Source organism: Camellia sinensis, chromosome 6 (assembly GCF_055761805.1).
Source record: "Camellia sinensis isolate YWXY chromosome 6, ASM5576180v1, whole genome shotgun sequence".
Taxonomy (NCBI): Eukaryota; Viridiplantae; Streptophyta; class Magnoliopsida; order Ericales; family Theaceae; genus Camellia; species Camellia sinensis.
The window spans coordinates 143498406-143642584 of NC_138966.1; the positions used below are offsets into that span (position 1 = coordinate 143498406).

The window sequence follows — 144179 nt, forward strand, 5'->3', positions numbered from 1 at the left end:
AGGGCTAGCCACCCCTCCTTGTTCTTGCTTACTAACTTTGTTTTCCTTCTTTGTTGTTTAGCTTTTTAGGCTCTTTTCATGCACTTTGAGCCACTATTTTTCACCCATTAAGGGCTATTTTGGGGCTGTCCTAGATTGTTTAATTAGTTTATGCTTTGACTAGTTTGCTTGTTGTCTCATAAGTTTATATATATGACTTGTTGCATATTGTTCTTGACCTTTCCTTGTCTAATTTCCATGTTTAAGAATCTCATTTTAATAATCAACTTACCATTCATTTCTTTCATTTAAGAGCTGTTTCAATCGGTTGACGGTTATTCAAAACATGAACTAGAGATATATGCTTAATGGCTTAATCTCTATGGAGGTTCATTGTCAACGGCGTAGTCTTTTTTTCATGTTGAGAATCACCTCCTATTTGACATGTTTCTCACTTAGTGGACGTAATCTTTAGTGGTCGTAACAATCATCTTGAACTTAATGGATTAAAGGATGGCAAAAACTAATGAATTTGGCTTAAAATGAACCAACCCATATAAAGAAAATGAGTTATATTGCTTGGGCTCGGCCGGACATTATGCTGAATCTATTGGGTTAAGGGTTGTCTTATATTAATTCATGATGTTTTGATGAACCTTGAAGCATCTCTACCTCTCTCTTTGAGTTCACTCTATGATAGGAGGGAGGGGTGGTTGTTGTTCATTGCATTTATTGATTTTTGTCCAAATTGTATTCGAAATCATCAAGCAATCAACTTGCTCATTGATGGTTTTGGAAACGATTCCAACCTTCTCTCGAGGCCTTCCCATGATAGAGAAGTGTGAGAGGGACAAACAGAGTTCAGAATAATTCTGTTTGCACTGTTTTCGCTTTAGAGCACAAAACAGGATTTTGCATAAAATTAAGGCACGACCGACCTTGTTTAGGCCTGATTGGGCCTCATTATGGCACGGCTGGCCATCAATGTTTGGTCAGCAGTATGTTTTGCAGAAAACAGAGGGTAGTGGCTGAAGGTGAAACATAGTAGGCCTAGGCAGACAGAGCTGTTCTTGGACGTTGTGTATGTAACCCTTGTACATCCTTGCTTACATCATTGTTGTAAATTAATGCTCCGAGTATTGTTGTAAGTAATTTATTATTATTGTTACAATTAGTCTTGTTAATTATTAGTGTTGTAATTATTGTTTACATGTAATTGTTATTGTTAATTAACTTTGATAACTAGCTTATTTCTCATTATTATCCTTGTTGTAATAGAGTAGTTAGTTAGTTAATGCTTTATTTATTTATTTATTCAGATTTGTAATAATTAGTTTAATTCAGACTTTCAGACCTTGATTTGCACCCTCTTGCATGAGGGCCAACATGTAATAAGTTGTATGTCTTCTAACCCCACGTCTTTCTCTCTTTTACTTACTTGCTTACGATGGTTAGTATAGAAACATCATTTTTTTCAAATTAGCATTCTTATGCTTTGCATACATTGCCTTGCATGCATCCATGGTTCAGCTCATCATGTTAACCCAATATCAATGTTCAAATTTGTTGCTTGAACACGTGCTTTATCGCATGTCTTGAATGAAATTATATGCCATTCTCATAGTCGAGCCTATAAAATACATAATGTGTGCGTTGCATTTAGTCACATTGCATTAATTAGGAGCATGCATATTTTTCTAATTATTTTGCTTTGTTTTAGCTCGGAGTAATAAGTGAGCAATTTTGAGTTTTAGCATCTTGCATTGAATGTTTATGTTGCCATGCCAAGCATACTTCCATGAGGCTAATTGCTTAAATAATATAACTGTTTGAATGCTTGTGGGTGAAGGCTAGTTGCTTGAATTGGGATAGTTTGATTAATGTCCATTTTAAGCCCACTTTCTCAAGTAGCATATTCATAAATAATTTTTCAAATAAAACATGAAATCAAATGTTTCAATTCTTGCAAATTAGTCTACACATGTATGTGTCACATAGTAAAAATAGTTAATAAATCAGAACAAGAGCATATAATGTAAATAAAAATTACATCATGATTAGTAGAGGCCGATCTTTGATTGGGAGAGTAGGGTGCTCAATTTATTACCTTCCCCTCTTGTACTTAAGTTCCCAAGCCGAGACACTTTGGTGATGACGGATAAGTGACCTTTGGCACGAGTCTCGGATTTTCTAAATTTCTCAAAAATATTTAGGTGGCGACTCTGAAATCTGGCAAAGCAGTCCATTTTTGGCATTTGATTCAAATATCTATTTTCCAAAAGAATTGCGGGATTTGGACTCTTTTGTGTTTTCACTGTTTCACATTACACTTTGTGAAATCAGATTCAGAATCATGGGTGTGACGACCCCACCATGTACAATGGTTAGTACTTAATTAATTAAGGAGATTGAATTTTAATAATTGCCAATTATTCTAATTTAATCTGAGACTTATGAAAAATTATGGAGGCTGATTCATATGTGATTCTATTGAGGATTTATTTTAGAATTAGAAATTGAAAGCCTAAATGGCTCAATATAGTACAAATGGTGAATTGAATTATTTTAATTTCAAGTATCGGACTATATGAGAGTTTAATTAAATATTCGATTCGGATTTATAAAATTGAGATTTGATTAATTGGGTCCGAATTGGAGTTAATTAAGTTATACAAATTCGGAATTAAGATTATTATGAATTAAATTTATTTATGAGGTGTTCAATTGAATATGTAATTTATTGACGGAGATTTTGGTTTCGATCTAAAATTAAAGGCCTTAATGATGTGAGAAACCAAGATTGAGGGTGGTGATAAGTTTAATTTGACATTTGCAGTTTTTTTTTTGGAAGTTCAACTAAAAATCTGATTCAGATTCAGATTCGTAAAATTAAATATAATTAATTGGGCTCTAATGAAAGTCATAATAGACTAATTAAACTATATGGGATTTGAGATTAGTTATAATTAATTAATTATGTGTTAATCAAGATTTATTAAGACTAAGTGTTATTTAAGTAACTTAATCTTAATCATAAAATTGAATTATGGACTAAATTAGAATTGGGGGTATAAATGGGTGTGGGTGTATTGAGAAATCTGTGTGTGTATGTGAGTGATGTGTTGGAATTCAAAGAAGAGTGCACGTGTGCTTGTGTGGTGTGAAGAGGTGTTGTGTGTGTAAGTGTTATGTGTTGGTGAGTTATAGATGAGTTGTTTATTTAGTTGTATTGAGAGCTCACTTTAGAGAGAGAGAGAGAGAGAGAGAGAGACCAAGTCTAGAGAGAGTGAGCTCCAAATTTTGAAGAGGAGGATTGTAGGAGAAGTTGAAAATTTGGCTAGAACTCTTCAAGCTAAAGACTCTAGGTAAGATTTTAGTCCTTAATTCTTGTAAAGGAATCATCTAAGGGTTGAATTCATGAAGTAATTGGGATTAATTACATGAAATTTGTTAAGAAATATCAAGAAGATGATGAATAGTAAACTAAGTTCACATCCATGGTTGCATATCTCATGTTTCATCATTTTAAATTTGGTTTTGAAGATTTTGCATAACCTAAGAGTATATATATATATATATATATCTTGCATGTTTTCAAAAAAATTATGGCTCACATATTTAATTTTATGTTTTGAAAATCAAGAAGAAATAGAATTGGTTGGATTTTGGCAAGTGTTTTACACATGCATCATGGATTTTAAAGAATTTAAGATGATCCATTTCATGTTTTGAAGAAAAGTTTTGACAGCCATGAGTTCATGAAAATATGGATTTTGATTTTGATTAGTAACCCAAGCATGTAATGTAATTTAAGAGTCTTATTTAATTTAAACAAATTTTGGTATATATTAAATTAGTTAGTTTTATTTGAATTACATATATTCAATGTTTGCTAGGAAATTAGCAAGAAAATGCAGAATTGGAGCTAAGATTAAGTTTGGAATTAAGCTCCATAAATTACATGCAACAAGGATTTGAAGATTTGATCCATGCAAAGGAGTTAGGTTCAAATTTATGAAAATTAATTTAGAAATTAATTACTTTGGTTTGAATTTAATTGTCTAAACATGAAATTTAGTTTCAATTGTACATGCATCATGAATTTTTAAGAGTTTTGGAAGATCAATTCATGTTTTATAATTTATGGGTTTGAAATTAGGCTTGATATGAAGAAAATGAGTGAAATTTAAATTTGGAAAAATATGGAAATAAATTATAATTTATATTTAAGAATAAAAAATTAGTTTGATTTTGATTTAAATTTCATACATTCAAATATTTTTGAAAGGGCTTTATAAATTCAATTTTAAGTTTCATTAAACAAAGAAAAAATTGAAATATGATTTTTAAACATGAAATACAAGATTTAAATTTGAATTAAAATCATGGAATTAACTTTAAATATATGAATTGGGAATGTTTTTGCATATTCGAGTGAGTCATGTATGAATTTGGAGCCTTGGTAATGTGTTTTGAAGTTTAAACAACATTTCGGAAAACCCAGAATTTGTCATCATTGCTCGAGCGTAGAATGCAAGCAACCAGTATTTTTGCAGACCAAGGGGTCTGCTCGAGCGACCAATGTTGTGCTCGAGCAAAGAGTCCTGTTTCAGAATATTTTGAAAAGCTGTTTCATATTTCGATTTTCGTTCTCTTTCACTTCCAAGCATTCTTAGGCAAGAATTATGACTCAACAAGATTAATAAACTAATAATTAACATAAATTAATTGGTTAAGAAATAAATCACTGATTTAATAATAACTGATTAAGAAGCCATGTATGAAATCACTCTATTTAGAAAAGAGGGATTTGGTAATGAAAGAATATGTGAAATAAGACGGCTCTAGGGGCACAGCTAAGTCAGGTGGCTCTATGCCAAAGACGGCTCAACCTCTGCCTCCTCTTCAAGCCAAGCCAAACACTCCTCAGACAGGGTGCAACTGAAACTAATGGCACGAGCCAAAATCTCTCTCATCCTCCAAGCCGTGAGATACCAAGGCAGGTGCGAGGCATGAATCGGAAATGAAGCTGTGTATTCCACTCCCTCATCTGGATGTACCTGATCATGCCTGAACTGGCATCTGAACCGGAGAGGGAAATAGAATACGCAATATGTAAGGCCAATTAACTTTACACCCGACTACGGGACATGTTGTAGCTCATCTCAGCCAAATTAAGCCAGGGGCAACGCCAAGTTATGTCAGCTACAGATTTGTTGCATATCCAATCACACCATAAACCTTATGAGGGGTAATCGACCAGTCATAGGCGAAAGAAGTAAGCTCGGGCTGAGTACTCAGGGCAAGGGTCCACTACTTGCAGTTTATCCATCGACCACACCTGGAGAGGGATGAAAAATAAGAGAGATTAAAAAATAGAGAGGTGTACGATGAGAGAAAAGTAAAGAGAGGTTATGAGAGAAAAATAGAGTGAGTGTTGAGTGATGTGAGAATCATAAATTGGAAGGGTGGAAAATAATACTTGGAGAAGTAACGAACTCCCTGCCAACCGGGTAGTCTCTCATTGATGAAAGGCATCCAAACCCATCAAAGTTACGGCCAGGGGTAGGCCCATGCAACTCTTACCCTCTTTCAGACGTTGGGCCACTTCAATCAATCAGATGCTAGCTCCGCCAAAACTAGGGGCAAGGAGGAAATGCTCAAGAAGGCATAAACAGAGGGCATATTGCCGGTGGCCTCGCCAAAGAAGGTCACTCCTGTCCCCAATAGCAGAAAATCAATGAACTAAACCGGGGATGTCTAGCTCCCCATCACTTCCAAGGATCGAGCCTTGTGTAATGTTAACTCACACATCTATCCCCAAGCTTGGGCATGGCCAAAACGAGCCTGCGATACAATTTCTTCATTGCGCCAGGACTCCATCAATGCTCGAAATTCTTCGAGTGTCGAACACACCTCTTGTGATCTAAATTGAAACACATGTGTGATCGGGTTCCAACATTGAACAGCGGTATGGAGGAATGGAAAACAAAGAGAAGTGCGGCTCAGAGAAAAAAGTGCGTTTTGGCCAAAACTGCAAAAATTCACCTTTTTCGAGCCGTCCAAAGTAGCTATCCAGGCTCGAAGCCTATTGTTGCACACTGTCTCCATTTTGAGAGTAAAATATCAAAGACTTACTATTCTGCCAGAAAAATAGCACGGGAGCACCATTTATAAAGGATGAGAAGGAGCAGTGCATGACAGCTGGGCAGTACTGACCGCCCTTACATTTAGGCCTGGTCGTGCCTCAGTGATGCCCGACCGTGCCTATTTAGGCCCGGCCGAGTCTAAATGGTGGCTCAGATCAATGCAATTACAAGAAAAGCCGGCCTTTGGCTTGAAGTACCGTGACTGTGTTTTAAGACTTGTTTTGTTTGTACCAAATGTTTTCTAGCATTTTCGAGTTGTTTTTATTTTGTTTTCCTGCTATCAAGTTGTATTTTACATTTTGTCCGCTTGTGGGTTGTTATCCGATTCAAGAATAAACGTAAGAGCAGATATTCATTGTTTTAAGTCTTACACGAAGTTACTATGCAAAGGTTACACCATTCATCACATTGTGTAAGGAGATCATTCAAAAACTTGTCTTTTATAAACTAGTGGGTCCAACCTCGATCATTGTTTTACAAAGCAGCAAAACAAAAGAAAATCCTTCAAAAACAAAAAGGTTTATTTGAAGCTAGTCTTTAACTACAAAGCAAAAAAAAAGAAAAAAAAAAGCAGAAAATCATCAGCATTATCAGCAACCATCCTCGCTCTTTTCCTCCTCGGCTGCGGAGGAGGTGCATCGCTGTCATCACTAGGGCTACTAAATTGCATGTCAACCACCTCACCCTCTTCCTCAGAAGACGTATACTCCTCAAAGGATTCCTCAGGTGGTAAGTGTTGCCTTACTTTGCCTCTCTCCCAATCAACTCCTCATCTGTCCCTCATTGGGCCTCGTCTCCGTCTACTAGCTAGAGAACATCCTACAGGTAGCACTGGCTCAAGCTAAAAGGAGAAAGAGAGAGAAAGCACAGACATCAGAAGAAATCAACAAAGTTATGAGCAAGACTATTATGATTGTAAACTAGGGGCAAAAGCATACCTCAATCCCATGAGTGGCCAGAGCAGTTTGCCTCCTTTGCACCATCAGAAGTAGTCAGTCAATCGTTCGGAGGAGGTCATCAGCATATACCCTAGGTACCTACAAAAGGAGAAGCAGTTGAGAACAATGAATAGAAATAACAGAGGACAGTGAAAACATAAAGTAACACAATAGGCAGAAACAAGAAGGAATGTGTACCTACTCAATAGCGAGAGTAAGCACCAACTGGCGATCCCTCTCATTAATGTGCTCAAGGGGGATCTACTCAATCATCCCGTTTGGCCGTATGTATACGACCTTTGTAGGAATCACCAAAAGCCCAGGAATGAGAGCTGCAGTAAGAACTCCTCCGGTAGCAGCAGCAACAACAACAACCTCTAGAAGAGCATGGGCCATGCCCGGGCTAAGAGGCGCCATCACCTGAGTCTGCAAGAAAGTGGTGAAGTCCCTGGGCTTATGATGTTAGTCACCATCCTCTCCCAACATCATAAGGTTGATCTGAGGACCGTCGTGAAGCTCATCAACTACCCTCATGCCTAGAGGAGAAGGATGTGGAATGTCAAGGTTAGCAACGTCTCACGTTTGCCGAATGAACCTCTTTCCCAAGTAATAAGCTCGACCAAAGGGGCCCTCAAACAAAATCCGCATGGTGGAGGCATACCATGAAACAATGTAGGTCGTCCTCGTTGCCTCAGGGATACCCGCTCAGGTATGCCAGTTAACCTGTGAAAGCAAATGTCGGATATCAAAGATCTAAGCAATAGAAGAAGCAATAGTATGAGACTAACAGTGCAGTATGAAATAGTACAGTATGAGGAGAGTAGTGCAGTATGGAAATAGTATAGTATGGAATAAAAGTAGTATGGAAATGTAAAGACTAGTGTTTTGTTACCTGATCTGCAATGATGGTGTCAAAGAAATGATGAAAGTAGGGGAAGTCTTAGTCTACATGATGGCGTCGCTCGAATCGAGAGTTGTAGTACCAGGAGTGGGGTACTAACAACTCAATCGGTCTCACCGGGACCAAAGCTAGAGAGGTGAAATATGTGTAAATCCAAAGCTACAAGTAGAAAAAGACAAATAAACAGGAAATGCAAAGCCAAGATGAGCATAAAATGTAGAATTGGACAGAATGTAAAGATGCATAGAAAAAATAAATATGAGGTGTACCTCTCAAACCCTCCAGTAGCCACTGAGTGAATCCGTCTTGTGGTGGGATACATAGCTCATATAGCAGTATAAGGTGGCCAGGTCGGCGCCACCCCAGTTGTACTCTGTCACCTGTGGTAGGTGTACTAGTGCCCCTCGAAGATATAACCCTACGATATTTTCCCTATTCGCAGGTAAGGTAGTACCGAGGAGATACATAAGGAAGCCGTGGGTGTACTGTGCGACCTCATATGGAGTAGCGGGCTGAGAATTAGATAAGTGATCATAAAACCAACTATACCTCACCATCCTGTGACTAGTGATGTTTGGGATCGCCTCGAGAAGCTGACGCTGTGCGGCTTTCTACTGCGTCATATCAGGATGGCATGAGATTGGGCCACCAACCCCAACCTGTAGGCCAGTAAGCATCGAGAAATCGTATGGAGTCAGGGTCAGCTCCTCAATCGACGAGAAGTGAAACGAGTTTGTAGTGTCCCACCATTTCTTTACCAGGGCCCCATGTAGTAGTGACTCAGCTCTCATCTGTATGAGCCCTGAGCAGAAGGGCCCAAACTAGGCAATATCAACCAGTGCGCGGACCTCTGCAGGCAGTCTCTCATACCAGCGCTGGGGGCCGGATATGGATCCATAACCGCTAATCCTCCTCGTTATCACCTGTAAATGGGGAATGTTTGTAGTGTTAACTAATGGTTAGCTTGTGAGATTTCAACATATGTACAAAACAAAGGAAGGTTGCTTACCGCGAAGGCATCGGCAGATAAGTGCTCCGTGGGCTCTTACAGCAGGATGTCCTCATCTATCCCGGGGATGAGGCCCTCAAATCTCAAAATACTACTTGGAACAAAAAAATAGTAAAAAAGAAAATAGAAAAAAAAATAGTAAAAAAGCAAATAGAAAAAAAAAATAGTAAAAAAAAAACAGTTGAAAAAGAGAGAAAAGAAAGAGAAAAAGAAAAACAAAGGAACAAAAGGAAAATAAGAGAGGGAAAAAAATGAGCGGGTAAAATATAAAAAGAAGAATTTCAGAAAAGAAAATAGAGGAATTTTGTTCATTTTATTCTATTTTGTTTTATTGTGTAGATACATAATTTGATTTATTTGTTTCTTGATTTAAGTTGTTTAAACTTATTTATTTAACTCATAATTTAACTTATAATGTGGTTTGATTTGTTTAAAACTTTTAATTAGTTCAAACTTTTAACTGTTTTGCCTGAATTGTAATCCGTTCTGTTATTCTGTAAGTGCACGTTTGTTGTATGTACAGTTTATTTAGAGGAGTTCCAGATAAAATCATTCGTGCAATAGTAAAATCATCATCCATTTTACAACCAATTTGAAACGTGGTGCGTTGTGTTCAAATTAAAGCCCATTGTTTTAACACATTGGCAAAATTGGCTTTCACTTTACTACTTTGTGTTGATTGTTTTGGTCTTACGTGTCTTTGTGTAGAATTCGTGTTTACTTCTAATTCACATTTATGCGTTGTTTCTTGATTTGAATTATCTCCATGGACTGTGTTTTCCGAGGCCTTCCTGGGGGGAGTTAGTTTTGTTTTACCAAATTCTGAAAATTTGTTTGTTCTTTTTTTTATCCACCTCTCCTCCTATCGCGTGTGACGCGTTAGGATTGTTTACCTCGATTAAAAACATTGGGCGTGTCCCGGTGTTCACACCACATTTCCTTCTCTTGCATGCGACGCATTAGGATTATTTACCTCGGTTAAAAACATTGGGTGTTCACACCACTTTTCCTCCTCTCGCATGCGACGCGTTAGGATTGTTTACCTCGGTTAAAAACATTGGGCATGTTCTGGTGTTCACACCACCTTTCCTCCTCTTGCATGCGACGTGTTAGAATTGTTTACCTCGGTTAAAAACATTGGGTGTGTCTCGGTGTTCACACCATCTCTCCTCATATCACGTGTGACGCGTTAGGATTGTTTACCTCGGTTAAAAACATTGGGCATGTCCCAGTGTTCACACCACCTCTCCTCTTATCGCGTGGGATGCATTAGGATTGCTTACATCGGTTAAAAACATTAGGCATGTCCCATTGTTCACACCACATTTCCTTCTCTCGTGTGCGATGCGTTAGGATTATTTACCTTGGTTAAAAACATTGGGCGTGTCCCGGTGTTCACACCACCTTTCCTCATTTTGTGTGCGACGTGTTAGGATTGTTTATCTCGGTTAAAAACATTGCGCATGTCCCGGTGTTCACACCAATCTTTCTTCCTCTCGCGTGCAACGCGTTAGAATTGTCCAAATCGGTTAAAAATATCGGGTGTGCCCAGTGTTCACACCACCTTTCCTCCTCTCGCGTGTGATGCGTTAGGATTGTTCATCTCAGTTAAAAATGGTACGTGCGCTTGTTTGTTCACACCAATCTTTCCTCCTCTCGGGTGCGACGCGTTAGGATTGTTTATCTCGATTAAAAACATCAGGGTGCGCCCAGTGTTCACCCTACCTTTCCTCCTCTCGCGTGCAATGCGTTAGGATTGTTCATCTCGGTTAAAAATGGCAGGTGCGCTTGTTCGTTCACACCAATCTTTCCTCCACTCACGTGCGACGCGTTAGGATTGTCCAAATTGGTTAAAAACATCGGGTACGCCCTGTGCTCACACCACCTTTCCTCCTCTTGCGCGCAATACGTTAGGATTGCTCATCTCTATTAAAAATAGCAGGTGAGCCTATTCATTCACACCAATCTTTCCTCCTTTCATGTGCGATGCGTTAGGGGTGCTCTTCTCAGTTAAAAACATTGGGTGCGCTCGGTGTTCACACTACCTTTCCTCCTATCGCGTGAGACACATTAGGATTGTTTGATTCTGTTAAAAACAACAGGTGCGCTTGTTTGTTCTTAACACCCTTCCTCCTATCGCGTGAGACGTGTTAGGATCTCTGTTGAAACCTCGAGTGTGCTCAATGGTTATGTTGCCCTTCACCCTTCCTATGCGAGGCGTAGTTAGGTCTGTATTTTCTTATATCTTTTCTACGTGAGACGTAGTTTGGTTTGTGCTTTCTTTGTCCTTTTCACGTGAGATGTGCCTGTTTATTCACTTCTTTCCGTGTGAGACACGGTGGGGTTGCTTTATTTTGATTTGCATTTTCATTCAAACGTTGCATTCTTGTTTAGATTGTAGCGTTGTTTCATTGCTTTATTTGCATTCAAATGTTCATTGCATGATCATAAGTTATTCGCTGTATTTCATTTTTGCATTTTGCCCTCGAGTTCAATCTTTGTATTTATGTCTTGATTTCTTGCCCAAGCCTTGTGGCCTCATCAAATGGGTCGTCTCTGGGCTTTGATATTCACTCATGTCACTTTACGACTTCAAGCTCTGTCAAAGAGGGACAACTGTAGACATCCCATTTTTGATCGCCTGCAAGGCTCGAGCGCTTTGCTTAGTACACTCGATGATGAAAGTGGTGTTGTGCGTAGTTCGAGGTCTTAACAAAGGGGCCATGTTTAAGCTCTGAAACAATCCCAAACCTCCCATATTCCTACTGTTTATACCCCATAAATCCATTTTACACATTGTACCACCATGTGCTGAGTCTGAAACAGAAAAACAGGGGATCACATTGAAGGTCGGCCGTGCCTCATTAAGGGCCAGCCATGGCTATTGATGGCCGACTGTGCCTTAGTAGCGAGAAACACTGTTCTGGGCGGGAGCCCGCCAACTGTCAATTTTTGAAGATATTTATGACCCCTCTTGCTCAAATTCTATAAAAACGAAGTTGTATCTCTGTTTTGAGGGGTGAAGAATTTCTAAAAAGCCTATACACCTTGAGAGCTCCTTCTTCCTTTGCAAGCAACCTTTGAGCAAGCTTACCACCTTGAACCTATATCCATACACCATATATACCTTGACACCTTAGCCTAGGAACCTTGGTTGAGCCTTGAGCATCACAATTCAAGCTTGAGAGGATGCTGGACTTAGTTTGATTCACAAACAAAGAGCTACCTTTGTCAAGAGGTATAAGCTTGTTATTTCCTCTTTTGCTTTCATTTCTATTATTTACTATCTAGTTCTTGTAGTTTTGTATTGTTTTGATCTCCCTTCAAGTGTTTAAGTTTGGGTTTGGAGAGCTACCAAAGAGTATAGAGACTTAACACTCTATCTCACACCTTCACCTATAGCTCAAACCTTTGCTTTTACACTCTTTTTCTTTGCTTTCTAAATTGATTTTTAGAGTTAAAAAGAGGCTAAAAAATCATGCTTTGAGGTTTCAAAAGTGAAGGGGTTAGCCACCCCTCCTTGTTCTTACTTACTAGCCTTGTTTTCCTTCTTTGTTATTTACCTTTTTTGGCTCTTTTCATGCACTTTGAGCCACTGTTTTTCACCCATTAAGGGTTGTTTGAGGGCTGTCCTAGGTCATTTAATTAGTTCATGCTTTGATTAGTTTGCTTGTTGTCACATAAGTTTGCATATATGACTTGTTGCATATTGTTCTTGGCCTTTCCTTGTCTAATTTCCATGTTTAAGAACCTTATTTTAATAATCAACTTATCATTCATTTCTTTCATTTAAGAGTTGTTTCAATCGGTTGATGGTTATTCAAAACATGAACTAGGGATCTATGCTTAATGGCTTAATCTCTACGGAGGTTCATTGTCAACGGTGTAGTCTCTTTTTCAAGTTGAGAATCACCTCTCGTTTGACATGTTTCTCACTTAGTGGACATAATCTTTAGTGATTGTAATAATCATATTGAACTTAACGGATTCAAGGATGGCAAAGACTAATGAATTTGGCTTAAAATGAACCAACATATATAAAGAAAATGAGTTATATTATTTGGGCTCGGCCGGACGTTATGCTGAATCTATTGTGTCAAGGGCTATCTTACATCAATTCATGATGTTTTGATGAACCTTGAAGCGTCTCTACCTCTCTCTTTGAGTTCACTCTATGATAGGAGAGAGGGGTAGTGGTTGTTCATTGAATTTATTGATTTTTGTCTAAATTGTATCCAAAATCATCAAGTGATCAACTTGCTCATTGATGGTTTTGGAAATGATTCCACCCTTCTCTCGAGGCTTTCCCATGATAAAGAAGTGTGAGAGGGACAAACAGAGTTCAAAATAACTCTGTCTGCACTGTTTTCACTTCAGAGCACAAAACAGGATTTTGTATAAAATTAAGGCATGGCCGGCCTTGTTTGGGCCCGACCGGGCCTCATTGTGGCACGACTGGCCATCAATGTTTGGTCAGCAGTATGTTTTGCAGAAAACAAATGGCAGTGGTTAAAGGTGAAACAGAGCAGGTCTAGGCAAACAGAGTTGTTCTTGGACACTGTGCATACAACCCTTGTACATCCTTGCTTACATCATTGTTGTAAATTAGTGCTCCGAGTATTGTTGTAATTAATTTATTATTATTGTTACAATTAGTCTTGTTAATTATTAGTGTTGTAATTATTATTTATTTGCAATTGTTATAGTTAATTAACTTGCATAGCTAGCTTATTTCTCATTATTATCCTTGTTGTAATAGAGTAGTTAGCTAGTTAATGCTTTGCTTATTTATTCATTCGGATTTGTAATAATTAGTTCAATTCAGACTTTTGGACCTTGATTCGCACCCTCTTGCACGAGGACCAACATGTAATAAGTTGTATGTCTTCCAATCCCACGTCTTTCTCCCTTTTACTTACTTGGTTACGATGGTTAGTATAGAAACATCATTTTTTCAAATTAGCATTCTTATGCTTTCCATACATTGCCTTGCATGCATCTATGGTTCAGCTCATCATGTTAACCCAATATCAATGTTCAAATTTGTTGCTTGAATACGTGCTTTATCGCATGTCTTGAATGAAATCATATGCCATGCTCATAGTCGAGCCTATAAAATACATAATGTGTGCGTTGCATTTAGTCATATTGCATTACTTAGGAGCATGGATATTTTTCTAATTATTTTGCTTTGTTTTGGGTCGGAGTACTAGGTGAGCAATTTTGAGTTTGAGCATCTTACATTGAATGTTCCTATTGCCATGCCAAGCATACTTCCATGAAGTTAATTGTTTAAATGATATAACTGTTTGAATGTTTGTGGATGAAGGCCAGTTGCTTGAATTTGGATAGTTTGATTAATGTCCATTTTAAGCCCACTTTTTCAAGTTGTATATTCATAAACAATTTTTCAAATAAAACATGAAATCAAATATTCAAATTCTTGCAAATTAGTCTATACTTATGTACGTCACATAGTAAAAATAGCTAATAAATCAGAACAAGAGCATATAATGTAAACAAAAATTACATCATGATTAGTAGAGACGGATCTTTGATTAGACGAGTAGGGTGCTCAATTTATGATATTCCCCCCTCGTACCTAAATTCCTGAGCCAAGACACTTTGGTGATGACATATAAGTGGCCTTTGGCACGAGTTTTGGGTTTCCTAAATTTTTCAAAAATATTTAGGTGACGACTCTAAAATCTGGCAAAGCAGTCCATTTTTGGCATTTGATTCAAACATAGATTTTTCAAAAGAATTACCGAATTTGGACTCTTTTGTATTTTCACTATTTCACATTACACTTTGGTAAATTATATTCAGAATCATGGGAGTTCGAACTGTAGGGCTAGTCGTCTTCCGAAAGGAGCACGAAAAGCAAGCTACATGGAGTTTTCAATCTGCTTGTATTCTTGACCAAATGGTAGGAAATGAAACTACCCATCTATGGTCATCAAGAAGATGGTTTGAGAGTTTGGATGGAAGAGGTTCCAATTGAGATTGTTTCTTGTGTCCATTCTAATTTTGTTTGTACTTTATAAATGAAATCATCTTTTTGCATAAAAAGAAAATTTTCAATTCTTTTAAGCATTGTTGTTAAATCGTTACGTTAGTAAAAGACTTCCATCATTCCACACTGTTTCATTCATAGAATTTATTAGTAAAATTCCTACCTTAGTTACATCTCTAAAATTTCTAACATATCTCGCATTTCATAGAAATCCAACAAATATGTTTTCCACTATAAAATCACCTTGGTTGTCCACAAAGGACAAATGAGGTCATTTAATTAATAAAATTACAACTTTTTTCTTTCCTCGAGCAAGGCCAAAAGTTTCCACTAATGCGTGGCCATAATAATAGTTAAATAAGAAAAAAAGAAGCTAAGAGAGATGGTTGTCTTGCAATATATGAACTTCAAATCACTCATGCCAGTTCTAATAATTGTTTAGCTTTGTCAAAATCCTTTAAAAACCTATTTTCCAACCAAAAGAAACATGTTAGTGTGAAATGTAATTCAAAAAAAAACTAAAGCTGATTACCATAAAAGTATAGACTCCAATTTCAACATATATAATGTAGTAAATATTTTTAGTAAAATTTTCTAACAAATCTAACCCCAACAAAAATCTGATTCTAACTCAATAAATCAGATTCAAGCTCCCAAATGAAGATTTGAAGATGTAAAGGAAAAAAATTAAAAGAAAAGGCTCGTCAATAGACCTGCACAGCCCTTTCAAACCTCCAAAACCTGAAAATTTTCCAATTGAAAACAAAAATAAAATATCCATGTTTACAAAGATTAATTAACAAAATAACCATGTCTATTGTAACAGTAGCTAAGATTCTAGTTTTTATTCATTTTTTTTTGCTAGCATGAAGAAAACAAGCTAGTATGAAGATTGCATCTAAACATGATAGAAAATAAAGAAATATAAATGCAAGGTGAGTGGACACACGTAGACATAGCAATAACGCTATGTCCTAACATTATCAATAGTATTTCAATTTTGAAGTAATAAATTACAATTTACAATAAGATACTTGGTCTGAAACTTTTTTAAGAAAATGTACCTAGCATTAATATCAACCCCAAAGACAACAATCCCTAGGGGTGCAAAAATGGCCTGAGGTCAGAGGTGGGCCCGACCCGGTTAGGCCAGGGTCTGGGCCCTTCCTTTGAGGCCTGACCCAGCCCAAAAAATTTTGGGCCCTATAGGCGGCCCGATCCAGCCCACCCAATGGTTAAATTTCAAAAAATAAAAATAAAAAGCAACTTGTAATGGTTAAATAATTAAAAAAATATAATAAAAAATAAAAGAAATTAAATAAAATAAATACGTAAAAGATTGATCTTACAAAAATAAAATAAAATAAAAATTAAAACAAAACAAAACAACACAACTGTTAATGTTATTTCCTTGCAATGAATGAATTAAAAAAAAAAAGAATATATATTTCAACCTGTTACCCAAAAAGCAACCTAAGAGAGAGGTGAATTAGGTTTCTACAAATTAAAATAATTATCACAAATAATATAAGATAAATATGGTAGTGCAAGCAAGAGCTCTGCTGCTTTGCACGTATAGTAAAGCTCAGTGCTCTGTACATGGCCTTTTCATTCTTCCCATTGAGGAGATGGGATGGTGATAGGTGAGAATGTTATAAAATTCATTGCTCAGAAGTTGTCTCTAGCCCATGTGAGTTTTGCTTGTTGGAAGATGGCTGTAAATTAACTAGCTGTTGCGAAGTTAAACTTTGAAAATTAGCCGTTGAAACTTGCAGAACTGAACTAGAGCGCCGATCGTTCTCCCAGACGTTCGGTCGAACGACCACCAGGCCAAATTTCCTTTCTCTGCTCAGCCAAAAACCTATCCAATCGGCCAATGTATCTATCGGCTGACCAAAAGATCTATACGGCTGGCCAAAAGACCTGTACGACTGACCAATAATAAATATGAATGAAAAAAAAAATAAATCAAAAGACCTGTACGGCCGGCCAATAATAAATATGAATGAAAAAAAAATTCAAACGGTCATATTACCGTTTACTACAATGGTAATAGATATATATTTTATAAATTTATCCTCCTTTTTCCAAAATAAATCTCACAAATAATACTCTCTCTCTCTTAAACTCTCCCATTCTCTCTTAAACTCTCAATTAATTTTGAAGTGTCATCCTTAAGTGACAATTGCAATTGTGCAACAAGAAACTTTTATCAGAAAAATCTAATTTCTGTATCGTATTCGCCAGTTGGTAACATTAATTTGTTTAATTAAATTTATTAGCTACTCGTTTTTTTCATTAATTATTTGTGCACATATATTAATGATTATTTTTTACTCATTGTATTTACACATTATTTAAATTAATTGTTAATTCTTATATATTGTTTTACTTACATTACTATGGATCCTAATATTCCTAATGTTTATGTTTATGTCGATGTTGATATATATACTACATAACACGAATCTGTTGATTCTCATTCCAATATCCCTCTTCCTACAATTGGATCATTATCTAGGGACACAACTAGTACTGTTTGGGAACAGTTTGAAATCTCAATGCTTCATGGTCAGAATAGAGAATGAATTCCACACCAATCAGATAATGCTTCCAGTGTCAAAGGGCTTGAACAACAACATATAAATCTTTGTCATAAGTAGAATACTTCAACTTTGCATCATTGAGTTTCTCACTAAAATAAGCAATTGGCCGCCCTTCTTGCATAAGAACAGCACCTATGCCAACATTAGATGCATCACACTCCACTTGAAATGCCTTGGAGAAATCTGGTAGTGCAAGTACAGGAACTTCTATGTTTGGTTTTGAACTGTTGAAAATTCTTTTCGGCTCTTTCAGTCCACTAGAAGTCTTTTGCTTTTGTTAGTAATGGGCGCCCATGTGGCATGACCATTAGATTTGAATTTGAATCCTTATCCAAATAGGTTTTGAATTTGAAATCAAACCTATTTAGGATAACCACTCAAGATACAGATATTATCAGTTTTAACTGATATGGATAGATATAATAATATATTATATATCTGATATATGGTTATGGGTAATTAAGTGAGAAACAACGTAGGTTTTGTTTCTACCCATAAACTTACTCTCTCCCAAGAAACAACGATCAAGTCATTTGCACTGTGGTTTGTGTGGGTGATATTCACCATTGTAATATCACCCCACTGCTGGGATTGATTGATTAGATTCTGGAAGCACGTGATTTATCCACGAGGTTTTAGATCAAATGAGGTATGATCTAAACATTTTATTCCGCTGCATGTTTTTTGTTTTGATTTACATTGGTATCAGAGCCATTGATGGATATTTTCGTGCTTTCTTTTATCATGTGTATATTTATAAAAGATGTGGAGATCCAAAATATTTCATTTTTATGATCATTGATGTCATTTTTAAGAGCATAAATGATTTTATTTTGGAAAATGGAGTCTGGCAGTACAAAAATGGGACCAGAAAACACCCTGGAAGGCGGCGCGTGGTATGCACGCGCCACCTGACGCCGTGAGCTGCAGCCACGCGCTCCCACGCGCTGTCACGCGCCCGCACGCGCCTGCACGCGCCATCACGCCCGCGTCAGCGGCGCTGTCCACGCGCACGCCGTCCGCGCCTCGCACGCGCGCCGCGTGCTGGAGCCGAGCGCCGAGCCGCGTTTGAGCCGTGCGTCGAGCCGCTCCGAGCCGGTGCTACGCCACGCCGCGTTGAGCCGACTCGCGCCGAGTTGCGCTAAGCGGCGCCGAGCCGAGCCGAGCCGTTTTTCCCGCCTGGCTTGGTTCTAAGGCTCTGTTTGTTTGTTTTTTAATTCTGAATTGCGTTAATTGGCCATAATTTATTCGTTATAGCTTTGTTTTAAGCATGGTTGGTACTGTTAGACTCAGAATTAATTTTTCTACATTCTGTAAAATTTTGAAAATTTTCAGAAAATATAAATTATTTTTCCTGTGTTAATAATTCATGTTTTATGCTTTAAACTGCTTCTGGTATTGCATAAATAATTTTCTGGGGCTGAAATATTTATTGTAGACTTCTGAAAGGTTTTATTATTTACTGGTAATATTGTCTCATTTTATCAGTTTCTGGATTTTTTATTTCTAATTTTATGTGTATTTATTAGTCATTTAAAATTGCAGAATATTTCAGAAAAATTTCAGAATATTTCAGAACAATGTACATTTTAATTATGGCATAATCTGAATATTGTTTCTGTTTACTAGTTTCTGGATTTTTTATTTCTAATTTTATGTGTGTTTAATTAGTTATTTAAAATTCCAGAAAATACCAGAAAATTTCAGGATGATGTACTTTCTGTTATGGCATAATTTAAATATTTAATACAGCATATTTTTTTTTAGAATTTGTAATATGTTGTAATTAGAGGATCATGATTATTTATTTATTTATTTATTAGAATTCCATTATTAAATGAATATAGCATGAGTTATTTGTAAATTTACATTAAGATGCTATTGTATGGAATTTATCATGCTTTGTATATGCCATAGTCAGTGGGAGGTTATTCGGTTGAGAGAAATCTTTGTAGATTAACTCCCGAAAACCAATATTTTGCGCATAAATTAAATTAAATTTTGGATAATTGTCACCTGTGGCGCAAGAGATGATTACGAGCATAGCGGATTTTCGATCTTGCGACTTGTGTAATATTGTCACTATTTAATTTAGTTTTTTGTGGCAAAATTATATTATGCTAATCAAATTAATCCCAATGCGAATTTCTCTCTAAATTGATTTAACTTATGGAAGTTAATTTGATTGACCTAGACTTAGTAGAGATGTTCAAATGTGAACAAACTAATCCCATTCTTTGGATGAGCAAAAGTCTTGGAGACTTTAGGTCAAACCTTAATTGAGCCAAAGTAAGGAAACATGACTCAAAGTCGCCGTGGTTTTGGTGCCTTGTTTAGCACAATAAAAACTAATGTGTGCGCTATGGTTAGCGGCATACTACGTAGTTTTTGGTTGGCGAGTTTTGGAGTTATGAAATTAGTAAGCCCTCAATAGATCAGTATATGATCTTGACTAATGAGCTGCACGGATTGACTTTGTAATTTGATTTGTAAATAATGTTACATCATTAGATGAAGTAACATTCAAGAGTCACGTCATCCTAGAAATGCGAGCTTAAATAAATTAGTCATTAAGTGTAAGACGAGTAGCCAGTATGAGCAATGTTTTGCTCTCTACCCAATTATTGGGAGTTGGATGGAGCAAAATTTCATGCACTATAATAGTGTGCGTTGAAATATCACGTGAAGTTAAAAGATTAGCGCTTAGAAGCTGCAAAATCTATTAACACTAAGTGAAAAGATTAGCACTTAATAGCTGCAAAATCTATTAACACTAAGTGAAAAGATTAGCGCTTAGTGGCTGCAAAATCTATTAGCATTGCCAACTTGTCTAAGTCTGGACACTTACTGTTTCCACACTTGAGTGTGAGACATGAGGAGGGGCTTCTTTGTACAATTCCTTAGCTAGGCTAACGTTTTTTTTAATAACGTTTAACACTAAGCGCAAACGTTGCGACATAGTGATGAAAAGGTCAAGGCCGACAAGGTTGTTATGACTCTAAGAATTTGACGCATCACTTGTGAGAGCATTGTGTTGAATTAAACTCTTTAGCCTAATTCGTGCTTAAGTTACTTTGGAGCTGTCATAGTTGATAGCTTATTCTCTCCTTCTTGTGGATAGTAGAATTAATTGCAAGTAACTATGAAGCGAGAAATAGATATGGCAAGAGGAGTATCGTCATCTTTCAACTAGATGTATTAAAGTGTATGGAGAATAAAATTGACTTGAAGGTGCAGGGGATTAGCACTTACTAGTTAAATTTGCGACTTAGGCGCACTTGATATCTCCATGACATCCCTTTTATGATCTAGTGAATATGACTTTGTCGTGAGTCATTACCTAGTTGGGCCTAAACCTTTAAAACTTGTCTTTGAGAACTCACACATTAAGATGATTGGAATTAGTTTATGACATTGGTCATGAACCAGTGGCTTATTATACTTAATCACATTAATGAGATGATGACACGATGGTTTGAGTAGGCCTTCTCGAGCCCACTCGCTTATGACATCCTGCTCTCATGTGAATGTGTAACTTTGTTCGCAATGGGTGCGCACAAGTAAGTAGGAAAGCCGTAGAAGGTCATTTGTGTTGGCGCATTTAGTCCACTATGATATTTGTGACTAGATATGTGTGAGGGTATGATAGCTAAGCCTCAATCTCGACACATTTATAGATTACGATACGCATCTGAGTCAAGACTATTTGATCTCCCATAAGTCAAAAGTTTTGAGATGATTTTTGACATTGCACATATGAGGTTGAGATCAATTAGATAACAGCTTTCATGCTTTTAGTTTTGACCAAGGTGGCGAGTATCTATTTGAGTTATTTTTTAGAAAACTCTGTGAAGAGAGATGGATGCTTAGAAAATTGATTATTCCTAGTACTCAACAACACAATTGTGTAGTAAAGATAAGGAATTGAATATTGTTAATGTTAGGTGGATAATGGCGCAAAATGTTTCCCAAATTGGAAATTACACTAGTTTGTTGCCTATATCCCTAACTAAGTGCCCTCCATATCAGATTTTACACTCCATTTGAGTAATGGGTTAGCGGAGAGCCATCTATGGGCGATTTGTAACCGTTAAGCAGCTTATCTTTATTTTACTTCTCATAAGATTGCGAAGTTCAGACCTAGGGTTCTATAGCGCATTATTGTATGCTGTCTTGTAAACACAAAGGGTCGTGTGGCGCATTATTGTATGCGATCATGCAAACCCTCCGGGTCATGTGCATATAGGTAAGCAGCTTTGTGGTAGTCTAACTAAGTCACATAAAGTTTTATTAGTAAAGGTGACGTGAATAGAGTTTTTGGAACTCTATAAGATGGAGAATTCCAAGCATAGCGCTCTATGTAGCCTAGTTGAGAATGGAAAGAAATTTCTAATATCCTAGGGACAGTGGGAGCGATGTGCCTACTAATGGATTACTCCATTAGAGCAGAATACTCTATATTCTTAGTTGCGTGGTAGCAAATGTGAAAATTTTCCACGTCATCACTGGGTGATTAAGAGGGAAACATTCATGATTGCTCCTCAAGATGATAAAGAGCCTAGGATAATGCCAAAGGCTCTAGTCCCCTGTTTTTAGAAAGTGGATCAAATGTTGCGCAGTTTAAGACAAAGTCTTTGAGGATTAACCATTTTTTTTTTTAATTTGGTTGACTTTCCATTATGACGCAAAACAGTTATAAAGTTATGCGTAATTTGGATAGTCATTGTTGAGGCATAAGGCTCGCTAGATACCGAAAAGTCGCACCATTGAGGAAAGTGTAGACCATGAGAAGACTTCCTCTTGGGGAGTGAGGTTATTTTGACTTAGGCTATAATTGACATAAGTTCGGAACATTGATTTGTGGACATTGTGACCTGATTTCTCATTAGAGAATTGGATAAGTAGATCCGTAGGGATTTACCTTCTGCTTTTATGGTGAAAAGTTAGGAGCGCAAAAAGGTTGCTAGTTCCAATAAATCTTTTACAGCCTAAAGCAGTTATCCAAACAGTGGTTCTTAGATTTCGTCAAGCCATGATAAGGGCAACGATGATCGATGAAGACCACTGAGGCATGATCAATGGTCCAAAAGAAGTTTTTCCTTACTTAGTCATTATGAGCCAGGAATTTATAAGGTTGTCGCCACCTAGGGTGGGCAGTCCTCCATTTTAGATATGATGGACATGGGTGATGTAATTCATATGCTCGGATGTACGATCCTTAGGGATTGTTTTAGGAAAATTCTCGGTTTGTCTTCGATGACTTACATAGAGAATATCCTAGAATGATTCTAGATGCAAAATTGCAAATCCATTGACTTACCTATTGGTAAAAGCCAGAGCCTTAGCTATTGAGTGAATCCTCGGATTGTCTTTGGGAGGACCTATATTCCTTGATTTTCTTTGTTGTGGGAGCCTAAAGTACGCTATGTGGGCGTATTCGGCATGATAAGTTTTATCTTTGATAAATGGTTAACTGAGTTGTTTAGACATTGACCTTGCTCATAGACTGTGGATAAAATGCTTTACTAGAAGCATATTAATTTGCTCCTTGTAAGATTCAATGCGCTAGTTGGGCGCATCTGCGCTAGTTGGGCGCATTAAGAATGAACGCAAATTGGTCACCAAAAATATCTTTAGAGAGGTTATTGCGCAAGAGGTAGTGATCTTAAATCATTTCATGTGAGGCGCACATGGTGGATTCCGTTGTATATACTTATCGCAAGAGGTGCTGATAAGGCTTATGTTTGGAATCTATAATTGCGCAAGCTGTGGTCAATTTTTTTTAAAATTGATCACTTATTTTGAGATGATGGGATGTTGACACTATTACGGTTTGTGTCATAATGATTAGCAAATGATGATGTCAGCAGGCAAGATTGGCTCACTCACACGAGCAATCGCCCTTGACGCTTGGGAGCAAGCAAGGATGAGACTGGTGGTTTATTTTTATTTGGAGCCAAGAGAGGCTTAAATCATCCACTATGTATGTCACCTTGGTTATAACCAAGATGAGGTCGTGTTAAGGACCAAACATGGATGTTAGTTCCCACTTTCCATGTTGTGCCTGTTATGATTAGCCAGATTTGAGATCTCATTTGGCGCCTAGAAGGCGAGCAAATAGAGAATTCGGGTTAGGCGCTAGAAAGCGACTAGACTAATATCTATACGGTGTATCGAGTATGACATCACTCTTTATGGAAGAGTTACTCCATCGTAGCATGTATTCATACTATATGTGCTTGGCGACCGAATAATGAGGTGAGAGAATGGATCCCTGCTTCCTCACCGTGTGAGTCTTACGTGTCATTATTGATATGACTTTCATTTATGTACCCTTTTGTGACTTTTGACTATGTCATAAGGTAAGGGGTTGATGTTCTGCTACTTTGGTATGTTGCCTGCGGTCATGCATGATTCGGCCTTAAGGGACATCACTGGGAAAACGGTCAATCCTAAACTAAATGGCATGAGTGCAAAGGGAAGATCATCTAGTATTACACCACTGTTGTATATTCACTGCCGGCAACTCATATCGCTCTGTATGAGAGGCGAATTGAGTGTGAATATATTGCAAGAATTGAGAGGGTCAAACATGCTCTTTTTGAGGGATAAGAGATGTTTTTTTGGACCGGTGTAATTAGATGGGTCTGGGGTATATGAGACACTATTTCTTTTCTTTTTTGGGTTGATGTCTCTGTGCTGACTCATATTGAGTTTCTAGTATAGAGCTCCCACTTGCAGGTGTTCTCAGCGGTCGCACGGTGCATTGGCTAGTATGAGATTGTTCGTTTTTTGGGGAGATTGAGATAGAGATGTAGCAGTGTCATGCCAACTCATGTGCGAGTGGGAGATGTTAGTAATGGGCGCCCATGTGGCATGACCATTAGATTTGAATTTGAATCCTTATCCAAATAGGTTTTGAATTTGAAATCAAACCTATTTAGGATAACCACTCAAGATACAGATATTATCAGTTTTAACTGATATGGATAGATATAATAATATATTATATATCTGATATATGGTTATGGGTAATTAAGTGAGAAACAACGTAGGTTTTGTTTCTACCCATAAACTTACTCTCTCCCAAGAAACAACGATCAAGTCATTTGCACTGTGGTTTGTGTGGGTGATATTCACCATTGTAATATCACCCCACTGCTGGGATTGATTGATTAGATTCTGGAAGCACGTGATTTATCCACGAGGTTTTAGATCAAATGAGGTATGATCTAAACATTTTATTCCGCTGCATGTTTTTTGTTTTGATTTACAGTTTTCAAAACATCAAGCATTGGAGCTATAATGGTACCGAAATTCTTAATGAAACGACAGTAGAATGAAGCCAAACCATGAAAACTCCTTACATCAGTATGGTTTTTAGGAGTTGGCCAATCGAAGATAACTTGCACCTATTGGAAAATTTGGTTTATAAGGCTTATTTTGGGCCAACTTTGAGCCCAAATTGGAGCGGGCCCCAAACGTCTTTTCGGGTGGGTCCGAAGAGGTGATGTGTTCCTTGCCGCGTGGTAAGTCACACGGTGAAGACGGTACGTCAAAACCATTTATGGGTGAATGGGAACTTGACATCATTTTCGGGTTCGTGGAATGGACACTAAAAGATTTAAATGTGGGTTTCCTTTTATTGGGTTGTCCCACATTGAAACTTTAAGAGAGCTTTGTTGAGTATATAAGCTCTAGATTACAACATTTGGGTTGGGCCCCAAGGGGCACCCCAAGTTTGTAGAAGGGAGGAGTTATGGACAAAGTGAACCTTAGCCCAAGCAACCACACGCACGTGCTGCCGCCATCGTCCATCCGGCCGAGCCGAGCCGTGCCGGGCGCGCGAGTGTGGGTCGGGTCAGTTCTAATATTAATTTTTTGGACAAAATTCATTTGAATTTTTTTAAAAATTCTTGCGAGAAAATTTAATTTTCTAAACCAAAATTAATTCAACTTTTGAATTTAATTTTTGTATCCATTTGTTACTTCTTCAGTCTAATTTTTCGGACATATTTAAATTGTTTTGACAGGTATAAAACTGCTGGAACGGCCAGCTGTTATAACAGATTCAAACAGGTTGCAGATCTGTTCAAAATTTAAACTAAATCTATTCAAAACAGTGTCACATCTGTTCGACAGTTTACACACCTATTCAGACAGATTTTTGGTCACCTTTTTTGCCTATATATAGATCCATTTCCAGCAGTCCAAGGGATGAAAAATACAGTCTGAAAATTCCTTTTTCATTGTTGTCCAGATTTTATTTTGTTTCCATTTTATTCTTCATTCTAGTGTTAGAGGAAATTAAAGAGGGTATTAGAACACAAGGTTCTAATTCGCCGAACAAATTTGTTTGGAGTGCTACTACAAATTTGTGAAAATCATTGTATCCTGGGAGATAGAGGCCACATAACCGTAAGCACCGTAGCGGAGCGAATCTTTCTTAAGGACAGAGTGTCACACACTCGACTTGGTCTTTCATTTTTAATTCGGTTCAATAAAATAAATATTGTAAGTCATTTATTCTATTTTTGTTTGATTTAGTTTCAATTTATTTTATTACGCAGAAGATTGTTCCAACAATCTTAAGACAGATTCAAATTATTCTGTTTACAGAACTTTTCGTTTATTTCCTTTCTTCTTTCTTCTTCTTACAAAAATTATTTTCTGTGATTTTTCATAATAATATTCTGGTTGGAAAACAGAGAGTAGTAATATACTACTTGACAGATAGTAGTAATATACTATCTTTTTCTTTGACAACTAGTAGTAATATACTGGTGTCATTAACAATTAAGAATATTTATTTGTGGAATTTTGTCAGAAATTAATTTTGGTTTTCTTAATTTATTTCTGAGTGTTCATTAATTAAAAAAAATTATGTTTTAGTTTTTTAATTATTGAAGTGTTACAGAAATTTAATTTTCTGTGTGGAATTAGTTTGGTTAAATAAAATTTTATTTTATTTCCAAATTAATTGAAAAATAAAAGTTACATTTTTGTTTCTTTAATTTTTACAGAATTTAATTCTGTGAATTTGGGATTAATTTTCTGTGTAGTATAAATTCTAATTGTAATTTTGTTTTATAATTTAGAATTAATGACTACTGAAACAAATGCTCAAACAAGTACTACTACGGTGGCTGCGATTGCACCAACTCCCTCTCCTGTGGTGACTGTACCAGTAAATCACAGTAAGAAGCCAGAGAAGTTCTCAGGAACTGATTTTAAAAGATGGAAACAGAAAATATTGTTCTATCTTACAACTCTAAGCCTGGCTCGTTTTCTCTGTGAGGATGCTTCTATTTTGAAAGAGGATGAAACTGACCGGCAAGTGGTTGTTGCGGTCGATGCCTGGAAACATGCTGATTTCCTTTGCCGGAACTACATCTTGAACGGACTTGACAACACATTATACAACATCTACAGTCCTATTAAGACAGCAAAGGAACTTTGGGAGTCTTTGGAGAAAAAGTACAAAACGGAAGATGCCGGCTAAAAGAAATTTGTGGTTGGCAAATTCTTGGACTTTGTAATAGTTGATTCTAAGACTATGATCAGCCAAGTTCAAGATCTCCAACTCATTCTGCATGACATTCACGCAGAGGGCATGTCTCTCGGTGAATCCTTCCAAGTTGCAGCTTTAATTGAGAAATTACCACAAGGTTGGAAGGATTTCAAGAACTACCTCAAACACAAGCGCAAAGAAATGTCTTTGGAAGAATTAATTGTGCGTTTTAGGATTGAGAAAGACAACCGCAATTCTGAAAATCGGGCTAGTAAGCATCCTATGGAGTCTAAGGCAAATGTGGTAGAACATGCTTCAAAAACCAAGAAACGGAAGTCTTCTAGAGAAAGTTCTGTTGGAACAATCTTCTCTGTAAATAAAATAAATTGAAATAAATCAAACAAAATAAAATAAAACTTACAGAATTTATTTTGTTGAATTGAATAAATAATTAAAGACCAAGTTGAGTGTGTAACACTCTATCCTTAAGATAGATTCGCCCCGCTACGGTGCTTACAGTTGAGTGGCGTCTATCTCCCAAGATACAATGATCTTCACAAATTTGTAAAAGTACTTCAAACAAATTTGTTCGGCAAACCAAACCTTGTATTCTTATACTCTCTTAAATTTATTCTAAATCTAAATGAAGAATAATGAAAAAGTAGACAAATGTGGACAGCAAAATGGAATAATTTCAGACTATTTTTAGATCCCTAGACTGCTGGAATTATGGCGGTATTTATAGGCAAAATTCTCAGCCCCGAACAGGTGTTGTTTGGACTAAACAGGTGCAAACAAATGTCAACAGATACTGTTTGAAATTCAAATAGATTCAGAGCAGTTATAAAACCGAATCTGTCCGTTGCTTCTTGGAACATTTTTTTCACACAGTTTGAAAAAATTAGCCGTTGCTGGAATAGTTTAAATACTGTTGAAACAGTTTGTTTCAAAACTGTTGGAACTGATTTGGAAGTAGAACAACTTTGAATTTAAATTTCAAATTGAAATTGGAAAAAATTCAAATAAATTTTTGTCCAAAAAATTAATATTAGAACCGACCCAACCCCCACACCCGCGCCCGGGTCAGCCGGAAGGACTGCGGCAGCGCGCGCGCGCGCGTGTGTGGTGGTTTGGGCTAAGGTTTACTTTGTCCATAACTCCTCCCTTCTACAAACTTGGGGTGCCCCTTGGTACCCAACCCACATGTTGTAGGCTAGAGTTTATATACTCAACAAAACTCTCTTAAAGTTTCAATGTGGGACGAGCCTCACGAGGAAACCCACATTTAAAACTTAAATGTCTATTCCACGAACCCAAAAACGACGTCAAGTTTCCATTCACTCAGAAATGGTTTTGATGAACCGTCTTCACCGTGTGACTTGCCACGCCGCAAGGAACACTTCACCTCTTAGGACCCACCCCAAAAGACGTTTGGGGCCGACTCTATTTTGGGCTCAAAGTTGGCCCAAAATATGCCTATATAAACCAATTTTTCCAACAAGTTCATCACAAGGCTCTAAAGCGAGGGGGGGGGGAAATAAAATGTACAAGTTTAATGGCAAATGTTACATCTGTGACAAAGAGGGACATTGGGCCAAAGATTGTCGTAGCAAAGGCAAAAGCAAAAGCAAAAGCAAAAGAAGAACAAGCAAGAAGCCTACTCAAGCCCATATGGCCGAAGTGGACAATATTTTCAATGGTGTAGATGATATCAATCTTTCTGCAATTGTTTCCGAGGCAAATCTTGTCGGAAATCCTAAAAAATGGTGGGTGGACACTGGTGCTACTCGCCATATCTGTGCCGACAAAAAGATGTTCACATCTTATTCTACAGTGGACAATGGTGAACAACTTTTTATGGGCAACTACTTAACTTCCAAAGTTGATGGACAAGGGAAGATTGTTCTCAAGATGACATCTGGAAAGGAATTCACTGTCAACAATGTGTTGTATGTACCAGACATTCGCAAGAATCTTGTTTCCGAATCTTTGTTGAGTAAGAATGGGTTTAGGCTAGTGTTTGAGAGTGACAAATTTGTACTTACTAAGAATGGGTTGTATGTAGGAAAATGTTACATGTCTGATGGCCTTTTCAAGATGAATGTAATGACAGTTGTACCTTTAGTTATTAATAAAAATGCATCTTCTTCTTATTTGCTTGAGTCTTCAAATTTATGGCATGGTAGACTAGGACATGTTAATTATGGATCTTTGCGTAGATTAATTAATATGGAATGTTTACCTAAATTTGACATTGATTCAAATCATAAATGTGAAATTTGCGTTGAGGCAAAATTATCCAAAACTCATTTTCATTCAATTGAAAGAAGTACAGAACCACTTGAATTAATTCATAGTGACATTTTTTTATTTTAAATCAATTCAAACTAGAGGTGGGAAAAAATATTTTATCACTTTTATAGATGATTATACTAGATATAGTTATGTTTATTTAATTCGAACCAAGGATGAAGCTTTGGAAGCTTTCATTCAATATAAGAATGAAGTTGAAAATCAACTTGGTAAGAAAATCAAGAAACTTAGAAGTGATAGAGGTGGTGAATATGAATCACCTTTTGGTGAGTTTTGTAAAGAACATGGAATAATTCATCAAACTATCACTCCTTATTCACCTCAGCAAAATGGAATTGCTAAAAGGAAAAATAGGACTTTAAAAGAAATGATGAATGCCATGCTAATAAGTTCTGGATTACCTCAAAACTTGTTGGGGGAAAACAATACTTTCTGCAAATTTTATTTTAAATAAAGTACCCCGAAAGAAAATAAATCAAACACCTTATGAATTGTGGCATGGACGAGTACCATCCTACAAATACTTAAAAGTGTGGGGGTGTTTGGCTAAAGTGGCTATTCCTAGTCCTAAAAAGACTAAGATAGGTCCTAAAACCATTGATTGCATTTTCATTGGTTATGCTAAGAATAGTAGTGCATATCGGTTTTTGATTCATAAATCAGAACATACCGAAATGCATGTAAATACTATTATAGAGTCTCGAAATGCATCTTTCTTTGAACATGTATTTCCAAATAAGACTGGACAAGAGACTAGTAACAATAAAAGATCTCATGATACTATTACTAGTTAGGATCAAGAACATGATCAAGAACAAGAGCAAGAGTTAGATCAAAATGAGAAAAAGGAACCTAGGCGTAGTAAACATGCTAGAACCTCAAAATCTTTTGGTCCAGATTTTCTAACATTCTTGTTAGAAAATGAGCCTTTAACTTTTAAAGAGGCTATGTCCAATCCTGAAGCTTCTTTATGGAAAGAAGCTGTCAATAGTGAAGTTGAATCCATCTTGCAAAATCACACTTGGGAATTAGTGGACTTACCACCAGGTTGTAAACCGCTTGGATATAAGTGGATTTTCAAAAGGAAAATGAAAGCAGATGGACCAATTGACAAATACAAGGCAAGACTTGTGGTCAAAGGTTTTAGACAAAAATAAGGTCTTGATTACTTTGACACATACTCACCGGTTACTAGAATAACATCCATTAGAATGCTAATTGCCATTGCATCTCTATACAATCTAGAAATTCATCAAATGGATGTGAAAACCGCTTTCTTAAATGGTGAGTTAAATGAAGAAATTTACATGGAACAACTAGAAGGTTTTTCTGTTCCAGGAAAAGGAAAGAAAGTGTGTAAATTAGTTAAATCATTATATGGTTTAAAATAGGCGCCAAATTAATGGCATGAGAAATTTGACAAGGCAATGATGTCAAATGGATTTAAAATTAATGAGTGTGACAAATGTGTTTATATTAAAAACACAGGCAAAGGTTATGTCATTGTATATCTTTATGTAGATGATATGCTCATCATAGGTAGTAATAATGATATGATTAAAACTACCAACATTACAAGAAATTGCATTTTTCGCAACGCAACAAAATATGTTGCTAAAAGGGAAAATTCGTTGGCAAAGAATTTTGCCAACACATAAAGCTACGTTGGCAACCCATAGGCAAAAGTGAGTTGGCAAAAGTTTTTGCCGACGAAATTATCATTGCGTTGGTAAAAGTAATGCCTTTAGCGACGAACATAGTCGTCGATAAAAGCCTTCATCCATCATCGGCAATTTACCTTGCGTCGGTAAAAGTCATTCAAATATGATGATTGTGTGGCACTTTTCGCGACACAAATTTGTATGGGCAAAAAATATACTTTTAGCAACAACATATGCGTCAGCAAAAGTAAACTTTTGGCGACACATTTACGTCGGTAAATGTTGCCGTTTGCCGACGATTTGTTTGTCACTAAAGCTTTACTTTTGGCAACGACAAATTGGCATTGGCAAAAAATACACTTCTACCAACACAATATGAGTGGGCAAAAGTAACTTTTAGCAACACATTTATGTCGGTAAATGTTGCCATTTGCCAACGATTTAGTTGTCGATAAAGCTTTAGTTTTGGCAACGACAAATTGGCATTGGCAAAAAAATACACTTTTAGCAACACAATATGAGTGGGCAAAAATAAACTTTTGGCTACACATTTACCGACAAGTTGTTTGTCATGAAAACTTTACTTTTTGGCAATGACAAATTTGTAGCAGCAAAAAAAATTGAAAATCATATATATATATTTTTTTATAAGATTTACATATTTACAAGAGGCATCCCTCAGGCACTATTATTACAAACTAATAACATTGATATTAAATCACCTAAAGTTGATGTGTAGGCAAAAAAACACTACTGAAAAATATGCTTTTGGAGGCGTTGTATAAAACCTAAAAGGGTAAACTCACTAAAATACTCAAATACATACAAATTGTGAACCCACAGTAAAAACAGCAGATAACAAAATGAAAACATGAAACTAACAACAAACCAAATTTGCAGCAGACCAGCATCTAGTAGCAGCCCACTACACAGCAACATTGCAGCAATAGTAGCCCAGCAAAATTCTGCAGCAGCACACCGGCAGCAGCAGCAGCAGCAGCAGACGACCAGAAGACCAGCAGAATTAAAGATGAAGAAGCATTATTCTTTGGGAAGAGACTCAAATTAATTAAATGTGGAAATCTATATAATTTTCAAGTGTGCCTTATGAGAGCATAGTAGTTATTTATGTGCAACAGTAGATTCTTCCAAGCGATTTTGGGTAGCAACACATTCAAGTAAATAACTTGTCACAAATTCATGATTTATTTACTTTGTAATTCATTTTCACCATATCAGAGAGTGTGGTTGAAGAATGATGTGGCAAATATCAGTTACAGGAGTGACAATGCCTCCGATCAATTCCAGCAAATCTCATGACCTTAGTAAGCAATCTAAGCACTATCAAGTAGAGTAGTATTTGGTTGAGACTATCTTATCTCCTATTAAATTTAAAACTACTGATCCAAAGTCTGTTTTAAAAGAGAGCCTTAGTTTTTACCTGATCCAAATTCTGTACTGCCTCTGAAGAATTAGAAGACTTAGGCAAAGCAGCCTTCACTAGCTCAGAATAGTAAACCTTTTGGTTAATTTTTTTAGATGCATCTTTGCTGGGTTCTTCAACCTCATCAATGTAAGCTACACAAAGAGATGGATACCTGTGACAAGGAAATATGACAATGGTAAATTATGACAATCACCAAATCCACAAAAGACTATACTAGAACACATACATTGTCATAAGCCTTAGAATGTCTTGTGCACGAGGATTTCCAGATCGTTTGTCAATCCCATATTGCTGACGTGAGACCACGTATGTAAACTTCATATCGACCACTGCTTAACATTGTGCCCACAATGACCTTTCTCCTTTAATCTGATCCTCCATATTTAATTCAACAGCCTTGTAGCCTTCCATTAAATCTGATCATGGGTAGTCATCAAGTAACAAAAGTGCATTCAGAGTATCTTGATGTATAACAATTTTTTCATTCAAATAAAAAGAATACTAGCATTTTTATTAACACCAAAGCGAAGAGCTGCATAATATCAATGATCCCAAATTCTCCAAATGGACGAGCAGGTACCTTCATCCTTGGCCATATAAAGGAAGGCCTGAAGTTCTAAAGCTTTCTGGTAATACATCATGCCACTTACTGGCATTTGTAATAATGTGTCAGTACAATGAAAAATGAAAGGATGTGCTAATAGTAAGATCTTGGTGCTACAGAACACACTCTCGCCACATACACAGACAACCAATGAAAAAACACGTGCAGACATGCATCTGAGCCCGTCCACACACTAAAACAAACAGCTTACCAGTCCTAGTCAATGTTTGGCCTCTATATGATGCCCAAAGGCGTAGTTTTTCTAGTTTGTCTTCTTCAAGTTCATCCGATCCTTTAAATTCTTCTTCATTGTCGTGCTTTACTCGCTCAAGAAAGTTGTTCCATTCATCTGCATGACCAATTTGGTACCACCAAAAAAAAAATGCTTGAAATGCCTATTAAAAAAACACAATCCACAAATGTTGCCCATAATGAAAATCTAACCAGGAAAAATTTCCGGCAAGTAAAAAAGGATGGAAACCCCATCTTCATTTTTCACTTCCAATTCACGCAAAGAGAATAGCACCTCTTCCGAGTAATAAGGCATCAAAACACTAGGAGAAACATCACTGCAACACATAAAAAAGAAATTGATTATCAATAACATACGAGAAAAAGATTCATAATAGCAGATAATAGCATACAACACCTAGTCTTTGTACAGAAGAAACATGCATTCTTACAGGGGCTTTAGAGGTTTCACTACTAGGCCACACATTGTAGAAAATATTTAGGCCTCGTTTGGGTAGTTAATATTTTAGATTAAAAGTAAAAAAGCCACTAGAAAATCCCAAAAGCTAAAAAAAACTCAACTCATACAAAAAAGTCAAAGATTTCTTTCAATTCACTCCACTTCTTGGATATCTTTTGGTAAGAAGTCAAAAAGTCATTCCCAAAGATATTTTAGACCAAAAGTCACTTCCCAAACGACCCCTCAGTGCTTAGTTTTGAAAATTACAATAAGAGCACAAAATACAAACAAGTACAAGACCAACAAATCAAGCATATACAACACACACGTACAAGGAAAACTAAGGTCACATGCAAAAGAACTCGAAAAACTTACGAGAAGGAAAGCATATTGCGGACTTTAGGTGCTGAAGGCATGTCCATAAACAATGAATTTGAGAAAAATGAAATGCGCCTTCGAGCTTCTAGGTTTGATGGTACGTCCATTGCAGACTCCTTCACTGTAAGCAATAGATCGAGCCGTTTGATCTGCAGAAATCCATCAAAGTTAACAGGTACTACTTTTATTTTATTTTTTTGGAGAGGGGGAGGGGGGAGACAGGAGGACGAATCAATAGGTAAATAGTTTGAAATTAAAATTTGTCATTATGATATCTCCACCAATCACCTTCTCTTTCCAAGCTTCTGTTTCTTGAAACGGAAAATTTATTGCTCCAGCAGATGCAAATAATTGATATTCAAGGGGGACCATCCCCTCATGTCCTGATCTACCATGGATAGAATCTACCAAGCTATCGAAGAAAAAATGTAACCAACATCAGATGGCATCAAGTCACTAGTATAAAATTAGAAGCAATCACATCAAAATGCTTCACCTGTTTATGTGATCTTCCATCATTATGTCTCTTGTCACAACCTTCAGCATGTCTTGGAAAAGAATCACAACCTGATCCCTGTCTGTCTGCTTATTCTCTAACTACAGAAATGAAACTAAATCAGTGTGAACACTTCATAAATCCCATTAACGAGTCACATAAAACAACTGCCATGATATTGCAAATACATACCAAGTACTTGATAAGCTTGACGAAGTGGTCATAGAGGCTAGGAAGACCACCCATAGTGTATTCAGTTAATAGCTTGCCTTCTTCTATATGTTTGTCAACCTCAGTTAACATATATTCTATAACCCTGGAAAGGCCATTTGGACAAATAAAGCATTATGATATAACAAAGCATCAATATGTAATATGTATATCCATTTCTCAATCAAAATTATAAGAATGTAATAAAACTTACACTTTTTCGCGACCACCCTGAACCAAAATCTTAGTAATGTTTTGAAATGAAGCATAGCACTCACAAACAGCACAAGACATATAGTCGTCAACTTCAATCCTCTATTTCAGCTCTCTATCCTTTCCATTACTGTCCTTAGCCATGTCCAACACTATTGGGATCTAGCCAAAAGACATATATAGTCATCAGAAAATTATGTTAAATCGTGTTACCCTTGAGACAAAGTTTAGTAAGTTCTCAAAGATTCCATCACAACTACTAATATAACCAGAGACTTGCACGTTGCTTCCCCCTACTGATCATCAGAGAATAAGTTTATTAAGTGAATCAAAAAGCAGCTACTCGAGATCTTCTGCAAAAAAAATTCCCTATCTTTGCAAGCCAATCCAATGATACACTTGCCTGTCCCTGTAGAATTTCTCTACTTCGAATGATCAAAATTATTCTCAAACATGTTTTTAAAACGCAACCGTAACCATACATAATGGTTTCAATGGTTACCACCACCCGTTATGGCCGCTATAGCGGTGTGATAGAAATTCACAGCCGTAACAGCCACCACTGTTATGTAAAGGCCGTAGTCCCCGTTACAACACCATTACGATCATTGTGCTTTTTTTTTATATTATAAATTTTGTATTAGGCTATTTTTCTCTATTTTCTTTTTCTAGCTGTTAAATTCGCACCCCAAAAATAAATAAATAAATAAAACTTTAGCAAAAGTCTTAGATTGACATGTTTTGAATGTCCAATTTTCAAGTTCTACAAGACTTGAGTTGCTCAAGGGTAAAATGACCTTACTTCTCTCTGTCTTTTTCTTTTTTCAAACTTTCATTACTTTTTTTTATTGACAAGCTTTCATTATTTTCTCAATTGATTCTTTGAATATTAACTTATATCTATTTGCTCTTAGGTCAAATTTATTGAAAAAATAAATAAATAAATAAAATTGGATATCAATATAATAAGGTAAGACACTTTTTGAAAATGTCTTAAAATGTATGAGAGATACATTTTGAATCAAGGGTTGAGATTATCCTTGACAAGTATCTAAGGGTCAAGATAATTTCTTTGTCTTTGCTTTCCCCCCAAAATGTGTCTTTTCACATATCTCTCTCTGATTTTAGCTCCAGCAACTCTCCATTTTTCAGCAACTCTCCATTTTCCTCACTGGTTTTAGCTTCAATTTCTCTCTCGGTTTCGGTTCTACAATCTCTTCACAGGTGACATTCCTATTCTCCTTTGCCCTTTCACTCTTCTAACTTATGAAATGGGTTTGTATTTCTATTTCTCGGTTTCTATTTCTATTTCTGAAATGTGATGGGTTGAAAATTTGATGGATTTCATATATTTCTGTTTCATTGATGGGTTTTATCAATTGTATTTTGGTTTTGATTTCTATAAAATTGTATTTTGGTTTTGTATTTTGAAATGGGTTATATTTCGATTTTGGTTTCATATTTGTGGGTTTCATCAACTAAACCCATGAGGATTTCAGAAAATTATTGAGTAAGATTTCTATGAGTAAATGGGTGATACCTCATCTATCTGTAGTTGACTGTTTAAACTTCTGTTCCTTTAGCGGTTGATTCTCATCTTTTTGATGGTTTTTGGATTGCAAAAATAATTCTAAAGGGTTTATATAAATTTGTTTCAATACTTAGTTCTTACATTCCCTTGGTTAATCTGGGTAGTACCTGATAGTTGAAGAGCTTTATGAGTAAGACTTGCGATTTTTTTTCAATTGGATGGTGTGCTTTTTAGAAGGAAAATTGTTTCATCTGGTGGAGGGTGTTGTATCTAAACAGGTTTTTCTGGTAGCTGCCAACGTTTACAATTATTTGATTAGCTGTGCTTCTAAAGCATGATGAGTATTTCAATTTGCATATATATATTTGGGATTGATTATCGGTGTTGCCTAGAAAATTTGGATGTGTCAATGGCCGATGAAGTGAGTTTCTATTTTGGGATTGAAGCATTAGCATACTATTTTTGGTTTGATTTTGTTGCATTGTTCCATTTTATTTTGCACCCTGTTTTTGGTGATAATTTCTGGTCAACCAATTTCTGTTTTTTTTTTTGGGGGGGGGGGTAAGTTTTCCTAAATTTTAATGATACCTAAAATTATTCAAAGCAGATTGGCTTATGTGTGTTGGTAGCATACAATTTTTTTTAATATATTCCTGTTTCCCATGATTAATTAAATGTTGAGGATGCATGAAATTAATTAATTAATTGATTAGATATAAATCAGATAAAAAACAATTTATGGTGAACATTTTCCTAAATCATATAAAAAATAGAGGAATTTCATTGGCATGCTGATTAGGCCACTAACAGCAAAAGCTGCTGGAGTTTTTTCACATGCCCCAAACCATGGCATCCCAACATGATTATTTTTTTAATTAATTAGCTTTGATTAATAATTAATTATCATCTTGCCAGCCTGAATAAATTAATGATTAAGATTCTTAACACATGTTTTATACAAAAAAAAAAAAAACTATTTTAGACGTTGGGTTATCCTTTTCTTGGTGAAATTTATGGTGAAATTTAACTGTGAAAGTAGTATAATATATATAGGACTTTCCAACATAGCAGGGGGCATGACCCCTGATGGTCTCACAGTAGGTCCGTTCCTGATTGTCATTACATAGCTAGGAAAGTTGATAGAAAAACAGCTATAAAGGTCTTTACAATTTCAGAGTCAGAAATGAAAAAAATAAGATTTTGTGTTGGGTTACTTTTATATATAATTTATATTCAATATGATCTAACAATCTAAATTATTTTAACATCATTCAATAGCTAATTATTTATATGTGTTCGGTATCTTTGTTCATGCTCATCCAAATTTAATTCAAACTTATGAATTTTTGCTTAAATCCGCACAAGTTCAAAACTATTAGAGAATTTGACAAACCAGCAAAGTGACAGACACAACAGACAGTTAAAAACCTTAAACCCAATGGAATTGTTGTTTATAGGCTTGGATAGCCAAATTTGCTGGGTTTTTTATTTTTCCTATCATTACATTTTTATTTTTATTTTTTTGTGTGACTTTTCTGGGTGTCTGATTATTGAAAAAAATAGAGAAAAATTTCATAGCTTCTAGAATTGTGAGGTTGGGGTTGTTGAGTTTGATTTGAATAAATTATTTGTTGGTTGTTTAGAGTTTGATTTTGTTGGTTGTTTAGCCACGCTTGGATGGGTTTAACTCTTTGTAGAGTTCAGTTAATTGCCAATTTAGACAACTTATGTTCAAGCAATGCCTTGATGATAGAGTTAATTACAATCTAAAGTACCTTTCTTACCTGAAAACAAAAAATTAAAATAAAAAAAAAAACACTTCAAAAATAAATTTTGGTTCTTTAACTCTAACTTGGAACTTAGTCCTAAATAGATTTGCTTCTTTCTATATCTCCTATATTTTATACTTGCAATAGGATATAGCTTTTTCAAATGTAACGTTTTCTTCTTACAATGTAACCTCTCTCCTACAAGATGTGCCTAGCCAAAAAAATTAGTGCCAAAAGTGGCAGACTTTGGACCAAAACTCATCCAACAACCAACTGTATGTACAACATCACTATATTCAAAGGAATTTTGCATATTTAGATTAGCTTAGAATTTGGACTTGCAGTGCCTTCAATTGATGATTGATTAGGAGAAGCGAAAATGTTGTTTTACTTCCATACTATTTATTTGGCAGTTTAATTGACTTTCTTCCCCTGTTTTCCTTTCCCCTATGTTTTAATCTTCTGGAATAAAATGTCACATGAAACTCTAAGGTAGTCTTTGGTTCACTGTCATAAAGTGCAAAGATTCCTTGCACTTCTCATATTTGGTTGACTAAAAGAATAATGAAAAATTCATTGCAATGGGAATCATCATTTACCTCATTCCAATGAATCAAATAAAGTATCAATGAGAGTGAAATGTTTCAAATATGATTAGTGTTCTGATAAATGATTTGGGTTATTTTGCAAAGTAATGTTCTGTGATTTTAGGTTTTTATTTGATTGTTAAAAATTAGAATTATAGTGAGAAAGAAATAGCCCATTGTACTTAAATTATGGCACAATTAAGTAATCAAATAGTCATTATACAACCCATTGGTATTTAAACCCAATCTATTTATAGCACTATTAAATGAGTTATTTCTTCACTACAGGTCTTTGGTGTTTCAACCTCTTCAACAACCTTGGAGTTCATTTTAATTCATATCACAGACCACATTCATATTTTTGGTTATGTATGTTTACTTTATAGTTTATGAATCGAGGCTTAATTTCTCACTTATTATTTATATTTTTTCTCATAATCAAATGCTTTTGTGTTATTTTTTACAGGTGGATGATATGTTAGAGGAAACAGTAATATTAGATCTCTATACTCATTTTTTTATTTAATCTTCATTCCTTATTATAATTTTTCTTTGACCTTTCAAATGCATTTCTATACAAACACAGGTTCAATTTCTTCAAAACAGAAATGTCAGTGTTGTGATCCATAATGAATGGGACTTTAATGTCCTCTGTGTTCATGGGGTAAGCCCACTAATCAAATTTATTTGCTTCTCATATTTTTTTTCTTAATAATTTTTGCTTATTTTCTTAAAGGCAAAGGCAAAGGTAAAGGCGAAGGAAAATGAGAAGTTTAAAGGAAAAGGAAAGGAAAACTACTCTAGAAAGGGAATAAAAAATTCACAAATGGTATGGTTGTTTTCAAGTTTGTTTTGGAACATGTATAAAGAAAATCATAGGATGCATAATCTCTGTGTAATTTATTTTTTATTGTAAAGTTTGTGAAGATGGACATGGTGCTTTTAATGATGTTCAAACTAAATTATGCATCCTTAAAATATTATAAAGGATCTTTTACAAAGATATATAAAATTTTGCAAATAGAAGAGGGAAGTAACTAAAGTTTAAAAAAGATCACAAATAATGAAAGAAGGAAATAAATTGAAAGTGTATTTTAATTAAAATTGTGTTTAAATTATGATCAAGTCAAACTTTTGTAGGATTGGGTTGAAAAAGCTAGAGCTCAAGAGGATAAATAAGACTACGTTGCTCCGATGGAATTGTAATAAGGTATCCTTGGTCCATATTGTTTCAATATTTATTTTTCATATTGTTTCAATATGCTAATGTTATTGCTTTTTAAATATTAGATTATTGTGCATGCTCTTCATTGGAAAAAGTACACATAAGTTGATATATGGACATTTCAGAATGTGATGAAGAACAAGTTTGAAGGTGTCGAAGCGCTTTAGAGGCGGCCAAATACTTTTTGTAAAAGAACAAGTTTGAAGACATTATACGGCTTACATTTTGTAAAGTTGACAAATATTTTGTAAAGTATATCCTTGATGTTAACCACTTTTGTAAAGCTTCCTACTAATATGTACTTCATTGAATTTCTAATATTTTTGTGAAGTGTCTTACCAATGTAAAAGATTAGACCTTATGGATGGTTATTGAGTGTGGATAGTAAAGTGCCCTTGAAAATTCACTAAATTTAGTATCTTTGCATATTTTGGTGGAAGTCACATATGCTTGACATGGATTTTTGTGAAAATTTAGTGTGTATTGTGCAAGAATAATTTATTAGTGGGTTGAAGGAGGATATTATAGTATTATTGCTTTTTAATTTTTATATACTTTAGTTCCCCCTCCCTCCTATCATGGTTATGAATTTTCATGATTTGTTTCTGAATTCATTTTTTTTTTCAAGACCTCTGACTTTCTAACACAGTTGGTTGTGAAATTAGATTGAATTTGTTGTATCATCCATGATATTCTGGTATTAACAATAAGGTTAGTCTTTAAAGTAACTTTGGTTAGTTTTATTTCATTTATTTATAAGTAGTTAGTTGAAACTGTGAAAAAGTTTGAAGGATTTGAAGTATTCCTATTGATTTGATATTTTATTTGATTGATTTGAATTATTTCTTAAATAGTGTTGATTTTGAAAATATGTTAAAGAATGAGGTGGGAACTTTTGAAGACATCACCCCAATTATGTGAATGAGGTGGGAAGTCTACAATCATGATAAATTCATTAGAAAATAAAAAATTTGAAATTTATTAGTTATTTATTTCAATTTTCTTTATATTTTTTGTTCCTGTTTTAAATGAAATTTTAAATTGAAGTGATATTGTCATTTTAAATTAATTTATTATAATTGAATTTTGTAGCACGTATCAAACAAAAATTGTTCACAGTGCCTTCAGGCACGGGTTATCCCTAGTCATGTTATATACTATTACAATGCTTCCATTTTCGCAACACTTCCAATTGGGAATTTCACAACACTTCCATTTTAAACAAATTTGAACCATGTGACTGTAACAACCCTCATACTGTTTACTGATTAATGACTGAATGATTACCGTTAATCATAGACTACTGCGAAATGGAACTGATAATGACTGATAATTGAACTGATTAAAATACTGAACTGACTGACCGAAATTGAAACTGAATTGAATGAATACATCTGTTTGAACTGCATTCTATCTATTGATTGTTTATTTGATCTGTTCGTATTTTAGTGTTTAGACTGCTAATTGAAGGCCTTATCGGCGGCCGAATCCGGAATCGATTGATGTTTAATGACCCTTAGAATTAATGTGATTTTATAGTATAATTATCTGAAAACTGATTAGGTATGATTGAATTAGATTAAAATGAGTTAAATTGCATAGTTGGTCTTATTTACCATTTTGCCACTAGAGTGGCCCACTACTTGGCTCATCTCATTACATTCATACATACACATTTTGTTAGCTCATTCTTGAGCACAGCACCGACTAGAGAGAGAGAAATAGAGAGTGAGAGGGAATTGAGTTGAGTTCGAGTTTGTTGGTGGAATTGCTTGGTAATTGAAGTGTAGATCACTAATTTGAGCCTCTAGCCTTGCATTGGAGACCTAAGGTAGAGTAATTACTCTCTTGTTTGTGAATTGAGCTAGTTCTTGCATGAGTCATGCTTCATTGTAGAACTAAGTCATATTTTGGTTCATTGTTGTTGATTTGAAGCTCATTTCATGCATGCATGTTTGTATTGTAGATGTTTGAGTTGTTTTCATGGCAAAGGGTTACATGCATGTTCATAATCATGTTTAAGTCCATGATTTCACCATGTTTTGAAAAGAATTGGCTCCTGAGAGCATCATATTGAAGCTTCAAAATGGTTTGAATTCATGCATGTTTGCATGTCCATCTTTTGGTCATACTCCATGAGTTCATCTTGGTTTTGACGGCTTGAGCTCTTTTGAAACAGCATTAAAGCTTTGAAAATGATTTAAGATCATGCATGTCATGTTTGAAGATTGTTCTTGAAAATGATTTGAAATTGGTTTGAAATTGGGTTTGAATTAAACACCCTTGGGCTTTGATTTCTCAAATTGCGCTTTGAAACGTGATATCCTATGTGTTTTTAAATGTTTTCCAGAAAATGGGCCCAAGAGGATTGGTTTTGATGCTTTTGAGCTTGGTTTTGGACCTGGAGCTCGAATCTGGGATTTCCAGATTTCAGTCGTCCGCTCGAGCGGGGGAAGTGCCGCTCGAGCGGGAAAATCGAGCTTCCAGCATCTTGCACTGTTTTACAGTCCGCTCGAGCGGAGTATTGGGCGCTCGAGCGGAGTCATGTCTCAAGCTCGAGCGGGCGTCGAGCGGGGATTTCACCCATCCAGTACTTTTACAGTACGCTCGAGCGGGAAAGTTTGCGCTCGAGCGTGTACCTTTGTTTGCCTGTACACTCGAGCGGGGAAACCTGAGCTCGAGCGGGACTCTGTTTTTCTGAAAATCCTGAAAATGCTTTTAAATGTGCGTTTTTGCATCCTCATCCCATCCTAGGTATTCTTAGGCCTAGTTTAAGGCATGTAGATGAGGATATCGTTGTAGAACACACCAAGGCAAATTAGGGATTAAGTTATGATATTGCCCAACTGTGTAGCTTAGTGTGTGTTCAACCTGTGAACTGTGTAGGGTTGGCAACTGGGGAGACACGCTCTAGCATACTGTAGCCCAGAACTCTGTGAGTAACAATTGTGTAAAGATATGTTCAACTGATTATCTTTTGAATACTGAACTGAACTGTTTACTGAACTGGTATTATTTACTGAATGAATGTATGTCCTTTATTTCTGAACTGTACTGTGGCATCCTTAGTACCTACTGTTTACTGTTACTGTTACTGTGACAGAATTCTCTGTCGGTTCCCTCGTGGAACCACTACTGTTTACTGACTGATGGCCATCATTACTGTTCGGTCTTTTAAGACCTACTGTTACTGTTATGCTAATGGATGTACCACATATGACTGTTTACTGTACCGAACAACTGAAATACTGGTTGAATTGAACTGTTTTCATTGCTGTAAGGACATTCATTCTAAACCCCTTTACGCATTATGTTATTCACTGGGCTTTAGCTCACTGCTCATATATATATGTAGGTGTACAGGCACCAGATCGGAGCTAGGAGCGTCAGGGTAACTCCAGTTTTGTCAAGCCAGCCTATGTGCCTCACTGCGAGGTTCCGTGTTGCCGTGCTATGGCTTGGGGGTGTTTTGTTTGTTTTTCCCCCGCCTGTCTCCATACTGTCTGACTGTTCTGTATAGACTGACTGTTACCGTACTGTTATCAAGGGATTAGGTCCCTGTACTGTGTGATTGTAAATTTTGTATAGACCGTACTGTTTTGTACAGACGGAATGCTTTCTGTACTGTTTATGTATGAATGCATGAAAAACCTTCTTGGCATACAGACTGTCACAGCTCATTGGACATTGTTTAATTACTGTATTGGCTTCCGCCAGGCCCTGTACTCTGTTTTACTGTATTACTGTTAAGCATGCCTTCGGTAATCTCGGATTACTGGCCGGTTACGGTACTAAACCCATAGGGCCGGGTTTGGGTCGTGACAGAGTGGTATCAGAGCGATACTTAACCACGAGTTATACCGCACACACGTGTCCAAATGAGCTATAGGGTGTCCTAGAAAGTGATTAGGGCATTTCATGAACTTGATAAGTGTGTGGTTATGTTATGACTGAATACATGCTAATGTGGTAAACTGTTAAACAAATGACTGCTTATGTTTAAAACTGTTATAACTGCTTATAGTGAAATGGATAATGCAAATGAACCTGAATCCTCGTCTACCGAGGCAAGGATGGAAAGAATGGAAAGAATGATAGAACTGATAACTGCTAGACTTGAACAACAACAGAACCAACCGCCCCCACCTCCTCCTCCTCCGGTTCAGCCGGAACCTAATGTGAATGTGAATGATGGGGATATTACTGCTCTTACCCAGAAGTTCAGCAAAATGAAACCGCCATCCTTTCAGGGAGGCCTTGAACCGTTAAAAGCTGAAGCTTGGGTTCTGGAAACAGAGAAATTATTTGAAGTGTTTCCGTGCTCGGAAGCGAATAAGGTATTGTTAGCTACCTTCACCCTCCAAGAAGAAGCTAGAAGGTGGTGGATGTTGATCCGTGATACAAATACTATTATGACTTGGGCTCAGTTCAAGGAGTCCTTCTTTGAAAAGTACTTCCCTCAGTGTGTCAGGGATAGGAAAGTGACTGAATTTGAGCAACTGAAACAGGGCACCACGTCGGTTGCCGAATATGAAACGAAATTTACTGAACTTGACCGTTATGCACCGCACATGGTGGATACTGAATATAAGAAGGCCAGAAAATTTGAAGGTGGCCTTAATGTGGCAATACTTGACCGGATAAATGTTTTGAAATTACCGACTTTTGTAGGTGTTCTCGACCGGGCATTGATGGCCGAGTCGAACATTGCAGCAGTGAAACAATCTGAAACACCAACAACTGAATGGCATGGTAAAAGGCAGGGTTTCAAATTCAAGAAAGGCAAGCACAACCCAGCCAATAAGAAACAGAACACGGGATCAATGACTAGCCCCAGCCAAGGGAGTGGGTTCATTCCACCCTGCTCTGTATGTGGTAACAAGCATAAAGGGGTTTGTCACAAATTATCTGGAGCCTGTTACAGGTGTGGCAAGGTGGGCCACATGGTTAAAGATTGCCCTTCTGCTCCTCAAGGCAATAGCAAAGCTGCAGCCAGCGGCGCAGCATCAAATGCTCCACCAAAGCCTAACCCTAAAGCTACCGGGAAAGAGCCTGTGAGGCAAGGCCGAGTGTTCGCACTAGTACCGGGAGATGTGCAGAATACCGGGACCGTTGTGTCAGGTATCCTTTCTATCTGTACGCAAAATGCATATGTATTGATTGATTCGGGGTCTACACATTCTTATGTATCACATGCTTTTTCACGGAAATTGAATAGACCCTTAGAACCTATGAACTATCTGCTAGCCGTATCATCACCCGTAGGGGGATCCATGACATGTGCTTATATGTACCCCGCATGTGAAATTATTGTTGGGGATATGCATCTGTTTATTGATTTACTGCCATTGAACATTGATCATTTTGATGTCATATTGGGAATGGACTGGTTAACAAAATATCATGCCACTATTGACTGTGTGACCAAGCAAGTTGTTTTCCGTCCACCTGGTCTGCCTGAATTTGTGTTTAATGGGGTTGGAGTAGTACCTCCCCCGTATCTGATTTCATCTGTGAAGGCTGTTAAATTAATTAGAAAGGGGTGTAAAGGATATCTGTGTTCTGTACTGACTGTGTCTACTGATGATAGTGTTAAAACTGATATGAATTGCATTCCTATAGTCAGAGAATTTCCAGATGTTTTTCCAGATAATCTTCCAGGAGATTTGACTGACAGGGAGATTGAATTTACCGTTGATGTGATTCCCGGAACACAACCAGTTTCTAAAGCTCCGTACCGAATGGCCCCAACTGAACTGAAAGAATTGAAAGTGCAACTACAGGAACTACTGGATAAGAAGTTTATCAGACCTAGCACTTCGCCATGGGGTGCGCCTGTTTTGTTTGTAAAGAAGAAAGATGGCTCACTGAGACTGTGCATTGACTACCGTGAATTGAACAAGGTAACTGTAAAGAATAAATACCCATTACCGCGTATTGATGACCTGTTTGATCAGTTACAGGGTGCTAAAGTATTTTCCAAGATTGATCTTAGATCCGGATATCATCAATTGAAGGTTAAACCAGAAGACATTGATAAAACTGCTTTTAGAACGAGGTATGGACATTATGAATTTTTAGTTATGCCATTCGGAGTCACGAATGCACCTGCTGCTTTTATGGACCTCATGAACAGAATTTTTAAACCATATCTCGATGACTTTATTGTTGTATTTATCGATGACATATTGATTTATTCCAAAAGTATAGGACAGCATGAACATCATCTGAGACTTGCCCTACAAACCTTAAGAGAACAGAAACTGTATGCTAAACTGTCTAAATGTGAATTTTGGCTTGACCATGTTATGTTTTTGGGGCATGTTGTTAGCAAAGATGGAATTTCTGTTGATCCGCAGAAAATTGAAGCTGTAGTGAAATGGCCTAGACCAACAAATGTGACTGAAGTCCGAAGCTTTTTGGGACTGGCTGGATATTACAGAAGATTTGTCAAGGATTTCTCCAAAATTGCCCTACCATTGACTCAGTTAACTCAGAAGGGGACATCATTTGACTGGACTGACCAAAGAGAATCTGCTTTTCAGGAGTTGAAAACTCGATTAGTGACTGCACCAGTTCTTACCTTACCTTCAGGTACGGATGGTTATACTGTATTTAGTGATGCTTCTCATAAGGGTTTGGGATGTGTTTTAATGCAGAATGGGAGAGTTATTGCTTATGCTTCCCGACAACTGAGACCACATGAAAAGAACTACCCGACCCATGATCTGGAACTTGCTGCAGTGGTGTTTGCACTAAAAATTTGGCGTCACTATCTGTACGGGGTGACATGTGAAGTATACACCGACCATAAGAGTTTAAAGTATTTCTTCACACAGAAAGAACTGAACATGAGACAGCGGAGATGGCTAGAACTGATTAAAGACTATGACCTACAGATATTGTACCATCCGGGAAAAGCCAATACCGTTGCCGATGCATTGAGCCGGAAGTCGATTGGAAACTTAGCTTGTTTGCTTACAGGACAGAAAGAGTTGCTTTGTGACCTTGAAAAATCTGAAATTGAAATTGTTTTGAGAGAACAAGGTGGAATCTTAGCTGTTATTTCTGCTCAACCGGCACTGATTGAAGAGGTTAAAGAAAAACAGCAACTGGATGATTTCTTGAAGAAGATCATCGAGGAAAGAGAATCCAAGCAGAGACCGGGATTCAAATTTGAGAATAATGTACTGAAATTTCAAGAAAGACTGTGTGTACCAAATGATACTGAACTGAAAAGAAGAGTTCTGCAAGAAGGCCACAATTCGAAATTGTCTATCCATCCGGGGAATACGAAAATGTACCAAGATCTGAAACAGAATTTCTGGTGGCCGGGAATGAAGAAAGAAATTGCTGATTTTGTATCCAAATGTCTTCATTGCCAACAGGTCAAAGCTGAACATCAACGACCTGCCGGATTATTGCAACCCCTACCCATACCAGAATGGAAATGGGAGCATATCACGATGGATTTTATCGTTGGGTTACCTCGCTCCAGAAAAGGTATGGATTCAATTTGGGTTATTGTTGATAGACTGACTAAATCTGCTCACTTCTTACCTGTCAAGACAATTTATAATGCGGATAGATTGGCCGTGATTTATATTAATGAAATTGTGAGACTGCATGGAGTGCCTGTGTCTATTGTTTCTGACAGGGATTCGAAGTTTACATCGAGGTTTTGGCAAAGCCTACAGACTGCATTGGGTACTGAACTGAGACTGAGTAGTGCCTATCATCCTCAGACAGATGGCCAATCAGAAAGGACAATCCAAACTCTCGAGGATTTACTGAGAATGTGTGTCCTTGATTTTCAGGGAGACTGGGAAAGTCATCTGCCATTAGTTGAATTCGCCTACAATAACAGCTACCATTCGAGTATTGGTATGGCGCCTTTCGAGGCATTGTATGGCAGAAAATGTAGATCTCCAATTTGCTGGGCAGAAGTTGGAGATGGGCCTTTGCTTGGGCCCGAGATGGTGTATGAAACAACTGAAAAAGTGAAACTGATACAGCAAAGACTGAAAACTGCACAGAGTAGACAGAAAAGTTATGCAGATGTCAGAAGACGGGACAGAGAGTATGAAGTGGGTGATCACGTTTTTGTGAAAGTGACACCAATGAAAGGCCAGACTCGTTTTGGAGTCAAAGGCAAGTTAGCGCCGAGATATGTCGGACCGTATGAGATTATTGAGAAAATCAATCCGGTGGCGTATCAAGTTGCGCTCCCTCCTGAAATGGAGCATATGCATAACGTCTTCCACATCTCTATGTTGAGAGACTACCTTTGGGATCCTTTCCATGTAATAGAGCCTACTCGTGTAGTGCTGAGTGATGACTACACTTACGAGGAACGGCCTATACAGATTGTAAACAGACGAATCAAGAAACTAAGGAACAAAGAGATCCCGTTAGTGAAAGTTGACTGGCAAAACCACGGTGGCGTGTATGCCACTTGGGAAAGGGAAGATGACATGGCCAAAAGATATCCTGAACTGTTTCCACTGAATCCTATTTTCTTCCAGAATGAAGGTAACTCGAGTTTAGAGGACTAAACTCTTTATAAGGAGGGGAGACTGTAACAACCCTCATACTGTTTACTGATTAATGACTGAATGATTACCGTTAATCATAGACTACTGCGAAATGGAACTGATAATGACTGATAATTGAACTGATTAAAATACTGAACTGACTGACCGAAATTGAAACTGAATTGAATGAATACATCTGTTTGAACTGCATTCTATCTATTGATTGTTTATTTGATCTGTTCGTATTTTAGTGTTTAGACTGCTAATTGAAGGCCTTATCGGCGGCCGAATCCGGAATCGATTGATGTTTAATGACCCTTAGAATTAATGTGATTTTATAGTATAATTATCTGAAAACTGATTAGGTATGATTGAATTAGATTAAAATGAGTTAAATTGCATAGTTGGTCTTATTTACCATTTTGCCACTAGAGTGGCCCACTACTTGGCTCATCTCATTACATTCATACATACACATTTTGTTAGCTCATTCTTGAGCACAGCACCGACTAGAGAGAGAGAAATAGAGAGTGAGAGGGAATTGAGTTGAGTTCGAGTTTGTTGGTGGAATTGCTTGGTAATTGAAGTGTAGATCACTAATTTGAGCCTCTAGCCTTGCATTGGAGACCTAAGGTAGAGTAATTACTCTCTTGTTTGTGAATTGAGCTAGTTCTTGCATGAGTCATGCTTCATTGTAGAACTAAGTCATATTTTGGTTCATTGTTGTTGATTTGAAGCTCATTTCATGCATGCATGTTTGTATTGTAGATGTTTGAGTTGTTTTCATGGCAAAGGGTTACATGCATGTTCATAATCATGTTTAAGTCCATGATTTCACCATGTTTTGAAAAGAATTGGCTCCTGAGAGCATCATATTGAAGCTTCAAAATGGTTTGAATTCATGCATGTTTGCATGTCCATCTTTTGGTCATACTCCATGAGTTCATCTTGGTTTTGACGGCTTGAGCTCTTTTGAAACAGCATTAAAGCTTTGAAAATGATTTAAGATCATGCATGTCATGTTTGAAGATTGTTCTTGAAAATGATTTGAAATTGGTTTGAAATTGGGTTTGAATTAAACACCCTTGGGCTTTGATTTCTCAAATTGCGCTTTGAAACGTGATATCCTATGTGTTTTTAAATGTTTTCCAGAAAATGGGCCCAAGAGGATTGGTTTTGATGCTTTTGAGCTTGGTTTTGGACCTGGAGCTCGAATCTGGGATTTCCAGATTTCAGTCGTCCGCTCGAGCGGGGGAAGTGCCGCTCGAGCGGGAAAATCGAGCTTCCAGCATCTTGCACTGTTTTACAGTCCGCTCGAGCGGAGTATTGGGCGCTCGAGCGGAGTCATGTCTCAAGCTCGAGCGGGCGTCGAGCGGGGATTTCACCCATCCAGTACTTTTACAGTACGCTCGAGCGGGAAAGTTTGCGCTCGAGCGTGTACCTTTGTTTGCCTGTACACTCGAGCGGGGAAACCTGAGCTCGAGCGGGACTCTGTTTTTCTGAAAATCCTGAAAATGCTTTTAAATGTGCGTTTTTGCATCCTCATCCCATCCTAGGTATTCTTAGGCCTAGTTTAAGGCATGTAGATGAGGATATCGTTGTAGAACACACCAAGGCAAATTAGGGATTAAGTTATGATATTGCCCAACTGTGTAGCTTAGTGTGTGTTCAACCTGTGAACTGTGTAGGGTTGGCAACTGGGGAGACACGCTCTAGCATACTGTAGCCCAGAACTCTGTGAGTAACAATTGTGTAAAGATATGTTCAACTGATTATCTTTTGAATACTGAACTGAACTGTTTACTGAACTGGTATTATTTACTGAATGAATGTATGTCCTTTATTTCTGAACTGTACTGTGGCATCCTTAGTACCTACTGTTTACTGTTACTGTTACTGTGACAGAATTCTCTGTCGGTTCCCTCGTGGAACCACTACTGTTTACTGACTGATGGCCATCATTACTGTTCGGTCTTTTAAGACCTACTGTTACTGTTATGCTAATGGATGTACCACATATGACTGTTTACTGTACCGAACAACTGAAATACTGGTTGAATTGAACTATTTTCATTGCTGTAAGGACATTCATTCTAAACCCCTTTACGCATTATGTTATTCACTGGGCTTTAGCTCACTGCTCATATATATATGTAGGTGTACAGGCACCAGATCGGAGCTAGGAGCGTCAGGGTAACTCCAGTTTTGTCAAGCCAGCCTATGTGCCTCACTGCGAGGTTCCGTGTTGCCGTGCTATGGCTTGGGGGTGTTTTGTTTGTTTTTCCCCCGCCTGTCTCCATACTGTCTGACTGTTCTGTATAGACTGACTGTTACCGTACTGTTATCAAGGGATTAGGTCCCTGTACTGTGTGATTGTAAATTTTGTATAGACCGTACTGTTTTGTACAGACGGAATGCTTTCTGTACTGTTTATGTATGAATGCATGAAAAACCTTCTTGGCATACAGACTGTCACAGCTCATTGGACATTGTTTAATTACTGTATTGGCTTCCGCCAGGCCCTGTACTCTGTTTTACTGTATTACTGTTAAGCAGGCCTTCGGTAATCTCGGATTACTGGCCGGTTACGGTACTAAACCCATAGGGCCGGGTTTGGGTCGTGACAGTGTGACAAACCTTGCTAGCAAGCAAAAATGGAGGCCATTGTATGAGGTCCAACTCACGGTCAGCCCAATATGGAACAAGCAACAGGTCCATTTCCCTAGAAATGATACAAAGTTATACATACTACAGCAGAATACAATAAGATTCAGAAGAAAAAAAAAATTTCTCTAACACATGTTAGGACACAAAAAAAGGTTAGATCGTAGGAGTCAAACAACATAAAAAAAAAAAAAAAAAAAATAAAAAAAAAAGGTATGTATTATTGTGCAAAATTTCACACCCATGATTACCTATCACTTATAAGATCCTCTTCTCTAAAGCTGCTGATTATTGTGTTCCATAACTGAGCAAATCTTGCTGCTGCTTTTTCATTGCTTGATCGGATCTAAAAAAAATTATTAGATAAATAAAATTGAAGGAAAGGAATTTCCATATTTTCTAGAGAGTAGCAAATGAAATAACCTGAGCAATGTTCCGAGAAAAAGTGGACTTCAGCAGTCCTTTCTTTTTTGTTGGCTCACTCTTTTCCTCCGAAATTAAACAGGCATTAAAAATAGCAGGCAATGATTGAAATCTGGACCTTAGCATTCCTAAAGTTCGAATCTGCAAGCAATAGAGGTTACGGAAATGGAGATGCGTTGAAGTAATGGTAAATAAAATTAAAGAAACCCCATACATCGTAAAGCTTCAAATAAGTAAAGAACAATAAAGAGACTCAAACTACAAAACCATAAATCATGCTTAAGCAAATCCATAGACTGTTGTTTAATATTATGCATACTAATGATTAAAAGAAATTCAACAATGTTTTTGCCCCAAATGTCCTTACGTGGACATGCAGATATGAGCTTGTGATAAATCACATTCATAAAAACACGTGTATATCCTTATTAGTTCTTTTTTGGTTTGGCATGTACAGTTTCACTCACAAACCTGCATATATATAGTTGAATTACAGTTTTCGATTTTGGAAAATAAAATCATGTTAATTTTAAAAACATGCATCTCTCATTGTATTTACACATCAAAGCTTCTTGATACCCATTAGCTATAGCCAATTATCTTGTTCTTCTCAGCACAAAGCACAATTATCTTCATCCTTACACATTCAAATATTGCAAAGGTTGTCCATAATAACCCAAAACAACACCAGCCCATCACCAATATAGGCATCCTTCTATAAACATCTTTACGCTTCCTGCAAATGGAGAAACTATTATACTCTGTACCTTCATTCTTAAAGTGTAGCTAACACATTTGGAACAAAAAAAAAAAAAAAGCAATTTTGGATATATATACTTATATAATATATATTGGGGGACAAATTGTTAATTCTCATTTTAAATCACTAACAGAAGTAACATAACTCATTGGACTCTCCCACAGATTAGAACCAATTTAAGTACCCTTATTCAGGTGTGCAACTAAAAGTGCCCATATTCAGGTGTTCAACTAAACTGAATCATGTATTCTTCACACAACCAGGATTTGTGTCTTCCTCTGACCTTACTTCAGCACCATTTGAGTAAAATTCTGGCTTTATAGGTTACTAACTAAAGGGAAAAATTCTGGCTTTATAGGTTACTAACTATAGACTACAGTTAACAAAGGAAAAAATTCTGGCTTTATAGGTTACAAAGCTGTAAGTATAAACACTAAGAACATAGAGCTTGAAATAAAAGTAATTTATTAGTCAATATTTCCATTGAAGAGATTTAACTTTTAGTCTCCAAAATGAAGAGAGTGCTACCACTGTACATGTCAAGTCCAGTTTGAAGAATTTTAACGTCACACCCCAAGTAACCTACTAGCCAAACAAATTGAATAGAGTGGGTATACCAAGTTACCAACATGGCCCAAAAGCTTAAGCCCAAGTAATATACCAAATTAAGGTTTCATATTATAAAGAGGGAGAAGAAGAAGAAGCGACAGAGAAAAATCGAAATGAAAGAAAACAGTATGCCGATGTATCTTTCCAAAAAGATAGTTGGGCAACAATCCCCCACTCGTTAATCTTGAAAATGACAATGACTGAAGGCATATTAAAAAATTCAACAGAAGACGAGGCTATGTGAAACACATCCAGTGCAACAAAAACAATTGGGTTAAGGTTTGAGATTATGTTTGGAAGCAAAGATCAACACTGAACAGCTACATTTTAAAAGTTAAAAGTAAAAAGCTTACCGCCTTCAATAACAGTAGATCCATTATTTTTGACGAGTTCAGAATTTTATGAACCTTCAACCGCTTGAAAAGTAGAAAAAATATTTTATCATAGTACAGAGAGTTCAATAGGCTTTGCTTATAAATATGTATTTTTGTCATAATTTACTTCTTTGCCATAATTTTTGGGTGATATTCTAGAAGCATACAACTCAACATCTTATTATAAAATTTGAAAAGAAACAAAGGTACAAGTAATGCCAAACAAGCTGATAATTCATAATTCAAAATCAATGACTACCTCCTGGCAGCAAATGTAAGAATCCGTTGCCGAGACTGACCCTCATCATCAGTGCCAGTCACACTTTTGATCAATTCCATGGAAGCATTGTTCTGGTCTACATGTTGCTGTTGTTGTGTACTCTCTCGACTAGAACAATTCAAATGCATGAAATGAAATGATAAGCATTTGTTTATGAGATAACCACATTGACTAAAAAGCACGGGCATGAACACAAACACTGATAACACTACTTTAACATGAAAAAAACACCCTGATTTTACGTCCCAAGAACTAAGTATGAACAAGCATATATGAGGGGAAAAAATAAGTACGAACTAAACAGGGGTCAGATTAAAGACACAAAAAGTGAACAAGATGAAATGCCCAGCCTTATGATCATTCTCTTCTTTTCTTTTCCTTTTTTCATATCCCACCCACTTGTTTTCAAATTAGTACATCACTCTACCAAACCACCTTTCTAGAATTATAATAAATCCCAAAACATGTCCTGTGGTGTGTCCAGAAATAGGACATGTGTCCTCGACGTGTCCTCCAACATGTCCACTAAAAAAATTAATATAAATGCCACATGGCATGTCCGACACATATCTGAGTGGTGTCTTGTCCGACATGTGTTGCACACTACTACGACAACAAAAATGGAGTGTTTCATAGCATATAGAAATGAGAGCACACTATAGTGGGTTATTTTTAATATAAATTATAGACAACAGAAAACACCTTTTCAAAGCTATTTGCGAGTGTATATGTTAGGATATATACATGAGTATTACCAATACATGAATGAGAGTATTACTGAACAAGGTATATAAAATATTGCAACAAAAGAAAAAAAGTAACTTGACAGAATACTAATTGTTTGCAATCAATGCGACTTGAGTTTTTACTTTCTTGACACCCAAAATAAATTTTCAAGGAAAAATAAATCCAAGTCAGCATGAAAAACAGACTAATGCAGATGAAACAAAGGCAGAGCATCTTAGTTGAAGAAAGCCACGAGAATGATCATAATGCAGGACATTTCATCTTTGATGAGAAAGTGCGGAGTGTTATAGGCGGGGTCCCAAGGGACACCTTTTTCCTATCTGTCAACTCCCCAATGCTCATGTTCAATAAAAAGTGATGACCATCTCCAATAAGATATCTGAAAAGAAATCAACCATTGGGGGCATGAAGTAAGGATAAACTACGTAGATATATTTTACAATTAACATGTTAACGAAAGTGGCACACGCTCAGTTCCAAAACCATCCCAGCTTCATTTTTCAAGAATCTAAATGCCAAATTGGTCCACATTATTATGGTTCAAAACAATGCTAAAACAAAAGGGATCAAAGATTCAAAAATTTAAGTGGTTTATAATGAAAGACCGAGTCTAGAACGTGTGCCATTTGCATATATTGCAGTTGTAGAGCATTCTGAATCTATAATAGAAAATCCTACATTCCCTATCACAAACAATCTGCATGCATGCAAATCAAGATAAATACAGAACACAAATGCCCATAAAGCTTACGAATAAAACATACCCCTTCAAATGAACATAAAAGAACAGAGCGTGGTATAATCTCTCCCCCCAAATTTTCCTTCGTACTCTAAATGACCACCATCAGTAGCCAAGAAAACCTATTAGAGAAAACTTATAATGAGAGGTCAAAGCTTGTAACATAACACTATATTGGATTAAGAGAAACTAATCATAAAGACAAAATGCTATGTCAACAATATAAAAAAGGATTCACTGTAGAGATCACAATCACAAATTCATGCTCTTGAAAACATTGAACATGTTCAAAGCGTTGTCAAGCTAATAAGCCTCAGCTGCCAACCACCAAGAATAAGTACAGAGGAATAAAAACATATAGACTATATGGGAATTACACAGATGAGACAATCTCTGGAAAGTACACAAAATAATGCATTCGAAACCTCTACATCCCTCCATGAGTAATGGCATCTAGACTTTGAAACATAGAAGCTTAAGGAGTAAAAACAAAAAAGTAATAAATGATAACTAGTATCCATGTTAAGCTAGATTACCTCTCCTTAAATGAGAAAAACCTTGGTCAGCATCTTTAGTGGATTTTAGCATAGTCGGCTCCCCAGTCAAGTAGGAGACTACAGTTAACAAAGGAAATAATAATAATAACTAGCAGATATAAGTGAAAAGAAAAGGTTGAGAACTAGAGACATTAACAACCCCTAACCCAACAAGTGATGATGTGAGACAAAATTAAATCATATGCAGAGATAACAAAAATAATATTTTTGATAATAAGATGCCAAGACAATTACAATCTTCCCATGCCTTTGTTTCAATTTTACTACTCTATATGCTTTGCCTACTTAAACATGGGAAGATAGAGAAAGAGAAAGGGGGGAAGTTTTATGGATGATTTATTTAATTATAAACCTCGTTTAACTACGTAGACAAGGATTAAACGAACCTCTCGCATTTCCAAATCTTATTCCCAATTTGTAACGCCTTACACCATTCCTTGAAATTTATATCCCAAATCGAGTTTCACCATCAAAACCACCCAACACAATAACATTCACACAACCAGGATTTGTGTCTTCCTTGGACCTTACTTCAGCACAATTTGAGTAAAATTTTGGCCTTATAGGTTACTAACTAGAGGGACTCGTAATCTCACTTGGTCAAGTTTTTGGATTTTCACCTTCAAACTTAAAATTCATAAGCACTTCATGAATATTTACATAATTTATATAGTTCAAAACCAAGATTGGATATAGCAATGAATAAGACTATTAGACTCAAGGAATAGTGAAAAATCCTAAAAATAAAAAATAAAAAGCAAAGTCTAGGTTTATGATTATAGAAGGTCCAAATAATGACAGACCATATTGGAAATTGTGGATTCCATTTTATATCTTTATAGGTAAAATGTAAGAAAACATGCAGAAGATCATCTTGTTATCACTCCCAAGAAAACACTGAAATTTATAACAATAGAAGTCAGCTAATTATCAACCTGTTTTTTTCCAACAAAATCAATTGACTGTAGTTGTTGGTTTCTTTTCTTTTTCTTTTTTTTTTAATGATAAAAAATGGGAAACTGACCTTATTCATCCCTTAATATATTACAAATATCAACTGTTCCAAATCATTGGTATATTAAAAAAAAAAAAAACCCAAAGAAATAATTGATGTAACTTTCTGGAAAAAAAATAAATAAATAATGCTCCCTCTGTAGCATGCATTATTGGATGTTATGTTTATTGCCTCAAAAATCCAATTTCACCATCATGGAACATTCTTATCTGTGAAAGAAATCCAAATCAAAAGAATAATTGAAAAGCAAACCAAAAGTAGAAGAATTTGGGGAAGAAGGCAAGTATCAATTTTTTGAAACAGAAATTGAGAGAGAGAAGCAGGGGAAGTGAGATACAAAGCAAAAAGGGAACAAACCTATAGGGGCAGACTGAAGCACTGATGGTCTCGCACACAGCAGCAAACGACACAAACCCAACGATCAACAACACAGGTGTGCGATTTGGTTGGGGGAGAGAACTACGAATTGTGAGACAAACCTGTGCAAGAGTTAAAACCGTGCAGATTGATGAGGGGATTTACCTATCCTAGAAAAAAAAAAGAGGGAATTTTGGGAGGGAAATTTTCACCGCCTCATATGTTTGTAGAGGCAGATCACCAAAACAAAAAAAAAAAAAAAAAAAAAAAAAAAAAAAAAAAACAATTCAATACAATTTTTAGGTTTTTTTTTAAATTAAAAATAATTTGAGAGCAATAAAAATCAAAATTATATTTTTAAAATTTTAAAAAGTATTTGTGACCTAAAAGATAATAAGCATTTTTTTTAACCCAATTTTTTTTTTAGTTTTTTAGGAAAAAAAATTTTGAAACTAATTTTTGAAAATAAAACCAAACATATTGAAATTGATAATTTAATCACATTCTTTGAAAATGTTTAAATATCTCAAATTAGTCATCTCAACTTAAGAGTGTGTTTAGGCTTAATGGGTTCATTTTGTGATCTAATTCAATGATCATTTTAATTTTACAATTCAGTAACTAAAATATTTAAAACTCTTTAAAAAATTATAATAAAAAACACAAATCACTAAATCACATCATTCCACTAGCAAAACTTTTACCGACGAATAGTGTCATCGTCGCTAAATGGTTAACTCTTTGCTCACGCCAACTTGTCGTCGCCAAAAATAAGCACACTAATAGCAACGCTCATTGTGTTGCTAAAACATAAGCCTCATAGGTAAAAGTTTTGAAATTTTGGCGCCAACCAAAAAATTTGGCGCTAAAATAATGTTAAGCCTTTTTAGCAATGGCAACAAATTGCGTTGGTAAAGGTATACTTTTACCAACGAAATTGATCACTGTGTCGCTAAAAGTATACTTTTGGCGATGAAAAATTGATGTCATCGCCAAAAGTGCAATTTCTTGTAGTGCAAGAAAATGTTGAATAAGCATTTTGACATAAAGGACATGGGCATTGCTGATGCAATTCTTGGTATGAAAATTACCAAAACATTAGAAGGTTATGCTTTGTCACAATCTCATTACATTGAGAAACTACCTGACAAATTCAGTAAAGATGATGATCATCTTGCTAGAACACCTGTAGATGTTAATTTGTTTCTTTCTAAAAATGTACAGGAAAGTATTTTTCAATTAGAGTATGCCCAAATTATTGGAAGCTTAATGTACTTGATGAACTGCACTCGCCCAGATATTGCTTATGCAGTAAGTAAATTAAGTAGATATACAAATAATCCAAGAGTAGAACACTGGAAAGCAATTATAAGGGTTCTAAGATATCTTCAATTTACTCGTAACATTGGACTGAATTATACTAGATATCCAGCAGTACTTGAAGGTTAGTGTGATGCAAACTGGATATCGGATACTAGAGACTCAAAGTCCACCGGTGGGTATGTTTTTACTCTTGATGGGGCGGCTATATCTTGGAAATCTTCCAAACAGACTTGCATTGCTAGGTCTACTATGGAATCAGAATTCATAGCATTACACAAAGTTGGGGAAGAAGCAGAATGGCTTCGCCATTTCCTTGAAGATATTCCAATGTGGCCAAAACCGGTGCCTACTATATGCATACATTGTGATAGTCAATCAGCAATTGGTAGAGCACAGAGTCATATGTATAACGGTAAGTCATGACACATTCGTCGTCGACATAACACTGTGAGACAACTACTCTCTAATGGAATTATTTCCATTGAATATGTGAAGTCTAAAGACAACATAGCGGATCTACTAACCAAAGGGTGAGCAAGAGAGTTAGTTGAGAATTCATCGAGGGGAATGAGACTTAAGCCTATTAAATAAGAGTTACCACAACGGCAACCCAACCTAGTTGACTGGAGATCCCAAGATCTAGGTTCAAAGGGACAACCAAGTTGTGTCTGACTCAGAAGGATCACTAGGAAGTCCAACTCCTACCCATTTCTAGGATGAAATAAGTGATGTCTACAGCATTTTAGGTTAAGTAACATTTTAATGATTCTTATATCTAGGTTATCCTAGTGGAGTATGGCAGGATACTCTTCATAAGAATCACCTATGTGAGTGTGAACTAGGCCGGTTCTATGAGATTTGTGAAGGGCTACAATTCTTTAGAGCACTCATGAAAGACCAGGTTGTTCATGGTCAAAATGAACAAAATAGTGAGAACTAAACTATGTCTGGGGATATACTGTGTGAGTTCTATTGTCTTGGTTTACACAAACGACTGAACAGTTCAAGACATCATGTTCACTGGTTAGCTAGTAAATCCGATAGTGTCTCACAAGGGAAGGTTCAAAGCCAAAAGCTACCTATCCTTTGCAGAATATTTTCAATTTCTGTACTCTCTGTAACTTAGATCAAGCTATTGCATTTTCTCTCTGTCAAATTCCATTCATGTGGGGGATTGTTGGAAAATTTGGTTTATAAGGCTTATTTTGGGCCAACTTTGAGCCCAAAATAGAGTGGGCCCCAAACGTCTTTTGAGGTGGGTACAAAGAGGTGATGTGTTCCTTGCTGCGTGGCAAGTCACATGGTGAAGACGGTACATCAAAACCATTTATGAGTGAATGGGAACTTGACGTCGTTTTCGGGTTCGTAGAATGGACACTTAAAGATTTAAATGTGGGTTTCCTTTTATTGGGTTGTCCCACATTGAAACTTTAAGAGAGCTTTGTTGAGTATATAAGCTCTAGATTACAACACTTGGGTTAGGCCCCAAGGAGCACCCCAAGTTTGTAGAAGGGAGGAGTTATGGACAAAGTGAACCTTAGCCCAAACCACCACACACGCGCGCGCGCTGCCGCCATCGTCCATCTGGCCGAGCCGAGCTGTGCCGGGCGCAAGTGTGGATACGGGTGTGGGTCAGGTCGGTTCTAATATTAATTTTTTGGACAAAATTCATTTGAATTTTTTCAAAAATTCTTGCGGGAAAATTTAATTTTCTAAACTGAAATTAATTCAACTTTTGAATTTAATTTTTCTGTCCATTTGTTACTTCTTCAGTCTAATTTTCTAGACAGATTTAAACTATTTTTGACAGGTATAAGGCTGCTGGAACTGCCAGCAGTTATAACAGATTCAAACAGGTTGCAGATCTGTTCAAAATTTGAACTAAATCTTTTCAAAACAGTGTCACATCTGTTCGGCAGTTTACACACCAGTTCAGACAGATTTTTGGTCACCTTTTTTGCCTATATATAGATCAATTTCTAGCAGTCCAAGGGATGAAAAATACAATCTGAAAATTCCTTTTTCATTGTTGTCCAGATTTTATTTTGTTTGCATTTTATTCTTCATTCTAGTGTTAGAGGAAATTAAAGAGAGTTCTAGTTCGCCGGACAAATTTGTTTGGAGTGCTAAAACAAATTTGTGAAGATCATTGTATCCTGGGAGATAGACGCCACATAACCGTAAGCACCGTAGCGGGGCGAATCTGTCTTAAGGACAGAGTGTCACACACTCGACTTGGTCTTTTATTTTTAATTCGGTTCAATAAAATAAATTATGTAAGTCATTTATTCTATTTCTGTTTGATTTAGTTTCAATTTATTTTATTTACACAGAAGATTGTTTCTACAGCACCTTCTCGCCATCCATATGTATGCCTTCTACACTCATAACATAACCTAAAAACACAATACGATCAGCCATGAAAGGGCACTTTTTCAAATTGGCATATAGTTGATTATCATGGAGCATTGTAAACACATTAGCCAAACGCTCCAAGTGCTGAATCTTATCTCTGCTGTAAATCAAAATATCCTCAAAATAAACCACAACACATTTTCCCATAAATGGCTTCAAAACTTGGTCATAAGCCTCATGAAAGTACTTGGGGCATTGGATAACCCAAATGGCATAATAAGCAATTCATAAAGCTCGTCTTTGGTTTTAAATGATATTTTCCATTCATTACCTGCTCTTATTCTCGTTTGATGATAACACTTCGAAGGTCAATTTTGGAGAAAATTTTAGAGCTAGCTAATTCATCAAGCATATCATCAAGCCGAGAAATAGGAAACCTATATTTGATTGTGATTTTATTGACAGCTCTACTATCGACATACATCTTTCAAGTTCCATCCTTTTTAGAAGTCAAAAGGGTTGAACAACACATGGACCAAGGGACTCTCGAATATGTCCCTTTGTCAACAAGTCCTCAACTTGTCTTTTCATTTCAGCATGTCCGCTAGGGGACATTCTATAATGAGGTAAATTAGGAAGGATTGCACCTGGAACAAAATCAATTTGGTGTTGGATGTCTCGAAATGGAGGCAAACTAGCTGGAAGTTCATCTGGAGCTAAGCCTTTGAACGTTTGAAATAACTTCTCAACCTCATCTGGAACCTCAAGAACTTCTCCTTGAACATTTGCCACAACAACCAAAGCATAAGCCATCTCATCTTCTTTATAAGTTTGTTCGAACTCTTTGTAAGATAGCAAACTAGCTTGATTGGTAGACTGTACGGTGGTAGGAACATCTTGCAATGGGTTCAACACATACATCACACCATTTTTAACAAAAGTGTAAGTATTTTTTCTTCCATTGTACTAAACATGCCTTTCAAATTGCCACGGTCTACCAAGGAGTAAATGACAAGCAGCCATAGGAAGAACATCAAAATAAATTTCATCTTCATACTTGCCAATAGAAAATTTGATGTGACTTGATTGACCATGATCTCTCCTCCTTTCTTGAACCAGAATACTTTGCAAGGCTTTGGATGATGTTCACAAGCTAGCTACAACTTGTCAATCATGATTTGTGACACCATGTTCTCGCAACTTCTATAATCAATCATTAAAACACACTTCTTTTCATAAGAGTTGCAATAGGTTTTGAAACTATTATGCTTCAGCCACTGATCAGTCTCTTGCGCTATCATGACACGTTGAATGACAAGGCTTTCAACATGAAAATTTGGATCACAATGCTCTTCTTCAAGACCTTCTAGTTCATCATCATAAACTGATTCTTTCTCATCTTCTTGTTCCTCTTCCATTAGTTGCAATCCAGTCTTCTTTTTTGGACACTCATAAGATCTATGTCTTGCTTCCCCACATCTAAAACACTTGAAGGAGGATGAAGGTCCCTTTCCTTGATCTTTTCCTCCCGCTTGTCGTGGTTGTGAATTCTTAGACATAGAAGTACCAACCTTGTTATTCTCGTCCTTCACGATTTTTGAACTTTCTGGTTTTCAATATGAACTCCACTTATGTTTCTCCTATACTTTCAAAGCCATTTGGTAAGCTTCTTCAAGAGAGCTAAGAGAATACATCATGATTTCTTCTTTGAGGTTGTATTTTAATCCGCTAACATACCGTGCCATACGTTGATCATCTATCTCATGCAAGTTGATGCGATTTAGAAGTTGGTAAAATTGCTCTGTATATTCAGACACGAACTGATTAGATCACTGGTGTAGTTGATGGAGTTTCTGGTAGAGTGTTTGAGCATAACCCAAGGGCATAAATTTCTCATCAAGCTTTACTTTCATTTCTGCCCAAGTTTTGACCCTTGGGATTTCCCTTTGATCCCTACTTCGCTAGTATTGCTGACATCAAATCAGAGCATGACCCTTTAGTTTTGTTGCAACAAATTGCACCTTCCTTTCATTTGAGAGTTCTATCTAATCAAAAAAGGCTTCTAATGATGCAATCCAGTCACAATATGCATCTGCATTGAGAAATCTAGCACACTAACTTGAATACTTCGATCGGTGTTCTCTAAGACTATGTTTGGATTGAGTGATTTGGAGAGAAAAGAAAAGAAATGGAGAGATATGTATTTCTCTTACTTGTTTGGATAACTTAAGTGGAAAGAAATGGGGAGAAATGAAGAGAAACGGAGAGAAACTCATTTATCTATTAACCCTCATTTTCAATCTTTCCAAAAGTGGAGAGATTGGGAGAGAAAAGAAACCAACATATTTTTATATTTTCATAATATCAATTTTGTCCTTGTAAAAATAAAAGAAATAAAATGATTGACAAAATATAAAAAGGTTATTTCACTACTAGAAAAGGGGGCTTTAGACACAAAGCTTTTTGCGACGGTTTAAAAATCGTCGCAAAAAACAAGTATTTATGATAGAAAATGAAGCCATTGTGAAATTTTTTGCGACGGACTGATTTCCATTGCAAAAGCCACACATTTGAGACGGATAAAATAATTCGTCGCTAATAGTATTTGTTGAGATAGAAAATGACTGTCGCTAATAAATGAGCAAAAAGGCGTTATCATTAGCGACGGAAACAAATTATCCATCGCAAAAGGATCCATCAGTTGTAACAAATACTAAACTGTGGCAAAGGAAAATAATTAAAATGACATAGTTTTATGTTTTTGTGCATCTGTCTATCTGTCACAGATAATACAAGCCCTAACTCCTCCTATTTCATTCTTACGCTATATCTTCTCCTCTCATTGGTATTGCCTCACTCCACCATCCTTCTACCGGTGTCACCCCACTCCGCCATCCTCTGACACCGTCATCTTCCCACCGACGATCATTTAAGAAAAAAGTGCAACAAAGCCTGATCAGAGCTATCTGAGGTTCTCTCTCTCTCTCTATTTATGAAAAGCTCATATAGATTTCTGTATTTTTTCTGTTTGATTTAGTTTGATCTTTCACATTTGGAGATCAGGTGTAGACATCCCATTTTTGACCGACCTTAAGACTCAGACGTCGTTGTTTGAGCACTCGATAACTGTGCATGTTTGTGCTCGTTTTGAGTTTTTGGGATTTTTGGCTGAGTGTCTTGCCTCCGGGCCTCTAAACTCTTTGTGTTTTGGCTTGGTTTGTAGACCACGGCTTGTTTTCCCTTGCTTGGAGGAAGAGAGAGGTCTGTAGACCACTTTTTGTGGTCGTAGACCACTTTTCCCTCTTGTAGGCTAGTTTCCGGTTTTTGAAACCTTCGGCCAAGCGCCTTGTCTTGCTTCCTTTTTGATTTGGTCTTGAACCGAACATTATTTTCCCTTCGCTGGAGGGAGAGAGAGGTCTGGTAGACCACTTTTTCCTACTGTAGACTAGTTTCTGATTTCTGGAGCCTTCGGTCGCGCGCCTTGTCTCGGGACCGCTTACCGTTCTCCTTCTGGCCTGGTTTTCGAACCATGCCTTGTTGCCTTGGTCTAGATGGACACAGAGGTCTTGGAGACCACTTTTCCCTCGTAGACCACTTTTGGTGCCCGTATACTAGTTTTTGAGGCTTCCAGCTGCGCGCCTCGACCCCCGGACTCTTGTCATGCATCCTTTTTGGTTTGTTTTTGGCACAATCCTTGTTTTCCTTCCTTGGAGGGTGGAATGAGGGTTGGAGACTAGTTTCTCTCCCTAAAATTATTTTTCTTCCCTGCCAGCCAGTTTTCTGGTCGGCCAACTGGTCTTGGTGGTCTTTGGACCACCAAAAGTGGTAGGCCACCATGCCACCACCTTGCTTTATTCGTGTAGACCACCTCTCCCCCCTTGCCCACCACTTGGTCTCCTTGAAGACCAAAAAAAGTGGCTAGCCGACCAGTGTAAGTAGCTGGCCGACCACTTCAACTGGTCGGCAGCTTTCCTGCATCTTTCTGAAGATATTTTCTTGCCAGTTGTGCCAGCTGGTGAGCACAGAAACCATCCTCCATACATGTGTATGGAAGGATGGCTTGGAGCTCTGAGCTTCCTCAACAAGCTTGTTGCTTGTTTTTTTATAAAAGGGAGGCCCTCTCTCCTTTCTCCAGGTTCAGAAAAACTTGCTTGAGAGATATACATACACATCTATCTCTATCTTGCTCCTTCTCTTCGTATTTGTGCTAGAAAGTGCTTATTCTTCACACTTTTGCACACAAACACATAGTGAAACACCATACTCTTGGAGCTGAGGCACCTTGAAGTTGTTTTTGGAGTTTTTGGATTGATTTTGATCAAAAAAGGCTGCTAGAGTTGCAGCTTTGAAGTTGTTCTACAAGGGTGAGTTTCCAACCCCTTAAACCTTGGTTTTTGTTTAAGCTTTTGGCCCTATTTGCATGCTGATTTAGGCCTACCTTTTAACTACAAAAATTTCTTATTTAAAGTGTTCTAAATGTTTGTTTAAGGCCTTGTTGGTGTTGGGGGTGGTCTATCCCCTTTTGTGCCTTGTTTGGCCTTGGTTTTGTGCTATCCTTTTAAGCTATTGAGACCACTTCTTTTTGGCCTTCTCACCACTGAAACTCAGAGGAATTTCAGTGGTGGAAAGTGTGTTTTGAGGTCCCAAATAAGAGGGGGTTATCCCCTCTCCTTGTATCTTGGTTGCTTGCCTTATTGGCCTCATGTTTGAGCATGCTTTTCTAGCATGTGTTGGCTTGTTCTCAACTTGTTTTTGGTGTTATTTTGACATGGAATACCTATTTTTTAGCTTGGTTGAGTCATCACTTGCATGCATTGTACACTTGTAGTGTAATCTTGTATGCTAGCCTAACATGCATCATGCTTTTGGACCATCATTCTAGCATGTTTTGGCTTAACTCCAAGAAGCTTTTGTTCATGTTTTACCATTCTTGAGCTCTATTTTATGTCATTTTGGTCATGCATGCCTTGCTTTGTATAGCCATAGTACATTCTAACTCACTAGCCTTGAGTTTCCAAGTCACTAGCATGCATTGCTTGGGCTATTTGCATGATTTGGCATCATTTAGTATGTGATTTCAGAGCATGTTTCACTACCATATCTTCACATCTTTCACTCTCTCAATGCTTTGGAGGGTTGGTGCTTTATGCCTTAAGAATGAGCCATCGTGTATGCCATTTTGCCTAGGCTTTTGGGCCACCATTTCAATGTATTTTTGGTCTTGTTTCGCCATGATACAACTCTGATTTTTGTTGGTGAAGTCATCCCATGCTTGGTTTTGGTAGGTGTAGTGTAATCCTCCTTATTGGCCTTGCATGCTCCATGCTTCATGCCTTCATGCTAGCTTGTTTTGGCTATACTCCATACATGTTTTAGCATCATTTTGACATGCTCTAGGACTATTTTGGGTTGCCTTGGCCATATGGTTCATGTATTGCATAGTTGTAGTGCAATTGGCCTTGCTAGCTTTGAGTTTTGAGCACCATAGCATACTTCATTTGTGACATGTGCATGATTTGGCATCATCTACCATGTTATTTCAGAGCCTATAGCATTGTCATGTTCTCACTTCTTTCACTCTTTGAATGCTTTTAAGAGTTGTGCCTTTGTGCCTAGTTTATGGACCAATGCGTATGCATGCATGCCTAGACTTTTGAGCTCTCATCCCAGCATGTTTTGGTCTTTGTTTTGACCTATTTGAGCTCTGTCTATGGTTGATTCTATCATTAGTGCTATGTATTGCATGCCTCATGTGTAGTCCATTTTGGTAGCCTTGTGCCTTAGGCCTTCTAACATGCTATACTTGTGTTGTTTGGATGATTTGGCATCATTTCACACTTGATTTCAGAGCATATAGTGTTGTCACACTTCCATGTTTGTCACTTCTTAATCATGTTTGAGAGTTGTGCTCTTATGCTTAGTTAATGGGCCAATGCATGAGCATGCATTATCTTGCTTTTCTTGCTATCATTTCGGAGTATTTTGGCTACTGTTATGGAGCCTCATAGGTCTGTCCATATTCGGTTTAAGTCCATTGAGCATTGTATTGCATGCCTCGTGTGTAACATGTTTTACTAGCTTTGATGCATTAGCTTTTAAACACCCATATATGCATTGTCCATATGATAGAATCTTGTGCATGCATTGCATTATGTGTGTTGCATTGTGTTTGGATAGGGTGTTAATCCAAACACAAGAAACGAGGGACGTTTCATACTTGAAGTGATGAAACATGCCTCATTTCTCGGTCGCCGACCTTCTTGATCATACATGATAAAGGTTAAGGCCCTTATGTGTTATTTGTGCATTTATTGACATTGACTTGTGCGAACTTGGCTTCTCGGCCATCGTGCATTGTGATGCTCGGTTGGTGGCCCGAGAGTCAAGAACCGCACTCCTTTGAGCTTGAGAAATGATAGGGAGGATGGTTGTGCACACATATCTTGCAAATACATTGCTATGCCTCTTCTTGTTCTCTGTTGCAGCAAAATGGAGAAGTGCAGCATTTTCTGGTCGGCAGACCAGTAAAAGTGGCTAGCCGACCACTTTTTCTGGTCTGCAGCAAAGGTAAGTGGTCACTAGGTGGTTGGCAACACCAATAAGTGGTCGGAAATGCTCCTGGAGGTCTCCATGATGAAGCAAAAGCTATCTGGAGCTTTGTACAGTGTCCTGAGAACAATTGCAAACAGAGGCAAGTTGGGGCATCGTGATGGATTTCCGAACGAGGCGACCGAGCATGCATGCGCTTCTCACTCCGAGGCCCCTTCTATTTGCTTTACTTAGTTGCTTTAGCTAGCTAATGCATTGGTTTTTGAACTTAAGTAGTTAACGTGATTAGCTATTCATTTGTATTTAATTAGCTAGTGTAGTTAGCTAATTAGCTTGTTTTGTAATAATTAGTTAACTTGTTAGTTAATTAGTTTTGTTTGTAATAATTAGTTTAATTAGCTTAGATTAGCTAGTTAGCTTATTATTCGGACTCTCCATCGAGAGGGCACAACTGTTGTAATAAGGGTGTGTGAGTGTGTGCATGTCTTCCAACCTCTATTTCTTTCTTCCTTTAACTTATTTGCTTTCAGTGGTTAGTTTTAGGGCATATTTCAATTAGCATCCTTATGCTTCGCATGTTTGCATTCATTCATCTATTTTGCATGCACCGGGCTCGGCGCATCATACAAACTGCATTGTATTTCAATACCAATTTGAATACATGTTATCAAGTTGCATTCACATGACATCTTAGAATAGTCGAGCCTATTTTAGCTGCATTTTTGCATGTGTTGCATTAGGCATTATTAACATAGCTAGGATCATGCATTGATTACTAACTAGCTTCTTTTTTTTTGGCTCGGAGTACACTGTGAGTGTTTATGCTTTAGCATCCTTGCATGTGTGCAAATGATTGCCATGATAGCATGTTTGCCATGAGGCAATTTGCTTAACTGATATAACTACATGAATGCCTGTGGATGAAGGTTGGATTGCTTGAATTGGAACAATTTATTAAAATGTAAGTTTTAAGCCCACTTGAAGTGGCAAATCATCATGTTTTAAGCCCACTTGAGGGTGGCAAATCCGCGACTTAGCTTACTTGCGAGCAGCACTTTCAAACCATTTTCAAATAAACAAACATGAGATTTTTTGTTCCAATTTAGGCAATCTAGTCTATATTTGTATGTTGTGTGCATCACATAGTAAGCTAGCTAATAAACTGGAATAAGAACAATGTGTTTTCAAAAACAACATATCATGTTAGTAGCGGTCGATCCTTTGATCGGGCTAGCGGGGGTGCTCATTTCAGGAGCTTCCCCTCTCGTACCCAAGTTCTCGAGCCGAGGCAACTTTGGTAATGACGGACACGTGGCCTTAGGCATGAGTTAAGGTTTCCTAAATTTCCCAAAAACAAAATATTTAGGTGGCGACTCTGAAATCTGGTAAAGCAGTCCATGTTTGGCACTTCTTGATTAAAATCAATTTTCCAAAATGATTTGCTAGATTTGGACTCTTTGGTGATTTATCAGTCTTACATTGCACTTTGTGAGATTAGATTCAGAATCATGATAGGAGTCCGAACTGTAGTAGCTAGAACTACAATTCGCGCCCTCGCGCGCAGAACGGAGTTCTAGGTGGTCTACATCAGGTCTTTCCTTATTTGATTCGATTTGATTTGTTGAATCCTGAATTTTATTTATTTTGAATAGTTCAATAATTACTAGTTTTCTTTTTTGGAACCCTAGATCCTTGTTGTTGAAGCCCTAGGTCAGCGAATCTCTGTTCTGAATCAAGTTCCTTCAATTTGTTCTCAATCAACAGTCGACGATCTTCCGGAGGTGCGAATTGCAAATCTCTCTCTCTCTCTCTCTCTCTCTCTCTCTCTCTCTCTCATAACGAACAGAGCTATGTTACCAATCTCTGTTATTGTACATTTTCGATGTCATTGAAGATGCTTTCAAGATCACACTGATTATCTGTGTGTGAGGTGAGTTCTCATTGATTCATTCAAATTTGTTCGATTTTTATCATTTTGATTGCTGTTAAGAGTGTAATTTTAATTTTCTGGAGAAGTGGTTTGGAAATACTCTTCAGATCCTGGGAGACGCTAGTGATCCTCAGCTAGTCACCTGAAAAAATATAAACACTCCGGTCGGGGGTGCCAAAATTAGCACTCTGACGGACAAGTCAGTTCAGACACTCAGAATAGCTTGTTTACTAAGTTAAGTGAAGTGATTCTTACATACCTTTCTAAATCTGTGGTTCTTGTATTTATACTTGCTCCTTTTGATCATCGGGGCTAGGGCCTACTTTTTAATCATTGTCCTTTCTATTATTCGGCTCTAATGATCTACACTTATTCGACACATGTATTATATTCGGGTTCCCATTCTCGCAGGATATAGCCGATTAATATCAGTCTTCTAAGGTACGCACCTTCTGATTTTGCCAATATTCGGCTCCCACAATTGCCCTCCGAACTCCCCATTGACGGTAGTTAATCGGCGTGTTTGGTCTTGAATTGGAAAAGTCAAAATAGGTCAGGCGACTTCGCGTACTCATTACACTTTTCGGTCATCATTACACTTTCGGTCAGAGTGCGCACACCTTTTCGGTCAGAATTATACTTTCCCGCCTCATTCGTGCGTCTCGCATTTATTGCGATTTGAAATTTCAGTCCTTTCGAGTGCATATTTTGTCGAGTATTCGAGACTCTTGGACCGCCAGCGGGTATCCCTTCTCTGACTCGCATTTTCTGCAATTCTTCTCCATCTATCCTTGCCCCGTTTACTCCTCATAAGTCTTCTTCTCTCTTCTTTGCAATCCTATTTTCTGTTTGTCATTTTGATTTCGGCAGAACCTTGAATCCCCGCGAAAATTGCTAAACACTTGAAAGACCTCCTCTCTGAGGGTCGCATTTCCGGATTCCGGCGACACTTTTCCATTCCCGACGATGTTCACTTATCTCTTGTAACGGACAGTACTCTTGATATGGAGAGGGAGGATCAAAATATGATCATCTTCCCTCTCTTATCCATAGCGGAGGGCGGAGTCCATTTTCCCCTACATCCATTGCTTAGGGCCGTCCTTCGCTATTGGAGTCTGATTCCTTCTCAACCCAACGTAAATTTCTTTCGAATCATCATGGGGGTGATAGAGTTGAACCGACACCTTAGGATCAACCTTGGCATTCCGGTGATTCGGCACTGCTACGCTTTGGCCAAATCTTCCGGTCGGCTGGGGCGATACTTTCTCAGGGCCAAGGACACTGACCATCACTTGATAACCATGCTTACCAGTTCTGGTAAGAGAGTTGACGACGTGATGGTGATTGGGAGTTCGGTGAAGGCGAAGACCGCCTAGACCCTATTCCCAGACGGAATGGTGATCCAGGTTGCCATGTGACGCCTCGTGTTTGTTGATTTTCCTTTTATTCGGTTTTTTTCCTTTAGTCATCCCTTGTTTTTTGCAGGTAATAGATTGAAGAAAATTCTTCCCTCAACTGACGACGCAGTCCTTGAGGAAATTAAGTCTGCACTCAGATACTTCGGCCGTCCAAACGTACAAAAGCAAGGGAGAGCCGCTCATATACTCCTTCGATACGAACCTACTTATACTATATTCTCGACCGCCGATGGCATTCCGATTCCATCCGGCGATCAACACCTTTCAGCTCTTCTCTTTCCCAGCTTCAAGAGCCTTAGGCAAATTGGCCTCGAAGATTCGGATTTGAGGGAAGAAGCGGAGCCGGCGGTACAGGTAGTTGACGAACCAACCAGAGAGGTCGCTGAGGAGGCCGAAGAGGTCGACGAGGCGATACGCTCGGCGTTCGAGGCTGCCGGACTTAACCAACCTTCACCATCCACTTCGGGTCGGGCAGAGTTTTCTTTTGGAGATATTTTTGCGAATTTAGGAGACCTACCTGGTGATTTTTTTGAAGGTATGGCCGGGGAAAGCCTTACGCAGATGGCGCAAAAGAAAAATGCCGAGCGAATGGCTGCTCGAAAGAAGGCCGAGGCCGCCCATTCTGAGACCACCTTGATTAAAACTTCTATACCTATAATGGAAGAGACGGCTCAGGTTGTTACGGTCGAAGCAGGAAAAGAAGTTGAACAACAGGTCATTGACAAACGGCTGATTCCGAAGGAGCGGGGCAAAAAGCGTAGTATCGAGGGAGAGGCTGGGTCAGAGATTAGCCCTGCTTCCAAACGGCCTCGTTTAGAAGAGTCGGACGTTGTTGCTCCTTTTATTATTCGGCCAAAGGTCAGAGATACACCGATCTCTTCTGACGCTTCAGCCATTGAGGATCTAGCCGTGGCGTTGAGCCTGGCGGCTTCAATTTATTTGCCGGCTGACAACGCAGCCTTTCGCACCACGCCAGATGTTATGGCCATAGCCCTATCTGCGCAGTCGGCGCTCCTAGTAAGTGACCATCTCAAATTCTCTTGAATTTGTTTTCATTAAGGTATCTAACGATCGCAACTTGTTTTGCAGACGGTTGGTAGGATCGCGAACCTAGGCCGCCGCCTGGATAATGCCCTTGGCAGGATTGATCGTTTGCAAACGAAGGTGGACGGTCAAAAGAGTAGGGCTGAGTTTGAAGTGATGAGAGCCGCAATGGAGAGTGCGCGAGCTGAAGCAGAGAAGGAGAGGGCTCACACAGCTGAACAGCTCCGCTCTGACGCCGAGAGTAGGGTAAATGTGAGCGAAGAATCGCTCAAGTTAGCCAAGGAGGCGCTTGCCGAGGTGGAGGTTCAGTTAGGGGAGCTCAAGGTGGCCAAGCAAAAAGCCGATTTTGAGGCTTCTGCGGCATTTAAGGCAGGAAAAAGTGCTGCCTACATGGAATATGTAGATGAAGTCTCCAAATTTGAGAATCGGGGGTTTAAACATGGGTGGCTCAAAGCCCTTGCTGCCGCTGGAGTTACATTGGCCTTGCCAATTCTCTACGAGCAAGTGGACGTTGAGCCACTTGAATCTGACCCTGAGGATTGATCTGGGAGACATTTCAATTTTATTAAGTATTTTTAATTCCGATGTAAGTTTTTGTTCGGTAGACTTTTGTTGGTTCAGGATAGTTTTCATGTATAAATTGGTTACTATTTGCACTCAATTTATTAATGAAAATTTCCTTGTTATTTCACCAGCATTTGTACACAGTTTGTGAAGTTATGTTAATGAAGAATGTTTTACCTTTCACTACTTTGGATAAAATCATTGTTGTGTTTGAGCTTTCAGAGATTGAATATCTTATGATAATGTTGATTTATCATTCATAAGCCGAGTATTATGGGCATTCAAGCCGAATATGTTGTTGAAATTGCCCTGGCCCCAGGTGGTTCATGATCATTTGGATGCCGGGTGAGATGAATCGATTCGTGAGCTGTCTGGGGAACTTGAGCCGAATATATTGATAAATCTTAAAAAATTTGAATCGATTCATGAGCCATTTGGGGCACTTGAGGAGAAGTTTGAAGAATCGACTCGTGAGCCGGCTGGGGAAGTTGAGCCAAATAGATTGATGAATCTGCCCTTGCCCCAGGCGGTGCATGATCATTCGGGCCCCAGATGAGACGACCTTAGGAAGTTTGAAGGATCGACTTGTGAGCCGGCTGGGGCAGTTGAGCCGAATAGATTGATGAATATGCCCTTGCCCCAGGCGGTGCATGATCATTCAGGCGCCGGATGAGACGACCTTAGAAAGTTTGAAGAATCGACTCGTGAGCCGGCTGGGGCAGTTGAGCCAAATATAATGATAAATCTTAAAAATTTTGAATCGATTCATGAGCCGTCTGGGGCACTTGAGGAGAAGTTTGAAGAATCGACTCATGAGCCGGCTGGAGAAGTTGAGCCGAATAGATTGATGAATCTGCCCTTGCCCCAGGCGGTGCATGATCATTCGGGCGCCGGATGAAATGACCTAAGGAAGTTTAAAGCATCGACTCGTGAGCTGGCTGGGGCAGTTGAGCCGAATATATTGATAAATCTTAAAAATTTTGAATCAATTCATGAGCCATCTGGGGGGCTTGAGGAGAAGTTTGAAGAATTGACTCGTGAGCCGGCTGGGGAAGTTGAGCCGAATAGATTGATGAATCTGCCCTTGCCCCAGGCGGTGCATGATCATTCGGGCGCCGGATGAGACGACCTTAGGAAGTTTGAAGGATCAACTCGTGAGCCAGCTGGGGCAGTTGAGCCGAATAGATTGACGAATCTGCCCTTGCCCCAAGCGGTGCTTGATTATTCGGGCGCCGGATGAGACGACCTTAGGAAGTTTGAAGAATCGACTCATGAGCTGGCTGGGGCAGTTGAGCCGAATATATTGATAAATCTTAAAAATTTTGAATCGATTCATGAGCCGTCTGGGGCACTTGAGGAGAAGTTTGAAGAATCGACTCGTGAGCCGGCTAGGGAAGTTGAGCCGAATAGATTGATGAATCTGCCCTTGCCCCAGGCGGTGCATGATCATTCGGGCACCGGATGAGACGACCTTAGAAAGTTTGAAGGATCGACTCGTGAGCCGGCTGTGGCCGTTGAGCCGAATAGATTGATGAATCTGCCCTTGCCCTAGGCGGTGCATGATCATTCGGGTGCCGGATGAGACGACCTTAGGAATGAGGTTTTCTCGCTGCCTCTGCAAAGGATAAATGAACAAAGGTACAACCTTTACGAGCTTAGTAAACAGATGACTCCAGCTCTTGAAGGAAGATTTATCGTGTGAATGTCAAACAGACTCTTTTTTAACAGTAGAGGGGAAGCGAGGACGCTAGCTGAGCTGGGCGGAGACATGAATCGAGGTGGTGAACCTTCGCGCACAAGAAGTAGGAGTTCTAGGGATTGAGAGAGGCGTCAGTCTCCTCGACGTCGAAGTAGGTCACCCAGGCGGGACAAGCAGTCGCAGGGCAGATCTCCGCAACCCCAAGTCGAAAGGGGGCCTGACGCGAAATTGTGCCCATTAAGCTTTGCGGTATTTGTGGGGAATAGACCCATGACAGAGGCGGATTCGATCGTTCGAGACCCAAATGTAGCGGTCGAGTTTGCTCGACAAATTTTTCCTCCTAAGGTTCAGCAGTTAATGGTAGGTCGACAGGACTGTGACGTATTTCGCAAAGGCATTCACGGGGCGGTGAAGGGGCTTTATACTACCTACGAAATTGGCATGCGGCTGTGCACTGCCCGTCGAGAATTGGAGAAGAAGGAGGAACCTATCCGAAGTTTGGAGGCTCGTGCGGAGGTGGCTGAGCGTGAGTTAAAGAAGATCAGGGCGGCTCAAGCACAGCCCGCCGGGCAGGGAAACCTAATTGTGGAGGAAAGGGTTACTAGTCGGCTTATCAATACCGCGCTCGCCGATCGTGAGACGGTGAGTATGTTTGCAATGGAGTCTGCGAAGGGGAGGGCCTATGAAAAAGGTTTTCATGAAAGCCGAAAAGTTGGAATCGAAAAGACCAAGGAGAAGCTTACTGAAGAGGTTTGCCGATGTGAGAATCATGGATTTAGGCACGGTTGGATCAAGGCATCTCAAGCCGCGAAAGCTCTTCAAGCGTCGGGCATTGATTCGGCATTGCCACTCTACCACAGTAAACATTTTCCGTTTTCTGCTTTTGAAGTCGAGAAAAGTAAGGATGAGGGTGACACCGTATAAGAGTATGCATTGTAAGGTTGAGATGTAATAAAAACTATGTAATTTATTGTTGGATTGAATAAAAAATGTTCCATTATAAATATTTCGTCGTAGCTCGTATTCGGCATATACGTGTTTCATTTTATTACATGGATGTTTGAATGAATGTACAAACATTGATTGTATAGTGATACACCGGCTTATAGGCGGGGTCGGCCCAATCGTGATGGCCGTTTATTCTTCAATGTGGCCACTGTAATTTCAAGAGGCCAAAAGCCAGTACGTAGAGTGGCTGTAGCAAATTCCAGTCGGCGTGGGGTCTAAATGCTTGGCCGGTTGGATTGATAGCGTTGCCCCTGTCCCAGTCAGTGTGTTCCAAAAAGCGGTTAGGGTACCTAGGCCGTGGTGAATTTCAATCGACATTCGTCTCTCAGGGTTTTGACGTAAATGAAATTGCCTCAGGGTCACTGCCAGTATTTAAAACTAAATGGAATGGACTCTTCGTGTCAGTGACCTCATTAATATAACGCTATTTGTTGCGTGGGGTTATATAATATTGTGGATGTAAGACAGAATTTCTTTAATCAGCCAAATTTGAAATTTGGCCGAGCTTGATGCCGCAATGGATCGCAGCGGAGGATTCTCCGATATAGGAGGCAGGTCGTTAAAAGAGAAACGGGACGCGCGTCAGCCTCCAAGTCGTCGAAGCAGATAGCCCCGAAAGAAGACACAACGACTGTTGCCCTTAACCTTCCTTGTCTTGGATCTTGGCCTTGACATTGTCGATGGTGTCGGAGGGAGGTCCAGAGATACACTCATTCGGGCACGGTTGGATCAAGGCATTTTGAGCCGCGGAGGCTTTCCAAATGACGTGCGTTGATTTGGGGCCTCCGCTGTATCAATGTGATTAATTTCCCTTTTTGCCTTAGAAGTTAAAGATAGATATTGTAATGTTCGAACACGGATTGCGTCTATGTAACAGCTCTTTGATCAAATAAAAAGTTTTATTTCAAACATTTGCATCTTACTTTGGATTTTTTATATGCTTAGCTAAGCACATTATTTCGAATGTTGGCGTGTTTTGCTTTGTTTTGTTCATGTCGAAGGGTGCTCCGAATTCAGAGGTATGATCTGCCCTAGGATGTTACGCGTCAGAGGCGCTACGAATTCAGAGTCTTAATCGGCCCAAAGACATCTTGCGCCGATAGGGCTCCGTAACCTGCGTTTTGATGTGGAGACTTTAATTGGCCCTAAGGTGTCATGCATCAAAGGGGCTCCAAATCTGGAGACTTAGTTTGGCAAATCGTGATATCCACGAACGGCGCTCCGAATCTGGAGTCTTAGTCGGCCCTAAGGTGTCATGCACCAAAGGGGCTCCGAATCCGGAGACTTAGTTTGGCCAATCGTGATATCCACGAAGGGCGCTCCGAATCCGAAGTCTTAGTCGGCCCTAAGGTGTCATGCACCAAAGGGGCTCCGAATCCGGAGACTTAGTTTGGCCAATCGTGATATCCACGAAGGGTACTCCGAATCCGGAGTCTTAGTCGGCCTTAAGGTGTCATGCACCAAAGGGGGCTCCGAATCTGGAGACTTTAATCGGCCCTAAGGTGTCATGCACCAAAAGGGGCTCCGAATCCAGAGACTTAGTTTGGCCAATCATGATATCCACGAAGGGCGCTCCAAATCCGGAGTCTTAGTCGGCCCTAAGGTGTCATGCAATAAAGGGGCTCCAAATCCGGGGACTTAGTTTGGCCAATCGTGATATCCACGAAGGGTGCTCTAAATCCGGAGTCTTAGTCGGCCCTAAGGTGTCATGCACCAAACGGGGCTCCGAATCCGAAGACTTTAATCGGCCCTAAGGTGTCATGCACCAAAAGGGGCTCCGAATCTGGAGACTTAGTTTGGCCAATCGTGATATCCACGAAAGGCGCTCCGAATCCGGAGTCTTAGTCGGCCCTAAGGTGTCATGAACCAAAGGGGGCTCCAAAGCCGGAGACTTTAATCAGTCCTAAGGTGTCATGCACCAAAAGGGTCTCCGAATTCGGAGACTTAGTTTGGCCAATCGTGATATCCACGAACGGCGCTCCGAATTCGAAGTCTTAGTCGGCCCTAAGGTGTCATGCACCAAAGGGGGGTGTCATGCACCAAAGGGGGCTCCAAATCCGGAGACTTTAATCGGCTCTAAGGTGTCATGCACCAAAAGGGGCTCCGAATCCATAAACTTTAATCGGCCCTAAGGTGTCATGCACCAAAAGAGGCTCCGTAACCGGCGTTTTGATGTAGAGACTTTAATCGGCCCTAAGGTGTCATGCATCAAAGGGGCTCCGAATCTGAAGACTTAGTTTGGGCAATCATGATATCCACGAACGGCGCTCCGAATCCGGAGTCTTAGTCGGCCCTAAGGTGTCGTGCACCAAAGGGGCTCCGAATCCGGAGACTTAGTTTGGCCAATTGTGATATCCACGAAGGGCGCTTCGAATCCGGAGTCTTAGTCGACCTTAAGGTGTCATGCACCAAATGGGCTCCGAATCCAGGGACTTAGTTTGGCCAATCGTGATATCCACGAAGGGCGCTCTAAATCCGGAGTCTTAGTCGGCCCTAAGGTGTCATGCACCAAAGGGGGCTCCGAATCTGGGGACTTTAATCGGCCCTAAGGTGTCATGCACCAAAAGGGGCTCTGAATCCGGAGACTTAGTTTTGCCAATCGTGATATCCACGAAGGGCGCTCCGAATCCGGAGTCTTAGTTGGCCCTAAGGTGTCATGCACCAAAGGAGGCTCCGAATCCGAAGACTTTAATTGGCCCTAAGGTGTCATGCACCAAAAGGGGCTCCGAATCTAGAGACTTAGTTTGGCCAATCGTGATATCCACGAACGGCGCTCCGAATTCGGAGTCTTAGTCGGCCCTAAGGTGTCATGCACCAAAGGGGGCTCCGAATCCGGAGACTTTAATCGGCCCTAAGATGTCATACACCAAAAGGGGCTCCAAATCCGGAGACTTTAATCGGCCCTAAGGTGTCATGCACCAAAAAGGGCTCCGAATCCGGAGACTTAGTTTGGCCAATCGTGATATCCACGAAGGGCGCTCCGAATCCAGAGTCTTAGTTGGCCCTAAGGTGTCATCCACCAAAGGGGGGCTTTAAATCGGCGATATGACGAGCGCTACGATGAGAGTTGTAGAATGAATTTGAGTGAGGAAAAAATGGTTTGCATTGCAGAAGTGAAATGTATACAAGTATCAAAGCCCACAGGTCGGGTCAGTGATAAGTTTTTCGTAAAATCTCTGCTTGTGCCGATTGCGGGGAGCCACGGATTTCTTCAACGCCTAGGCTGTCGGAAAGCGTACAAGCTGATGATAAGTGCTTGGAACGGCCTTCATAATATGTAACTAGGTTCGACCCATGATGACGTTATACGGCGAAGGGAGCTTTACGACCAGGAATTCTACTTCGACCGTTCTGGAGCCCGCTCGAACAGGTAGTGTGATCTTTCCTAACGGGTACTCAGGGTTCGTGTTAAAGCCGAACAATGGATGAGGAGCCGGAGACAGATCTGACTTATCGAAGCCGAGTTTGATGAAAGTCTTATGATATATAACCTCCTGAAGTATTCCCTGGGTCTATGAGAATGCGTTCAACAGTGAACCGATTTACGCGTAATCTGATGACCAACAGATCGACGTGGGAGGCTGTTACGCCGCTAAGATCGGAGTCATTGAATGTGATTGTCGGAGCTTCTCTAGGCCATTCGGTCAGAATGTGTTGCTTTTGGGGGATTGGATGCGATTGGATTGCGTGCATGGTTGGAGGCGCTAGCAAGCTGTAGATTATATGGATCACGCCAAGTGGGGGTGAGTGCTGCCTCAAGGCTAGAGCCTTGATTGGCTTGTCGTTTCTCACGTACTGCTATAGTCGGCCGTCTTGCACCAGTTCTTCCAGGTGATCCTTTAATGTGTAACAATTCTCAGTCTCGTGGCTGTGATCTTTGTGATACTCGCATTCTCTTATCCCTTCTTCACATGTCAGGAGGTCCTACCATCTTCGACGGCCATTTGAAGAATGGAAGGTGTTGGACCTTGGTCATTATCGTGGTGATTGGTTCGGACAATTCTGTGTACTTCTTGTCGGCATGCCTCGAGCGCCTGCTGTCCACTTGCAGTTGTTCATTGGTCCGGTGGGGGCATTGATCACTTGATCGGTGGGAGTCCCGCCTTTTGTTTCTTTTAGCGCGTTGCCGTGGTTCAGGGTTCGGAGGTGGCACGGAACTTATTGGTTGAGCAATTTCAGGGAGTGCTGTTTTGTTTGACGTTTGTCCAGCTTTAATTCTCAAGGCATCGTCTTCAACTTTGCAATACTCCTCAACTTTCTTCATCAACGCCCAGACTGTTTTGGGGGGTCTTCTGGTCAGGGAACTGCGAAAAGCGCTGTCCGGGTGTAGTCCCATTTTGAAGGCGGTGATGGCCATGGAGTCGTTACAAGCATCATCAACGAGATTGAATCACTCCCAATAGCGCGCCGAGTACGCTCTGAGCGTTTCTCCTTACTAGATCTGCATAGCCCAGAGAGAGTCGGCCTGTTTCGGTTGTACCTCGTTGGTGATGAACCTGGCCCTGAAGGATTTTTGTAGTTGATGAAAGGTTTTGATCGAAGCCGGCTCCAGCTTGTAATACCATCTGATAGCTAATGACCCCAGGCTGCTGGGGAATATTCGGCACATGAGGGCTTCGTTGTCTGCATGCAATGCCATGGCCTACTTGTAGTGGAGAATATGATCAGTGGGGTCTGATTTTCCATCGTAAAGAGTGAATGACGGAGCTTTGAACTTCTTGGGCAGGGCCGCCCTTGCAATCCGTCGGACAAAAGGATCGTATCAGTCCTCTTCGTCTGAACTGCTTCTTCTGCACTTGTTCCTTGTATGTAGACTCTTTTCGGAGGAGCTGGAAGTGTCGGATCGTCCCTTCTTATTGAGCTTTGTGGGTAATGAGTTGGAGTTGCTGTCAGTATCCTTTGGTCGGGCTCGAGGTCGTCGTCCACCTGCCCTCGGAGGTCGTTCGGGGTCTTGGCGCACGGCTTCTCTGGATTTTTCTACTTCCAGGGCCAAATCTTGACGGAGACGTTCATTTTCAGCGATCATGTTCTCTAGCCTTTGTTCATTCTGCTTTACTTGTTCCATGATCGCTTGCATTGTCTCTTGCGCTGAAGTCGTTGGTGAGTCGAAGTTCAAGGCGCGTCTTGCAGCGATGGTTTCCTTTCTGAGCATATTTGCTAGAGTGAGGTCATCCCTCTGTGTGGTCTCATCAGTGGCTATCGGAGGATCTTTCGTCACGCCTGCCATGGATGTATTTGAGTTTTCCCACAGACGGCGCCAATTGTGGAGAAGTGGTTTGGAAATACTCTTCAAATCCTGGGAGACGCTAGTGATCCTCAGCTAGTCACCTGAAAAGATATAAACACTTCGGTCGGGGGTGCCGGAATTAGCACTCCAACGGACAAGTCAGTTCAGACACTCAGAATAGCTTGTTTACTAAGTTAAGTGAAGTGATTCTTACATACCTTTCTAAATCTGTGGTTCTTGTATTTATACTTGCTCCTTTTGATCCTTGGGGCCAGGGCCTACTTTTTAATCATTGTCCTTTCTATTATTCGGCTCTAATGATCGTTATTCGGCACATGTATTATATTCGACTTCCCATTCTCGCAGGATATAGCCGATTAATATCAGTCTTCTAAGGTACGCACCTTCTGATTTAGCCAATATTCGGCTCCCACAAATTTATATTTTGGTCGATTGACGCTTATTTTATATTAATCTATAAATCTGGAGTGTTCTTGTTCTGTTTCTCTAGGTTTTGTAAATTGATTTTGTGTGTATGTTTTTTCAAGTGTTTGGTATAGAACACAAAAGTTTCTAGGGTTTTGACTTTGGTTTTTTAATTTTGTATAATTATGAGTTTTGAAAGCTGTTAATTGATGAAGCTAGGGTTTATCAGGTTAATTTGATGAAGCTAAGGTTGGGTGGATGTTAATAGGAAAGGTGCATTGGTACTTACAAAACCGTGGATTTAGTTTTCGAGTTTGAATAAGACTTTTTGACTGGAAAAATAAGGTCCTAAGCAAGTGCATGTGGGTTTTCACTCTATGTTGGGCTGCTTTGACTTCACCTACTAGCATTTTATAATCTCCACCTCTACTTTTATTTTTGGGAAGCCATTTGTAGACACCCCATTTCTGACCGTGCTCAAGACTTGGACGTCATCGTTTGAACACTCAATGATCATCCATGCTCGTGTTCATTTTGAGTTCTCGGGAGTCTCGGTCGCACGCCTTGCCTCAAGATCTCTCAACTTGTCTATTTTGTGCTTGGTTGTGGACCAAGCACTTGTGTTTTTGCTTCTGAGGGAAGAGGGTGGCTTGTTGGCCATCCCCCCAACCCATTGGCCAAGGCATGAAGCCATCGGCCAAAAGTTTTGGCCGATCGGCACTTTTTTTGGTCGGTCGGCCCTTATGTTGGTCGATCGGCCATATTTTCTGGCCGAACCCTGTTCATCTGCTTTTTGTAGATATTTTATGCCAGCTGTCACAGCCAGCATGCACAATTCACTCCCTCCATACACGTGTATGGAGGGATTTGCTCCTTGGCTTAGCTTCTCCAAGAAGCTTTGGAATTGAATTCTATAAGAAAGGAGCTCCTCCTCCTTTCTCAGAGGTTGAGAAAATTTAGGGTTGACTGATACATACAGTTTTGTATCTATATTCTCTTGTTTGTTCTTATTTTGTGTTCAAAAGTGTCATTTTGTCTTACTATTGTACACAAACACACACTAGAACACCATCCTCTTGGAGCTGAGGTCCCTTGAGGCTGATTTTAGTGTTCTTGGAGTGGTTTTAATCAGAGAAAGCTGCTGGAGTTGTGTTCTTGAAGGTGGTCTTCAAGGGTGAGCTTTTTGCTTTTAAACCCCCATTCTTGCTTAAGCTTTTAGACATACTTTCTTATTGTTTCAAGCTTGACTCTTAACTGATAAAAGTTCTGGTTTTTGATGCTTTAGATATTTGTTTAAGATCACTTTTTGGTTTGGGGTTGTTTACCCCCTCTTAGGCCTTGTTAGGCCTTGTTTGGAGCCATCCCTTTTGGCCTTTGTTCTTGTCTTTGCATGACCTTACTACCACTGAAATCCAGAGGATTTTTAGTGGTGGAAAGGTGGTCTTGGAGTCCTAAATAGGAGAGGGTCATCCCCTCTCCTTGTTGTCTTGTATGCTAGTATAAATGCCTTATATTGGTTGCATGTTTGCTTAGCTGGTTTTAGCTCCATTTCAGCAAGTATTTGGTGTTATTTTGCCATGTTTTACCTCTGTCTAAGGTTGGTTTAATGGCTTCTTGCATGCACCATGTACTTGTCTTGTAATCCTCTCTATTGCCTTAACATGCATCTTGTGTTCAGACCATCATGCTTGCATATTTTGGCTCAACTCAAAGGAGCTTTTAGCCTTGTTTTACCATGCTTAAGCTCTGTTTTGTGTTGTTTTGATCATATATGCCATTCTTTGTATAGCCCTAAGGCATCCTAGCTTGTTAGTTTCAAGTGTCCAAGTCACTAGCATGTATTACTTGGCTTATTTCAATGATTTGGTATCATTTGTTATGTTATTTCAGTCCATGTTTCATGCTCATACACTTGCACCTATCACTCCTTTAATGCTTTAAAGAGTTGATGTTTTATGCCTCATGAATGGATCATTGTACATGCCTCCATGCTTAGGTCTTTTGGATGCCATCTAAGTGGGTTTTTGGTCTTGTTTTACCATGCCATACCTCTGTTTTTCATTGGATAATTCATGCCATGTTTGGTTTTGATAGGTGTAGTGTAACACCCTTTTGTAGCCTTGCATGCCTCATGCTTTTGGTGTTGTGTTCTAGCTTGTACTGGCTAGTTTTGAGCATGTTTTTGGTCTTGTCTTGACCTGCCTTGGGACTGTCTTGAGTGCCCTTGGCCCTTCGGGGTTTGATTCTCATGGCCATGGTTTGAGTCCCTTGGCTAGTTTCAAGTTTTAAGCCTTCTTGCATAATTTGCTTGCTTTATTTGGTTGGTTTGGCACCTTTCCATGCATGATTTCAGAGCTTATCATGTTTGTCACATGTCCATATTTGTCCCCTTTTGAGTGTTCTTGAAAGTTGCCCTCCCATGCCTAGGTGATAGGCCATCACATGTGCATGTTTGTATGTGCTTTTGTCTATCATTTCCTAGCATTTTTGGCCACTGATTTGGGCACGTTTAAGAGTTGTCCACTTTAGTTTAAGTCCATCTTTGCATGTTTGCATGCTTGCTTCATTTTGCATGTTGTTGCATGCCATGTATCTTCACATGTTTAGGTAGTATGCCTATTGCACATTAGTTGCATTGCATGATCTAGTTGCATACTTGTTGCATGCTTGAGTTGTTCGCATCATGCTTGCATGTTTACATTACATTATGTGTGCATCCCTTGCCTCTTGATCAAGCATGATAGAGGTTGAGGCATCCTTATGTGTTTTTGTGCATTTCATTTGACATTGAATTGCACACTTGGCTCCTTTGGCCATCATGCATTGAAATGCGTGATTGGTGACCCGAGGGTCAAGAACTAAACTCCTTTGAGTCTCAAACATGATAAGGGGTGTAGCTGCAAACATTGTCTTGTAAATGTATTGTCATGCTCTATTTGTCCTCTGCTGCAGCAAAAGGAGTATTTTACAAGACGAAATGGCTGATCGACCATATTCATTGCCGATCGGCTAACAATGTCTGGCCGATAGCCTTATTTCTGGTCGATGACCTTTATCTCTTGGCCGATGGCCTCTCAGCATGACCATGAAGTGGTTCTGGAGCATCACAAAGACTTGTGCAGTTTTCAGAAGTGCAAAACAGTGCAAACAGAGGCAACATGAGGCATGGCAACGGATTTCTGAGTGAAGCCGACCAAGCATGCAGTTGTTCCTCTTCCCGAGGCTGCTTTACTGTTTTCATAGCTTAATTAATTTGTTTAATTAGTTAAGAGTTGTGTAATAATTAGTTGGCTTGTAAGTTAGTTAATTAGTTGATTTGTATTATTCTTTCGGACCCTCCGTCGAGAGGGCCAATTGTTGTAATACGTGTGCGTGTGTGTGATGCATATCTTCCAACCCCCATTTCTTTCTCCCTTTTACTTAACCGCTTACGATGGTTAGTTTTAGGGCATATTTAGTTTAGCATCCTGATGCTCGCATGTTTGCATCCATTCATCTGTATTGCATGCACCAGGCTCGGCGCATCATACTAACTGCATTGTATTTCAGTCCCTACTTGAATACATGTATCGAATTGTTACATCTCATATGCCATCTTAGAATAGCTGAGCCTATTCTAGTTACATTTTGCATGTGTTGCATTAGCCATTTTGACATGAATTAGGATCATGCATTGATTACTAACTAGTTCTTTGTTTTTGCTCGGAGTACACTGTGAGTGTTTATGCTTTAGCATCTTGTATGCGTGTGAGTGTTAACATGACAGCATGCTTGCCATGAGGCTAATTGCTTATGTGATATAACTGCCTGAATGCCTGTGGGTGAAGGTTGGATTACTTGAATTGGAACAATTCATTGAATCCTCGATTTAGCCTACTTGCAAGTAGCAAACTTCAAACTAGTTTTCAAACAACAAATATACAATGGTTTGTTCCAAATTAGGTGATCTAGTCTATACTTGTTTGTTATGCGCATCACATAGTAAATCTAGCTAATAACTGGAATAAGAACGCATGTGTTTTCAAAAAATAAGATATCATGTGAAAAATCTAGAAATCCCTTAGATATTGATTTGTGATTATGTAACAATTTTAAGCAGTATATAACAATCTCAATCAAACAATCAAGACAAATCAACACAACGATTTTAACGTGGAAAAATCACAATTGGACACCTCCAACTGTGATTAAAAAACCACGGGCAACAGCCACAAAACAATCCACTAAGAAGATTTAAAGGAATTACACAGGTATACTCTCAATTACCTAGCGAATCCACGCCTAATTGAACCAACCTCTATATGCCTCTTCCAACCCCGTCTTCACCTCGAAATTGTCTTTACGATGAGCCACTCCAGAATCCACCGAAGTTTCAGACTCGAATTCTTCAGAATCCACCGAAGAACAACTCTCTCTCTCTCTCTCTCTCTCTCTCTCTTGTGTATAACAAACAAAACCTTTAATGTACTCTCTTTAAACCATGAGTTGAATACTCAATAAAACATCAAAGAAAACTAACAAAATATCCCCAGATGTAAACCTTAAGAACCAAAAAGAAGATCTGGAGGAATTAAATAGTTTTGGGAGAAAACCAACTATTTATAGAAAATCCAAAAGTAATCCTAGTTTTGGAAGAAATCCAATTACTTATAAAAATCCAAAAGTAATCCTAGTTTTAGAAGAAAATCAACTTCTTAAAGAAATCCTTGTCAAACGGGATTGTGTAACAAGCCCGCGGGGGACCTCGCTACAGTTCGGACTCGATTTGTAGTCACGGTTCTAAGTCTGAACCAAAGAGTCCAAATCCGGCAAATCGTTTTGAGAAAACAGATTTTGAAAGAAGTGCCAAACATGGACTGCTTTGCCAGATACAGAGTCGCCACCTAAATGTTTTTTAATGGGAAATTTAGGAAACCCTGACTCGGTGCCAAAGGCCACGTGTCCGTCATCACCAAAGTTGCCTCGGCTCGGGAACTTGGGTACGATTGGAGAAGGTCACTTCGTGAGCACCCCCGCTCGCCCGATCAAAGATCGGCCTCTACTAACCATGATATCAATTTTTGAAAACTTTGTGTGTCCTTATTCTGGTTATTAGCCTAGGTTACTATGTGATGCACACAACATATAAGTATAGCCCGAATTGGAACAAAACATTTCATGCTTGTTTATTTGAAAATGGTTTGATGGTGCTACCCGCAGGTAGGCTTAAAATGCAGATTTTGCCACCCTCAGGTGGGCTTAGAAAAGATGGTTTTGCCACTATCTAGTGGGCTTAAAACACACAGTGAATGAATTGTTCCAATCCAAATAACCCAACCTTCACCCACAGGCATTCAGGCAGTTATATCACATAAGCAATTAGCCTCATGGTAAGCATGCTATTCATGGCAGTCACTCACACGCATGCAAGGATGCTAAAGCATAAAACTTACCGAGTATTCCAAGCCAAAATAGAAACTTCATTAGAAATCATGCATGATCCTAAATATACAGAAATGCCTAATGCAACACATGCAAAATGCAACTATAGCAGGCTCGGCTATTCTAAACATGGCATATGAGATGCTACAACTATCATGTATTCAATTTAGAATTGAAAAATACAATGCAGTTAGTATGATGCACCGAGCCCGGTGCATGCAATACAGATGAATGATTCAAACATGCTATCATACTGTATGCTAATTGAAATATGCCCTAATCTAACCATCATAAGCGGATAAATAAAAGGGAAGAAAGACGTGGGGTTGGAAGACATACAACACACACACGCACACTTATTACAGTTATGCCCTCGCGCAGAGGGTCTGAATAAATAATACAGTCCCAAATGAAAGAATAGTACAGTCCAAATATTACAGTCCGAATAATGTACAAATTTCTAATTAATTAATGAATTAACTAAGAAAGCGGTAAAACTGGCATGCAAGCCAGGGACTGCCTTGCTTCTGATGGATGATGCATGTCCGGGTTGTCTTGCGCGGAAATCCACCGGGATGCCCCAATTAGCCTCTGTTTAGCAGTTAATCTTGGAAAGCGTGCCGAGCTCCGAAAAGTTGTTGATTCTTCATTTTGCTGCAACAGAGAGCAGGAAAGGGGCATAGCAATGTATTTTCACAGATATATGCATGCCTCGATCCTCGTGCCACCAATCACGCATACCGAGGCATGATGGCCGAGGAGTCGAATTGCACAACTCAATATAGAATGAATGCACATGAAAACACAACAAGACCTAACTCCATCATGGATGATCCGGAGTGTCAGTGACTGGGGAATTGAGATACATTCCGTCACTCGGAGTACGAAATGCACCTCGTTTCCCGTGCCCGGGCTAACTCCTATTCCGAACACGATGCAATATGCATGACATGCATGAATGCAACTAAGATACAATCCTAGCATGCACAATGCTATGAAAATGAGATGCCTCGAAATGCGTGCACACGAGCACGCAAACCGAGGAAATGTATGAATGCGATCTAAGATACAACCTAATATGCACTATGCTATAAAAATGAGATGCCTCAAAATGCGTGCACACGGGCACGCAAACCGAGGCAATGGCATACGCAATGCAAATGACATAAAAATATGATATGGGCTTATACCAATATGAGAGACCCTCAGCCACACTCACATAGGATGTCGATGGATGAAAATGAAGTGCCTCGAAATGCGTGCACACGGGCACGCAAACCGAGGCAATGGCATACGCAATGCAAATGACATGAAAATATGATATGGGCTTATACCAATATGAGAGAGCCTCAGCCACACTCACATAGGATGTCGATGAATGAAAATGAAGTGCCTCGAAATGCGTGCACACGGGCACGCAAACCGAGGCAATGGCATACGCAATGCGATGGCATGGAAATGACATATAGAAAGCAACATGGACTTACACTAACATGAGAGAGCCTCAGCCACACTCACATAAGAGGCCGATGAATGAAAATGAAGTGCCTCGAAATGCGTGCACACGGGCACGCAAACCGAGACAATGGCATACGCAATGCGATGGCATGGAAATGACATATAGAATGCAACATGGACTTATACTAACATGAGAGGGCCTCAGCCACACTCACATAAGAGGCCGACGGATGAAAATGAAGTGCCTCGAAATGCGTGCACGCGGGCACGCAAACCGAGGCAATGGCATATGCAATGTAAATGCATGGAAATGACATATAAGCATGCTAATGGATTTTCAGCAATGAAAAGTGGGGGAAAACAGCCCCGAAACGAGGCGAAAGTACACCCGATGCACGGAATGGTCCCGAAACATGAATTTTGGCACCCGAAATGGCCTATAGCTATACCAAACATGCACAATTGGCACATGCAATGAATAGACAGAAGCAAGGCAGCCCCTAAATATGCACTTTTCCAGTTTATAGCATGGCCAAACAGCAAACCAAGACAGGGCAAAACTAGCATGCAAGAAATGGCCCTAAACATGAGATTAAGAAGCAACTCACATCTGCTGTCCTCAAACAGGTTAGGGCCCTTCAACAAAGTTGAAGAGGAGCCCAAAATATGATGTTTTCCAGAACTGTAAAAACCCCAAAAACAAACACAAGTATGGCTGCACTCCTATGCAAGAAAAAGGGCCAAAAGGTGGCCAAAGAGGCAAGTGGTATATGCAAAGCCCAAACTGAAAAATTCCCTTCTACAACATTGAAGAGGGACCAAAAATAAGCATATTTACAGAATTGTAAAAACTCCAAAACAGTATACAAACATGCTAGAAATGCAATGCAAAATAAGGCTCAAAAGAGACTATAACATGAGGTATGCAAAATATTCCACAAACGGCCAAAGACCCTTAATGAAACATGGATAATGGGCCAAAATAAGACTATTTTCAGAACTGTAAAATGGCCAAAAACAAAAGCATGATAGGCTAACAAAACATGCAAGAATGGGGACCAAAAGAGAGATATAACATGAAGTGACATATGGAGGTCCCAAACCATGAAAGGCCCTAAATGAAACATGAAGAATGGACCAAAATAAGACTATTTTCAGAACTGTAAAATGGCCAAAAACCAAAGCACAATAGGCTGCCAAAGCATGCAAAAATGGGACCAAAAAAGGAGTATAAAGGCAAGTACAACATGGAAGTCCCAAAAAGTGTTGATCCCTTCTTCAATGTTGAAGAGGGACTCAAAATAAGCCTATTATCAGTTTACAACATGCTCCAAAACAAATCACACACAAGCTAAAAATATCATGCAAGAAAATGACATTTTAGAGGGATAATGAAGCAAGTGCAATATGGAGGGCTCAAACAGGGTTGAACCCTTAATGAGACATGAAAATGAGCTCAAAAGAAGGCCACTTTCAGTTATGGCCGGAGCTCAAAGCAAAAAGCATAGATGGCTAAGAAATGTTGCAAAGAAAAGCTCAAAAAAGGGGAAATGGCAACTCAGCCTTGGAGACAATTCTTTTGTTGCTTCTTGGACCAAGTTGCAGCACCTTTAGCCTTTGAGAATCCCTCCTTGTTCCTGGAAATGAAGTGGTGATGGTGGTGCTTGGTGGTGATGAAGGAATGAAGTGTGGAACTTGAATGTTTTAGGGTAGAAATGAGAGAAGGAGAGGGGAAGCAATGCAAGACTTGGAAGCAATTTTTTCTAACCTCTCATACAAGTGCTGGCCTTTGGTTATATGGACCAAAAAGAGGGGCCAAAGGTGGGGGGAAAAGGAGACAAGCTTTCCCCCACAAAATATCCCCCGGATTGGGATATTTTCTGGGGGAAACAGTTATACAGCTGTAAAGTTGATGTTGCAAGGAACATGGCCGGCCAGGTATTTTTGTTGCAGGTGGCCGGCCGGCCACACCCCCTAGCCGGCCGGCTAGGGGTCAAAAGGGTCAAGCTAGTTTAGTGGCCGGCCACCACATGATGGTGTCCTCCCATGTGTGTACAATACAACCCTGTGGTTAAAAGTCCAAGAAAGTGGCTCAAGGGTGTTCAACATTAGCTCGGAAAGAGGGGTTCAAAAGGGTCAGGTGGAATTACTGGCCGGCCACCAACTTTTAGGGTCCTCCCAAGTGTGTACATCACAAATATGTGGTTCAAAGTTCAAGAAAGTGGGCCTAAGGTGTTCAACATTAGCCCGGAAGGAGGGGTTCAAAATGGTCAAGTAACATTAGTGGCCGGCCACCAACTTTTAGGGTCCTCCCATGTGTGTACATCACAAGTATGTGGTTCAAAGTTCAAGAAAGTGGCCCCAAGGTGTTCAACATTAGCCCGGAAGTGCGAAAAATGGGTGTCGAAGGGCGAAAATGGAACATAACTAGTTGCCAAGATAATTGCTGGCCTTCCACCCTCCAATGACCTCCCTGGTGATGAAACAGAGGCACCTGCCAAAAATGAACGAAAAGCAATGCAAAACGAATGCTCGGGGGCCAAAACACGCAGTTCGGGGTCCCGAAAATGGGCTGTCAAGCACCGAAAGTGGCGTTCGGCCACGAAGTGGGTTTCTCAGGCCCTAGTGTCCCTTGAAAGGGAGAAAATAAGATGTATGCCAAAATTTAGAGCAAACGGAGATGGTTAGGCGGTCTCGAACCGAGGCACACGGCCAACGGTCCCGAAAAACCGGAAACCGGACTCCGAAATGGGCAAAATGGCCTGCGGCCACAAAATGTAGCCCACGGCCACTGAGAGATGGTCTACTGGACCTCTCCCTCCCCTCACGAAAAGAAACAGAGAAAACCGAGTCTGGTTCGCAAACCGAGGCAAGGCACAGAAGAGGGTTCGGAAGTCCGGAGGCAGGGCTCGCAGCCGCGACTCTGAGACTTCTGAACAAGCACAACATGCAATATCACCAAGTGCTCAACTGGTGACGTCTGAGTCTCAAGGTCGGTCAAAAATGGGGTGTCTACAGATTGCCAATAATAAAACCTAGCATCATGCTTAGTACAGGCCGATCTTTGATCGGGTGAACGGGGATGCTCATTGCATGACCTTCCCCTCTCGTACCCAAGTTCCCGAGCCGAGGCAACTTTGGTGATGACGAACACGTGGCCTTAGGCACAAGTTAGGGTTTCCTAAATTCCCCCAAACTAAAATATTTAGGTGGCGACTCTGTATCTGGCAAAGTAGTCCATGTTTGGCACTTCTTTCTTAAAAATTAGTTTTCCAAAACGATTTGCCGGATTTGGACTCTTTGGTGATTTATCGGTCTTGCGTTGCACTTTGCGAGATTAGATTCAGAACCGTGACATTGAGTCCGAACTGTAGTAGCTAGAGAACAAAACGAGATTTTCTCATGAGCTCTCCGGGCGCGTCTACACCATTCTAAAACAAAATTTGAATAGTTATAGTAATATCCAGATTATCTCCACCTATTCTTTTTTTATTTCATTCCAAACAAACATTGGGTGGTTATATGTATATACACTGCCTATATTATAACCTTTCATTAAAAGCAAATGAAAAACTAACTAGTCGGGCTTGTGCTTGGTTGGAAAAGTGTTCATGAAAATATTTTTTGAGAAAAAAAAAATAGAAATAACTTTTCTTTTCTTTTCTTTTCTTCCTTTTTTTTTGGGGGGGGGGTTAATTGTTCAATTTATAAGAAAATTTACATACAAAAATTATTTAAATCTTCCCTTGATATATTATTACCTATACTTTTCACGGAAAGGATTCGAGAAAAGTTTCTTTCAAAGAAATTGTTACGGTGAGACCCACATTTTTTTGGCGATGCAAAGAAGAAAAACAATTTGAATTTTCTTTTTCCTTACCTTTCCCATCAATTTAACCCAACCTACTTGTCCTGGATAAAATACAACCTTTGTCTTCATCTGAAAAATTGTTCCACTTTTTAGTTTGAAATTCATGTTGAAATTTTCTGCTAAGTACCTAAATTGAATTCACTACAAAAAAAATTGTTTTTTGCGACGGCAAAATGCCGTCGCAAATACCCCAAACGCCGTCTCAAAAGGTTTTTGCGACGGTAAAATGGCTTTTTGTGACGGCAAGTGGGGGTCGCAACAAAGGGGGTTACAAAAGGGTTTTAGCGACAGCAAGTGCCGTCGCCTTTGTTTTTACGACGGGAAAATGCCTTTTTTGCGACGGCAATTTTCTGTCGCCAATAATGGATGAAAATATGAGTTTTTTTGCGACGGCACAGTATTGCCGTCGCTAAAAGGGTTTTTTGCGACAGTAAAAATACTGTCGCCAAAAGTGTCGTAGCTATTGACTATTGTTGACGGCAACCTGAGCCGTCGCTAATGACTATTGTCGACGGCAATGATACCGTCACTAAAGGCCTTATTTTTCAATTCAATTCCCTACCTTTTGCGACAGTATAGGTGCCGTCGCAAAAAGCCTGGTTCAATTTACTTTTTGAGACGGGGTGTTCTGCCGTCTCAAAAAAAAAAATTTAAAAAAAAAAAACCTGTTTTAAAATTATTAGAAATATGAAAATAACCTGTATTAAATGAAAAATAACTATAAAAAAAATCAATAATTACATAATAATATAAAAAGTCCAGTATATAAATAAAAATTCATCCATAATTAAAATATTCTTCCATTCATAACAATACATCAACAAAATTATCCAATACATAATGTTGCATAATACATATATAATGTTGTTCACAAATCTAAATAACATAAATCAAAAACAAAAGTTCCAATAGTGTTTAGTGCCTTGGAGGCATTTGAATGCAACTCAACAGAGCCTTCATATGCCATAGCATGTTCCAGTAGCAAACACATATTCTCCACTGAAGGCCAATACTCCAGAATTCTTTCTACTGTCTTGTATTGTTCTGCATCTGCCTCAAAGCATTTCAACAGAAATTTGATCATAGCCACATATGTTTTTGAAGGGAAAGAAGCTTTGCCTCCCTCATTTCTGTGGCCTCTAGTAATGCTGGCTGCTGTTTAAGAATATAATCTAGCATATCTCCAAGTTTTGGGTATTTAAGATTATTATAGTCACCAACAGCTCCCCTTTGACCTTCACCAGGAAACAAACCTTCAACTGCCATTTCCCTACAAAATATCAGTCGGCAATCACGCACAAAACAATAAAACAATTTATAAGCATTGACCAAATTTAGGGTTCATCACTAATTAAATAAAAATTGAACTATGTCAATTGTGATTTGAAGAAAAGAATGTCAATACTACTGACTTTATTTTATTACTGGGGTACTTAAGCAGTATTATAAAAAAAAACTAGTCAACAACATATAGAACAGAAAAATTTCTAACCCAAAATATAGAACAGAAAAATAAATATGGGTCAGTTACACTTTTCACCCTTATAGTTTGACTCAAAATTCACTTTCATTAGAGAGAGATTTCTTGATGGCAATCTCTTCCCCAAGTTAGATTCTTTGTATAGTTTCACCAGCTCTGCCATGATAGCTCTGTTCACATTTCTTGATGCCACTTCAGGAGTGATAGTAACCTGCAAGCAATATAATACACACGCATATGACACAGCAATAAGAACAATTTTTTAAAAACAAAATCTTATAAATGCTATCAAGCAAAGGACAAACATAAAGCCTTCCAGGTTAAATTTTATCTGCAAGTGATAGAAAGTATAAGAAGAAAACAACACACCACAAACATAGGCTATGTTACAATCACAAGGGTTATAGGGCCTGATTTTATAGAGCTTGAATCCATGTGTCCTGTCACTCCTTGGGCTTTTAAAATATAGTTCAGCTCATCTTACGTTGATATACAAGAATCAGTATCCAATTTCATTCACTGATACAACAAATCCATATTTAGCCTACTCCCTACCCTATCAACCCTTACTTAAAAAGACATTGATGCAATAAACTAGGGAAAAAAAAAAAAAAAGCACTCACGAATAGCATCAACATAACAAAATCAAACGAGCAATCTGCAATTTAGTAGAACGTCAAGGATTAGAAACAAGTATTTCATAAACCAAGTTTGCCTCAATACTAACACATGAAACTCAGAAAGTTTAAAGCATATACCATATGCACAGTAAATGAAGATTGGTATTTTCTAAGCTCTCTTCCTACAAGCCCACCAGACCGTGGATTCAATTTAACGTGGCTGAGGAGCCCTCGTATCCCAAGTTGGAATGCACAAATATGCATGTCCTGAAAACTCCAAATTCCTAGGCAATTCACAAGTACAATCAACAATAGCAGGGTTACCAGGAGGCAATTTTTCAAGTGAGTAAGGCCAACCTCCAACATACAAACCTTCACAAAGGAGCTTCCCCACTCCACAATCTTTGCAACACCGAGAAACATCGGACAAAATACAGATATGGACTGAACATAATCAATGACCAAATTGGGAATGTCCCATCTGGGTTTTTACCCAAAAGCATTGGAAGATTAAGAAGTGGGTGAGAAGCAATTGAGAGCAACATAGACACCAAAGGGGCATATAATAAGGGTAGTGACAACAATGTGAAGCCAAGGGTTCTAAGGTATGCAAATGCCAAGAGCAGAAATGTTGCCTTCATTGCTATCAGCACAGATAAACCAAAATCCATGTTTTTTCTTTACTCAAAATACAAGATTGAAACTAAAAATTTGGTTCAGATTTGATTATTTTCAAATTTCAACAGTATGAGAAATTTGTAGTAATTTCTCAACATGCCAAGAACAGAACTGTTGGTTTCATTGCTATCAGCACAGATAAACCAAAACCCATATTTTTTCTTGACCCAAAATCCAAGATTGAAACCAAAAAACTGGTATCAGATTTGATAATAGTTAGAAGGGTTTCAACAGTATTGAGCAAAGGACAAACATAAAGCCTTCCCGGTTAAATTTTATCTGGAAGTGACAGAAAGTATAACAAGAAAACAACACACCACAAACATACTGAATGTCAGCTAAAGGGCCCCAACCCAATTGTTATGTCACAGTGAGAAAGGCAGAAATAAATTAAAAATTTTGCTGCAGTGTATTATTTAACACAAATGTTTAATGTAAAACCCATCATCACTTACATCATACTGGTTCAAGTCCTTGTTTGGTAACTCTGCAAAGAAATGGTTAGCCTTGACAACACATTTTGAAGGGAAATGGCACTTGAATTATTCAAGTCTGCATTGTGTACTAAAAATACCTAGAAACGAAGAAGAGGAACACATGTCAGCAAGATGACCAACAATAAAAGATTACATATACGGAAAACAATTCATATAATGCACCAAGTTTCACACGCAAAGTAAAGAGGGTACACATTAAAACCCAGTCTTTATTGCAGACCACAACCATTTAACATTCTCTTTCCAGAATAGAAAACCAAGCCTCTCACATTTCATTCAACAACTCAACCAAAAATACACTCAACCAGAAACTAATAATAAAAAAACAAAAAACTTAAAAACTCGACACCCAAAAACAAGAGTTGCAGTAAATGCAGAAGAAAAGAAGAAGAACCATGAATGGAGAAGGCAAAGATTGTAGCAAACCAAATATATATATGATTTTACACATACATGTAGATAAACAAGTGTGTGCTTGATATCTCTTGTTAAATTTTTGCTGCAAATCTCAAATACCAAAATAGTCAGCGCCAACAGATCTCATAGCAGGCAGGGGAAAATGGCGTTGATTTCCCGACACAACATATTAATACAAAATGAGCAAAAATCGATTTGAAAACTCAAAATCAATAGATATATATAAACCTTATAGCGTTCTACTTGATCACCGAGAAAACATACGAAATAAAATAGAACTTAAAATCCAAACAAATGCGCAGTTTTCTTCCTCCTTTTTCTTTCTTTCCAACTGTTTCCCAGGCAATCAAGCAACACAGGAATTATGTAGTATTGTTTCACAACTAAAGCAAATAAGAGTACGAGTAATTATTATTATTATTAATAAAAATGTGAAGAGCAAAACCACAAGGCAACTGATCTGAAACACCACCGAGAGACAAATCCGAAAATGACTTAGAAGCCCTAAAATTTTAAACTTAAAAAATTGAAGTGTCAGCAAAAATTCAAATACATTCAGATCAATAATCCCCAACCTAACATTAACGACATAACAATCCAATCCATAAAACTAAAAAAACCAAACCCAATACAAATCATATATGGAGATAGAGAGATGCAAAAGAATAAGTACCTTTGGGGGTCCAGGACTGATCGGACGATTTGGAAGAGAGAAGATCAAGCTTGCCTTCAGCCATGAGATTGTCGATGAGTCAGGGAGTTTGGTGAGAAGATCGAGAGCAGGGGAAATGAGTGATTAGGGGTGGAGGAAACAGAGCAGCAAGAAAGCAATACACACAAAGCAGAGCTTGTAGAGATATGAGTGAATGAGATTCGAGATTTGACAGATTCCAAGGGTTTCGAAGCTTTTTGCAGTACACTCGCAGAGAGAGAGAGAGAGAGAGAGAGAGAGAGAGAGAGAGAGATAGCGAGAGCAAGAGGGGTGAAGGTGAAGAGAATGGTGAGGGTTTGGGAAGTCAGAACAGCCAAATCAGCTATGAGATCCGTCGTCATCCGTCACCGTGGTTGAATTTTGGCTCAAGGGCTTTGGAGATTTTGCTTCAAAATGGTTTTGGGGATTTTGGTTTTAAAGATTTTAGGGATTTTGGGTTGGTTTGGGTTTAAGATTAGGGATTTTTTGGGTTTGAGATTAGGGATTATTTTTTTGTTTTTTTTGGGGGGGGGGGGGGGGGGGGGTGGTTTGGTTTTTAAATGGTTTTGGGGATTTTGATTTTAAAGATTTTAGGGATTTTGGATTGGTTTGGGTTTAAGATTAGGGATTTTTTGGGTTTGAGATTAGGGATTATTTTTTGTTTTGGTGGGGGGGGGGAGCGGGAATGGGAAAAAAATAAAGGGACGGGAATGAAAAATAAAAACAAAATAAAAAAATAATTAAATAAATTTATTTTTTGTTAAAATATATATTTTTTTTGTAGTTAATGAATTTTTTTTTTTAATTTTTTTTTTTTTAGTTACTAAGATTGAAAATTTATTTGTTTCATTTTTATTTTAATGAAAAAAAAATATTATTATTTTTTATTTTGTAGAAGTAGGGGTAATATATATTTTAATGAAAAATATTTTCCACTAAAATAAAAGTTAATTTTTTGTAGTCAATGAAAAATATTTTTCTACGGCCTATTTTTTTTTATTTCTAAAAATCATGAACTAATTTTTTGTGTTAGAGGAAAAGGAGCGGCAGTAGTAGTGAAGGTGGTGGATAAGAGATGATGGTGGTGGTGGTGGTGATGGTGAATGGCGAAAGAGATTAGTGGTGAAGTTGTGGTGGTGGTAGTATAAATGGAGTGGCAGGGGTGAAAGAGAGGTAATGGTAGTAGTAGTGGCAGTAGTGGTAGTGGTGGTAGTGGAGTGGTGGCAATAGTAGTAGTAATGGTAGTCGTAGAGGTGATGTGGCGACAGTAGAAGTAATGGTAGTGGTGGAATGGTGTTTGCAGTAGTAGTGAAGGTGGTAGAGGGAATGGGTGGTGAAAGAGAGAAATGAGTGAGAGACAGATAGAGGAGAGAGAGAGAGAGAGAGAGACAGAGTGATGAGCGAGGGAGAGACAAAGTGGTCGCTAAAAGTGCATTTTCTTGTAGTGGATCGATATTTTTCTGCGGCCCATTTTTTTTTTGTTATTAAAAATCATGAACTAATTTTTTGTGGTAGAGGAGAGGGAGCGGCAGTAGTGGTGAAGGTGGTGGATAAGAGATGATGGTGGTGGTGGTGGTGGTGGTGGTGGTGGCGGCGAAGGAGATTAGTGGTGAAGTTGTGGTAGTGGTAGAATAGATGGAGTGGCAAGGGTGAAAGAGAGGTAATAGTAGTAGTAATGGCAGTAGTGGTAGTGGTGGTAGTAGAGTGGTGGTAATGGTAGTAGTAATGGTAGTCGTAGAGATGAAGTGGTAACAGTGATAGTAATGGTGGTAGTGGAATGGCGTTTGCAGTAGTGGTGAAGGTGGTAAAAGAGATGGGTGGTGAGAGATAGAGAGATGAGTGAGAGACAGATAGAGGAGAGAAAGAGAGAGACAGAGACAGAGACAGAGTGATGAGCGAGAGACAGAAAAAGTGGTCGCTAAAAGTGCATTTTCTTGTAGTGGAGAGCTCAGTAAATAGAGAAGAGATGAGAGAGAGAATGAGCAATGTGAACACAATGGGGGAAAGAGACAAATAGACAGATAGACACATAGAGAGAAAGAGAGAGAGAGAGAGAGAAAGAAGAGAGAGACAAACAAACAGACACAGAGAGAGAGAAGAGTGATAAGTGAGAGAGAGATAAAGAGAGAAAGAGATATAGACAGAGAGAGACAGAGAGAGAAAGAGATAAAGAGAGACATATAGAAAAATAGAGAGAAACAAGAGATGAGAGAGACATATAGAAATAGAGCGAAAAGAGATGAACGAAAGAGAGAATAGAAAAATGGAGAGAAGAGAGATGAGCGAAAGAAACAAAGAGAGAGAAAAGAGAGATGAGCGAGAGAGACATAGAGAGAAGACAAATGAGAGAGATAGAGAGAAGAAAGATGAACGAAAGACAGACAGACAAACAGACAGATAGACAAACAGACAGAGAAAGAAGAGTGATGAGTGAAAGAGAGAAAGAGAAGAGTGGTGGTAGTTGAATGGCATTTGCAGTAGTGGTAAATGTGGTAGAGAAGATGGGTGGTGAGAGAGAGAGATGAGTGAGAGACGAATAGAGAAAAGAGATAGAAAGACAGAGAAAGAGACAGAGTGATGAACAAGAAAGAGATAAAGTGGTCGCTAAAAGTGCATTTTCTTGTAGCGGATCGATAAATCGAAATGGAGCTCAATAAATAAAGAAGACAGATAATTCAAAACTCTGTTCCAAACTTAATTCAAATCAATTTTTTAAAAATTTTAAATATTTAAATATTTTAATTTTGTGAGAGACAGATAAAGAAGAGAGATAGAGAGAGAGACAGAGACAGAGATAGAGTGATAAGCGAGAGAGAGAGATAGACAAAGTGGTTGCTAAAAGTGTATTTTCTTATAGTTGATCGATAAATCGAGAAGAAGCTCGATAAATAGAGAAGATGGGAGTAAGAGAGTGAGCAAGGTGAACATAGTGAGGGAGAAATAGACAAATAGACAAGTAGACAGAGAGAGAAAGAGAAGAGTGATAAGTGAGAGAGAGACAGAGACAGAGAGAGATAGACAGAAAAAGAGATATAGAGAGAAAGAGAGAGAGATGGAGAGATAGAAAAAAGAGAGAGAAACAAGATATGAGCGAGAGATAGACAAAAAGAGAGAGAAATAGAGCGAAAAGAGATGAGGGAGAGAGAGACACAGAAAAAGAGACAGACAGAAAGAGAATAGAAATGAGCGAGAGAAATAGAGAGAGATAGAAAGATAAGAGAGAGGGAGAGAAAGAGAAAAGAAATGAGAGAGATAGAGATAAGAGAGATGAGTGAGAGAGACAGAGAGAGAAAACAGATAAGAGAGATAGAGAGAAGAGAGATAGACGAGAGACACAGAGAGAAAATGAGAGAGAGAAACAGCAGACATAAAAAGAGAGAGATAGAGATAGAGAGAAATGAATGAAAAGAGATAAAGAGAAGAGAGAGAGATAGAGATAGAGAGAAATGAATGAAAAGAGATAAAGAGAAGAGAGAGAGATAGAGACAGAGAGACAAGAAGATGAAAAAATGAATGAAAAGAGAAATGTTATATCAAAAGAGTAAGACAACATTGTTTTTTTTAATTTTTTTTGCGAGAGAAAAATACCGTTGAATTTATTCAAACCATTTTGTGACTGTATATATATGAAGCTATCTCAAAACCACAATCACTATGCTAGGTTAGAGTTTTCCAAAAACTCTTTTGAGAAAATTATACTTTCTTGTTTTCCGTGTTATATTTTTTTACTGAATTTTTTTAATATTTTAAGTATTTTTTTAAATTTTTAGACACCTAACATAAATACACCTAAAAATTAAAAAAATTGTAAAAAAAAATCTTTTAAAAATTCACTAAATACCAAAAATATAAAAAAAAAATACAATAATTCAATACATTTTTTTTGTATTTTTATGTATTTATTAATTTTTAAAAATATTTTTTCATAAATTTTTTAATTTTTAGATACATCTACGTAAGCTACATCTAAAAAAAATATTTAAAATTTTAAAAATATTCACTAAAAAAAAACACGAAAGCCACTTTTTGCGACGGCAGAAAATGCCGTCTCAAAAAAGCAGAGTATTTGCGACGGCACTATTAAAGCAGAGCATTTGCGACGGCACTATTTGTCGTCTCAAAAAATGAGAGTATTTGCGACGGTATTTTCTGCCGTCGCAAATACTCTCATTTTTTGAGACGGCAAATAGTGCCGTCGCAAATGCTCTGCTTTTTTAAGACGGCAAATAGTGTCGTCGCAAATACTCTGCTTTTTTGAGACGGCATTTTCTGCCGTCGCAAAAAGTGACTTTTTGAGACGGCAAGTGTGCCGTCGCAAATAGTTCTGTCTCATATACCCAGTTTTCTTGTAGTGATTTATTCTGATGCGAAGGAATTTCTGAATTGTGATATCTGATTGGCCAAGGGAAGGGGATTGAAATTTATACCTCTCTTTCATGTTGTCTTCTAAGCATAAAACACAGATGTTCATCTATAAAACGTTAAAAAAGGAGCCACAAATTTTAGTTCTTGTGTAAAGCACACTTATGAAAAATGGTTTATTGTATGAGGTTTGAATACTATGCCCATTTTCTTTACCTCTTCCCCCAAACAATCAATTCTTTACTAAAACCTTCACTATTATATATTCTTTTCTTCTTTTTTAAGATTAGGGATCTGTGTTGTGATATATTTTGTATGAACAGTTTTGTGTTTCTTTTTGCGTTTATTCCTACAGAATCTATGCTATCCTGATATCTACATATTAAGGGTTGTCTTAGAAGCGCTGGCCACTGGTCTAATATTAAAAGTCTATATTATTCTAAACACATTGAGAGATTATGGGGCACGTGTTGAATTGTTCAAGCATATATGTGTTTGACTCATACCATCATGGTGCAGCTTTCATATAACCAACACTTGACTTACTTCCTAATCCCAACCTCCCAAAAGAAAATCATAAATACTATAATAAGGTTTTATCTGATCACTGACTGAACTAAGGTTGCTGATTTTTAAATTTTCAGCTGTGGACTTCTTCACCTAGGTGAAGTTGCTGTATGGTACCCTCGTAGAGTTCTGCACTCCAGAAAACTGTCCTACAATGACTGCAGGCCCCAAGTACGTCTTAGTAATCATCTGCTTTATTTCAACTTTATAGAAAATCAGTTTTGGACATTCAGATTGAAGGAAATAAATTATTGAATATTTACTTCTGTATGTCTTACACAAGTTCAAATACCACTATTATGTTATCAATGATGCCTTTCATGCATTTTAAGTTCTGTAATTTGCTTCCCTATGTTTTCATCATATGGTTGCAACGTTTTATTTTGCAATACCAAAACCATACCTTCTAGACCTCACAGGAAAAATGGTCTTTCCTAAGTAGAAAACACTGATTCGGTGCACAATACTTCATTTGCCACTATGCCTTTTTTCCAGAACTTGATCTTGGTTGCCGAAAGTTTGAAAAAGTTACAACAAAGAGTTTTCTTTGGGTGGAGATGGGAATAAATTCAAGCACCAAATTTGTTTTTTATTTTTTTTTTATAAGCATGTTTGAAGCTCCAATTTTATTGAATGGGAAGCAATATCTTTGCCTCAAGAAGATTGGTATATTGGGTAGTAATTTTTTTTTATAGATTTGTTTTGGTGAGTGGTAGAAAAATTTAAGTTTAGGTAGAATTTCATGGGCCTTTTTGAAAGCAATAAAAAAATGATGTGTTTTATGGAAGAGGTTTAGTTTAAAGTGAGAATAGGGAGGTTTGTAGCTAAAGCTGCTCCAGCATAGTGGTGAAGGTCTCTTTAATGGAGGCATTTCCACACCTTTTCAAGGTTTCATTGAACATAGAAGAGTTGGTGAAGAATCTGAAGATGAAAGGGAAAACATGAGCTGGAATATGGTTTTTTGACGACTTTGCATGATTAGGAATCATAAAAAAAATGTTTTTTTTTTCAGAAACTATCCGAGTCCATGACATCCCAAGGAAAGAATGAAACAAGTGAAAATGTAAAGGGTCATATTCTCTTGTTTCAGACAGTTTCTTTGTTTTCTGATTGTTATCCAGAAAACACAACATTGAGCCTTGAGCCTTGAGCCTTCATAGGGATGGAGAACCTTATTCTACTTTTCCATGATTTCTTGAACAACTTAGTGTGCCAGTTGAATGGTTGCCAACATTGCACAGTTCTATAAATTTCCAGTTCCTGGTTTGCAGGTATGAGTACAAATGGGTATATGTTGAACAAAATTGTTGATATTTGTATTTTCCCCAGTTGGGGGTTTGTTATGTTCCCTTCAAAGCTTATGCTTATTCTTTATTTTAAATTTTGTAGGTGCCCCTTTTCCTCTGAACTTCAGGGAAGTAGTGAAAACTATATTCAAACGCCTGTTCCGCATTTATGCTCACGTTTTCCACTCTCACTTCCAGAAGATCGTAAGTCTTTAATGAGGAGGCCCATCTAAATACCTGCTTCAAGCATTTCATACTGTTTACCTGTGTAAGTGTGCTTCAAATCTTGAGGCAATTTTGTGTTCTTTGTTCACTTTTCAGGATACTCCTTTTTAAATTTTCCGTCTTCCTATACCATTGGTTTGAACTTTGTTTCTCCTTAAATATTATGGTTTTCATTTTTTTTTATTTTAGATTGGCAATACTGAACATCGTCATTTCTCTATTATCTGCAAAACTCTTTCGCTCTTGTTCTGTGATATCAAGATTTTTACTTCCTTTTTTGGTGTTACAGTTTTCTGCAACTTAAATTTCTGTTCTATAATGATTCTATCCTAGCGATGGATTTGTGCCTCATATAAGGCTTTATAGGACATCCAAACTTGTGGCCTGACGTAAAGATTACTGATTTGCACTTTTTGCCATGGTTCTTGAAAGTTTCATTGATTGCATACATACATACATACAATCATGATCGTATTTGTCTCTCCAACATGGTTGCCCTAGGTTCAAACAGTTCCTGTTGGTCCTTGTCATGCTTTTAAATAACAGTATCATGATAGATATTGATATTAGCGATGCGGTTATTGATCGGCCATTTGAGGACAAATAAAGGTTACCTGTAATGATTAGAAGATACATATCTTGATGAAAATAAGATATAATTCTATTTCTAACCACTTGCAATTTATCTCTATGCCTCAGTTGCATGGTTCTAGTTAGTTATTTTTAACTGTGTGAAGAACTATGCTTTTACTTTTTGGAAGAACAAGGGATTGGGGGAGGTACAGTCTATTACCACCGGTTTTATATTTTTCTTATTTGATTGTGTGAAAAGTAGTGCTAATTGTTGAGGATGGACCCTGGTTTTTTGGGGGGCACTTTCTTGTGCTGAAAAAGTGGCACAATATGATGAAATTATCTATGGAGAGGCTTGATAGAATTCTGATTTGGATTAAGTTGTTTAACATTCCTTTACAATATTGGGATGATGATGGGCTTAATAGGATTGCTAGTGCTAGAATTTCATTTGTTAAAATATGTACGGAAATAGGATTGGATTCTTCTCTTCCTACTGATTTTCTAACCAAATGTGAAGATCAGAGTGTTGAGATTGGGGTTGAATACCTGTGGACTCCATCCAAGTGCTCAAAATGTAAAATCTTTGGGTATATGGAAGATAAATGCATCAAAACTCAAGTGGAGAATTTGTCCAAAGAAAAACAGTAAAATGTGAACCAAGAAAGGGAGGAAGACTGGAGGCTCAATGTTGCTCGAGGTAAAAGGAAAACGGGAGACCCTCCTGAGGTGGCTGTTATGGCTGCTGCAGAATCTGAAGTGGTAAGTCATGCAGAGGTGGCTGGTATGGGTGCTGCAGAAGCCAGAGGGTGTAATCCCGTGGAGAAGAGCTATCAGAAAGAGGAGGTCCAAGCCCAGGTTGGGACTGTGGTGGTCCATGAGCAGGACATCCAGACAGTGGAGAAAGTGCATACTGATCCTACTTGTGATGAACTGGGGGCGACCCTGGACAGGTTGAGGCTGGTTTGAGTCAGTCAACAGTGAAACAGGCTCCAAAGCCAGCTTAGAAATCTGATGAACCTACACTGCAGGTGGCTAATTTTTTTTTTTTTTTTTTTAATTTGTTAGCTAACTGTGGCAGGTTTGGCTGGTAAATTGTAGGGAAAAGGGTTAAGTGATGGGAGTCGTAAAATAGGGTAGTGAGTAATATGGTGAGTTTCTTTGAGGGTTGAGTATGTGAGCCCTCAAATTTCTTTCTAACTGTTTGTTCATGCAGGTCCTAAGCTGTCATTAGACATTCTATAAGGCATCAAAGAAAATATTTGACAGTGATCCTGAATTCAAGGAGAGGGCACAACAAGCGGTGGTCAATCTCCAGGTGAATCATTTGCTTTTATGCCTTAAAGACCTGTGAGATTGATTATAGTAATAATTAAATTTCTCATTTGTAAAAAAACTTAAAAGCTATAAATTTCAATTTTCTACTTTGGAGGAAACCTGATTTACAAACTATAAATTTTGTTTCTTTGTTTTCGAAGAAAATCTGGTTAATGATTTTATCTCGAGGTTTCATCATGTCTCATCATTTATCTTATTTGTTTTCATTTCCTATGGCATAACTTGTATCACAGGGTGGAGAAGAGAAGTATCGGAAGCAAGGTTTGAAAAAGCGGCCGCAACCGTTACGTTTTACGTAACGCCGTTACGTAACGATTTTGGCGGTTACCGCCACCCGTTACGGCTGCTTTTGCAATGTGATTGAGATTCACAGGTGTGTCGGCCGTAGCGGCTGCTGTAACAGTCGTAATGGTGCCGTAACGGCCTGTTACGTACCGTTACGTAACGGTTCCAAACTGTTTCTTTCGAAAAAACACACAAAAAAAAGCTGAAAATGGGGGAAGAGGGAAGATAAAGAGAAAATAGAAGAGCAAGAGATAGAGAGAGAGAGAGAGAGGAGGGAGGATGAAGAACATGTTATTAATTTGTTGAAACTATAAGACCTATGTTATTCTATTCAGCTGCTATCACTAAACCATTTTGTTTGTGTGTCTATCTATATATTGTTTGAAAATAATAATAATAAGTGTGGTCATTATCTATTTTGCTTGGTTAAAATATGTATATATATATAGGCTCTTATTTATTCTCTTACTTTTGTCATTATTTATCTTATATATAATAGTTAGTGATTGGTTTTTTGTAAAATATAAAGTCATTAATTATTAAAATAAAATGTAAAAAACTCAGTTTATAGTGATTTAAAAATATGAAATATATTGGATCATACTTAAAAATTTACAAAAATTGATCAATATTTATTTTTGACCCAATAAATATGATCATGGAAAGAAAATATGTGTATCGGTAAGTTTTTTTCAAATTGTGCAAAAAATAAAAAAATTCACAGTTCTGGTTACCGCAACCGTTACACTACGGCCTTTACACCCCGCAACCGCAACCACGTCACCGCCACCATTACGGCAACCGCAACCACTTTTCAGAACCTTGATCGGAAGGCATGGGCACGAATCTGTGAAATCAAAGGAAGGGGATATCAAAACGTTTATCAACGTCTAGGAATTAAGATAGAGGAGATGTAATGTCCCAAATTTCTAGCCCAAATGATAATACAACAATTATGGCTCTTTCAAGGAAAACCGACTATAAATCCTCAAACTTACATTACATGATACAATAGTTCTTCATGCAACAATACATTAATCCAACAACAAGTAAATAAAGAAATAAATACCCTAAGGGTTTATAAGTTTCCAAGGCTTGAGCTTGGTTACACAAAACGATTATTCAAACCCACACACATACAGCCCTTGGCTTACACATAGAGTCACAGCAAAATTAGAGTCTCGTACTCTCAACACACATTTCCTCACCTTTAGTTAGGTGGCATCACCTCATCTTTTCCTACACAAAAATCCCGCAGGGTGAGCATAAAGCTCAATAGGAAATCCTTAACAAAGTATATACATTTTATACAAGTCTCAAGAGATGAAATGCACATGTCATGCTATGCCCTTTTGAAAGAAAATCATATCTTCATCTTTGAAAACCGTCATGCTCAATGATGTCATGCAATTTCAATTCTTCAAAACTTAACAAATCAATTCAAGAGTGGTAAATATGACTTTGGTAATCCCTATGCCGGTGTCTGGAAGTAGACTATACAAGTACTATCAACTTGTCGTTTTTATCGGTATTAACCGGAAGGCTCGACACCTATCCGCGCGGGTTTTTGGTCTTTCACCTTGGACTCTCAGGCCAACTTATTCAATATCATCTACACCACCTATCAAGACTTACTAACATATTTACCCCAAAACCATTCCATGAAAACTTGTTTCCCAACATTCTTTTCTCAATGCAAGTTTTCAAATCAACTTTCAAAGTTTAATGTAATCAAATGAATTGTGTAGACACCCCATTTTTGACCGACCTTAAGACTCAGACGTCACCGATTGAGCGCTTGGTGATATTACATAAAGTGCTCGTTCAGAAGTTTCAGAGTCGCGGCCGTGAGCCCTGCCTCTGGACTTCCGAACCCTCTTTTGTGCTTTGCCTCGGTTTGCGAACCAGGCTCGGTTTTCTCTGTTTCTTTTCCTGAGGGGAGGGAGAGGTCCCGTAGACCATCTCTCAGTGGCCGTGGGCTACATTTGGTGGCCGTAGGCCATTTTGCCCATTTTGCCCATTTCGGAGCTCGGTTTCCGGTTTTTCGAGACCGTTGGCCATGTGCCTCGGTTTGGGACCGCCTAACCATCTCCGTTTGCTCTGATTTTCGGCATACTTCTTATTTACTCCCTTTTGAGGGACACTGGGGTCTGAGAGACCCACTTCGTGACCGAATGCCACTTTCGGTGCTTAATAGGCAATTTTCGGGGCCTCGAGCTGCGCGTTTTGGCCCCCGAGCATTCGTTTTGCATCGGTTTTTGTTCATTTTTGGCAGGTACCTCTGTTTTATCACCGGGAAGGCCGTAGAAGGGTGGGAGGCCAGCAATTGTTTCAATAATCAGTTTTTGGTGCTGTTTGGTGTAGCTGTTAAAACAGATTATAGATTATACCTTAACAGATTATAGATTATGACTTTAATCAGAAGCTGTTAATCTGTTTGGTATAACTGTTGGATTATAGATTTAAGTTGCTGAGTAGTGTTTGTTAAATAAGCTGTGAAGTAGTTTTTTCAATTAATTTTAATTTTTTATTATTCACTATTTGTCTACATTTCTCATAAAAAATAATAATAATATTTTATAGTCCATTTGGGTCTTTTTTTATTTTTAGAAAAATAAAAAATAAAAAAGTTTAAGAGTACAATCGTGAATTAACATGTCCACAGCAGAAGCTGATAATCAGAAGCAAGGGGTGAGCAGCTTCTCAGAATCAGCTTTTTTGACTTAAAATAAGTTGTTAGAATCAGAAACTGTTTAAAATAAGTTCAACCAAACAGTCCAAAATAACTTTTTAAAAGGCAGAAGCCATAAGTTGGCTCAAAAAAGCCCTACCAAACACCCCCTTTGCTCCTCCGGCGCCCTCCGACGCCCGTTTTTCTCACTTCCGAGCTGATGTTGAACAACCTGGGCCCTTTTTCTTGAACTTTGAACCACATATTTGTGATGTACACACATGGGAGGACCCTAAAAGTTGGTGGTCGGCCACTAATGTTGCTTGACCCTTTTGAACACCTCCTTCCAAGCCAATGTTGAACACCCTTAAGCCACTTTCTTGAACTTTGAACCACATATTTGTGTTGTACACACATGGGAGGACCCTAAAAGTTCATGGCCGGCCAGAAAATCCAATTGAACCTTTTGAACCCCTCCTAAAAATGGCTTGTTCTCTCTCCTGTTTTAGAGTTTCCAAATTCGAACCACAGGGTTGTGATAAGGGGACCTGGGAGGCCATCTTTTTGTGGTGGTCGGCCACTAACTCAACTTGACCTTTTTGACCCCTAGCCGGCCGGGTAGGGGGGGTGGCCGGCCGGCCACCTGCAGCTCCAAAAGGTGGCCGGCCATGTTCCTTGCAATACACACTTTACAGTTGTATAGCTGTATCCCCCCAGAAAATATCTAAATCCGGGGGATATTTTTTTGGGGAAAACTTGCCTCCTTTTCCCCCACCTTTTTCCCACCTTTACTCCTTCTTTTTGTTCCATATAACCAGGGGCCAGCATTTGTATTAGGGGTTAGAAAAAAAATCCTTTGAGCTTTTTGTATTAGATCCCCTCTCCTTCTCTCATTTCTACCCTAAAACACCCAAGTTTCATCCCTTTTTCTTCACTACCACCTAACACCATCACCACCACTCCATTTCCAGCAGCAAGGAGGGCTTCTCAGAGGCTAAAGGTGCTGCAACTTGGTCCAAGAAGCAACCAAAGATTGGTCTACAAGGGTGAGTTGTCATTTCCTTCTTTTTAAACCTATTTTTGCAACATTCCTTAGCCATATATGCTTGCTGTTTTGAGCTCTGGCCCTAACTAAAAGTGGCCTTATTTTGAGCTCTTTTTCACTTTTTCTTAAGGGCTCAACCCTGTTTGAGCCCCCCATCTTGCACTTGCTTCAATATCTTCCTTGAATGCTATTTTCTTGCATGCTTTGGCAGCCCATTATGCTTCCATTTTTGGGCATTTTACAGAACTAAAAATAGTCCTATTTTGAGCCCCTCTTCAACATTGAAGAAGGGCTCATCAGTGTTTGGGACCTCCATATGCTACTTCATGTTATATCCCTCTTTGGTCCCCTTTTTTTGCATGCTTTGGCAGCCCATTATGCTTCCATTTTTGGGCATTTTACAGAACTAAAAATAGGTTTATTTTGAGCCCCTCTTCAACATTGAAGAAGGGCTCAACACTGTTTGGGACCTCCATGCTATACTTGCCTTTATATTCTCTTTTGGGTCCCATTCTTGCATGCTTTGGCAGCCTATTATGCTTCCATTTTTGGTCATTTTACAGCACTGAAAATAGTCTTATTTTGGTCCATTATTCATGTTTTATTAAGGGCCTTTCATGGTTTGGGACCTCCATATGCTACTTCATGTTATATCCCTCATTGGTCCCCTTTTTTTGCATATCTTGGCAGCCTATTGTGCTTCGGTTTTTAGTCATTTTACAGAACTAAAAATAGTCTTATTTTGGCCCATTCTTCATGTTTTATTAAGGGTCTTTGGCTGTTTGTTGAATATTTTGTAAGCTTTGTATTATAGCCACTTTTGAGCCTCATTTTGCATTGCATTTCTAGCATGTTTGTATACTGATTTTGGGGCTGCCATAAACTGTAAATATGCATATTTTTGGTCCCTCTTCAGTGTTGTAGAAGGGCATTTTTCATTTTGGGTTTTACATATACCACTTGTTTCATTGCCCTCTCTTGGCCTCTATTTTTGCATGCCATTGTTGCCCTATCTCTGTTAGCTGTTTGGCCATGATTTGTACTGGTAAAATACTATTTTTGGGGCTGCCTTGCTACTGTCTATTCATTTCATATCCATATTGTGCATGTTTGGTATAGCTATAGGCCATTTCGGGTCCCAAAATTCATGTTTCGGGACTATTCCATGCAGCGGGTGTGTTTTTGCCTCATTTCGGGGCTGTTTTCCCCCACATTTCAGTCCTGAAATTCCATTAGCATGTTTGCACATCATTTTCCATGCCATTGCATTGCACATGTCATTGCCTCGGTTTGCGTGCCCGTGTGCACGCATTTCGAGGCACTTCATTTTCATCCATCGGCCTCTTATGTGAGTGTGGCTGAGGCTCTCTCATGTTAGTATAAGTCCATGTTGCATTCTATAGGCCATTTTAGCTGTATTGCATTGCGTATGCCATTGCCTCGGTTTGTGCGCCCGTGTGCACGCATTTCGAGGCATCTCATTTTCATAGCATTGTGTATGTTAGGATTGTATCTTAGTTGCATTCATGCATATCATGCATATTGCATCCATGCATATCATGCATATTGCATCGTGTTCGGGATAGAAGTTAGCCTGGGCACAGGAAACGAGGTGCGTTTCGTACTCCGAGTGACGGAACGTGTCTCAATTCCCTAGTCACTGACACTCCGGATCATCCATGATAGAGTTAGGTTCTTGTTGTGTTTATACGTGCATTCATTCTATATTGAGTTGCACATTTCGACTCCTCTGCCATCATGCATCGATATGCGTGATTGGTGGCACGAGGATCGAGGCATGCATATATCTGTGAAAATACATTACTATGCCCCTTTCCTGCTCTCTGTTGCAACAAAATGAAGAATCAGCAACTTTTCGGAGTCTGGCACGCTTTCCAAGAATAACTGCTAAACAGAGGCTAATTGGGGCATCCCGGTGGATTTCCGCGCAAGGCAGCCCAGACATGCATCATTCATCAGGAGCAAGGCAGTCCCTGGCTTGCATGCCAGTTTTACAGTTTTTCTTAGTTAATTTGTTAATTAATTAGGAATTTGTATATTATTCGGACTGTAATATTTGGACTGTAATATTCTTTTATTCGGGACTGTATATTTATTCGGACCCTCTGCGCGAGGGCATAATTGTAATAAGTGTGCGTGAGTGTGTTGTATGTCTTCCAACCCCGCATCTTTCTCCCTTTTATTTACCAACTTATGATGGTTAGATTAGGACATATTTAAATTAGCATACAGTATGACAGCATGTTTGCATCATTCATCTGTTTTGCATGCACCGGACTCGGCGCATCATGCTAACTGCATTGTATTTTCAAATTCCAAATTGAATACATGTTAGCTGTAGCATTCCATATGCCATGTTTAGAATAGCCGAGCTTGCTATAGTTTGCATTCTTGCATGTGTTGCATTAGGCATTTCTGTATACTTAGGATTCATGCATGATTTCTAATGAGTTTTTGTTTTGGCTTGGAGTACCCGGTGAGTTTTATGCTTTAGCATCCTTGCATGAGTGTGAGTGAATGCCATGATAGCATGCTTACCATGAGGCTATATGCTTATGTGATATAACTGCCTGAATGCCTGTGGGTGAAGGTTGGGTTACTTGGATTGGAATAAATCATCAACTGTTAGTTTTAAGCCCACTAGAAAGTGGCAAAACCATCTTTTCTAAAGCCCACCTGCGGGTGGCAAAATCTGCATTTTAAGCCTACTTGCGAGTAGCAAACCATCTTTCAAATAAACAAGCATGAAATGTTTTGTTCCAATTCGGGCGACCCAGTCTATACTTATTGTAGACACCCCATTTTTGACCGACCTTAAGACTCAGACGTCACCAATTGAGCACTCGGTGATATTGCATGTTGTGCTTGTTCAGAAGTCTCAGAGTCGCGGCTGCGAGCCTTGCCTCCGGACTTTCGAACTCTCTACTGTGCCTTGCCTCGGTTTGCGAACCAGACTCGGTTTTTCTCTGTTTCTTTTCCTAAGGGGAGGGAGAGGTCCCGCAGACCATCTCTCAGTGGCCGTGGGCTACATTTTGTGCCCTATAGGTCATTTTGCCCATTTTAGGGCCCGGTTCCCGGTTTTCTGAGCCGTCAGGCCGTGTGCCTCGGTTCGGGACCGCTTAACCATCTCCATTTGCCCTGATTTTTGGCATACATCTTATTTTCTCCCTTTCAAGGGACACTGGGGTCTCAGAAACCCACTTCGTGGCCGAACGCCACTTTCGGTGCTTAACAGCCCATTTTTGGGATCCCGAACTGCGTGTTTTGGCCCCCGAACATTCGTTTTGCACCGGTTTTCGTTCATTTTTGGCAGGTACCTCTGTTTTATCACTGGGAAGGTCACTGAAGGGTGGGAGGCCAGTAATTGTTGCAGCAACCAGTTATATATCCTCCGATGCCCTCCGATGCCCGTTTTTCACACTTCCGGGCTAATGTTGAACACCTTGGGGCCACTTTCTTGAATTTTGAACCACATACTTGTGATGTACACACATGGGAGGACCCTAAAAGTTGGTGGCCGGCCACTAATGTTACTTGACCCTTTTGAACCCCTCCTTCCGAGCCAATGTTGAATACCCTTGAGCCACTTTCTTGGACTTTTAACCACAGGGTTGTGTTGAGGGCACATGGGAGGACACCATTATGTGGTGGCCGGCCACTAAACCAACTTGACCCTTTTGACCCCTAGCCGGCCGGCTAGGGGGTGTGGCCGGCCGGCCACCTGCAACAAAAATACCTGGCCGGCCATGATCCTCACACTGTTCACTTTACAGCTGTATAGCTTTATCCCCCAGAAAATATCTATATCCGGGGGATATTTTGTGGGGGAAAGCTTGCCTCCTTTTCCCCCCACCTTTTGCCCCTCTTTTTGGTCCATATAACCAAGGGCCAACACTTGTATTAGGGGTTAGAGAAATTGCCTTCAAGCATACACATTCAAACCTCCCTCTATCTCTCTCATTTCCTCAAAAACATCCAAGTTCTATACTTCATTCCTTCATCACCACCAAGCACCACCACCACCACTCCATTTCCAGCAACAAGGAGGGCTTCTCAAAGGCTAAAGGTGCTGCAACTTGGTCCAAGAAGCAACCAAAGATTGGTCTACAAGGGTGAGTTGCTATTTCACCCTTTTTGGGCTTATTTTTGCAACTTTTCTTAACCATATATGCTTTTTTCTTTGAGCTCTGGCCATAACTGAAAGTGGCCTTGTTTTGAGCTCATTTTCACTTTTTCTTAAGGGCTCAACCCTGTTTGAACCCCCCATATTGCACTTGCTTCAATACCCTTCTCAAATACCATTTTCTTGCATGATTTTTTTTAGCTTGTGTGTGATCTGTTTTGGAGCATGATGTAAACTGTAAATAGGCTTATTTTGAGCCCCTCTTCAACATTGAAGAAGGGATCAACACTGTTTGGGACCTCCATGCTATACTTCCCTTTATACTCCCTTTTTGGTCCCATTTTTGCATGCTTTGGCAGCCTATTGTGCTTTTGTTTTTGGCCATTTTACAGCACTGAAAATAGTCTCATTTTGGTCCATTCTTCATGTTTCATTTAGGGCCTTTCATGGTTTGGGACCTCCATATGCCACTTCATGTTATATCTCTCTTTTGGTCCCCATTCTTGCATGTTTTGTTAGCCTATCATGCTTTTTGTTTTTGGCCATTTTACAGTTCTGAAAATAGTCTTATTTTGGCCCATTCTTCATGTTTCATTAAGGGTCTTTGGCTGTTTGTGGAATATTTTGCATACCTCATGTTATAGCCTCTTTTGAGCCTTATTTTGCATTGCATTTCTAGCATGTTTGTATACTGTTTTGGAGTTTTTACAGTTCTGTAAATATGCTTATTTTTGGTCCCTCTTCAATGTTGTAGAAGGGCATTTTTCAGTTTGGGCTTTGCATATACCACTTGCCTCTTTGGCCACCTTTTGGCCCTTTTTCTTGCATGAGAGCTTAGCCATATCTATGCTTGTTTTTAGGGTTTTTACAGTTCTGTAAAGTGGCTTATTTTTGGCCCCTCTTCAATGTTGCTGAAGGGCCCTAACCTGTTTGGTGTCAGCAGCTGTGAGTTGCTTCATAACCTCATATTTAGGGCCATTTTTGCATGCCATTGTTGCCCTATCTTTGCTGGCTGTTTGGCCATGATTTGTACTAGTAAAATGCTTATTTTGAGGCTGCCTTGCTTCTGTCTTTTCATCTCATGTACCAATTATGCATGCTTTGTATAGCTGTAGTTCATTCTATGCGCCTAATTTGCATTTTGGGAGAGATTCCATGCATCGGGTGTCATTTCGCCTCGTTTCGGGGCTGTTTTCCCCCACATTTTAGTGCTTAAATTCCATTAGCATGTTTGCATATCATTTCCATGCCATTGCATTGCGTATGCCATTGCCTCGGTTTGCGTGCCCGTGTGCACGCATTTCGAGGCACTTCATTTTCATCCATCGGCCTCTTATGTGAGTGCGGCTGAGGCTCTCTCATGTTAGTATAAGTCCATGTTGCATTCTATATGCCATTCCATGCCATTGCATTGCGTATGCCATTGCCTCGGTTTGCGTGCCCGTGAGCACGCATTTTGAGGCACTTCATTTTCATCCATCAGCCTCTTATGTGAGTGTGGCTGTGGCTCTCTCATGTTAGTATAAGTCCATGTTGCATTCTATATGCCATTCCACGCTATTGCATTGCGTATGCCATTGCCTCGGTTTGCGTGCCCGTGAGCACGCATTTCGAGGCACTTCATTTTCATCCATCGGCCTCTTATGTGAGTGTGGCTGAGCCTCTCTCATGTTAGTATAAGTCCATGTTGCATTCTATATGCCATTTTAGCCATATTACATTGCGTATGCCATTGCCTCGGTTTGCGTGCTTGTGTGCACGCATTTCGAGGCATCTCATTTTCACAGCATAGTGCATACTAGGTTGTACCTTAGATCGCATCCATGCATTTCCTCGGTTTACATGCTCGTGTGCACGCATTTCTAGGCATCTCATTTTCACAGCATTGTGCATGCTAGGCTGTATCTTAGTTGCATTCATACATGTCATGCATATTGCATCGTGTTCGGAATAGGAGTTAGCCCGGACACGGAAAACGAGGCGCATTCCGTACTCCAAGTGACGGAATGTATCTCAATTCCCCAGTCACCGACACTCCGGATCACCCATGATGGAGTCAGGTCTTGTTGTGTTTTCATGTGCATTCATCCTATATTGAATTGTGCAATTCGACTCCTCGGCCATCATGCCTTGGTATGCGTGATTGGTGGCACGAGGATCGAGGCATGCATATATCTGTGAAAATACATTGCTATGCCCCTTTCCTGCTCTCTGTTGCAGCAAAATGAAGAATCAGCAACTTTTCAGAGATCGGCACGCTTTCCAAGAATAACTGCTAAACAGAGGCTAATTGGGGCATCCCGGTGGATTTCCGTGCAAGGCAGCCCAGACATGCATCATTCATCAGAGTCAAGGCAGCCCCTGGCTTGCACGCCAGTTTTATTAATTTTCTCAGTTAATTTGTTAATTAATTAGGAATTTGTATATTATTTGGACTGTAACATTTGGACTGTAATATTCTTTTATTCGGGACTGTATATTTATTCGGACCCTCTGCGCGAGGGCACAACTGTAATAAGTGTGTGTGTGTGCGTTGTATGTCTTCCAACCCCACGTCTTTCTCCCTTTTATTTATCCGCTTATGATGGTTAGATTAGGGCACATTTCAATTAGCATACAGTATGATAGCATGTTTGCATCATTCATTTGTTTTGCATGCACCGGGCTCGGCGCACCATACTAACTGCATTTTATTTTCAATTCCAAATTGAATACATGTTAGCTGTAACATTCCATATGCCATGTTTAGAATAGCCGAGCCTGCTATAGTTGCATTTTTGTATGTGTTGCATTAGGCATTTCTGTATACTTAGGATTCATGCATGAGTTCTAATGAGTTTCTGTTTTGGCTTGGAGTACTCGGTGAGTTTTATGCTTTAGCATCCTTGCATGCGTGTGAGTGACTGCCATGATAGCATGCTTGCCACGAGGCTATTTGCTTATGTGATATATCTGCCTGAATGCCTGTGGGTGAAGGTTGGGTCATTTGGATTGGAACAACTCATTAAATGCGAGTTTTAAGCCCACTTGAGAGTGGCAAATCATCATGTTTTCTAAGCCCACCCGAGGGTGGCAAATCCACATTTTAGCCTACTTGCGAGTAGCAAATCGTTTTCAAAACAAACATGAGATGTTTCGTTCCAATTCAGGCGGCCCGGTCTATACTTATATGCTGTGCGCATCACATAGTAACCTAGGCTAATAACCGGAATAAGAATACACAATGTTTTCAAAAATAGATATCATGGTTAGTAGAGGCCGATCTTTGATCGGGCGAGCGGGGGTGCTCACGAAGTGACCTTCCCCAATCATACCCAAGTTCCCGAGCCGAGGCAACTTTGGTGATGACGGACACGTGGCCTTTTGGCACCGAGTCAGGGTTTCCTAAATTTCCCAAAATAAAATATTTAGGTAGCGACTCTGTATCTGGCAAAGCAGTCCATGTTTGGCACTTCTTTCAAAAAATCTGTTTTCTCAAAACAATTTGCCGGATTTGGACTCTTTGGTTCAGACTTAGAACCGTGACTGCGAATCGAGTCCGAGCTGTAGCGAGGTCCCCCGCGGGCTTGTTACACTTATATGCTGTGTGCATCACATAGTAACCTAGGCTAATAACCGGAATAAGGATACACAAAGTTTTCAAAAATAGATATCACGGTTAGTAGAGGCCGATCTTTGATCGGGCGAGCGGGGGTGCTCACGAAGTGACCTTCCCCAATCGTACCCAAGTTCCCGAGCCGAGACAACTTTGGTGATGACGGACACGTGGCCTTTGGCACCGAGTCAGGGTTTCCTAAATTTTCCATTAAAAAAAACATTTAGGTGGCGACTCTGTATCTGGCAAAGCAGTCCATGTTTGGCACTTCTTTCAAAAATCTGTTTTCTCAAAACGATTTGCCGGATTTGGACTCTTTGGTTCAGACTTAGAACCGTGTCACAAATCGAGTCCGAACTGTAGCGAGGTCCCCCCGCGGACTTGTTACAGTTTCTGGCGACTCTGCTGGGGATTTAGAGAACTTGACTCGAACTCATGATATCTGTTTTTTATTACACTTGTGTATTTCTTTGCATTGCATTTGCATTGGTGCACCTAGGACACCGTGTTTGCCATCTACTATTCCTGAACGGTTTGCCGGAGGCTTGTCTTGTCAAGGCATGACCATAAGGCTGACCGGTTGTGGGCTCTACCAGTATGGGAACACAAACCCCGATTTTACCGGGGCACCCTCTTTGACCATTCGACCTAGTGCATATTCGGATCCATAGTGACCATTCCAAACTAGGACAGGTTGCTTACCCGTTTATAGGTTGTTTGAAACCGCTGTGTGCGTAGTGAAACCCTAACTCCTGAAAAAATAGGACAGGGAAACCCTACCCCAACAGAGGGGTGTTTTGGCTCTCACTTATCTGTTATGTGCTTTAGAGTGCGTCTCTACAGGAATGCATGTATCAGTGTATGAGTTTGGGCATCAGGCCTGCCGGTGTCAGTTCAGTATTGTGGGTATCAGGCCTGCGGGCATCAGTCAGCATTTGAGAATCAGTTATCTGCGGGTATCAGATTCAACTTTTGGGAACAGTGATTCAGGGATAATAACCAGTGTTTGAGGACAGTGTGTATTCAGCTTATCGACTGTGTGTTGTTATACCAGGCTGTGTGTCATGCATTTATTTTAAGCTGTTATGCTGTCCGTTTATCTGTTTATTTATTTCCTTTTCGCTTTATTTATCTTTTGCTAGGTCAGTTCTAGCACAATTGCTTCCAACCCAGCAGGCATTCCCCAAGCACTTTGGACACGAGGTCGTCGACTCAATCGATCGGAGGATCTAATCGACGGACAGCCAGTGTTCCATTCTCTACCCCCCGTTACCAAAAAAAAGCCGAAAAGGCGCAGTGTGTCGGAACAGAGGTTGTCAGAGCAATGGGTTACTTCATCAGAGAACTGTAGGACCGAGGCCTCAATTACTGCTATAGAAATAGACATACCAGTTAGGCAGATGGATCAGCAAAATACATCAGGGATGGAGGCCCTAATGCGCCAAATGCAAGAGAGCATGAGACAGATGCATGATGATGCCGCCCGTCAAGCGGAGTTCTCCAAACAGCAGGCCGCGATCATGGCCCAACAGGCCGAACTAATCACCAGACTGCAACAGCAGAATGCGGCATCTGTTTCACACCAGATTCCTCCTCCGGCAGGAGCTCCATTACCTGAGCAAACACCTACTGTTCAGAACGCTCCGCCAAACACCCAGAACGCCGTGCCAAATCTCCAAAACTTACAAGAGGACACGAATCTTCCAACGGGGCCAGCTCCGCCCCCGCTTCCGCCACAACTGTCCAAGGTCCATACACCCAATCACCCGGACTCTCCCTTCGAGTTCGAGATTGATCATACAGCTCTGAAATTGAGCAAGCTTGAGAAGCTCTTCAAGAAATCCCAGGGGGTCAAGGCTATCCCGGATATCGATGATGGATATACCGACGTGGCCGTAACATTGCCCGATAGGTTCAAAATGCCTCAAATTGACCGCTTTGACAGGTCCGGGTACCCCATGGTCCATCTCCGACTGTTCTCAGACATCTTGCGGCCAATGGGCCTAACGCGACCACAGAAGCTTTCATTATTCGGCCGAACCCTGCCGGGTGTGGCCGCCCACTGGTATGCAAAGTTAGAGGATGAAGTGAAGAAGAATTGGGATGAAATGGCTAAGGCCTTTGTCGCGCAATATTCGTACAACACTCAGATCGAGATTACAACTCGTGATCTCGAAACGACAAGGCAAAAGCCCAAGGAAACTTTCTCGGACTTTGTAATTCGATGGAGGGCGAAGGCGTCAATGATGACTTTGAGGCCCACGGATAAGGACCAAATCCGGATGATTGTGCGCAATCTCCACCCAAAGTTGATGCAGAGAATGATTGTAATCCCCTTTCCTACTTTCTCAGATTTACATGAGATGGGGGTGCAAATCGAAGATGCAATGAAACAAGGTCTGTTTGACCATGATAGGGAACAACCGAGGAGGACTTTCAACCGTAACAACAATGCGAGCCCGCGTGGCGCTGCAAATACAAGAGCCTCGGAAGTCAGTATGGTCACCACCATTCCCCCTCCCCCTCCAAGGCCCATGGCTGCCACACCCTTCTCCGGCGCGTCCGGAAGCAACACACAAACCACCAGATTCCAACCTCGAGGCCAAAGAACCTTTACCTCATTATACATGCCCCTGTCCAAAGCTCTAGGGGTATTGATCAGGAAAAAGCATTTGAAACCCCTGGAGCCGAAGCCACTACCGAATCCACTCCCTCCCTCTCATGATCCAGCAAAGTACTGCGCGTATCACCAACAACACGGTCACGACACCGACCGTTGTTTCAGATTGCGTCATGAGATCCAAGATCTTATTGACAAACAGGTGATCGCGCCTCCTGATAAACCCAATGTCACAACCAACCCTCTCCCACCACATAACCAAGCTCCCCCTCCCAATAGAACCAATTTTATCCAGACTGGGGTCGTGTCTTACGATCCTAGCATCTATATTACTCCCACCCACCTACCCAAGCCGGAGGTGTTCCTCCCCGACTGCACTGACTTTTTGTGCGTGTTGGACATCTCCACAACCCAACCAGAGCCGATGGTGGTGGCCATCGGAGATGGGGAAGAGCAAACTTCAGGAGAAAGTGGGGTTGTTGAATTCGGGACTGGACAGAGTTTTGCTGGGGGAGCCTATGATCCAAGCGAGTACATCCTATCAACGAGCCGAATTGGGCTAGGTATAGAATTTCCAGAGACAGGAGAGCTGTGCATGATCCGGGGGGATGGATCTGGGTTAGGGGCAGATGATCTGACAGCCGTAGAGGAGGACTTTGCCAACCTGCAATTTTTCGATGACCAGGAACCGGGGGATTCGGCAATCAACTGGTTCGACTATGAGGAATCGGCGGAGGCCACTGGATGGCTCGAGGATCAACCAGATGAAGTGGGGGAAGCCCAACCAGAACAAAGCCCGGCAGGGACAAGAGTATCAGCTGTGGCCGGAATGGCCAGAAGTCAAGTTGTATCGCCGGAGAGCGCCGGTGCTAAGAATTCCGCTCGAGATTTGGGCATTATGGATACCGGAATTGTTGAGCAACCAACTGTACTGACGCAGCTGGAACGAGAAAAGTTTGAGGATGCCGAGAGAATTAGGAAAGCTAAAGGCCCTGAGCGGACTGAGAGTGCTGTGTGCACGAAGATAGAGAATGCTGCGAACATGTGGACAGAGAGTACTGCGAGTGCAACTGAACCAGAGCCAGACAGGTGTCTGTTGGCTGCCGACGGAATGTGGTGGGAAGACGATGACTTATATCTTGCCCACACGGATGAAGACTGGAGAAATAATCAACCGGATGACACTTGGTACCTCGATGAGGTTGACCATATAACGAGAAGTGGGCGGTACTTTGAACCCCCACACCTAGACCAACCCGAGGCATCCGGGAAGGATAGAGAAGCGGAGAAGCAGAAGGAGAAGCAGATTGAAGAGGAAGCTGTGCTGAAACAGTTAAAAAAGATACAAGCAGACATCTCCATCTAGGGACTGCTAATGGCATCGCGAGTACATAGGGAAGCTGTCCTGTCTGCTATGGACAAGTCCAAACTCTCCATAGATACCACGCCTGAACAGCTGGTTGGGCTGGTTTTTCCGGGAGGAGGTTCCCCGGCATTAACCTTTTCGGACAAGGAACTACCGCCTGAGGGCACAAATCATAACAAACCTCTCTATATTTCTGTGGAATGTAGAGATAAGTGGATACCGGTGGTACTTGTTGATACCGGGTCTGCGATTAATGTCTGCCCGACCAGAACGGCATATGCAATCGGGTTGAAGCCCGTGGACTTCGTCCCAACTACTCAAGTGATCAGAGCATACGACAATACCAGCAGAGAAGTGATGGGGACTGTTAAAATTCAAACCAAGGTTGGTCCAGGACAACAAAGCATTGAATTTCATATCTTGGACGTTCCCGCAACCTTTAACCTACTTTTAGGGCGACCGTGGTTGCACCAGGTCAAGGCAGTCTCTTCCACTCTACATCAGATGCTAAAGTACCCCCACGGGAAAGGGGTAGCAATCGTTTTTGGGAATTCATCAATCCATCCGCCGCCGGAAGTGTCCACACCTGTCTTGGAGATCGAGCATGGCACGGAGGATGTGTTTTTATCGGGGTTCACTTTAGCCGAGGCTCGAGTAGTGCAGAATGTCATGGCTGTGAATGAAGGTATGTACGTCAGTGCTCAATCTGTCTACCTCATGAACAAGCTACAACATATCCCTGGAATGGGATTAGGAAGAAGCGGCCGGAAAGGCGTCGCGGCATTGGCCGAAGTGCCACACAACCCTCACACCTTTGGATTGGGTTATCTGCCCACCAAAGAGGACTGGGTGAGGAAGGGGAAAGAAATGGCCAGAAGAGCCAGAGCAAAGAAGGCTGGGAAGCCATTTGAGTTAATGCATAGGCCCATCTGGGGTACCCTAAACGGACGCTTCGTCCGGGAGGGCGAAGACTTTCCATTCTGCGGCTTCCCAGAACCATGGCTGAACGCGGAGAGGAAGCGCGTGCCTGGTTTCGAAATCTTCTTCGACTTACAATTACCTGGGGATGACGTTGCCGAAGCGCAGACAGAACCACCAACTGAGGTTGAGCAGTGTAAAGCAGTAGATTCTGAGAGCACCGAGCTTGAAATGGGGGTAGCACTGGCGTGTCTACTTTCAGATCCTCCGATCGACCAAGAGTGCTTGGGGGATAACTCTTCGGTTTCCATGATTGGAGATGAAATAGCTGCAGGCTTTCCAGCGCCGATCTTGGATGCATCTATCGCACCTTCTCTCATCTGGCAATATGAAGAAGGCTTTTTATCTAGCAACACCGGGTCAGGTAGTGAGCCGGAATCTGATTCCACCGAATCTTGTGCGTCGGAATCAGGTTCCAGCTCGACTGAGTCTGAGTCCGGTATTCCTGGGGGTGATAACCCAGATGCCACAGTCCTGTCTAGGTCGTCATTTTCATTTTCTTTTGAGTCTGTTGTAACAGAGGAATCCGACGGCTTGGAAGTATTTAATGAGAACGATGTAGATGTGGTTTCTGAGTATTTCTCTGTGCCTTTGATTTATTGCTTAAATCAGGATTTTCAAAATTTTGATGAAAACAATGAGGGAGAAATTCCTCCGGTTTTGCAACGGTTAATTGATCAAGAGCAGGAAAGATTTGTTAAACCCTTAATGGATGAAATCACTACCGTGAATGTTGGTACTGAGAAGGACCCGCGGCTGGTCCAGATCGGGTCCACGTTGTCTTCGGAGGAACGCGAGCGCTTAATCGCTTTATTAAAAGATTTCAAAGATGTTTTCGCGTGGTCCTACGAAGACATGCCTGGAATCGATCCTGAGATTGTACAGCACCGGATCCCTCTTGACCCCGAGGCCCGACCTGTCAAACAAAAACTCAGAAGGATCCGCCCGGACTGGGCTCTCAAGATTAAGGAAGAAGTCACCAAGCAAATTGACGCAGGTTTCCTGCTGGTATCCGAATACCCAACATGGTTGGCCAACATTGTTCCGGTGCCGAAGAAGGATGGCAGAATTCGGGTCTGTGTAGACTTCAAAGATTTGAACAGGGCCAGTCCGAAGGACGACTTTCCCTTGCCGCACATTGATGAATTGGTGGATTTCACGGCAGGACACGCCTTGCTTTCGTTTATGGATGGTTTCTCAGGCTATAACCAAATAGTAATGGCACCCGAAGACCGGGAGAAGACTGCATTCACTACCCCGTGGGGTACATATTGTTATAGAGTGATGCCATTTGGGTTGAAAAATGCTAGAGCTACTTATCAACGGGCAGCAACTACAATATTGCATGATATGATCCATAAAGAGGTCGAGGTGTATGTGGACGACATGATTGTCAAGTCCAAAGAAAGAGAAGGCCACTACACCGTCTTACAAAAATTCTTTCAAAGGATCAGAGAGTTTCGGCTGCGATTGAATCCCCAGAAGTGCACGTTTGGTGTTACAGCGGGAAAAATGCTTGGGTTTCTGATTACTCAAAGGGGCATCGAGGTCGACCCTTCCAAAATCAAGGCCATCTTAGAAATGCCACCACCAAGGACTGAAAAGGAGGTGCGAGGCTTTCTGGGTAAAGTGCAATTCATAAGACGATTTATTTCTAAATTAACCTTGACTTGTGAACTACTTTTTGGTCTCCTAAAGAAAGGAAAGAAGTTCCAATGGGACGGCCGATGTCAAGCAGCTTTTGAACAGATCAAAGAATATCTACAGAACCCGCCCGTGTTGTCACCACCAGAGCCGGGGAGACCGTTGATATTGTACCTTTCGGTAACTGAGACTACCATGGGCTGCATGCTCGCGCAGGAGTCAGAAGACAAAGTGGAAAGGGCCATCTACTATCTGAGCAAAAAGATGCTGGATTACGAGACCCGCTATACACCGCTGGAGAAGGCTTGTTTGGCCTTGGTATGGGCTACCAGGAAGCTGCGGCACTACTGGTTAGCTCACTCTGTAATGTTGGTTTCACGTTTGGATCCCATCAAATATCTTTTCGAGAAACCAGCACTTACGGGTAGGCTAGCTCGTTGGCTGTTGTTGCTCTCCGAATTTGATTTGAAGTATGTAACGCGCAAGTCAGTAAAAGGAAGAGCGGTAGTAGAGTTCCTTGCCGACCACCCGGTTGAGGGGGATGAAGCGGTTGAGTACCTATTCCCAGATGAAGCCATTCTGCACGTCGAAGATGAAACTTGGACGATGTACTTTGACGGAGCGTCAAACCAGTATGGGTATGGGATAGGGGTGTTGCTGATAGCGCCTGACGATTCCCGTATCCCTTTAGCATTCAAGCTCCGGTTCAAAGTCTCGAACAATGAAGCAGAGTATGACGCATGTATTGCTAGCCTGGAAGCAGCCCTAGAACTAGGGGCAAGACGGTTGGACGTCATTGGGGACTCAAACCTAGTTGTATCTCAAGCAAAAGGAGACTGGAAAGTCAAGGAGGAAAGGATGATAATTTACCACCAAACCTTGGATTTGTTAATTCCTCGGTTTGAGAAGCTAAATTTCACCCACCTCGTAAGAGAGAACAACAGGTTCGCAGATTCACTAGCAACTCTATCTTCCATGATAGACATCCCGTCCGGAGTCCGGATGCGTCCAGTCATTATCGATCAGAAGTTTGCGCCAGCATACGAGTCGATTTCCGCCATAGATGAGGCTCAAGACGACAACCCCTGGTATTACGACATCTGGAACTTCTTGGAAAAGGAGACGTATCCACTAGGGGCAAATGCCAAGGATAAGAGGGCCATCAGAAGAATGGCTGCTCAGTTCATCATCTGCGGGGGTAAGCTGTACAAAAGAGGTCATCTGGGAATGCATAAGCTCTGTGTAGAAGCTGAAGAGTCGAAGCGCCTGATGGAGGCCATCCATGGAGGGGAGTGCGGTGCACATATGAATGGAGTAATGCTGGCCAGAAAGATCCTCAGACAGGGCTACTACTGGTCAACCATGGAGGAAGATTGTATTAGTTTTGTTCGGCGATGCCACAAGTGTCAAATTCATGCAAACCGCATGAACATCCCGCCGTCAAAGCTGTACAACATGACTTCGCCATGGCCTTTTTCAGTTTGGGGAATTGATGTGATCGGAGCTGTTACCCCGAAGGGGTCAAACGGGCATGAGTTTATCCTGGTAGCGATAGATTATTTCACAAAGTGGGTCGAGGCCCAATCATACGCGGTGTTGAAGGCGTCGCATGTCGCAAAGTTCATCAGAAACAACATCATCTGTCGCTACGGGGTGCCAAACGAGATAATTTCAGATAATGGTTCCCACTTCAAGAAAGAAGTGATAGACTTGTTGGAAAAATACAACGTGGCTTTCCATAAGTCATCTACATACCGACAGCAAACCAACGGAGTGGTCGAGGCCGCCAACAAGAATATCAAACATATACTGCAGAAGATGGTGGGAACCTACCGGGATTGGCCAGACAAGCTGCCATTTGCTCTGTGGGGCTACAGGGTTCTCCTGCTCTTGCATTACAATCGATGTTGTTTTTTTATTACATTCATAAAGAAAACTTGAAAATACTAATAAAGCAATAAATTTGGGGCATAGTCGAGTCAAGTATCTCTGCGCCCCCTCCCAGAGCTGGTCGAAGCATCTGATGCCAAGCTAGGCCCAACCTGTGCCTCCTCATTGAGCCAATCCAAGCACTCGTCAGACAAAGTGCAACTGAAAGTGGGGGCAGGAGCCAGGAGCTCTCTAGTCCTCCATGCTGTGGCATATCGGGCAAGCTGTGCAGCCCGGACCGGGAAAGCAGCTGGGTACTCAATCCCCTCCGGTGGGCAAGTCTGATCATGACCGAACTGACGCAGGAACCGGAACGGAAAATAGAATACGCAGTGGGTTAGACCAATCAGCTGGATCCCAATCAGCCGGGACATACTATAGCTCATTGCCGGGAGGTTGAGCCAAGGACAACGCCAAGCAATGCGGTCTGCGGACAGATTGCACATCCAGTCAAACCACCATCTTTCATCAAGGGCATTGACTAGGCGCTGTCGAAAGAAATAGCCTCGCGCCGAGTAGGCCGGGCAAGAGTCCACAACTTGTAATTTGTCCATTAACCATACCTGGGGAGGGATGGAAAATGAGAGAATAAATAATAGAGAGATGTACGATGAGAGAAAAGTAAGACAAGGGTTTTGTGAGAAAAAAAACGAGCCCGAGGGCCGAGTGATGTGAGCAAATATATATGTAAGGCAGGGTGGGAAGCATTACCTGCAGCAGCAGTGGACTCTCGGCAAACCTGGTCGTCTCCCGGCGATAGACAGAATCCAAGCCCATCAGCGTCTCGGCCAAAGTCATGGTGATGCAGCTCTTTCCTTCTCTCAAACCTTGGGCAACTTCAATCAGACGGATGCTAGCTCCGCCGAAGCCCGAGGAAAGCAGAAAGTGAGACAACAAACACAAGCAGAGGGCGTGTTGCCGGAAACCCTGCCAGTAATGGTTGCTGCAGTCACCGGCGTTGGAAAAGCGATGGATCAAGCCGAGAATATCCAGTTCCCCACTGCAGATCAGAGATCGAGCATCATGCGCCGTGAGCCCACACATCCGCCCTAAAGCCTGGGCATGGCCAAAACGAAGCTGGGGCAAGATCACTTCAGAGCATTCAGACTCCATCAAAACCTGAAAATCTTCGAAAGTGGGACATACCTCTTGGCCGCCGAAGCTAAAAACGTGCGTCACTGGGTTCCAGAACCTTGCCGCGGCATGGAGAAAAGGGAGATGTAGCGGAGTACGGCTCAGCGTGAATAGTGCATTCAAACCAAAACCCCGGAAGTTCAGCTTTTCCGAGCCATCTAGAGAAGAGATCCAAGATGTGAGATTTTCGGTGAGAAACGCCTCCATCTTTGTGTAAAACTAAGATGAAATGAATGTTCCCGAAGTTAAGGCTTTTATAGAGGGAAAAACACTATTCAGGAGGACACGTGTCAAAAATTGGGCAACTGCAGGGATAAGTGGCCGGCCGGCCACCTTTTCTGGCAGACCGGCCATTTGCTTTTTACAAAACTAGCCGGCCGGCTCCCCCTCTCCATAAAATTGGCCGGCCGGCTCCCAAAGGTGGCCGGCAATGCTCCAGTGTATCTCCTTGGCCCTGTTTTACCCTTCGAGGGAAAGTTTCAAGCATTTCCATGCAACGAGAGAGTCAAAGGCCTTCATTTCCCTCTGTTTCGGATGCGTTCCGGTGCCCAGATCGTCCGAAGTACACTTTGTTGTTGTGGAGTTTTGTTTATTGAGTTGTTGTTTTGATTATCGAGTTGTTGTTTTGCTTATCGAGTTGTTTGTCGAGCGGACGTGCTTCGTGTTTTCGAGTCATTGCTCTCTGTTTAAACAATCTTTGTTTAAGTCTTGTTTATTTACGTTGTCAACACTGTTGTATTTTGCTTATTGAGTTGTAAACTTCCTGTGGTTCTGTTATATCTTAGTAAGTTGAGTTGCTTAGTTTGTTGCGTCGGTTCACTACCTGACTTGGTGATTACACAATGCACATTCCCATTCAATTTTATTTTTGTGCGAAATAAAATGATGCGATACGATGCTAAAAGTTTAAAATACAAACACCTTTTCAAAAGCTGTTTCATTCCATCATGTTTTACAACGAACAAAGGTACAAGTTTTACAAAAAATAAAACTGCCCAACAATGAGCAAAGTGCTACAAACTACTAGCAAAAAGAAAAATAAAGCAGGAAACAGCAGCATCAATGTCCTCGGGAGCAGGAATGAGAAGCACTCCTCATCCTCTTCTGCGGGACAACCTCTGCACCATCATCATCATCCGGGTCGGAGCTGTCATCCTCAGAATCCCCCTCAGCCTCGCCTCTGTTCCCCGAACCAAGACCGGAGCCCCCCTCCTCAGCAGATGTCTCTGACTGGCGATCGATAACCTCCTCCTCCTCGGGCTCCGCCTCTACAATGTGTGCCCTGCGTCTGCGGGAGGACCCTCCTCGAGCTCCTCGAAAAGGCCTGGATGGCCCAGCTCCTCGGAAAGGCCTGGATGGCCCAGCTCCCTGAGAAGGCCCAGATGGCCCAGCTCTGTAAAAAGGTCCAGATAGCCCAGCTCCCCAAGGAGGCCAGGTGGCCCGGCCTGCGGCTGAGCATATACAGGAGGCATCTGAAAATGAAAAGTTCAATACATCAGTTCAAACATGAAAATCAGATACGAGTACAGTATGTGAGTGGGGTGTGTGTAGGATGTGCTCTACAATGCAGAAAAATGTTTAAAACTAGTGTGTCATCAGAAGTGTGATAAATACAAGAAAGATGAACGGTACCTGCACACCCATAACGGATAGGTGTGTCTCTCTCCGAAGGACCATGCCCTCAAGTGCGGCCATCACCCCGAGAATCTCGTCCACATACTCAACCGGAGGCTGCAGATACAAATGCAAAACTATTAGTAAAGGAATGAATGTCTAAGTACCCGACTGATAAATCAAAGCTATAAATCATACCGGTGGTGAATCAGGATCCCTGACATATCTATGGTCAGGAAGTGGAGGCTCTAGCGGAATCGGGTAAGGAGTCCCAAAACGCCATCCCGTCAACTCGGACGGCATGTCCGGCCATCCAGGATGAGGATAAGTCGGAGTAATCGGAGGAACCGATCTACCCCCACCTCTCGATGTACCAGCCCTACTAGTAGAAGGGGCATCTGCAGCCCAAGCCCGGGCTTGGCTCGAAGATGACGTACCAGCAGACCTCATCATCGGGGTGCGAACCCCCGCCAGTGGAGGCATCAAATATGTATGACAGTAAGTGGCGTAGTCCCCCTCCTCGAGGTGCAACAGGGCATCACTACCCAGCATAGCGCTGACTATCTCCTGGTGAGAGAACCTATCAGCAGTCCGCATACTGACTGGGGGTGCTGCGGGAGGGTCCTGAGAAGTATACCCCCATACCTGACGCAGAAAGCGTTCCCCCAGAAACCATGCTCTACCAACAGGTCCTTCGAGCAGGAACCTGTACTGGGAGGTGCCCGATCCTCCGGGATATTGAAATCGGAGACCATCACCCAAGAGCGCCCAAGGCTGCCATGTAATCTGCGAATAACAAGTCCATAAACCAATCAGAAATCGGGAATATGCATAGCAAATCAAAGATGAAAATGGAAGGGACTGAGGGTTCTGAAGTACCTCCGATGGGCGCACAGTGTCAAAATACTGTCGCAGATAAATGAGAGTCTCTCGGGGTCTCGGCCGGTGCGGGCCCTCGAACACCAGTGAATATGGGGTCATGGGGGGCCCTGCCACTTCCAACTCTGGGGCTAATACCGGGAAGTATACGTAAACCCATAACTGAGAAAAGTAATGCAGAATGTAAGTACAAAGTGCTGAGGGCAAAATACAGGCTGTAAAGTGCGCTGTGTGTGCAATATACAAGTAATGAAGAGCAGAAATGTAAATCAAGGGGACAGAAAAGTACCTCCCAGGCTCTCCAGTAGCCGCCAAGTAAATCTCCCTGCCCACGGGAGGTCGCGCTCATATAGTAGTAAAGGGTAGCCAGGCCGGCGCCACCCCAGTCGTATCGACTAACCTGTGATAGGTCAACCAGAGCGCTCAACAGATATAGCCCGACCGTGTTCCCTCTATCGGCAAACAGAGTAGTCCCGAAGAGGAACATAAGGAAACCGCGGGCATACTGCTCTGTCTCCTCAGGAGTCTCAGGCTCCATCTCCGCCCACTGGAAGTGAGAAGAGAACCAAGTGTATTGAACTCTCCCGGAGACTCTGTCGACAGGCGGGCGAGCTCCCAGTAGATATATCCAAGCGGCCTCCCACTCGCCCATGTCCTCATCATAAGGAATGGACCAACCTCCTATGTCCAGGCCGGTCAATACCGCAAAATCCAGAGGGGTCATAGTCATGTCCGCAGTGGCAGAGAAATGAAAGGAGTTACCATCTCTCTACCAAAGCCGCCATCAGTGTCCTCCTGGCAGGACAACGTGACAATCCAATGCAGAAGGCCCCGAACCCTGCCAAGTCTACTAAATCCCGGACAGCCTCTGGGAGCTCAACATACTAGTCCCGCGCGGCGGTGGAGCCATACCCCCGTACACTGCGAGAACCAACCTGCATTTAGAATGAATACATGTGTCAGTATAAAATGAATGAGCTGTGTGCCAATGAAATGAATGAACTGCGTGTTCGACTTCAGTCAAACAGTGTGGGCTGCGTGTTCACTATCAATCTAGGCTGCGTGTTCAGGAAATTAAAGTTTGGGCTGCGTCTTCAACTTTCAAATAGTGTGGGCTGCGTGTTCACTATCAATCTGGGTTGCGTGTTCAGGAAATTAGTTTGGGCTGCGTGTTCAACTTTCAACTAGTGTGGGCTGCGTGTTCACTATCAATCTGGGCTGCGTGTTTAGGAAATTAAAGTTTGGGCTGCGTGTTCAACTTTCAACTAGTGTGGGCTGCGTGTTCACTATCAATCTGGGCTGCTGTAGACACTCCATTTTTGACCGACCTTGAGACTTAGACGTCACCAGTTGAGCACTTGGTGATATTGCATAATGTGCTTGTTCAGAAGTTTCAGAGTCACGACCGTGAGCCCTACCTCCGGACTTTCGAACCCTCTTCTGTGCCTTGTCTCGATTTGCGAACCAGACTCGGTTTTCTCTGTTTCTTTTCCTAAGGGAAGGGAGAGGTCCCGTAGACCATCTCTCAACGTCCGTAGGCTACATTTGGTGGCCGTAGGCCATTTTTCCCATTTCGGAGTCCGGTTTCCGGTTTTCGAGGCCGTCAGGCCGTGTGCCTCGGTTCGGGACCGCTTAACCATCTCCTTTTGCTCCGGTTTTTGGCATACTTCCTATTTGCTCCCTTTTGAGGGACACTGGGGGCCTGGAAACCCACTTCGTGGCTGAACGCCATTTTCGGTGCTTAACAGCCCATTTTCGGGATCCCGAATTGCGTGTTTTGGCCCCCGAACATTCGTTTTGCATCGGTTTTTGCTCATTTTTGGCAGGTACCTCTGTTTCATCACTAGGAAGGTCATGGAAGGGTGGAAGGCTAGTAATTGTTGCAGCAACCAGTTATCTCTCCTCCGGAGCCTCCCGGCGCCCGTTTTTCCAACTTCCGGGCTAATGTTGAACACCCTAGGGTTAGTGTTGCCAACTTTCAACCACATACCTGTGATCTACACACCTTGGAGAACCCAAAAAAGTCATGGCCGGCCACTAATTGTTCTTTCCATTTTTGCCCCTCCTCTTTGAGGCTAATGTTGAACACCCTAGGGTTAGTGTTGCCAACTTTTCAACCACATACCTGTGATCTACACACCTTGGAGAACCCAAAAAAGTCATGGCCGGCCACTAATTGTTCAGGCCAATTTTTCACTTGGCCGGCTGGCTAGGGGGTGTGGCCGGCCGGCCACCTGCAACAAAAGTACTAGGCCGGCCGTGTTCCTTGCACTGTGCACTTTACAGCTGTGGGGCAATATCCCCCCGAAAAGATCTTTACCCGGGGGATATTTTGTAGGGAAATTTTGCTCTCCTTTTCCCCCACCTTTACACCCCCTTTTGAACCCTTATAACCAGCTGGTGGCCTCCTTTGTTGGGGTTAGAAAAACTCTCCTTCAAGCCTCCATACACAACTCCATCTTCATCCTTCTCAATTCCTTGAAAAACCCAAGTCCCTAACCATCATTCCTTCTACACCACCAAGCTCTACCACCACCACCTCATTTCCAGCAACAAGGAAGGTTTCTCAAAGGCTAAAGAAGCTGCAAATTCATCCAAGAAGCAACAAAAGTTTGAGTCTTCAAGGGTAAGTAATACTTTTACCCTTTTGACCCTTTTTCTTGATCTATTTCTAAGCCCCACTTGCTTTTTGTTTCAAGCTCCGGCCCTAACTGAAAAGGACCCTCTTTTGAGCTCATCTTCACTTTTCATTAAGGGCTCAACCCTGTTTGAGCCCTCCATGATACACTTGCTTCATTGATCCTCTTATATGTCACAATCTTGCATGCTATTTTTGGCCCATGAGAAATTTATTTTTGAGCATGTTGTAAACTGATATTAGGCTTATTTTGAGCCCCTCTTCAACATTGAAGAAGGGCTCAATACCATTTGGGACTTCCATGTTGTACCTACCTTTATACTCCTCTTTTCTTCCCCATTTTTGCATGCAATGGCAGCCTACCATTCTTTTGTTTTTGGCCATTTTACAGTTCTGAAAAAGTCCTTATTTTGGTCCATTCTTCATTTTTCATTTAGGTCATTTCATGGTTTGAGACCTCCATAGGTCACTTCATGTTATATCCCTCTTTTATTCCCCATTCTTGCATGTTTAGTTAGCCTACCATGCTTTTGTTTTTGGCCATTTTACAGTTCTGGAAAAGTGCTTATTTTGGTCCATTCTACATGTTTTATTAAGGGTCTTTGGCTGTTTGGTGATTATTTTGTATACTTCATGTTGTAGCCACTTTTGAGCCTAATTTTGCATCACACTTTTAGCATGTTTGTATACTGATTTTAAGGCTTCCATAAACTGTAAATATTCATATTTTTGGTCCCTCTTCAGTGTTGTAGAAGGAAATTTTTCAGTTTGGGTTTTTCTTATATCACTTGCTTCATTACCCCTCTTTTGGCCCCTATTCTTGCATGCCATTTTTGCCGTACCTATGCTTGCTGTTTGGCCATGTTTATAACTGTGAAAGTGCCTTTTTTGGGACTGTCTAGCTTCTGTCTTTGCATTGCATGTCCATATTGTGTATGTTTGGCATAGCTATAGGCCATTTCGGGTGCCTAATGTTGCATTTCGGGACAATTCCTTGCATTTGGTATCATTTCACTTCATTTCGGGACTGTTTTCCCCCATATTTTTTTGCTGAAATTCTGTTAGAATGATTGCCATTCATTTCCATGTCATTTCATTGCATTCCGCCATCGCCTCAGTTTGCGTGCCCGTGTGCGCGCATTTCGAGGCACTTCATTTTTATCTGACGGCATCCTATGTGAGTGTGGCTGAGGCTCACTCATGTTGGTATAAGCCCATTTGTCATTTCCATGTCATTTCATTGCATTCTGCCATCGCCTCGGTTTGCGTGCCCGTGTGCGCGCATTTCGAGGCACTTCATTTTTATCCGACGGCATCCTATGTGAGTGTGGCTGAGGCTCACTCATGTTGGTATAAGCCCATTTGTCATTTCCATGTCATTTCATTGCATTCCGCCATCGCCTCGGTTTGCGTGCCCGTGTGCACGCATTTCGAGGCACCTCATTTTTATCTACCGGCATCCTATGTGGGTGTGGCTGAGGCTCACTCATGTTGGTATAAGCCCATATCATGTTTTCATATCATTTCATCACATTTTGCCACCTCCTCGGTTTGCGTGCCCGTGTGCGCGCATTTCGAGGCACTTCATTTTTATCCGACGGCATCCTATGTGAGTGTGGCTGAGGCTCACTCATGTTGGTATAAGCCCATTTGTCATTTCCATGTCATTTCATTGCATTCTGCCATCGCCTCGGTTTGCGTACCCGTGTGCGCGCATTTCAAGGCACTTCATTTTTATCCGACGACATCCTATGTGAGTGTGGCTGAGGCTCACTCATGTTGGTATAAGCCCATTTGTCATTTCCATGTCATTTCATTGCATTCTGCCATCGCCTCGGTTTGCGTGCCCGTGTGCACACATTTCGAGGCACCTCATTTTTATCTACCGGCATCCTATGTGGGTGTGGCTGAGGCTCACTCATGTTGGTATAAGCCCATTTGTCATTTCCGTGTCATTTCATTGCATTCTGCCATCGCCTCGGTTTGCGTGCCCGTGTGCACACATTTCGAGGCACCTCATTTTTATCTACCGGCATCCTATGTGGGTGTGGCTGAGGCTCACTCATGTTGGTATAAGCCCATATCATGTTTTCATATCATTTCATCACATTTTGCCACCGCCTCGGTTTGCGTGCCCATGTGCGCGTATTTCGAGGCACTTCATTTTTATTCGATGGCATCCTATGCGAGTGTGGCTGAGGCTCACTCATGTTGGTATAAGCCCATTTGTCATTTCCATGTCATTTCATTGCATTTTGCCATCGCCTCGGTTTGCGTGCCCGTGTGCACGCATTTCGAGGCACTTCATTTTCATCAACCGGCTTCTTATATGAGTGTGGCTGAGGTTCCCTCATGTTAGTATAAGTCCATGTTATGTTTTCCATGCCATTTTACTTATTTTCATAGCATTTTACCATTGCCTCGGTTTGCGTGCCCGTGTGCACGCATTTCGAGGCATCTCATTTTCATTGCATTTACCATTGCCTCGGTTTGCATGCCCGTGTGCACGTATTTCGAGGCATCTCATTTTCATTGCATTCATGTATCATCTCGATTTGCGTGCCTGTGTGCACGCATTTCGAGGCATCTGGGTTTGCGTGCCTGTGTGCATGCATTTCGAGGCATTTTATTTCCATAGCATTGTATATGTTAGGATTGTATCTTAGTTGCATTTCACGCATATCATGCATATTGCATCATGTCCGGAATAAGAGTTAGCCCGGGCACGGGAAACGAGGTGCATTTCGTACTCCGAGTGACGGAATGTGTCTCAATTCCCCAATCACCGACACTCCGGATTATCCATGATGGAGTTAGGTTTTAGCTGTAGTTTCATGTGCATTCATCCTATATTGAGTTGTGCATTTCGACTCCTCGGCCATCATGCCTCGGTATGCGTGAGTGGTGGCACGAGGATCGAGACATGCATATATCTGTACAAATACATTGCTATGCCCCTTTTCTGCTCTCTGTTGCAGCAAAATCAGGAATCAGCAACTTTTTGGGGCTTGGCATGCATTTCAAGAACAGGTGTAAACAGAGGCTAATTGGGGCATTCCGGTGGATTTCTGCGCAAGACAGTCCGGACATGCATCATCCATCAGAAGCAAGGCAGTCCCTGGCCTGCACACCAGTTTTATTTGCTTTCTTAGTTAATTCTTTAATTAATTAGAATTTTGTAATATTTTGGACTGTAATATTCTTTTATTTGGGACTGTAATATTTGGACTGTATATTTATTCGGACCCTCTGCGCGAGGGCATAACTGTAATAAGTGTGCGTGTGTGTGTTGTATGTCTTCCAACCCCACGTCTTTCTCCCTTTTATTTATCCGCTTTTGATGGTTAGATTAGGGCATGTTTAAATTAGCATACAGTATGACAGCATGTTTGCATCATTTATCTGTATTGCATGCACCGGGCTCGGCGCATCATACTAACTGCATTGTATTTTCAATTAAAGTTGAATACATGATAGTTGTAGCATTTCATACGCCATGTTTAGAATAGCCGAGCCTGTTATAGTTGCATTTTGCATGTGTTGAACTAAGCATTTTTGTATACTTAGGATCATGCATGATTTCTAATGTGGTTTCTATTTTGGCTTGGAGTACTCGGTGAGTTTTATGCTTTAGCATCCTTGCATGCGTGTGAGTGTTGCCATGAATAGCATGCTTACCATGAGGCTATGTGCTTATGTGATATAACTGCCTGAATGCCTGTGGGTGAAGGTTGGGTTATCTGAATTGGAATAAATCATCAAATGTTTCAAGCCTACCTGCGGGTAGCAAACCATTTTAAAAAACAAGCATGAAATGTTTTGTTCCAATCAGGGCGACCCGGTCTATACTTATATGCTGTGAGCATCACATAGTAACCTAGGCTAATAACCGGAATAAGAACTCACAATGTTTTCAAAAATTGATATCATGGTTAGTAGAGGCCGGTCTATGACCGGGCGAGCGGGGGTGCTCACGAAGTGACCTTCCCCAATCGTACCCAAGTTCCCGAGCCGAGGCAACTTTGGTGATAACGGACACGTGGCCTTTTGGCACCGAGTCAGGGTTTCCTAAACTTCCCAAAATAAAATATTTAGGTGGCGACTCTGTATCTGGCAAAGCAGTCCATGTTTGGCACTACTTTTTCAAAAATCAGTTTCTCAAAATGATTTGCCGGATTTGGACTCTTTGGTTCAGATTAGGAACCGAGACATTCAAGAGTCCGAGCTGTAGTGACCCCAAATGAACAGAACGGGAGCTAACCCTCCCGGGGCGTTCGGGGGACGTCTACAGCTGCGTGTTCAGGAAATTAAAATTTGGGCTGCGTGTTCAACTTTCAATCAGTGTGGGCTGCGTGTTCACTATCAATCTGGGCTGCGTGTTCAGGAAATTAGTTTGGGCTGCGTGTTCAACTTTCAATCAGTGTGGGCAGCGTGTTCACTATCAATCTGGGCTGCGTGTTCAGGAAATTAAAGTTTGGGCTGCGTGTTCAACTTTCAATTAGTGTGGGCTGTGTGTTCACTATCAATCTGGGCTGCGTGTTCAGGAAATTAAAGTTTGGGCTGCGTGTTCACTATCAATCTGGGCTGCGTGTTCAGGAAATTAAAATTTGGGCTGCGTGTTCAACTTTCAATCAGTGTGGGCTGCGTGTTCACTATTAATCTGGGCTGCGTGTTCAGGAAATTAGTTTGAGCTGCGTGTTCAACTTTCAATTAGTGTGGGCTGCGTGTTCACTATCAATCTGGGCTGCGTGTTCAGGAAATTAGTTTGGGCTACGTGTTCAACTTTCAATCAGTGTGGGCCGCGTGTTCACTATCAATCTGGGCTGCGTGTTCAGGAAATTAGTTTGGGCTGCGTGTTCAACTTTCAACTAGTGCGGGCTGCGTGTTCACTATCAATCTGGGCTGCGTGTTCAGGAAATTAAAGTTTGGGTTGCGTGTTCAACTTTCAATCAGTGTGGGTTGCTGTAACAAGCCCGCGGGGGGACCTCGCTACAGCTCGGACTCGACTTTCGCAGTCACGGTTCTAAATCTGAACCAAAGAGTCCAAATCCGGCAAATCGTTTTAGGAAAACTGATTTTTGAAAGAAGTGCCAAACATGGACTGCTTTGCCAGATACAGAGTCGCCACCTAAATATTTTATTTTGGGAAATTTAGGAAACCCTGACTCGGTGCCAAAAGGCCACGTGTCTGTCATCAGCAAAGTTGCCTCGGCTCGGGAACTTGGGTACGATTGGGGAAGGTCACTTCGTGAGCACCCCCGCTCGCCCGGTCATAGACCGGCCTCTACTAACCATGATATCAATTTTTGAAAACATTGTGAGTTCTTATTCCGGTTATTAGCCTAGGTTACTATGTGATGCTCGCAGCATATAAATATAGACTGGGTCGTCCGAATTGGAACAAAACATTTCATGCTTGTTTTTGAAAGAGGTTTTGCTACCCGCAGGTAGGCTTGAAACATTTGATGATCTATTCCAATTCAGATAACCTAACCTTCACCCACAGGCACTCAGGCAGTTATATCACATAAGCACATAGCCTCATGGTAAGCATGCTATTCATGGCATTCACTCACACGCATGCAAGGATGCTAAAGCATAGAACTTACCGAGTACTCCAAGCCAAAACAAAAACTGTATTAGAAATCATGCATGACCCTAAGTATACAGAAATGCCTAATGCAACACATGCAAAATGCAACTATAACAGGCTCGGCTATTCTAAGATGGTACATGAAATGCTACAACTATCATGTATTCAATTTGGAATTGAAAGTACGATGCAGTTAGTATGATGCGCCGAGCCCGGTGCATGCGATACAGATGAATGAATGCAAACATGCTGTCATACTGTATGCTAATTTAAACATGCCCTAATCTAACCATCAAAAGCGGATAAATAAAAGGGAGAAAGACGTGGGGTTGGAAGACATACATCACACTCGCGCACACTTATTACAGTTATGCCCTCACTCGGAGGGTCCGAATAAATAATGCAGTCCAGATATTACAGTCCCGAATAAAAGAATGTTACAGTCCAAAATATTACAGAATCCTAATTAATTAATGAATTAACTAGAAAGCAAATAAACTGGCGTGCAAGCCAGGGACTGCCTTGCTTCTGGTGGATGATGCATGTCCGGACTGTCTGGCGCGGAAATCCACCGGAAGGCCCCAATTAGCCTCTGTTTACACCTGTTATTCTTGAAAAGCGTGCCAAGTCCCGGAAAGTTGCTGATTCCTGATTTTACTGCAACAGAGAGCAGGAAAGGGGCATAGCAATGTATTTGCACAAATATATGCATATCTCGATCCTCGTACCACCAATCACGCATACCGAGGCATGATGGCCGAGGAGTCAAAATGCACAACTCAATATAGGATGAATGCACATGAAACTACAGCTAAAACCTAACTCCATCATGGATAATCCGGAGTGTCGGTGACTGGGGAATTGAGACACATTCCGTCACTCGGAGTACGAAATGTACCTCGTTTCCCGTGCCCGGGCTAACTCCTATTCCGGACATGATGCAACATGCATGATATGCATGAAATGCAACTAATATACAATCTTAGCATACACAATGTTATGGAATGATATGCCTCGAAATACGTGCACTCGGGCACGCAAACCGAGAAAATGACGGAATGCAATGAAAATGAGATGCCTCGAAGTACGTGCACACGGGCACGCAAACCGAGGCGATGACAGATACAATGAAAATGAGATACCTCGAAGTACGTGCGCACGGGCACGCAAACCGAGGCGATGACAGATACAATGAAAATGAGATGCCTCGAAGTACGTGCACACGGGCACGCAAACCGAGGCGATGCTAAAATGACATGGAAATGACAAATGGGCTTATACCAACATGAGTGAGCCTCAGCCACACTCACATCGGATGCCGTCGGATAAAAATGGAGTGCCTCAAAATGCGTGCACACGGGCACGCAAACCGAGGCGGTGCTAAAATGACATGGAAATGACAAATGGGCTTATACCAACATGAGTGAGCCTCAGCCACACTCACATCGGATGTCGTCGGATAAAAATGGAGTGCCTCGAAATGCGTGCACACGGGCACGCAAACCGAGGCGGTGCTAAAATGACATGGAAATGACAAATGGGCTTATACCAACATGAGTGAGCCTCAGCCACACTCACATCGGATGCCGTCGGATAAAAATGGAGTGCCTCGAAATGCGTGCACACGGGCACGCAAACCGAGGCGGTGTTAAAATGACATGGAAATGACAAATGGGCTTATACCAACATGAGTGAGCCTCAGCCACACTCACATCGGATGCCGTCGGATAAAAATGGAGTGCCTCGAAATGCGTGCACACGGGCACGCAAACCGAGGCGGTGACGAAATGCAATGCAACATGGCAAAAATGATATGCAAGTATGCTAATGGAATTTCAGCAACAAAATATGGGGAAAACAGTCCCGAAATGAAGCGAAATGATATGAAATGCAAGGAAATGTCCCGAAATGCAACATTAGGCACCCGAAATGGCCTATAGCCATGCTAAATATGCACAACATGGACATGCAATGCGAAGACAGAAGCTAGACAGCCCCAAGATAACCACTTTTCCAGTTATAGACATGGCCAAACAGCAAGTATAAGCATGGCAAAAAAAAGCATACAAGAATAGGGGCCAAGATAGGGGTAATGAAGCAAGTGGTATAAGCTAAACCCAAACTGAAAAATTTCCTTCTACAACACTGAAGATGGACCAAAAATATGAACATTTACAGTATATGGCAGCCTCAAAATCAGTATACAAATATGCTAAAAATGGGATGCAAAACAAGGCCCAAAAGGTGCTATAACATGAAGTATATAAAATAATTACCAAACAGAAAAAAAATGTGAATGAAACATGAAGTATAGGCCAAAATAAGACTATTTTCAGTTCGGACCAAGGTCCAAAAACAGAAGCAAAGAGGGCTACTAATTTATGCAAAAATGGGGGCCAAATAGGGGATATAACTACAAGTGACATATGGAAATACCAAACAATGTTGAGCCCTTCTCCAATGTTGAAGAGGGGCTCAAAATATGCCTCATATCAGTTTACAACATGCTCGAAAATAAATTGCTTATGGGTCAAAAATAGCATGCAAAACTATGACATACAAGATGGTCAATGAAGCAAGTGTATTATGGAGGGCTCAAACAGGGTTGAGCCCTTAATGAGAAGTGAAGATGAGCTCAAAATATGGCCCTTTTCTGTTAGGGCCGAAGCTTGAAACCAAAAAGAAATGAGGCTTAGAAATAGATCAAGGAAAAGGGTCAAAAGGATCAAAGTGTAACTTACCCTTGAAGATCCAAACTTTTGTTGCTTCTTGGGTTGATTTGGAGCTCCCTTAGCCTTCAAGAATCCCTCCTTGCTGCTGGAAATGAGATGGTGGTGGTAGAGCTTGGTGGTGTAGAAGGAATGAAAGTTAAGAAGTTAGGGTTTTTTGGAGAATTGAGAAGGATGACAGTGGAGTTTAGGGTTTGTGCTTGGAGAGGAATTTTTCTAACCCCCAAGAAGAAGACCCTCAGCTGGTTATAAGGTCAAGAAAGGGGTGTAAAAGGGGGGTGAATTGGAGAGCAAAACTCTCTCCCAAAATATCCCCCGGATACAGAAAATATCTGGGGGATATTGCCCCACAGCTGGAAAGGCTACAGTGAGGAGAACACGGCCGGCCTCTCACTTTGGCTGGAGGTGGCCGGCCGGCCACACCCCCTAGCCGGCCGGCTAGGGGTCAAAAGGGTCAACAAGCTTTTCTGGCCGGCCAGATATTGGGGAGGTAGCCCTATGTGTGTACAACACAACCATGTAATTGAAGTTCCAAGAAAGTGGGCCCAAGGGGTTCAACAATGGCTCGGAAAGAGGGGGTCAAAAGGGTCAAGTTGACTTACTGGCCGGCCATGAACTTTTAGGGGCCTCTCAGGTGTGTACATCACAGATATGTGGTTCAAAGTTCAAGAAAAAAGGTCCAAGGGGTTCAACATTAGCCCGGAAGAAAGGGGTCAAAAGGGTCAGGTGACCTTAATGGCCGGCCATGAACTTTTAGTGGCCTCCCAGATGTGTAGATCACAGATATGTGGTTGAAAGTTGGCAACACTACCCCTAAGGTATTCAACATTAGCCCGGAAGTTGCAAAAACGGGCGCCGGGAGGCTCCGGAGGAGAGATAACTGGTTGCTGCAACAATTGCTGGCCTCCCACCCTTCAGTGACCTTCCCTGTGATAAAACAGAGGTACCTGCCAAAAATGAGCGAAAACCGTTGCAAAACGAATGTTCCGGAGTCAAAACACGCAGTTCGGGGTCCCGGAAATGGGCCGTTAAGCACCGAAAATGGTATTCGACCTCGAAGTGGGTTTCTCAGCCCCCAGTGTCCCTCAAAATGGATGAAATAAGATGTATGCCAAAAATCAAAGCAAAAGGAGATGGTTAAGCGGTCCCGAACCGAGGCACACGGCCTGACGGCTCCGAAAACCGGGAACCGGACTCCGAAATGGGCAAAATGGCCTACGGCCACCAAATGTAGCCTACGGACATTGAGAGATGGTCTACGAGACCTCTCCCTCCCTTCAGGAAAAGAAATAGAGAAAAACCGAGTCTGGTTCGCAAACCGAGACAAGGCACAGAAAAGGGTTCGGAAGTCCGGAGGCAGGGCTTACGGCCGCGACTCTGAAACTTCTGAACGAGCACATTATGCAACATCACCAAGCGCTCAATCGGTGACGTCTGAGTCTTAAGGTCGGTCAAAAATGGGGTGTCTACAGTTGCCCCTCTTTGACAGAACTCGGAAGTCACAAGTGACGGGAGTGAATGTCAAAGCCCCGAGACGACCTATTTTTGACAAGGCCGAAGACTCAGACAAACATACAAGATAGACAGAGATGTGCCCGCGGGCATGCCCGCAGGCAGGGGGCAAAATGCAAATGATATGCAAGAAGCCGAAGGTAACCCAATGATTATGCAAATGCAGCAAGCTGTAATGAAGCAAGTATTCGCAAATAGATGCAACAGTTTTAAGCAAAAATGCAAAGCAACAACTACATTTCATGCAGTTAAGAATGCGGAGGATTATTCAATCTCCGCCATGTCTCACACGGAGAAGATACGATACCTGCGCGATTCGTCTAGTTGCGCCAGCCTCAATTGAACCGTACATACAATATCGTGCCTGCAAAAGAGAGAAATTGCAACAAGTACAATATGCTAACAACAAATATTTAACGCGATTCCGAAAGTTTCGACACACGCGGCGTCGGTGAGTGTATGCATCGCAATGCAAGAGTGGAACATGCGCGACAACGCATACTCCAACACAGAGGTATACAAATAACAAGAAATGTACATGACAATGTGAGTATGCCCATGAGAATGCAAGATATGTGCATGAAAGTACAAAACGAGCATGAATCAGGGTGTTCATTCGTCGTGAAACAACGAGTACGGAAGTGCGTGTTTCGGCGAAGGTGACTCGATCGCGGCCTCCGATCTGCTTCTTTGAAAGGTTACAACTCATTCAAAAGGGATACACTTTGATTTCAATGAATGATGTTGAGAGACATGTCAGAACTTGAAACCGAAGTCCTGACGGAGCAATTTCGCGAACGGAAGTGTACTTTTCTTGAACTTTTTCAGGTCCCGGGAACTCCGATCTTCCTCAAAATTTGCAGAGAGCTAGGTGAGCATGTGGTGAGCATGGCCGGCCACTTATCTTCCCAAGGGGGGGTGTCCAACCGGTTTCTACAAAAGCTAATGGCTGGCCGGCCATTTCTGCAAAAAGCAGATGGTTGGCCAGCTATTATTAGAGGCCGGCCGGCCATGCCCTTTTCCCGGGGGCATTTTGGTCTTTTCCCCTCCTTTTTGCATTCCTTTTCACCCAAGGCTTGAGGCCTATAAATGGCAGCCGAACCTCACTTCATTTCTTGCCTCTTTCAACACTTTTCTCTCCAATTTTGAGTTTTACGCGCGTTTTCCAACGCCTCGCGCAAATTGTTTTCGTAAAAACACTTAGTTTTAAACACTTTGGAGCGATTAAATTCCGGCTTCGGAGCTTCTCTTTGCATTTTCACCACTTGAGGTAAGTTCATCTTAATATTTAGAATATTTTCTCGGGAGTTGACTTTTATTGACTTTTTATTTCCTGAGAGTTGACTTTTGTTGACTTTTTCCAATTTTGCTTATTTTGCTCATTTTTGCTCCCCTTTTGCAGATTCTTGAACATGGCGGGCAATTCTTCCCACGGTGGAGGCTTTTCAGGTGCCGGAGATGACTTCGATCCCATGACCCTACCTCCGAGGACTCGCCCTTTTATTCCCGGGAGGTATCGTCCACCAGTACACGTTCTTCCACGTGCTGTCTTTCGCCACTTCACCAGCTTTGATGAGCGAGCACCTGGGGATCTGCTTCTCAGAGAGCCGGAGCAGCATCTCTCCCACGAGGCCCGAGAGGTATTTACCTCATCTTTTGTATTTTATATTTCGCACCCTTGCCATGCTTAAACATTTAGCTTGTGACATAGTACTTTTGCTTGCATCTTGAACACGTAGTTTCAAAACTTGAATTTCTGAATACTCGGCTCATTGATTAATTGCGAACACACAGCTCACATTAGAATACACGGTTCAAACACTGATTTGTCGAACACACAGTCCGAATTCGAAAGTGAACACACAGCCCACACTTTAAATTTTCTGAACACGCAGCCCAGATAGATAGTGAACACGCAGCCCACAATAGTTGGAATTTGAACACGCAGCCCAAATTTCAAAATTTCTGAACACGCAGCCCAGGTAGATAGTGAACACGCAGCCCACAATTAAACTGAAAGTTGAACACGCAGCCCAAAATTCAAATTTTCTGAACACGCAGCCCAGGTAGATAGTGAACACGCAGCCCACGATTTAAACTGAAAGTTGAACACGCAGCCCAAAATTCAAATTTTCTGAACACGCAGCCCAGATAGATAGTGAACACGCAGCCCACAATTAAACTGAAAGTTGAACACGCAGCCCAAAATTCAAATTTTCTGAACACGCAGCCCAGGTAGATAGTGAACACGCAGCCCACAAATAACTGAAAATTGAACACGCAGCCCAAAATTCAAAATTTTCTGAACACGCAGCCCAGGTAGATAGTGAACACGCAGCCCACAAATTAACTGAAAGTTGAACACGCAGCCCAAAATTCAAATTTTCTGAACACGCAGCCCAGGTAGATAGTGAACACGCAGCCCACGATTTAAACTGAAAGTTGAACACGCAGCCCAAAATTCAAATTTTTCTGAACACGCAGCCCAGGTAGATAGTGAACACGCAGCCCACAAATTAACTGAAAGTTGAACACGCAGCCCAAAATTCAAATTTTCTGAACACGCAGCCCAGGTAGATAGTGAACACGCAGCCCACAAATTAACTGAAAGTTGAACACGCAACCCAAAATTCAAATTTTCTGAACACGCAGCCCACGATTTAAACTGAAAGTTGAACACGTAGCCCAAAATTCAAATTTTCTGAACACGCAGCCCAGGTAGATAGTGAACACGCAGCCCACAAATTAACTGAAAGTTGAACACGCAGCCCAAAATTCAAATTTTTCTGAACACGCAGCCCAGGTAGATAGTGAACACGCAGCCCACAAATTAACTGAAAGTTGAACACGCAGCCCAAAATTCAAATTTTTCTGAACACGCAGCCCAGGTAGATAGTGAACACGCAGCCCACAAATTAACTGAAAGTTGAACACGCAGCCCAAAATTCAAATTTTCTGAACACGCAGCCCAGGTAGATAGTGAACACGCAGCCCACAAATAACTGAAAATTGAACACGCAGCCCAAAATTCAAATTTTCTGAACACGCAGCCCAGGTAGATAGAATTTGCATGTAGCTTATTTTACTTCATCGGCACACAGCCCATTTCATCTTATTGGCACACAGCCCATTTCATTATCATTGGTATACAGCCCATTTATTTCATTATTGACACATATATTCATTCTGAATGCAGGGTGGTTCCCGCAGTGTGCGAGGGTACGGCTCCACCATGGCACGGGATTGGTATGCTGAGCTCCCGGAGGGCGTCAGAGACTTAGTAGACTTGGCGGGGTTTGGCCCCTTCTGTGTCGGGTTGTCACGCTGTCCTGCCAGGAGGACCTTGATGGCAGCTCTGGTAGAGAGATGGTGGGACACCACCAATTCCTTTCATTTCTCTGCTACCGGGGACATGACCATGACCCCTTTTGACTTTGTTGTATTGACCGGCCTTGATGTCGGAGGTTGGCCCATCCCCTATGA

At 40.5% G+C, this 144179-nt stretch overlaps 2 protein-coding genes and 1 pseudogene across 9 annotated transcripts; all 3 read right to left on the minus strand.

The window, feature by feature from the left end:
• Positions 1-7528: 7528 nt before the first annotated feature.
• Positions 7529-61892, minus strand: LOC145789022 (callose synthase 3-like; annotated as a pseudogene).
• Positions 61893-92352: 30460 nt separating this feature from the next.
• LOC145788774 (protein argonaute 10-like) lies at positions 92353-96464 on the minus strand. 8 transcript variants are annotated; one of them, XR_014333230.1, is made up of 4 exons: positions 95952-96464; positions 94820-94938; positions 93825-93970; positions 92871-93277 (listed from the first exon to the last, which is right to left on the minus strand). XR_014333230.1 is itself a non-coding variant. In XM_082874974.1 (3 exons), the coding sequence occupies exons 1-3, from the start codon at positions 96013-96015 to the stop codon at positions 93110-93112; spliced, it is 264 nt and encodes an 87-aa protein (XP_082731100.1). In that variant the 5' UTR covers positions 96016-96464; the 3' UTR covers positions 92871-93109. The 8 variants fall into 8 exon arrangements, 1 of the variants encoding a protein (XP_082731100.1); XR_014333229.1 differs by having other exon boundaries at positions 92871-93724; XR_014333232.1 differs by lacking the exons at positions 92871-93277; positions 93825-93970 and adding an exon at positions 92353-92856.
• Positions 96465-126707: 30243 nt separating this feature from the next.
• Positions 126708-127795, minus strand: LOC145793660 (uncharacterized). The gene is made up of 4 exons (XM_082876524.1): positions 127544-127795; positions 127364-127462; positions 127146-127203; positions 126708-126754 (listed from the first exon to the last, which is right to left on the minus strand). Exons 1-4 carry the CDS (start codon positions 127793-127795, stop codon positions 126708-126710), a joined length of 456 nt encoding a protein of 151 aa, XP_082732650.1.
• Between the last annotated feature and the right edge of the window lie 16384 nt (positions 127796-144179).

Excerpts from the sequence above, each read along its gene's own strand:
- LOC145793660 (XM_082876524.1), bottom strand. The coding sequence starts at position 127,795 with ATGAGGTCTGCTGGTACGTCATCTTCGAGCCAAGCCCGGGCTTGGGCT. Across the intron at positions 127,463-127,543 it reads GGGATCCTGATTCACCACCG|CCTCCGGTTGAGTATGTGGA; the intron begins GTATGATTTATA and ends TTGTATCTGCAG. Across the intron at positions 126,755-127,145 it reads TGGCCTCCTTGGGGAGCTGG|TAGTTTGTAGCACTTTGCTC; the intron begins GCTATCTGGACC and ends TCTTTTTGCTAG.
- LOC145788774 (XM_082874974.1), bottom strand. The coding sequence starts at position 96,015 with ATGGCTGAAGGCAAGCTTGATCTTCTCTCTTCCAAATCGTCCGATCAG. Across the intron at positions 94,852-95,951 it reads TCAGTCCTGGACCCCCAAAG|AGTTACCAAACAAGGACTTG; the intron begins GTACTTATTCTT and ends ATTTCTTTGCAG. Across the intron at positions 93,278-94,819 it reads AGGACTTGAACCAGTATGAT|GTTACTATCACTCCTGAAGT; the intron begins GTAAGTGATGAT and ends TATTGCTTGCAG.